The sequence below is a fragment of the Argopecten irradians genome, chromosome 15, assembly GCF_041381155.1.
Source record: "Argopecten irradians isolate NY chromosome 15, Ai_NY, whole genome shotgun sequence".
Taxonomy (NCBI): Eukaryota; Metazoa; Mollusca; class Bivalvia; order Pectinida; family Pectinidae; genus Argopecten; species Argopecten irradians.
This window is the reverse complement of record NC_091148.1, coordinates 3,503,827-3,648,005: the sequence shown is the minus strand read 5'-3', so window position 1 is coordinate 3,648,005 and position 144,179 is coordinate 3,503,827. Positions and strand designations below refer to the sequence as shown.

At 34.7% G+C, this 144,179-nt stretch overlaps 6 protein-coding genes and 1 pseudogene across 6 annotated transcripts; 4 read left to right on the top strand and 3 right to left on the bottom strand.

Moving 5' to 3' along the window:
- The first annotated feature begins 6,814 nt into the window (after window positions 1–6,814).
- LOC138308881 (uncharacterized) lies at window positions 6,815–18,911 on the top strand. Its single transcript, XM_069249916.1, has 3 exons — window positions 6,815–7,836; window positions 14,533–14,682; window positions 15,015–18,911. The coding sequence occupies exons 1-3, from the start codon at window positions 7,644–7,646 to the stop codon at window positions 15,278–15,280; spliced, it is 609 nt and encodes a 202-aa protein (XP_069106017.1). The 5' UTR covers window positions 6,815–7,643; the 3' UTR covers window positions 15,281–18,911.
- Window positions 18,912–28,147: 9,236 nt separating this feature from the next.
- On the top strand, window positions 28,148–33,554 carry LOC138309347 (perlucin-like). The gene is made up of 6 exons (XM_069250526.1): window positions 28,148–28,234; window positions 29,856–29,947; window positions 30,730–30,826; window positions 31,376–31,487; window positions 32,714–32,842; window positions 33,469–33,554. The coding sequence occupies exons 1-6, from the start codon at window positions 28,189–28,191 to the stop codon at window positions 33,506–33,508; spliced, it is 516 nt and encodes a 171-aa protein (XP_069106627.1). The 5' UTR covers window positions 28,148–28,188; the 3' UTR covers window positions 33,509–33,554.
- A 1,269-nt stretch (window positions 33,555–34,823) lies between these two features.
- Window positions 34,824–46,639, top strand: LOC138309346 (perlucin-like). The gene is made up of 6 exons (XM_069250524.1): window positions 34,824–34,996; window positions 39,229–39,317; window positions 40,626–40,716; window positions 42,563–42,674; window positions 44,424–44,552; window positions 45,894–46,639. The coding sequence occupies exons 1-6, from the start codon at window positions 34,825–34,827 to the stop codon at window positions 45,925–45,927; spliced, it is 627 nt and encodes a 208-aa protein (XP_069106625.1). The 5' UTR covers window position 34,824; the 3' UTR covers window positions 45,928–46,639.
- Window positions 46,640–52,390: 5,751 nt separating this feature from the next.
- Window positions 52,391–53,284, top strand: LOC138309625 (tachykinin-like peptides receptor 99D). The gene has a single exon (XM_069250847.1). It carries the CDS (start codon window positions 52,391–52,393, stop codon window positions 53,282–53,284), a length of 894 nt encoding a protein of 297 aa, XP_069106948.1.
- A 20,585-nt stretch (window positions 53,285–73,869) lies between these two features.
- On the bottom strand, window positions 73,870–111,879 carry LOC138308420 (DNA mismatch repair protein Msh6-like). Its single transcript, XM_069249398.1, has 34 exons — window positions 111,747–111,879; window positions 110,577–110,776; window positions 110,086–110,165; window positions 108,028–108,148; window positions 105,121–105,257; window positions 104,096–104,251; window positions 102,993–103,081; window positions 102,768–102,855; window positions 101,627–101,761; window positions 99,829–99,964; window positions 99,355–99,497; window positions 98,811–98,879; window positions 97,190–97,261; window positions 95,529–95,733; window positions 93,262–93,331; window positions 92,234–92,360; window positions 91,654–91,762; window positions 91,278–91,440; window positions 91,034–91,114; window positions 90,613–90,708; window positions 90,024–90,114; window positions 89,584–89,638; window positions 87,183–87,283; window positions 86,300–86,529; window positions 83,348–83,480; window positions 82,545–82,643; window positions 81,526–81,654; window positions 80,780–80,867; window positions 80,164–80,253; window positions 79,474–79,628; window positions 77,767–77,901; window positions 76,690–76,757; window positions 75,566–75,867; window positions 73,870–74,056 (listed from the first exon to the last, which is right to left on the bottom strand). Exons 2-33 carry the CDS (start codon window positions 110,665–110,667, stop codon window positions 75,801–75,803), a joined length of 3,609 nt encoding a protein of 1,202 aa, XP_069105499.1. The 5' UTR covers window positions 110,668–110,776; window positions 111,747–111,879; the 3' UTR covers window positions 73,870–74,056; window positions 75,566–75,800.
- A 3,052-nt stretch (window positions 111,880–114,931) lies between these two features.
- LOC138309624 (monocarboxylate transporter 14-like) lies at window positions 114,932–123,711 on the bottom strand. The gene is made up of 5 exons (XM_069250846.1): window positions 123,569–123,711; window positions 122,358–122,578; window positions 121,376–121,519; window positions 116,827–117,705; window positions 114,932–116,027 (listed from the first exon to the last, which is right to left on the bottom strand). Exons 1-5 carry the CDS (start codon window positions 123,709–123,711, stop codon window positions 115,807–115,809), a joined length of 1,608 nt encoding a protein of 535 aa, XP_069106947.1. The 3' UTR covers window positions 114,932–115,806.
- A 5,088-nt stretch (window positions 123,712–128,799) lies between these two features.
- On the bottom strand, window positions 128,800–132,266 carry LOC138309623 (uncharacterized; annotated as a pseudogene).
- Window positions 132,267–144,179: the final 11,913 nt, after the last annotated feature.

Below are 144,179 nucleotides of genomic sequence, written 5' to 3'. Positions count from 1 at the left end.
TACTAACTCAACTGTAATTAAGTTTACACTTTTATTAAAGGGGCCATTAAGTCTAAGAGTACATTAAAATTTGCATATATTTCGGAAACAATCCATTATTAACAGAAATTAGATTAGTTGGTTTTACTGTGTTATGCTAGAAAAGCCCACTGTAGTGAAATGCATGGGAAATGTCGCTGGCTGTCCGCCATTACACATTGTGGTCGGACACCTTCATGCCGAACACTGGCCTTTGCCACTTTAAAGTGAAGAATTTTTTTGTCTAGAACTACTGAAATCGCATGAGTATATTTATGTTATGTATTGCATTTGATTAACGTACATGTTTTTGGTTAGGGTAAGGGTACAGCATACATGTTATACCTACTTAATCGTATTGATTAACGATTTAGAATTTTAACGGTATCAATAAAATTAATTAACAATTATTGGAATTTGCCAATACTTCTTGTAATATGTTTCATAAGGAATATAGAATAATATATTAATGTCACATTTTGCTTTGTGGTGTTTTTACAGAATTAGCCTGATTGAATTGTTCCTTTAATTTTCAGGTAGTAGGTGATCAATATGAAATGTAAATACGAGTGAGTGATTGCATTAGAAAGGTATTATCAAGTAACAAAGTTTTTTTTTGCTTTGAAGTACATGATTACATATTTTCATTTTAATTAATGTCTCTGACACCTGTTCCTATTTAAAATTGATCATTTTGTTCATTGTTATATATAGACATAGATAATGATAAAAGAAAGTTGAATTAATGGAAAATCTTAAAACTGCTACAAAAAAGTACTTTCCATCAAAATAAATTTATTCGCACTTATTAAGTATAAGTTCTGTTTGGCGTAATACTTAAAATGAGTGCATTTTATAATTACCAAAAATATCAATTTAAAACTATATCCTGTTCGTTAGGAGAATGAACATGAATTGTTAATTATAAATGCTAATTAGCAATTAAGTTCTCCATTAACAAAGACAAAGCAAATGTCTCGAGTCATGCTGGTTACATGTTTAAGTGACTAATATCCACACGCTTCTATTTGCATTAACGATAATTTATGGCGACACATCTCTGTTAAATATGCATTGGAAACGTTCAAATTGATAAATTTATAACATCTTTGAAAGTACACCAAGTGTAGATTTCATGTAAAATATAGGTCTTTCCGGGCAATGCCAAATAATTATATATAATGCTCCTGTAAAAAGGAGAATACATGTATGGAATTTAAAATCTTTTATCAGATATATGTCTGTTAAATATGCAAAAGAAACGTTCAAATTGATAAACATATAGCAGCTTTAAAAGTTCCCCAAGTGTAGATTTCATGTAAAATGTTGGTCTTTCCGAGCAATACCAAATAATGCTCCTATACAGGTGGAGGCATGTACGGAATGTGACTTTTTAAAAGTATTTTTATTTTTATTGGTAATCGTTCTTGGTCCTTTCAATCCCCCTCTTACGACAGATACACACAAATACACGTGGGGCAATGTAAACAACTGCCTACACAAGTCCAACCCGCCATCACTCCAAATAATCATCTTTACCAAGATCGATGTAATGTATAAGCATCTAGGCAGCTTTAGTTATTAAGGAATACCAAACAGTCAATGTATAAATATAGATCTTAGATAAAAATGCAAAAATTTGTATTAGAAATATTAATCGTTAGCTAGATCGATTTTAGTTTATATATATCATCATGTTAAATTCATTTGATACTTTCTTCTTTCAAACACATGTGCACAATGTACCAATGTATAATCAAAGCTCCCCTCAAACCTGATTAACCTTCTTTTCCTGGTGTATATTTATGTAGACGATTACAATGTTCGAATACACTTGCATCTATGTTTATATACTGAGATGCCTTTTTATATGAGATTTTATGAAACGAGTCTAAGATTTTTATTTTTTATTTTTGCGAGCTTTGGCGAGCAATAATTAAAACTTCGAGACGAGTTTCCTATAATTTCATATGAAATGAACACAAATTTAAGATACTTTTTATCACATAACTCCAAATACCTACATAACAAAGAATTTCACGTCAAAATGTATTCGGAAAATCAAACACGTCATTTTTCCTGACGTCATTTTATTGTTTCTGTCTGACGTCACAATGAATTTCTAGCCAATGAAAATCTCTCTAGGTCATATAACACTAGTGACATATGCAAAAATATTACACGGGCGAAATCACTGGATATTAAGCGGATTGTAGGAAGGGGTAGTAACATAATATATAAGAAAAAGTCGATATCACAGAACTCACTACTTTTATGACCGACAGCAGTAAGCCAGTGAATGTTGCATTGAACAGCTCATGTACCATGACCATTTCAAATTATTTTCAATACTCTATATTTGAGAATTTTGTCAAGGGCATTATTCAACAGTAGTAAATAGCCCCCAGAATCCGTCATTTTTTTAAGCAAGATAATCAATTGCCAAATGAATTCAGGGTCCATATTCATCAATTAAAAGTGACCTTTGGTAAATTATCAACGGAATTTAATTTTCCACGTTACATTGGCTTCTGACAGCGCGCCTAAATATATGCAAAAAAACCGATGATGCATATAATATTAGTATGAATATATACATAGCAATATTCTCACAAATCACTTATTCATACAATCGTCTGACTTTATCCTGATCGATTGAGGTATTCAATTCTCTTTTGCCGTCAGCAAATGATAGTCATACATGTTATTTTACAAATTAATACTTAATTATCAGATATCGGGACGAAACATATTTATTAAGCAAGCGTAAGAAGGGAGAATACTCGCATGAAACGCGTTAACATGAGTTTTATGGTCTGACCTCCCAGAGTTGCTTCCCGTTAGAAGGTGATCGAATACTAACTAACTAATAAACATAAAATGTGTGGAAAAAAAACACAGCAAAAAAAAGATACTGCTTACAAAATGATTGTTCTATTTGTGATAACTTTAGGACAAGAGCGTACCTTTATTCTCCACTGATCGCTCAGGGTTAACGAGTTATTAATTTAATGTAGCATAATTGAAAACTTATTCCATAACATTCAATACACTTAAAACCTTAAATATCAAATTAACTTAGTCCCAATACTTAGGATAACACAAAGTCTCGAACAATATAATTAGGTTAAATAACTACATGCATTAGATTATGTTACAAAAATAGTGACGAACCCGACAAAAATGACCATTTTCAGACTCAGATTTTTTAGTGTCACATATTTACACATAATACATTACAAACATTTGCCTATATTTAAAGCATCTGTTTACATTACAAACATTTGTCTACATTAGATTTGTTTTCATTACACTTTAAATGTGTCAATATCCAGTTAAATCTGGCTTACGAAACTCTAGACTATAATTTGACTTTTTTAAAGCAAATAAAATTGCTTGAACCTCAGTTATATACATTGTTCTGCTACAACAATCCTACAACAGTCCATATTGTTTTAGATGAAATAAAATACATTAAAAAATTAATACACCAATACACATCTCATTAACAATAAAAAAAAACTAGGTTCGCTACTCTGCAAAACGAGTAATTTTCTTCGTTGATACAAATACAACACGAATATCAACCAAGAACAGCTCGGCTTGATCGTGAATGCCTTACCAAGGTAAAGTTAGACAGTTGTGAATGTAGGTAATTAGTAAATTGTACAATTAACGACATGTCAATTACACAGACACAATTATAAACCACGTCATATAAACAGACAATGACCAACTACTACGAATACAGCTGTACAATGTCACCCTAATTATACCCGATAGACGTCATAGAAATAATTTGAATTTCAAAAAAAAATATTAATGATATCATTATCTATACAAACTCTCACAATACACAGTGAACCCCGGGTGGATAAAATTCCTTTATATATCATGAGAGTGAACCCGACATGTTAAAAGAGTAAGTGTTGTATATATTATATCTCACTTCTGACAGGCATTAAAACGCAATATACCTATATACCCGTACCCCGACCCAATACACGGCGATAGGAGACGAATGGCCTTGATACGGGGCGTGACGTCATCACGGAGATATGTACCTGTTGCTTACATACATGTAGGCCATAGTGTTATTGGATGAAAGAAATCTATACAATGTTAACACCGTTCACTTTAAATCCCCACAGACTTATAGTGAGGGCCACATTTCGGGGGGTCCCGAGGGGGCGATATCGAGTTTCTACTCAAGAATTAGGGCGAAGTGTGGCTCAATCGATCTTATATGTATGTACATTTCACTATCGCATATATAATGAGTATTGATTTAGTCTGGGCTGATTTTTTCCTTTAGTTCTATCAACAAAGTAATTTTATTTCATGCCGAATTTCAACAAAAGAAAAGAATGAAAATTGTTTCAAATAATGGAAAATAATTTTAAACATAAAAATGAAACAGTTGTTTAACTATTTTTTTCTATTTCCAAATGTTTTTATTTTTATTCATTTTTTTATTAGTATTATTTTTATTTGAATAGCTTGTTTTCTTTAAATGTTACAAAAATGTCACTGCATAAGATTAATAAAGCATGTTTAAGCTTATTCAGCTTACTTGTTGGTCGTTGTATTAATGTTAGATTTCAGTGCCTTTCTGGACAAATATCGTACAAATGGTAGGGATACTATTCGTTTTATATTTTAAAGTTGTCTTTGCCATTTTTTTTTTTTTTCTTGGTCAGGAAAAATTAATTGTTTTCAAATGATCGATCAACAGTGGCCTTACGCAGCATATTAGATACAGGGATTGGTTGCTTAACGTCACATCCGAATTTATGAATTATCTGCACTTGCGGGCAGATATTGATTGTGACGTCACGTGTTTGGGAGCGTAACGTCATATGTTTCTGAGAAAAAGACGTGAATTGCGCTCACAAAATAATGACATAACAATCGATATCTACCTGCAAGGTAGCAAAATCTGTAATATGCAAAAAAGGAATATTAATAGCAATGGCTATTTAATGACATTTCCTCTTGTATGTAATGTTTCTATGAGTAAATGCATGTAAGCATTTGAAGGCACTGAATGAGACGCTGAATGTCTACACAAATTGGGAAAATCACTACCATGCTTCAGAATTTTTCATAAAGCATTAACGGCTTTATGGAAAAATTTTATTTCCTGGTATTTTAGAGTAAATATTGATATTAGTGTATCTAGTCAGTGTGATAAGATACGTCCTCATCAGTAGATATGTTCAATCATAACCTTTCAGTGAAGCGCCTAAGCATGCTACCAGATTGCTCCTGCGTATCAATTATATGTGTGTAGACGTTTAAAGTTTGGGTCTACATGGTATAGAACGTAAGATATAGGTATTAGAAGGAGGTTTTTTTACGGCAAATTTGAAAACCAATATGGCGGTCGCCGGGGCCGTTATTTTTGGGTCCATTTCCTTTTTTCTTGAAACCTTATAACCATTAAGAAAACATATACAGTGTAGTATTTTTTTCAAACTTTGAGCGGTTCTGACGAAAAATCGACCTTAACTGCTCCTAATATTATTTGAATATTTTGGTTCGGTGATTATTCATAAAGTTATATGTTGTATAAGTTAAGACAATTAATAAACAGCATCCCCCATATAACGTCTGCCTGCAGAGCATTACAGGTATGTCTGCTGCCCAAAAACGTTATAAAAAGGCGACTGGATTTATGGAATCAGATCTTATTCTTTCTTGCATTGAGTTGAGCGTTCGCCCCTCTGAGGAGGGCTCTGAGACACTATACAACTAGTAGTGTATGCTTCTGCATATAAAGTAAAAGGCGGCTGGACGACTGGTTTGCTCGCTGTTTATATAATGTGACCAGATGGGGGTGCTTGTAGGGTGTCTTTGGTGGTATGTTTCAGTCACTTAGCACTATAAAAAGAAGGAGACACAACATGAATATATCGCAGCCTCCCAAAACATATAAACAATCACTGTTACTAGGGTTAAATGATCCTGGCTGTTAATAGGACAACTTACACAACAAACCAAGCCAAACCAAACACACTATAAAATAGTCCCTGATCATTTATCGACGTTTATATGGATACCTATCTTATTATACTGTACATTTGTTACATTTCGGGGGTGTAAAATTTCACGATTCCCTCTTTAGAACTCTTTCGCGACAGGCTATAATATGTAAACCATGATTTATATCAACTTCTCGAGGTATTAAATATCGCGGATTTGAGTTGAACCGCGAATTTAACAATATTAGTACTATTTGCAATTTTACTGTAAATTACTGCTTGTCTTAATCTTGTTTGTTTGACCCAATGTGTTTATTTTATCACACAGTTGACGAAACTGTTTTTTGCCAATACTGCAAAATTAAGTTTAAAGATTTAATGTCACTTGGTAATAATAAAACCAATAAGGCTATATTGCAAGTCTTAATGTAATTAGTGTAGTTTTCAATCCGATGGTAACATTTGATAATGAATAACATTAAAAATATTTGATTTGTCTGAATGAAAATTACGGCTCACGTAAACGTAGTCAATGCCATCTTATATTTGTTTGTGCATTTAAATTCTTGATCATGTGTATGAAAGACGTTATCACGAAGATCTAGAGATAGATTTAAATCCAAACGCATGTGTTTTAATCAAATAGACCCTTGTATAAATCAATCAACTAGGTTATGTATCATTCCGACATATTGATGATATTTACACAGTACTTTGACCCATATATACCCCTAATGGGCCCCACGCTGATTGACAGAAAAGAACTTGGCACGATTTTAACGTTTAAATACTAATACACTGGATCTAGACTTAAGCTGTCATCGCCTCATTTGGACAAAATTTACGTATCAATACCGTCGCGGACTCAAAATTTAAAACTTAAAGATTATGCAGGTTTTAAAATGATATCATTCAAATCTGGGATAATAGATTTGAGTTTCAGGACAAGTGAAACTCAGCCTGGCTACCCGGACATTTAGAAACTGTCCACCTGGGCGGTTTGAATGCTAAAACTAGTCCAGGTATCGGGGTGTGTGCATTTTACTTTCAATTCTAGTGTCGCAGTTCGGTAGGGCGACATAATACAAATATTGGGAGAACACTTCACTATAACTCGGAAGGGAGTCATTAATTTCGACGGGGCTGTATTTCATTCAGGACTTGTGAAGGAATCAGTTATGGAGTTTTTAAAGGAACCAACTTAAGTCTGAATAACAGAATGTTCGGAAAATGCACAAAATTGAGAAAAAAATGGAAAGCATGAATCCTTTTGCTTGATTTATAAAAAAAAAAACACTGGAAGTATAATCGACCAAATCTGATATTGATGTCCGGTTATCCGACATTGATTAATCAATTAGATTTGATGTGATTCGGACTATCGGATTAATCTGAATTATCATATCAAATTGCACTTGGCTCTGTGTCCAACTGGAAACTGTGTATACAACTTTCCTAAAGCATAAATTGTTCGCCTCTCTCGACAAAAAGGTGATTCCTATAGGAGAATTGATTAGGACTCTCTTCTGGAGAGAGTTCAGTCCGGGTTTTCTAAAGGACACGTTTTAGGAACTTTTTTGACAAAGAGTTTCTTTTCGGGTTTCCGATTGGAGAGTCCGGATTATCTTACACGGGATCACTATGCCTTGCCGTGTAGAAATCGACTGGATATCCTGTCTTGTGGAACTAGCAGGGACTGTATTTTTTATAATTGGACTCGCAACTGACCACTGGTCAACCTCCAACGATGGCTCGGCTCACTCCGGACTTTTTACGTCCTGTACGGACGTGGGACTGTGTTACGACACACACGTGTTCTATAATGAATTCGCAGGTAAAGTAGTAGAAATATTGACTCATAAAAACATCATTGAAGTAATAATACACATTTCACTCAGAAAATTAAATTAAACAGTTTCAATGATCCATAATCCGGTTCAACATCCCATTTTTACGACAAGTGCATTATATTAAGGAAAAACAGATGTACCTTTAGCTTTAAATTTGACCAAATAAGAGTATGATAGAAGTAAGAGTTTCATAACTTAAGATAAGTTAAGGAAAGCTCGTTAACTTAAGTTAAATGTCTTTAATTCTGTAATGTTTTCCAGTGGTTATTTTTAAGTTAAAGCGTTTCCTTTAATAAAAGAATGCTAGTGAAATTTGGGCATGGTTTGTAATTGAATGTATGGGTTAGAACGTAAAAATTCCAGACAACATTTTACATGTGTAAAATACACTGTACACTGTATATAAAACAATGCATTTGATGATATTATATACACATGAATATTGACTAGGAAAATATAATTTGATTAGATCAAGACACATTTCCTTAATTGAAATCATATTTTTTCACGCAAAATGAAAAATGATAAATTAATTGGATATATTCCATTTTAACGTCCTTCAATCTCTGACGTTTTATTAACCAATATTATTTATTCAAATACGCTGTGAACGCGAATTTCGAAAAATATGTATTTGACAGGTTATATATTGATGAAAGCATATAAATATGAAAGTGTACATACAAATTATAAATTGAAATTTTGTTATTAACGCTTTTGTTGTATTGCGAAATCGATCACTTGAAATATATTAGTAAAGAATTACTTACATTCTTTTTGTACTTTTCATTTTATATTTTTGTGTATTCATGTTTCGGTTTATATTTTCTCTGTTCAATTAAAAACTGACTAAAATTTGATAAGTAGAATTGAAAATGAAAGAAAGAGGAACCTACTCTCATAGTTAGAATATTTTGTTTATATTTTGTATATACTTGCATATCGTTTCATGCAAAATTATGGATGAAAACATCTTCATTATAAAGAAAATAAGTGTAAATGGTTATCAGAAAAGTTTCCTTTTTGTTTCATTTTGTATAATGAAATTTGCATAAGATAATCGAATATCTATTTTTTTAGAGAAAAAACCCGTTTTATTTTTTGTATTGATAAATAAATTATTACCGCCAAATTTCAAACAAAGCAAAACACAGAAAAAACACATTTAATATAAATGTCAGTACTTTTAAGATAAAAAGACTCAATTTATATAGAAATGAACCTTCAAATAATTTGAACAAATAAAAGTTTAGACATCAGATATAAGAAATCCTGCTTAAAAAAGTGACATCATGAGATAATTCTTTGTCCTGATGTATGTCGTATTTGTTCCGGTACTGCAAATCAACTTACTTTCGCGTGCGATGAATTTGGCGTACATTTTGTATTTCGCGAATGATAAAAAGACCTGCAGAAAAACTCATCGTCACTAAAATGCTCTGAGATAAAGGTAATAGAAGCATATGACTCGAAATCGTGAAATGATGTCGCCGTGAAAAACTTATTAAAGTTGAGATCGCGAAAATAAGACCACCCGAAATGACGTTGTTTTACAGTAAACAGGAATTGTCTTAGCAAGTGCGATAACAAATTACTATACTGACAATAATGACATACCCTAAAAACTTGATTATGATTCGGCTTCGAAAATAAGCCGTACTCGAGAATAAGTCTAGGGGTAATTATATAAACAAAATCATCCCGATAAAACTGCAGCTATTTTTCAATTGACTCATCCTCAATATTCCAGGGGCTACTATCACGGTATTTATATAAGTTTTTCTCGTGAAATGCCTTTAGTCTAGGGGAGGATATTACAACAGTGATAGTAACCCCTACAGTTATCTATATCAAGTTTGAAAACAAGAAATCAAGAGTAGCGATATAATCAAACCATCATCACTGACTTGTGTCATTCTGCTCATTTTACTAATTAATTAAATACTAATAAATTAGTCTCGAAAAAGACCTTTTGTCAAAAAGGACATCGATGATTGGCACATGTGTATGATATCTTACCTAGAATCACATCTTTACATGTGTTTATCGTATGATACGTATAGCGATAATATCTTAATTGCTATTCACACTCTAAGAAATGCTGGCCATAGATCTACTATGTTAACATATATCAACGAAAATGTGCATTATCCATACATAGATATACAAAGATTATTCTATTTGCTTCCTCCGAATTTAAAAATTATAAATAGAACAGCATTCGATATAATTGCAACAGCTTGATATATTCTTTATTAGGTATACTCTGATTTTTCTGTTTTTCTCATCATATGATATATTCACATCAATATGAAAGATATTTAATAATAACTCGTTTCTATTTTATATAAACATGAAAATGTCTGATTTTGATACATTGATATAGTTTTGAGTCATGTCCTATTAGAATTTAGTTACAAATCAATCGTACCAATAAATATGCAATGTTTAAAAAGTCAATACAAACAGTTAACATTAATTTAATATCCAATTAACTCGTGTAATAATTAAATGATAATAAATAACAGCATGCTACCACCAAGAAAGGGAAAGTCGAAACATAAACTACTAAACACATAGTCCGAATAATTGTGTCGCTCTCTCTTCCTTTATATACATGTAAGTGTACATTGTATATGGAGCTCGTCGGCCCAATGCCTAAATTAAAAATGAAAAAAACGTAGAAATAATTCGGACCGTTTATACATAGTGATTGATATAATATCCTATTCTAAATGGAAATTTTGTAAAATGATTACGATCCTACCTGTTGTTCAAAGGTAGCCGAGAAAGCAAATCAATATCACTGTTACTGCAAACCGATTGATATTCGCGAAGACTTAATTTCGCGTTTCCATGCATGGCGACCTTTTTTCTGCGTTTTAATTTTGAGATTTTGAGTAATGTGTTTCTATTGCATAAAGGCCTTTTCTCTGCTTATAAATTTTGCGATTTCGAGTAATGTATTTCTATTGCATAACGACCTCTTCTCTGTGTTTAATTTTGCGATTTTGAGTTATGTCTTTCTATCGCATAACGACTTATTCTAGTCGATTAAATTTTGCGATTTTTGGTAATGTGTTTTTATTGCATAACGGCCTTTTCTCGTCGATTTAATTTTGCAATTTTGAGTAACATGTTTATATTGCATAACGATTTTTTCTCTGTGTTTTAATTTTGCGATTTCAAGTAAGGTGTTTCTATTGTATAACGACTTCTTCTCTGGGTTTCAATTTTGCGATTTCAAGTAATGTGTTTCTGATGAATGTGTCTTTCGCAAAGACTTGTTTTCGCGATTTATCATCATCCAAAAAATACGCAAAATTCTATTGCGTAAGAGAAAGTAAGTTTGTATGCAGTATCCTTTTTATAATATAACAGAAAATAGGATTTTTCTAGAATTTAGAATTGGTGAGAAATTAATTCCATCTATGAATGCTTATTGGTTATATGTTTAGTGACGTGTCAACATGTTATTGATATTAATATTCTATTTTCAGATTAAATCATTTCTATCTGAATAAAGAATCATGAATAGAAATATTTGTATGCAAACCTCTGTACACTTACAGATTAAATAAATGAATAAATAAGCCCTGACAATAAATGCGAGAGAAGTACTATGTGACATTTGAAGAGTTAAAAGCATTTGCCCAATATACCTGGGAATACACAACATACTATGGTATACCTGTATGTGGGACTATATTTACCTACATAAAGTATATAATGCGGCCCAAAGGACAAATACAAGCAACACTAATGGGCCGTAGAATGATATTTATATGGCAAAGTATGCACTCACAATCGTCAATCTTCATATTTAAATCATGTTTACTTGTCCCTAGTGTTAAATCCTAAAGCTATTCACATCAAACGACCCTACACCCAGGTAAATTTAGTGGTAGTCCGTGATTATATTAACTTTTATAGCTGAAAGAACCATAACCTAATTGTAGAATTTAAAATTACTTCATTTCATTAAATAACGACGCAATATTGTTAAGTCTATGTGACAGACACTTTAATATGTTTAGGTAAATAATCCTTAAAGACATGTAATGATAACCGATCATAATTTTTTTTTTTTTTTTTTTTTTTTTTTTTTTTTTTTTGCTTCTCGCCGGTTTTTTAGAAATATTGTTGCCCAGTCAGGATAGAACAGAATGACCTATTCTATATTAGATAAGCTTTGATTTTTCATTATTCTCCTTGAAGATGCTTGGAGATCGATATTTAACATCAATTAGATGCAATTATTTTATACAAACTTGAGCACGATTGACTACGATGCCATCTAAGTGTTCTATATTGAAAATAATTATTATTTAAGTGTTTATTATCTATTTCGATAAAATTCATACAAAATAAAAATAAATAACAAAATAAATTAACGAATACAAAATATAATTTTCTTTTTAAAAACATACAGCAGATTCAATTTCCTATCCATATAAATTAAGCATTGGTTCCAATGTATTGGAATGCATAGGCGTGTAATATACATTGGATGTTCTAACATAATATAATGTGTAAATATAAATGGTTTGAAAATTAAATGAAATAACTTTGATAGCTTCAGTATCTAAATTATTTCGTTCAGAATAAGATCCAATCATTCAAATGAACTTGTACAAATGTCATTGTAATAGGATTCAAGGCATCCGACAAAATCTTTTCATTATGTGATGATCCCAATTTTGAACCCGTTATAAATCAAAACGTGACTTGAATTGACAAACTGATTGTATATTCAGTAGTCAATCAACAGTCATTAAGTCTACTCCTATTTTCTTATTTCCATTTTTATTTTTTACCTAAAGTTAAATAATATTTTGATTTGTTAGTTTTTTATCATTTCGCCATTCCTTAATGCTATTGTTTCTTTTCATCTACTATTCATTATCTGATATATCTAATCAAAGATAAATTAAAAGACGACATAAATGTTTTAAAACATAAGAAAACATTTTATTTTGTGCGAATTAGTTTCTTTAAAGGCTAAATATTTATTTTTCTAAATAAACATACCCATGTTATCAATTACATGATAACTGAAACTACTAATTCTATATTACTATTTTTTCATGTTTAAACAAAACTTTTCACCCATGATAGAGCAATGGTTTTAATCACCAATATGTATTTTATGTTGGCTTTAAAGATTTACTTTCATGTAAATAACTTCTTTCTTATCGCAGATAAACGTGACCCATACTTTAAACTTTATCGTCTGGACTTCTCACGAAAACTAAACACATGTGCTCCTCTACACTGATAAGGCATAAGTACTGTCCTTGGTATGATAGAAGACCTTAAGTACATATCGTTCATTACCTACATGGCAAACAAATCCCTCTGTAGGGGTGCATCGTCTTGTGAGTCACGTTTGGCCTTCCAAGGCCAAATACAAACATTCATGTGAACAAGGTCCAACACAACGAAATTCTTCAAAAGTCTATGTTAATAATAAGCTCTAACTTGAGTTATTTTTATCGTGTATTTTATAAAATTAAATATACTTTAAATGTTCCTTCTCCTGACAATGCATTTGTATGTTGTGTTTTCTATTTCTCATATTATTTCAATTTCCTGACTTAAAATATTGCGTATCGTTTGCGCATTATTAAATTATCGTTTAGAGTATCGCCATTAAAAAGATATGGATGTTGTCATTTGGATATATAAAACGGAAAATAAATAAACTGAATAGCACAGTTTCTTTATATGAGATGAATTAAGACGAGTCCTTGACACATTGGTTATACTCTCCGATTCCTTGTTTGATATAGAAAAGATAATTGGAGAGAAAACGTTTACATTTTAATTATAGTTCATTCTATGTCCCGGTCACTATACAACACTCGATATAAATGACTAGATAAAGTTTTACCGATTGTTCAGTTCAACTTATCCGTGTTTCAATATATCTTCATTTGACTTTTAATAATACTTTTAAGCAAGGTTAAGTATTGGCTATTGATACAGATAGCATAATTATAGAGTATTACAAAATATCAACAACAAACAAACATAGATTCACTTCAAATATATCAAAATTTAAAAGATTGTTGACAGATTCAGTGCGTTCTTAACTTGATAATATCGTATTCCGTCTTTTGACTATTGGCTATTAATACAGATAGCATATTTATAGAGCATTACAAAATATCAACAACAACAAAAAAACATAGATTCACTTCAAATATATCAAAATTTAAAAGATTGTTGACAGATTCAGTGCGTTCTTAACTTGATAATATCGTATTCCGTCTTTACATGTTACAGAGTTAGCTCCCTTGTGGCTAGCTATCAATTGTTATGTCATTATTTTGTGAACGTAATTCACATCATTTTCTCCGAAAAGTATAATGTTACGTTCACGAGCACATGACGTCACAATTAATACCTACCCACAAGGACAGATAACTATGTAATATGCAAATACAGAATGCTGCAAACAGTTTTTTCGTGTGCAATTTATATTTGCGTATTTCGCGAATGTTCAGAAACCGCGAAAATGAATCGTCGCGAAAATGCTTTGAGCACAGATACAATAGAAGCATAGACTGAAATTCGCGAAATAATGTCACCGCGAAAACAAGTCAGTTTACAGTAATTTGTGTCAATCCTCCAATTTGAAATTTAAATCTATAAATAATTGTCTTCGTTTTTTTCAGAGAAGGGCCAGATTATTTGTGCTGCCGTGTTCATGCTCCTCGTTATGGTCGGATTCTGCCTGGTATTACTTCTCATGCTGTTCTACATGTGTGGTCTGTTCGAGGAGAAATCTGTAGGACTGCTCGCCTCTATTGTTTCATATGTGTCTGGTAAGTAACATGTCTATATTAAATGAATATTGATCTTAAAACTATCCGAACGACCATAGTATACAAGTTGTTACCGTGACTAGTATTAGTGTAAATATACTGTTTGAGTTTCGTGATTTGCTATAAAATTATCAAAACCATGATTTCTTATATTATTGTCTGTCGTAAGAATGACACTTTAAGACTTCAGAAATAATTCGAGATGATAAACCTCTGCAAATAAGTTCCAAACACGAAATTGCAAAATTCTACGCTCGCGAAATCTAACAATTTTAAGTACATAATTGTTTATGTTGTGTTGTATGATTATTTACCTATGTTATTTGTTTCAGTATTTTTCGGGTTTGTCGGGATTATCGTGTACGGATCAGCCATCAACAAAGTGTCACAAGCTGTCAGTTGGTCCTGTGGAATGGCCATTATGGGACTATTGATTAACTTGGCTGGTGGAGTACTGATGCATATCGGGAGTCAAAGATTTAAACCTAACATTCCGATATTGCCGCCCTTTCCAAAGAAAAAGGGACAGCCATTTACAATATCACAACATCGAATGAGCAGAAGACTTATCAATAAGCGTGCAATATTACCACGATAGCTTCTCGATGTTTTCGTATGTATAATTATTTAATCGAACTAAACCGGAAGTGCTACTTTGTTGACATGAAATCATTATCAAAATGAACAGAAGGACAGATGAGTGTCGTTCGACCTAGAATTACCGGAAGTGCTAACATAAAAACCAAATAAAGTTGTTTAATTTCTTCCTGTGTCAAAAGTAACTGAAACCAAAAGTGTTCAAAGGGAAAGAATCACAAAAAAGAAGAGACGGGAATATATACGTAAATAGTGTATCACGTGACTTGTTGAAATACCAACACAATTGAGGAAAAGCATATGTGTTTTTCTTAAAACTTATAATCAAAATTTCTTAAAATTAAATTTAGTTATTCAGGTTTTTCTTCACGACAGATTAAGTTTAGTCTTATCAAAAGTCGTTCAAAACTTACAGTTGTCGCCACCATAAAAATTGCATTCTAAATTTGAAAACAAATACATTAATGTTTTGCTTTATGGCTGTGTTGCTTCATCGCAAGGCGCAAAAGATTTTCGTTTCGCACCATTACATTGCTAATTTTCAATCTTTAATATCAAATGATATAATCCCAGTACAGAATTATATTCTAAATTAGAAAAAAAAAATTACGTAATTGATTCCTGTTGAATTTTAGTAATGAAAATGCCGAGTAAACGATCAATAGAGGTCTTAAAAAATATTCCGAATTTGCATATTCAGAGTTATCTGCACTTGCGGGTAGGTATTGATTGTGACGTCATGTGTTTGCGATCATAACGTCATACGTTTTGGAGAAAACGACGTGAATTGCGCTCATAAAATAATGACGTAACAATCGATACCTACTCGCAAGGGAGCTAACTCTGTAATATGCAAAGACGGAATACTTTCAGAAAGAAGGTTTTTTTTTTATATATAATTTTTGTAAAAATTTAAGCAAATTATATCTTTCTCACTGCCATTTATTTTTTTCAATTTCATCCTCTTTCTGATCAACTGAAAATGTTCCTTCTAATTGTACTGTGTCTTCCGACACTAACAACTCATACCAAACCTATATAATTTGTTCAGCCAAAAAGGTTTACCTCTAAGATATCTTTGACCGTTCTAAATAACTGTGTTCTAGTACATTGTAATCTTACGCTTGGTTGTTGAGAGTTCTTTTCAAGTGAGATCAGAACCTAGTGGTCGTATACATTCAAAATAGGCCATGCTGTTGATAAGCAGGTCCATTTGTATTCATTAATGTCATTTCTTCGTGGGCGAAATCTTTCTCAATAAAGTGTTCAATAAATGCCAGTCATAAACCGATTAAATTAACACTGAAGCCCGATCAGACGTAGATTTTATATAAGTACCCTGTATGTATAGCTTTGGTGATCGCATAATCCTATTAGAAAACATAAAATTTATTTTCAAAGGTTTTCCTTTCAAATAAAAGTTTGTCGACACGGACTAGAAACCTCTACATAATGTGCTTAATAACGTATTATACGCATTGAGATGCTGACCAAATACATTTTAACATGAGTATTTCCCTTTATTTTTCATATTCAAAGGAATTAATATTTTGAGTGTATTTCTGTTAAGTAAATAGTTTTTTATTACTTTTATATTACAAAAACTGACCGATTGCAACACGAATTCTAATAACTATACCAATAGCTCAAGGGCAGACATTTCTTTAATAAACATAAAGATAATATTCAATTTTAGATGTTTTCCATTATTAAATTGATAGCTCCTTGTTACATAGATGAATGGCTCTATACATATTTTCACCGTGATATGAAATGGCAATATGCGAACACGAAATATCTAATTTTAGACAAGTGCATGATGACAGTGCTACATCGTTGTTATAGACAAGTATATATTTTACTGTGATATATTATAATGTTGTCTGTGATATTGTTATTAGGATTGCTATTTTATTCTAAGTGTATTTTTTTCATGTATTCCGAATTTGCATATTACAGAGTTATCTGCACTTGCGGGTAGGTATTGATTATGACGTCATGTGTTTGCGATCATAACGTCGTACGTTTTGGAGAAAACGACGTGAATTGCGCTCACAAAATAATGACGTAACAATCGATACCTACCCGCAAGGGAGCTAACTCTGTAATATGCAAAGAAGGAATGTAATAAGATAGTGGCAGGGTGAAATAGGAAATTAGAAACGGATTTGTCTTTAGTCTATAACATCATGTTTTCAGGGGTTATTACGTTCTCTGTGGTTGTAGCAAACGTATGTGATACTGTTAAGTGACTTTTATTGGCGGATGATTTAATTTCGCCGAGGTCAAGTTCATTTCCGCAAACGTAAGTCAACGATCGATATATTTCGGGAGTTTCCGGTACCATTTGATTAGTCGGGAATTTACGGAACTTCCCGTCATTCCGCGATAGATAATCCCCTAAGTTTCGTACATATCTGTGAATATCACGTGCAGTCTTTCGTAGGGGATAGTCTCAACATATTCACACGTAAAAATCACGAAAAAATATGTTTGATAATAGGTAATGTGTAATCCACACGAAGATATATATATATGTTATATGTTAAAAATATCACGTGATTATTTCGTTTTGTCATTTGTATCATGTGACAGCATTACGTCTTCGATGTCACGTGATTATATTGGGGCTGTGTTAATTATTCTTTGTTTAACACATGTTTTGATGTTTCATAGAAAGTAAATATACACAGGTATATATGTACATTTTATAAGTTACAAGTTGCAAATTCCTCTATTGTTAAATGCTATTTGAAATAGCGTACCGAATGCGACACATTCCTTGTTGCGTTAAACACTGTCTGTATATACAGGGAAAATCAGTGTTTGTTTAATTGTGCCAAAATAGAAATAAAATAAAACATTATATTATAATATTGTTATGTAATATCATATTTGTTAATCTGTTTGCTGGTATTAAAAAGTTATTATTCCACCGTTGCATAACACAGAGTGATCTCCCTTGCAGGAAGTATCTATTGTGTTGTCATTAATTTGTAAGCGAAACTTGTCATCCTCATTAAAAATGCGACGTTAGGCTCGCAAATATATGACACAATAATCATTACCTACCTGCAAGAGCAGATAACTCTTGAATATGCAAAGACAAATAAGTCCACTTCATTGTGTGCATTAGCAACAAACTTAGTTACAAAGTAACGACTTTACAAATAAGTAATAAGCAGCAACATTTGTAGAAAATTTTATTGATATCGATATTCTGTATTTGCATATAACAGGGTTATCTCGTTTTTGGGGGTAGGTATTGATTGCGACATCATCTGGTTGCGAGCGTTACATCAAACCTTCAAGAAACACGACGTCAGTTCCACTATTACAAAATTATGACGTCACAATCGGTACCTACCCAAAAGGGAGATAACTCTGTATTATTGAAATCCGCATTATTGTACTGTGTTTTAATATCTTAGATTATGTTAGATTATATTAAGACGTTACAATACCAACAAAGTTACATGGCGACACCTGAATCAATATCTTATTTATGTCACTTGGTAACATCTGTTTATCTATTTATTATTCGATAGACTTATTTGTCTGATGACAAAAATGTAGTCTTGTTTTGTTACTATTAATATTATACAATAAAAATGAAGAATGTTATCTTAAAACTGGCTTTGAATTTGTGTATGGTTTTTGTCGTTTTCGATACATAAAAACAACTATTACTGCATTTTTTTCTTTTTTCCGTGATAATAAGACATAATTTGTTCTTATGAAAATATAAAGCCGTATGAAAACGTTAAAATGACATTATCAAATTCGCTGAATGCATGCATGTTTTAAAAGGTTAATATGACAATCAGGGCTGTAATACTAGAAAACATCTATTATTATTGAACAATAATTCGAAAAAAGGAAAACTAACGAAAAACCTTATAAAATGGCTTTATATGATTTGAGCCTTTTTGATATATAAATCGACCAATTTTCAAAGGGCCGCGGTGGCCGAGTGGTCAAGTGGTCCCGACATATTACCAGTATTGACCGCTGGTCGGTGGTTTTTCTCCGGGTATTTCGGCTTTCCTCCACTAACAAACCTGGCACGTCCTTACATGACCCTGGCTGTTAATAGGACGTTAAACAAATAAACCTACAAAGCAACTTTCAAATCTGTTTGTGATCATTGAAATATTGGGTAAATTATGAAGCAAGCAATATTGCAGTTGTAGATGGTCTTATTACTATCCTGAACATATTTAATTTTGCAAATATGGCTTTTTTGACAATATTGTCAAGTTTTGCCATTCTTTCATCTAGATAGCAAAGAGCACATAATTAGGTTTGTTCAAGATTGTGTTCTGTTCTATAAAACAAAATGGGTCAAAAATGTCATTGTCAAATTCGCTTAATGCATGCAAATTTCCAAAGGTCAATATGGTTACCAGAGCTCCAATACTTTTATTATCATTGAAACAGAAATGTGCTTTATATTTCAAATACAACTTTAAAATTTCTTAGGATATGTATCACGAAGAGAAAAATGATGGATCTGAGGCCAACTAGTTTATACTATACAGAGTCCTTTCATTCAATAATATAAGTGTACCGAAAACCAATTTTTTTTACTGAAAATTGTCTTCACGATGAAGTACTTTCGCGTTCTATACTCTATCATTTCGCACTTCACTTTGTAATAATTTCGCGGGTATTTATTTTAGCGATTTTCTATCGGACGCGAAAAACGCGAAAATTAATTCATTGCGAAAATAGATTAGTGAACAGTAAGTAAAAGGTTAAATTTAATGCGTACATACATGTAAATAAACAAACAGTTGAAAAGGATTTGAATTCCAATACATTAAATGTTAGGTAAGTATGAAATTTATCAAATGACTTCAATATTCTCGTATGCAACGAGCCTTTTATGCGAGATGAAAAAAAAATATATTAAAAATTTAATTCTTTATAGCAAAGGTTAGTGGCATATGAATTTTTTGAACTCGTTTTGATAAATATTATAAAAAATAACCACGAGTGTAAGATTCTATTCATTATCGCATACCTAGTATTACTGGAAATATAGAAAAAAACTTTTCCGTTTCTGTAAAAGAGAGACGAAATCCTAGGTTACAGTATTGTTACAGATCCACTACCTTTCCGAAACCGCTTTTAATTTTGAAGTGATAATGTAGTACTATATTTATCAATTTGTAGAGTAGTAAACTTTATTAGTTTACCGTAAATACAAGACTGATAATTGCACCCTGAAAATCTAACGTAAATAAATAAAATGTAAATTTTCATAACGCTGGTAGTTTTATGTTTCCTGATGTCGTCTTAATTACCGCACGTTAGTTGATTATCACTGCGCCAGATGGCAAAACTCGAGAAGTCTCGCATTTGTTTAGCGATTTTGTTTCAACTATGGCCATTGTTATTATTTCCTTACGCTATTATTGTTTTAAAAAGGCCTTTTTAATTGTTTTTCGGAAAGGTAGTGGTCCTTTAAAACATCGCTATTCACTAGACGCAAAAAAACTAACTGTACACATAGACCATTGGAGACATCGCGACAGTATTACAAATACATTTGAACATTCTATCATGTTAATGTTATCATAATTAGTTTAGAACTTTGTTAGACAGAGAATAGGTGTATTGTTTCTGTATTCTATAGAGCTGTAAATTTGAAAGGTGTTAATCGGTTTTCGTTTATCTGCTTATCTATTGTTCAGGGCCCGGTTGTTCAAAGTATGATTAGCTTAATCAGATGATTTGTGAAATTTTCATTTCTCATTTGCTGCAAAATTTGTGATTATATCTTTACCCAAATCAGAGAGCACGTGAAGAATGAAGTTATGAAGTATTTTTATAAAATTTTGTGAAATTTATATAACCAGAAGTTATTTTATCTTGATTTTAAAATCATCGACAAATTGTGATTAACCTAATCATATTTTGAAGAACTGGATACTGGTGTCCTACACAACAGAACTAAGCAGACTTAAATCCGATCAGAGGTACGGGGGCTATACACCTAGTAAGCTCATGGTGTTAGTTCTTGTTTAAAAGGAGCGGGTTCGATTCCTGGTCGGGGTACTCGACAGGAATGTGTATTTTCCCTGTTCTTCTACATGTATGTATGTGAGTGTGTGTGTGTGTATGTGAGAGAGAGAGAGAGAGAGAGAGAGAGAGATAGAGCATGCATATATGTGCGTTATGGTTTGCTATTAATGGTAAATATATGTTTTTTATGGATGTCTCATAACGTACAATTTGATGTTTTTAAGTACTGTGAATGAGTGCATATGCAAGTGTTTGTGCGTTAGTGTCCATTTATATATACTGTGTAAAATGTTCGAAAATAAAAAATTTAAAAAAAAAATTAAAAAAAAAAAAAAAAAAATAAAAATGTTCCCTGTCCTTCCACACATGCATGCCATCTCTTAGGTGTATTTAAACTGGGTTGATAATAAGTGTGTACCCTGATCTAACATAAGATATTAGACCCTGTTTTTACTAGTGTTATTTTGCATGCCTCTATGTCATCCCTTAAGAGTTTTTGAGTTGATAAAAAGTAGGTATCCTATTGACTTGTAAATTGTTGTGTAGCTTGCAATTTTTGGCCAAATATGCAAAACAAAAGTAATTATCAAAATTTACAATTTATTTTGTTGTGTAACATTTTTTGCTGTTTTTTTTTCGCTCTTTTCAGGTTGATATTCATTTCGCTAAAAGATCGCACATTTTAATTAGTTCGTTTTAGATAACGTAACTATCACCTATAAACGTTTAGGAAATCATTTTAGCCTCTTACAGGACAGAAAATATTATGCACGATTTGGGTCCTTTGGCCCCCAAAAGCTATCCATTTTAACTAGAAGTTTAGGAATCCATCTGTTTTAGATTTCCTTGCGTTAATTACAAGAGATAGATTATGTTATTTCAAGTCTAGTTGCAAAAGTTATCATCTGAAATATGCATAAATTATCATGTATCATTAATCAAATAATACGTTCGTATACACAGACTTGTCGATACAACATAATTATATAAAACTACAATCCAATCAGACAACTATACAGTAAATCGATAAATATGTTGTGTTCTATGTTTGAGTGGTCATATATTTGTTGTTTTGGTCGGTCATGTTTGAGTATGTTAATTGCGTATTAAAATGTAAGGTATACTCCGCTGTTCGGATTCCTAATGAGGTCTGTGACTGGTAATTACTATCTATCTATACAACTGTGTTCCAGATACAATTTATACATTATGCTCGTTAGTGAAATAATGCGTTCATATATCGTCATCTACACAGACTTGTTGATACAACATAATTATATAAAACTACAATCAAATCGGATAAATATGATTCACAGGTGTTCATAACTTTGTATAGTGAATGGAACCCGCCTACTGAATGACGTACATATATAAAATGTATAGCAGTTCAATTAAATCATAATCCGTCCCCTGATACTAGCAAGTCTTCGGATGCTACAGTTAATGCATTCTTATTATCTTTTGAAATAAAAAAGTGTTTATATGTCCTAATAGTATACTGTATTATGGCAAGACAAACGTCTAAAAATTCAAATACAAATATTTTCAATAAATAAAACATATATGTTCAATATTTTTCAATATATATGCGATAACAAAATTTAAAAAACATTTTTTGTATATCCCAAGCGCTTTCGCGGTTCTTGCCGTTCTTCAGGGGATTTTCAATGAAACCATTATCCGATTTAAAGATAAAAATATATATTTGATATTTTTAATATACATGTGATAAAAATGTATATATGCCCAATATTTTTCAATATATATGTTATAAAAAGTATATATTTAAGATCTTTTAATATATGTGATAAGTATTTAACGTCAATTTAACATGCATGAAAACGTCACGTATTTTGACACATCGACCACGACGCATATGCTTTCCAACACCAGTTTTGGATGTGAAGCGGCGATCATAACATAGAGTGACGTCATTTGATTATCAATGACGTTGATAATGATGATGTGACACTGAGAAATAAGTAGTTCGGTCAAAGTTCACCTTGTCAGCCAATCAGAATGCGTACAGAGTTTATACCACGCGTACGTGTGATATAAACAAATTGTTAATCAACAGCTACAGTGTTTATTTAATGTCCTGAGAATTGAATAACACCGTCTATTGTGGTAGAAATAAATATTACCATAACTATAAAATAATATATTTAGTTTTTCTTTTGTGATAATCTGTGTTATTCGGTTTTTATTCTCTATGTGTTTCACTACATGATATTCTAACTTTGTTTATTTTCAGAGATCTATTTGAATAAGAAACCATGTAAACACCCGAAATCATCTCGAATACAACTACAGAACACTATAACCTCTCTATTAATGGTCATGTTCAACCGGATGCCCTTTCAATATTACCAAAGTTGATGATTCTTTTCGCAGGGTGCATCCTCATAGTATTAAATGTGCCTGCCGTGATTGTCGCCAAGGTAAACTCTGCAAATTTTGATTGTATGCACATCCATATAGTCTGAGCCTGACGGACACAGCTATTGGTTTAGTCTTTGTAGTATCAGGCCTATTGAAACCGCTTCATGAGTTTGAAAGGGACTACTGGCTCTGTTGTTCTCGTCTTCTGATACTGTTAGTCTTGTTTATGAGTTCAATGCTGCAAGTGCTTGTGATTTCTCTTGATCGTCTGCTTCTCTTTCAGTTGATGACATGGAAAGCCATTAAGAAACAGTTTTCTCGTGTTATTAAATATTTATTCTCTATTTTCGTTTTAGCACTACTTATAATGGTGATACCGTTTATAACAATGGTAACGTAGGAGATGATAAACGACTGTTATTTCTTGCATACCTACGGGTGTAATACTGACTGTTCCAGGGCAATACACTCATGCCGCCTGAGGCTGTATTGCTTGGCTACCCATGCAATAAAGCCTCGTGACGTCACGGCGTCAACAAAATCTCTATTTCCTCGGTAAAATTTTAACATTTTTATCACAAAATTGACTGGTTTTGCTATAAAAGATGCAAGTAACGGAATTTGTGTTGAAAATATCACGTAATTTTTCATGTATGGAAAATTGACTTCCAGTCGTGGATTTCTTCGAATTTATTTCAAAATGGCGGGATATTATATTTGTAAAATTGCAATTAAACGTCGAGGTATGAAAGAAAAATACTCTTTTATAAGTGGATATGAAGGATAAGGATATTCTACTATCGAGATCACAAAATGTTGCAAAACCCTCGGCAAGCCTCGGGTTTTACAACATTTTTTGACCCTCGGGTAGAATATCTCTATCCTTCATATCCACATATGAAAAAGTCTTATAATATAAACCCTATTTAAAAGACAGTGGAGAAACTTTGCTTTGTTCTATGGCTGTATGACGTCATGTTTACTTATATTCACATGTTCTGATCTTGCAGAATTATAAGAGTCTTTGGAATCACAAAAATAGGAGACAATGTGTAAATACTAGCCATTCCGAAAAATCTGCATTGGAAAGTCGTCATCACAAATCATGAAACTGTCTCCTGTTTCGGTATACATGTATCTGGTTGTTCATAGAATTTCCGGAAACGCTATGTCTCCCGGAACGTACTTATCCTTGGTTCTGCGTGTAATCCTGTTATTTATGCATTTAGGATACCAGAAAAGAGGAAAACTTTTAATGTTCTACGGAGGAAACGGTGTGGATGAAAACAACAATTTCAGGTTTTTCAAAGTATACGTAGAAAATGTTACATTTTAATGGATGTTTGATTTGTATAGTGTGTGTAATTCCATATAATTAATTGCACTTCAATTTTGTTGTAATTCTTTTTAGGGCTAAAATGTGAGTCCATACGATAAAAAAAAATACATTGCGTTTGTGTCGCCTTGAAATAAGATGGCGATCGTCTTATTTTATTGAATTGTTTATAGTGGCTCTATATGAGAAAATGATCCGGAACGCAATCGTTTCACGAAAGTAGTGTCATATTTTTATCCGGAAGTGCTCAGTCAGTTTTATTTAACTCGCCTAACTAATTGTGGCTTGACGTCCACTTGTGTTGGTTAAGATATTCTGAGTACATTATTTGTATGTCTCCAATTCATGTAATCGATTTGGCATTGACCTCTCGGTCATCATTTTTATTTTTCCAATGTATGTACAGAAATGTAATCGTTTTAGCAATGATCTCTCGGTCATCATTTTTATTTTCCAATGTATGTAATCGTTTAAGCATTGAGCTCTCGGTCATCATTTTTATTTTTCCAATATCTGTTAACATTTTGGCATTGCCCTATCGGTCTAAGTAAGAAGGGAAATAACCCGTACATTTCTAAATCGAAATTCTACATAAAAACATAATTGTTATTGATTAATACATGCCAACTAAATGAAAAATAGACCTTTGAAATAGTGCATGTGTATAGAATACGATTGAGTCCGGATATAATTTCTCCACTGGTTGACTTGTTGATAATGAATTTCGAAAGTAAAAATATTTCCTTACGTGTAATTATCCCTTAGGTAACAATGATATGAACTTTGGTTCAAAAAATGAATTCTGATAACGAATTTGTAAAAAAATAGAATGTCTGGATTTTCAATGCAAATGCACCTTATTTCAAAATGGCTACCGTGGTTCAAATTAGAGCTGAAGAATGATAATTATTTTCTATCTAGTATTATATGAGAACCTAGTCTTTATTGATATTACACTATAACTAAAGATTATGCAGTCGTTTTAATGATACAGTACACAGCTCAAACAGCGTGTCAACGTAAAAGCATATTGTCGTCTGGTCTCTATATTTGGAAGATGTTGTTGACATGAGAAAATCTCGAATAGATTAATGAAGTATTGATATTTTTTCTGCCATACAAACAATCTGCCGCACCTGGTTTCATCATAAAACGTGTTCTTTAATGGGGATAACAATTCAACATTAATTGGATCTACTAATTACAAAATATCTCTTCCGTTTAGTTTGATTAGTTCAAGCTCCTCGCAACAACCAGGGTCATATGGGTGCATACCAGGGATAGATAATGGAGGGAGGTCGGAGTGAAGGAAAAAAAAACATCGTGCAGAGGTCAGATTCCGAATATTTTCCCACATGGGGTTCGAACTCGCGACCCAGACTAGTATGCCATGTTAGAGTCATTTAGAAAAGATTGCGTTACAAATTATCATATAATAAACAAGATTTATTTGGGTCAAAACTAGATGTCAGATTCATAAAGATACATTAAAATACATTAATAATCCATAATATACAGTGTACGAAAATATGTTTTTTTTCTATGATATTATTGTTGCTTTATGATTTAAAAAAAGTGATTTCCCACTGATTGCCCAACTTATTGTTTAACAAGTAAACATTAATCCCTTGTGCTACATGTTAATGCAGTTCAGGCCAAATTGTTACAGTTCTGACTGAGTAAATTGTTGCGGTATCGTTATGGCGTCTGACGCGTGTTTCCAAAATGATGTGGCATTAAATCATCATTTATCAAAGATTTGACTCGATTATTCATATAGTTCAATCATATCTCCTCTTATCTTTCTGAAGGCCAACCTAAGTAAATTTAGTGTCTTTAATCTTTATTGTTATGTAAAAATCTTCATTTCCAAGAGATACCTAGTTGTTCTTTTTTGGAAGCCCTCTATATTTTTGATCTGTTGTTTAGATGTTCAAAGTGCCCACGAAGGACTAGCAAAATTGAACTGCGATATTACTATACATCCGTTTAGTTGAATAAATGACTCTTTATCAACCAATTGAAATGTACTTACTGAATGTTTGTGTGTTCATCGAATGTTAAATCTGAATCTATGATTACACTGATTCGTTGCAGTGTTTCAGTTGAAATAGTATCTTTGGTCGACATCGTCGTTGTGATTCTTGTTTTATTAATTCTTCTGCCTATCGTCAATTATATCATAAAAGATCAATGATTAGCTCTTATTATTTAAATACTGTAATCTAACTTTCTTTCGTGGCTACTAAATTTCGCGATTTCCATTTCAAAACATTTTCGCCGAGATGAAATTCCTCGGATTTAAAACTGAATGGAAATACCATTCAGTATAATTGTATAAGAATCGTTGCGCAATATCAATCCGATATATTGATTTCGCGGAGATAAGCTTTCGCTAATTTACCTTGATCGCGAAATTCGCGAATATAAATCGCACGCGAAATAAAATTAGTTTACAATAATTGTATAGGTGTAATTGAATTCTTCCGAGAAATAATAACATGTATTTATAAATGAAGGACCGATATGTCATGTCATACTCTGTGCCAGCTCAGAAATTCCTCTAGCAAATAAATTCTGACCTATTTCGCGATCATTTGAGAGATTCTCCAATTTGTTCTTGTGGCCTTGGTGATGAAACAGCCGAACACTATCTTTTCATATGTCCTTTATTTAATGAACAAAGAGCATCACTCAGAACCAAAATACATAACTCTAATATTCCCCACTCGCATTTTAATACAAAAACTTTACTGCATGGCTGTGACAATTGTGATGAAGAAAAAAATACATATTTATTGCAATACATATCAGAATATATATCCGAAACTAAAAGATTTTTTTAGATTTTTCAACTATGATAGGTTGGGGAGATACACCAATAACAATTTTCGTTCATAATGTAATGTTAAATGTTATAATATTTTGTTGATAATTGTACTACGAGTATACCGGATTTATTTGGAGATGGCTAATATAGGCTTTGCCTGTTGCCAAATCCATTTGCATATTATTTGCTATTGTTGTTAAATTTGTTGAAATTGAAATATGTCATCTCCATGGTTACAACATTGCATTTATATGAGATAATAAACCTTACCAATGACAGCTGATAAGAACCAACGATAAAGGGCAAAACCAAACTCGGCCAGGTCGCCATCATGAAGGTCCTTCTGTTTCTCGTCGCTCTTTGTGTTGGATTGCAAGGTTAGAAGTTTATTTTAAATATTTACAGGAGTTGATAAATTTTTGTTTTTATGTCTATTACAATGCATATTTTTATGTATTTCAAAAAAGCCCTATAGCATATCAGTTGTCAGGCGTACGTCATGATTCTCAATCATTCGATTGTTTCCGAATCTTTTTACAGTACATTGTGATAATATACATTTTAATATAATCATCTGTCTATAAATGACAACCAATGAAAAGAGACAAAATAGTATTTATAGCTAGGTGGTCTTAATACACAGATTAAATTGTGTTAAATTTATCTAATTGGGATCCTTGAAAAGTGATATTATCAAGTAGGTCTTTATACAGAGGTGGCTGCTAAGACACGTTTGAATGTACTGAGAGAAAAAATGAATATAGCAAGGCATACTTGTCTTTAGATTTAAATAGAAATTATTGAATTTCTGGCGTAAGCAAGAAACATGTCTAATAGAACAAAATAAATCAAGATAAAAAGGGTCGTTTTGCACATTTAGGGTACGAAACTCCACTCAAAAGTGATGAATATATATATATTTTTCAAATAGTTGCGTTAAAAACGTGTTGATTATAATAGTTCAATGACACCATTGTTTGAAAATGGAGGTCAATCACTGATAACCTAAATCTGGGAAGTCAAGATAAATGTTGGAGCTAAAAATAACCAACCATGGTAATTTTAGCTGCTCAGTTTGTTTTGCTTAATCTATTGTTAAGTTGCTATATATTCAAGTATTCAGTATAAATGTTGGGAACATCGAACAAAATATTACACAGTAAACACTTACTTTGTACCTGCAGTTACGACAATAAAGATCAGGAACATTTTATGTTCTACGTGAATCACCTTTGTTCCTTACCAACCAGAGACCTGGCTTTGTTCCTTTGTTATCTTATCAATTGTGTGATTGATAAAAAGTTATATAATGTTAATTTTGGCCATCATTACGTCACTCTCGATGATTCTATCACTGTTGTTATATCCACCCCTGGATTACCTCCATCAAAATGTACATCGTCAGAATTATATAACATTTCACTCTGGTTGACAGTGTTGCTTTGAAGTTGGGCAATGCTTTAAAGGAAGTCTTTCCATGGATCTGATTTGTCTGATTTCATCTTCGGAACTGCATTCAGTTTTACTACGAGATTGTCCATGCGTGGATATAACTAGAGTGATAGTAACCCCTGGAGTATCGCGAATGCCATTACGTATATTTAGCTGTTTTTCTCTGAAAGAGATTAACACATACTTTTTTTATACCTTTATCACTTAAACGAGAGAATTACCAGATAGATCCAGGGGGAACAATGATGGTTTCCTTCGTGACCTGGCGAGTCCTATCGAGTGTTTTCGTTATAAAATATACTTTACAAGAAACGACATTTTTCTAACGAATAACTTTACATTTTTATGAAGCTTTCTTACAGAAAGTAAAAGCTTCTTTCCGATGGTGGTATATTTCAAATGAACTCATTAGGGTCGATAGACATGATTTATAGTCAAATAATTGTTACTCATCATTAAATGATCGTATCATTCTCTAAAACACTAATCCTCTATAAACATGAGAGAGAAAAGAAACATACCAACTGGTTGTCATTCGTTACGAAGGTTCGCGCGGAGGCTGTCCGGTAGCGTTTCAGCAGTACGACGAAAGTTGTTACAAGGTGTTCGTGGAAACAGCCACCTGGATTGACGCCAAGGTACGTATATACCCTAACCACTAGCCCCCTATATATTAATAGAATCTTAAATGTGCTGAAAATATGAAATGGATGAAAAGTATAATAATGTAATTGCTTAGTTGTTGTCGCTTTTTGGCCTTCCGCATTTGTCCAATATTGCATTTACATGTATTAATATTTGATTATAATATTAGCACTCTATTTATTGGAAATAACAAAGAGAAGTGACAAATAAACGGAGAAATAAAATGCAGAGACTATTTATAATTATTTATTCGATGTTAAACTAAATTCCCCGGTCACACATATGTCTGTCTGGTGGGCAGGTATATCTCAACCCGAGTGACAGATTTTAGCAGATCAACCCGAGAGCTGACGGTTAAAATCTTTCCCCAATGGTTGGGATATTCCTATCCACCTAACACACGCAGATTTTATTTGTTCTACCATACAAATATAAAGAAAAATGGTGAAATTCAGTGATTTAGAAAAAAAATCATAATACTGCCATTCAAGGGACGTCGCAATTTGGGAAAATTAAAATGAATGAGTCATAGCGCATGTGAGCTGACCTTACATACCCAGTAAAAGACAGAGTGATTTTTCCGTACAAACACAGGATAACTCTGTCAAGTATTAGAGAAAGGTAATTCCCTTTCGATACTCATGATGTGAATTTGAAATTGTTTTCATGCCTCAGATTGACGCACCACCCGATGATTTCTATTTGGGCATTTATCAATACATAGTCAATCTTAATAATTTGGTTTGAAGAGATCATATAGCGACTTTATTTTCAGAAATACTGTCAGATATTTGGTGGAGATCTGGTGAAAATTGAAACACAAGAAGAGGAGACAACTCTAGAACAAGTCCTCAATGACGTGCACGCTAACAGTAAGTTTACTTTGTTTCTGTACAACCTAGCTAGTATCTTTTTAGCAGAACACAAGGTTCAATAACAGTTTTCATAACTCTCCGTAAAATTATTTTTTTCAATTTTTCAATAAAAACTAATGATTATTTTATTTGCAATTATATATGTCCTTTCGGGTAGGCTTCCATTGTGACGGCATTAGTTTACAATTAATAACATTATTTTATTATAGTATCGTTCAACCAGACGTTTGATTCCACAATTCTATGTCTGGTATAACATGGGTTGACTACAAGAGTCTGATTGAACAAGAGTACGTCTAATAAATACATAACGAAATAATAAATACCTACTCGGAAGGGTAGAAAACTTTGTAACTATTTGAATATCTTGCGATTTACTTTTAGTCCAATTCTATTCATATTACTCGAGTGATAAAATGAACAAAATATCTAACTGAGCATCATCATATGTGTTAATATTTCATGTGTTATATATAACAATATCATAACTTGATATAAAAACATCATAATAAGATTTTCTATGAGTTTTATACCGTACCGTTAAAGGAACTGCTAAAATTGAGAACTACTGGGTTGACGGATCGGACGTGCTAACTGAGGGTGAATGGAGATGGGTGGGCACACCAGGATACTCACAACTTATCGCAGGCGGATACTCGTATGTATTACCATATCCATGATTGATATTTAACGAAGATAAATTTTATTAAACTCGTGAAAAAAACTGTAACCGAGCTTTCATTTCACACTATTTCATATCGTTATTAATATATATTTAGACAAAGCCTGTCTAAGGGCGCAGTAGCAAATTAATTGTTCCGTTCGTCTGGTTGATCTATATTTATAATCTGTTAGTGGCGAAAGCGTTATTTCCTTTGATTCATCAGACGATTTATCTCTTATGGATGCCATGCCTTTCGTTCATATTGCTTATTGTGTGCACTGCTAGAAAACCATTTCTTTATCAGTGTATCAGTATCACAGTCTTGACAAATTGCTTACATTGAGTTTAAAACAAGAAAAACAATGTATAGAGCAAAACACTTCCACTTTCAATTTATACAGAAATACGTGACGGCGGCTACAAAATACATCTCAACATCACTCTCCATTGCCAGGCGAAAAATGCCGTAACGATAGTATCACATAAAAGTTTGTTGTTTTTTTAATTAAGATTTAGAACAAAATTTAAATGTAAGAATCGGTTAACAATTACACTGGCAATTAAAACTTTCACTGTTGTTTTCATTATGGGTTTTACAAAGTGTTTAGTTTGTAATCACGCGAGAGTGTGACTTAATCTTTTGCAACGCTGGATCTTGTAGTGATTTTCGTTTCCTGATTATATGGATGATTTACATAGATTAACGGTACCGAGAAATTTCTACCACAAGAGTTCGCAGCGGCCTCTACACCTTGTTTAACCTGAAACAACTCTTTGTTTTAACATTAACTTGTTCATATTCACAATTCATATTTATAATCAATAAATTACAATCAATAGTTATCTTCCTTGCATCGACCGTGACAAAATTATTTTGTAATTTTTTCACGTCGTTTTCTATGACAAAAATGGCGTTATGTTCATAACCACATGAAGTTATTATCAGTACATATCCGCAAGTGTAAATAACACAAGTGTAAAAAATAGACGAATATGGAATAGCCCAATTAAATGAAAGGGGCATAAAAACGATAAATTTGGATGCACGAGTTACTTGGTATGACTACTAGGCCTATCAGCATTGGATTGACTTAATTCTAAAACAATACAATAATTCCAAAATTGAATCATGTTCGCGAAGAATAGAATTGATCGCCGGAAATACGTACTAGGAAATCATCGCTTAGAATATCACCAATTTGTTCTTCTTTACAATTCAGAAACTGGGAAGATGGTCAGCCTGATAACTATGGGGGATCAGAGAACTGTATTCAGATCCGATATGATTTTAATATGCACTGGAATGACGAAGACTGTGACGAGAAAGATAGCTTCATTTGTGAAGCTGAGTAAGTATTATCATAAGGCAGATTACCACAAATTGGAGATGTAATATTGCTCATAAATGTAATGGTAGTAACTCAATTGTAATAGCGAGGGTTACGATGAGGGAGACTGAGGCTGAGTAAGAATTATCAAGAAGAAGGAGGAAACAGAAAGCGTTATATTGATCAATGGTCGTTACTTCAGATGTACTATGTACTATAATAACAAGGATTGCAATGAGGGAGATACGCGGCATTAGTATTTTCAGAAAGTAGGAGGATTAAGAATATGAGACTCTTCCATATGTAGATATTAAGGATAGGGATATTCTAGAACCGTACGGTCACAAAATGTTGTATAAACCGAGGCATGCTGAGGGTTTTGTGATCCCGAAGGTAGAATATCCATATCCTTCATATCAACTTATGAAATATTTCTCTCTCTAACCTCGACTTTTGATTGCAGTTTTACTACTCTAATTTTCCACTATTTTGAAATAAGTTCGAACAAAAAAATTTCCATTTGCTTGGTGATCATCGATATACATTGTCATATGGTTTTCATTTTTTTTCAAGAAACATTTATTATTTGTATCGGAAATGAAATGGGTTTTTCAGATATTTCATACACCTTTTACATCAAATTACAGATACTCTGACGGGATGCTTACAGGACAGATTATTGGCTGAAATGATGCTGTCGACTTCCTAATTCAATAAATACAGAAAAAAAACATCCCTTGTTCTATTGTTATCACTGTAATCATATCTGATTATCTAGTGACATTATTCAATATCATCATGTAGCATTGCAGTCTTCCAGTGTGCTATTTATAGCGCTGTTATTGCCTCGGTAGCATAGATAAATCCATGAATAAATAGCATAGATCGAGATTCGTTTGTTTAATCGGCGAAGTCATATCGGACAATATCATTGTTACAGAAGCACTAGTCAGGTCATTGACCTGGGCCAGAAAGTACATGTAAGATCGATTGCAACAGTTCCTACGATCCAAGCAGCCACCGGTAGGTAGGCGCATATGCACACAAGAATGATCAGATTGTGCAGGTTAGACCGAGTGCAACTGTTCCAAAGGTTTTGCCTGCTACCGAGGGTCAACAAATGATTCATTTCTTGGCTCTCTTTCTGCCATCCGGTCGAGACGCATCATAGTTACAGTATATCAAAGTGGCAGTTTCTGTTCCTGCTTAGCGCATCCATAAAAGAAGTAGAACGATTGGTTTACACATTGTCAGTATAATTGTAGCTCCGGTCACACATTCACGGATCACCTCACCGGATTAGCTACGGATACAATCTGCCATCATTCGTAGTATTCTGTAATGGTCCGCAGACTTCCGTATAGTAGCCGTTGTCTTACGTAGTTACACTTGGAAGTATTTGTAGTTCCGTGGCAAATTTTGAACATGTTCAAAATTTGTCTACGGTTCAAACAATCGTAGTATGTCCCTACTTAACCGTTTTGGAACGTACTGAACCGTGTTATTACCTATCACAACCGTATTAAATCGTATGAATCAAGTATCCAACAGGTTGGTACGGTTAATTAAGGAACAGATGTTTATTTTGTTGAGGTTATGAAGGTATAATGATAATGGAGCACGTGTAAATTATGTAACCCCGGCGAACAGGGTTACATAAAATTTACACGGGCTCCATTATCATTTTACCCTCATAACCTCAACAAAATAAACATCTATTCCTTATATTTACAGTTGTTCAAGTAAATGAATATTATTTTTTCCCGCGGCAGTTGCATATTTTTTATTAAAATTCCCATAATTCTTTCACTCCCGTCATCGTTAACGAATTCGATTGAACAGCTGATTGGAATCGAGTCATTTATATGTTCCCGCCAAAAGTGGGATCATGACCTCACGTTGCTACGCCGTTGACTATTCACGTAACAATAGAATCGCCGCGCGTGTTGTGCTAACATTATTCACTGATAATGATAATACCAGAAAGCATTGTTATTGAGTCCATGTCAGTGCAAACTGTAAAGATTTACATATACGGGTTAGTGCGGTTCAGCTACATAATTGATAAGGAACAATACGGTTTGGTGCGGATTGTCACGAAGCAACATGATACTATACAGTTACTTTGCTTTATGGATAGGTCAAAATCAACCAGGATTGTCAAGGATGATACCGGTAAACTACGTAAAATCACGATAATTACGGAATATTAGGATCTGCCACGTTACTAATACTGCATCCTCGATATTCCAGGGGTTCCGATCACTTACGATCCCTACACCCCTGGACTATCTCATAGTGAAACTGGAGGCAACAGAATAGAACAGGTAACTTAGTCATTTGATGTACATCAAAAGAGCCGTATAACGGTACACTGTGGTTGACTCTGTGCCTTTGATGTTAGGCGTCGCCTTCTCAATAGTCTTCAAATGAAATATTTGCAGGTCTGTGATTGGTCAAATGTTGTCCGCTGAGCTGCCTTCAATTTCACTATGAGATAGTCCAGGGGTGTAGAGATCGTAAGTGATCGGAAGCCCTGGAGTATCGAGGATGCTAATACTGTCACAAGATTGGCAAGTACAAAACTAACACGATACCTAAAAAGGCCTCGCATTTATAGGGCCCATCGTAGTGTTGTGTCATGGCGTAGAGATGACCAATAAGTGGTGCCATTATAACAGACACATATATGTATTAATGCGGTCAAAAATATTCGACTCGAAATAAGTGACTGGAGGCAGAGAAGAGAAATGGCTTTTCTGAAGAATCTTCTGTGGTATTTGTGCTTAGATTACAGTTAAATATACATTTTTATGTTAGCATGACCCTGATCAGAACCTGCAGCTCGTTTGCTGCTTTTAATTTACTGCAATCAAAGACAACATAATCAAATTGATGTTGTTGAAATGGTCATTTATTAATGACGTAATTATCGTATCAAAACAATCAAAAGCATTGGTTGTTGTACACTTATACTTGCTTTACATTTCTAATCAGCATTATAAATGGTGTCCCGTTTGTACACATTATCATTTAGGATGCTTGTGGTAATAAAATACTTTACTGAACCCGAACAGTTGCAATATGTACATTGAAGCTAAATAATCTGCAATGGAATTACAGTGCACGTATTATTTTGGTGTTCTTGATGGCAAACAAGATGATACCTATAGAACAACTATAAAGAGTATCGTGCGCTGATTTTAACAGCCCTTGTCAATTTCCAATTCAAGTTGTTTAATGTTGGTTATCAATGTGGTACTCTGATGATCAGATCGGTAACCAGAATGAATTGAAGAAGGACTTTGAAAATTAATTATTTGGCACGGTTATTTAGTATTAACTTGAAAAGATTTTTTATGTTATTGAGATATAACATTAAAATCTGAGTTTACCCTAACTAGTACACTGAGATTTTTGTGTGATATCGCCATAACATAAAAAAATCTATTCAAATTAATCCTTATATTTCAATTTAATAAAGGTAGTCTATTCAATCAATATTCATAATTCTTTTAGGAACTCCTTTGTCTTTGAAATAATTATGCCGTTATCTCAGCCAATCAGAAGCGGCGTTACAAATGGCGACGCCATTTTTTCCTTTATGGACTGCTAAGTAAATTTTAGGCCAATGAAAATGCTAATTGCATGCACAATTTAATTATAACATCCAAAATGGCCAACCACCAGGGCATCTTACCATTATTGGCGACGATGTATTTGGTAGAAACCTGGCTTCTGAAGTCTTTCTACAGACGGATGTTGCTAACGACTTTTCTAGGGTCAAATAGTTATAGATAATGTTTAAATTATGAATGTAATATCTTTCTTTCATTTATTAATGATGCTCCACCGCCGACAAATGGTATTTTTCCACTTTAAAAACAGCAGCAGACAAAAGTTACCCTTTTTACACCATTACCAACATTGAAAAGTTTGAGCTTCTAATTTTATTTCAAGTTTAAAATACGAAAAATAATAAATTGCATCCCGAAAAAATTCCGTGGCACTATATTCTATATGGAGTGAAGTACTGATTGCGCATACCCCAAAGGCAAAATATATTATTTTATTTTATTTTTTGTGTTGATTAGACATATATATATACAAGATAAAACACCAATTATTTTTCAAATAATGAATATCATTTATTCTCTGTCGGCGATGGAGCATCTTTAACTAAAGTAATTAAGTAACGGCTCCTTCACAGAGCATAGAAAGATGTTTTGGAAAGATCGTGAGTCATAATTAGAAAAAGTAAAATGGGTTTATGTGAATGAGATATCTCAATTTTATTGAAACAATCGGTATAAGAAGAAATAGGTAAGTAATAAGTGATAAGTACAACCTTACAAATACGCTACATCGAAATTTCATTTCAGTTCTATGCACGCGTGGAATTATTTTATTCTTTGCTTTCTTAACTGGTCATTTGGTGTTCTTTCCCTCGTTTAGATTTCAGTATTGTGTTACTTAATGGAAACGATTTTTAAGGTGAATTGTCCGTGCACCTTAACAATATGCATGGCTCACTTATGTTGTCAAATGCCCCACGACGTTGACTACCCTCAGTATATTCGTGAAGACCCGTAGATACACCGCTGCAAAGCCGTATCGGAACCGTATTGGACATTGAAAGCTAGCCTTTTTCCGGGGCCATCCGTGAAATTAAATCCGTAGTGGTACCGTCGAGATAATCCGTGAATGTGTGACCGGGGAACCTAACTGAGTGTGTTGTGTTACTTGGTGTCTTCGGCGGCATGCTTAACTGACATAACACTATAAAAAGGCATGAGTTCCAGACATGCACATATATAACACATTGTACATACTGGATACCGTCTTTAAATGACACTTGCTGTTAATTGAATCAAACAAACCATGCATGGCTCTGTATCTAGATACTATAAGCATGGAAACAAGCATAAACCAGGGAAACATCTTAAATTTCCATAGTTTATCTGTTAATGTACTGACCATCTCGTTACAGTATTTCTGCTTAGTATATTATTATCCATGAATGACTCTTTTTGAATTTAAAGACGCTCCACTGCCGACAGCGTATAAATATTATTATTTATTTGGATAATAATTAAAGTTTAATCGTACATATATGCAAAATATATAAAATATATATATATATATAAAATTAGCATGTTGACATTGGATTTTTATCATATCCTGCACGAGCGATTTAGGCTAATAAGAAAACGACTCAGTCATATACCGAAAAACCCTCACCTTTTTGTAACATATATCATTAAATTTCTTATAGAATGCAAAACGCTTCATTACAAAACATGCATCATTATTTTCATTTCCAGATCGTGTTTTAGATGTCGTGTATTTAGAGGATGAAGAGTAGCGAATTTTACAGATTTTGTTTTTATCTAGACTCCTATTTCCAAATATACTTATACTGTACCTATGTCTAAGAGCCAAGTTTTATTGGATTAGATCTTAAAAACAAAGATATTCAATTCGCTGGTCATTAGAATTTGCCTGGGCCGGCACCATAAAATTATTCTCAGACAGATTTTTTACTCAAGTATATGATTTTGCATAGGCTTGAGTAAAAGGTCCACAGCCGGGCCCTGGATGGTTTCAGTTATAACAGAGGCTAAGATATAACAAGTATAACTGCAGAAAATGTTTGATTTTTTTTTCTTCCATTTTGACGTCATATTGATTCTCGGTAATGTTAGAGTGACGCCATGAAACATCGAAACAATTTTAAGTTCACATTTCGCGCCACTTTTTATCAACTAACCATTTATAAGTACTGAGCTGTCCAGAAATACACAGGTAAAGATGTCACACAGGTTTAACTGATCCTGGTATTGCTAAGTTGTCCAGAAAAAAACACACGTAAAGATGTCTCATAGATTTCACTGATTATGTTTCTGCTTAGTTGTCCAGAAAGATACACGTAAAGTTGTTACACATATTTCACTCATCTTGTTTATGTTATTCCAAATTTGTATATTACAGAGTTGTCTGCACTTGCGGGTAGGTATTGATTGTGACGTCATGTGTTTGCGAGCGTAACGTCATACTTTTCGGAGAAAACGACGTGAATTGCGCTCACAAAACAATGACGTAACAATCGATAAATACCCGCAAGGGAGCTAACTCTGTAAAATACTAATTTAGTTTTACGAAATACATGTAAAGATGTCACACAGAATTCACTGATTATGTGCCTGTTTTTAGTTGTCCAGAAAATTACACTTAAAGATGTCCCAGATTTCACTGATCATGTTTATTTTATAGATATATTAAAGATGTGAAGAATTAGAAAGGTTTAAATGTCACACAGGTTTCACTGATTATGTGCCTGTTTTTAGTTGTCCAGAAAATTACACTTAAAGATGTCCCAGATTTCACTGATCATGTTTATTTTATAGATGTACTGAGTTGTCCAGAAGGATTTGAGAGACATGGCTACAGATGTTATAAGGTTTTCACTGATCATGTCAAATGGGTCGATGCCAAGGTCAGTACTTCACAGTTTTAACATTTTAGTGATAATTTTATATAAGCGCTTGTCGTGCTATTTACATTATATTTAAAGTGAACAGTCGGGCAAGGATGGCTAAAGTCGGTAAAAATGGTGTGAATGTATCCAGTATAATTTCTTATGAAATAGAAAAATAAAATCTCTCGCCAAAATCTGTCTGCGTACGAAGAAATTAATTTAAAGTATAGGAATCCTAAAACGTCCTCCCGGCTGACTATGTCCGTGGTTACATTTACACGCAGCCTCGCTTTCAATGCTTTCAACTTTCCTTTACTTTAATGGTCAGAACTGGGAAACGTAAGCAGAACTTGGCCGTCGTATTATATGTGAGAACTTTTGGAAGGCCACTGAACACATTTAGACTGGTTTTCTTTGCCCGACTATTCACTTTAATAAACATTTGCCCCTATTATCCTCATAAATGTCTGCAATATGTCCTATACCAATATAGCATTAGTTCAATATTTTAACTTTCTTATTTCATTGGTCAGTACAGGCACATTGCTCATCGTTCAATGACGAATATATTAAAGGATGACACAGTTCGACACAATTATAACAAATGAATTATTGTAATATGTATATATTTTAACACAGAAGGTATGTCAAGATCATATACTAGTATGTTGGATAAATAAAAGATATATATAGAAAGGGACACTACGATCTCCATAGATGTTGATCCCACCTTTAATCTAATATCAAATTCCATATTCTGTTTTTGCATATTACCCCTGCCATCTGCCCTGCGGGGTGGGTATTGATTATGACGTCATATGTTTGCGAGCGTAACGTCATACTTTTCGGAGAAAACGACGTGAATTGCGCCCACAAAAATGACGTAACAATCGACATCTACCCGCAAGGGATGTAACTCTAATATGCAAAGACGGAATAGTATGTACATGTAGAGCTTAATAACTTACATATAACTTTTCTTCATTTTAACTGACAATTTCAACCTTAAACGTTGTTTCTTCTGTTTTCTTCTCTTAGTGTCAGAAATAGTACGTATCGCGTATAATTTTTACTCCTATTTTACTGTCTCATAAGCCGAATACGGCTTGACATCATAAAAGTTTTAAAACTGTATGCTATGGAATTGTTATTGTAGTATAGAGGTTTCGGTACCATCAGTGTTTCTAAAAAGTAGTTCGAGCCTCTTTCTCAGAGATATTGTTCAAATGAGGGGAAGACGGTTTTTTCTGTCTCAATCCCTGTGTATTTATATACAGCGAGATATCATTATAGTGGAGATATGATTTACTTTTTCTTGACATCCAGCAATACTGTCAAATATACGGGGCGGATCTGTTAGAGATAGACTCGGCGCAAGAGGAATTCATTGTCGAGGGCATGATCAAGAGACTTCACGGTACGTAAAACAATATATTACTTGACAATAGAATATGTTAAGAAGACTGATACTAAAATTATCTTGTCTATAAGAAATTTAAAACAAAGTCATGTCGATTTGAAACCAGTGCTACCGCTATAAAACATATTCGAGCATCGGAGTTAGGGGAAGTTTTAATATATTGTGCAGAGATTATCGGGGCTATTCAGATACGACACCTCGCTAGGACTCCTTATTTTGAAAACAATTACATGTGTATACATTAACGGAGTTTAACATTGTTTTTTTTAAATTCTGAGATAAATGTCATTTGATGGTCCTATCCACAATTTCCCATTATCATGGTATGAGTATCTTGCTTGGATAAGTGAAAATGAAGATGATCTACGAGGTATTAGAACGTATCACAGAACATAATTATGCGTGGAATTGAAAGTCGAATTTCGATTAGATTTGGAGAATAAAAAGGATCATATCTTAAATTATTTAATGGCCTTTTACGATTCTACAGTAACACCTGGTGACGTAACGGTGTAGTATAGGTAATACCTACTTCAAAGGGATCATACCTAAATAATTGAGCCTACATTCCATTACTTATTTATGTTATTTTAGATAGACTGTTATTTTTTCCTGTTTCTCCAGAAGGGCTATGCGAAAAATAGACGGAACAATTACTATTGGGAACACAATTTCAGCCGTCCCCTAAACACAGTCGTATCAGTGTGTTTAGTTTCCATAATATACCCGTTTTACTAATTTTCATATTTTTCTTGCGCCATCTAAATTTTCTCCAATTAGAGACTTCTAATTCGTTACCCTGGCAACGGATCATAACAAAAATCAAACTGTTATTATTGTGTTCGGTACATATTCTCATGCACCAAAGGTTTACGAAAAACATCTAAATTTTGACCAATCAGTGGCTCTCATTTTGCTACCATGGTAAACAATCTCTCCAAAACATTGGCATGTTGTTCGACACCACTTTAAACCTATATACATCAATTTTCACCGAAATCGGAGAGCGAAATATCGAAAGAGAAAGTAGGCCCTGGTGGGAACGTTTTACACAACCTCCAGGAGTTACTATTACTGACGTTATAATAATAGTGATATTAACCCCTAAAGAATCCCAATATGTCGGTCAAGTTCCGTGATGATCCGCCCAGAGTTTCGGAGAAAACCTTCACAAACTTTCGCGGCTGACGAAAGTGAGAAAATTATAATCGCAAGTAAATACAATGTGCCCCCTTACTCGTTTTAGGGATATAATGGGGACTTTTTTCGGGCTAGACTACATAATTATATATGCAATGTAGAGTTTAAAATAGTGTTGATTGAATATTTTCTCTGCATAATATTATTGAACAAGTTCATGCTAAAGTAAATGACATACTGAAAATAAAACGGAGAAATAAAATGCAGAGACTATTTATAATTATTTATTCGATGTTAAACTAAATTCCCCGGTCACACATATGTCTGTCTGGTGGGCAGGTATATCTCAACCCGAGTGACAGATTTTAGCAGATCAACCCGAGAGCTGACAGTTAAAATCTTTCCCCAAAGGTTGGGATATTCCTATCCACCTAACACACGCAGATTTTATTTGTTCTACCATACAAATATAAAGAAAAATGGTGAAATTTGGTGGTTTAGACAAAAATCATAATACTGCCATTCAAGGGACGTCGCAATTGGGAAATTTAAAATGAATGAGTCATAGCGCGTGTGAGCTGTCCTTACATACCCAGTAAAAGACAGAGTGATCTTTCCGTACAAACTCAGGATAACTCTGTCAAGTATTAGAGAAAGGTAATTCCCTCTCGATACTCATGAAAATAAAATTACATATATTTAGGTACAGTACATGGAGAGGAGGTGTTTTGGACGGATGGAACTGATCTTTTAATGGAAGGCGAATGGCGCTGGGCGGGACAGGGCGGGGAGTCGCGCCTGATCCAGGGATACACGTAAGTACATAGAATCGCGCTTTACTCAGGACTTTCTGACTTCCATGATACCCACGCTTGAGTCCACACATAACATAGTCATGGAAGGGGCTGGACATATGTGCAGTCAACCATGACAGCAAGTGCTATAAGAAATTTGAGATAATCATTAACTTACTTTGGTACTTTTTTGTAACGATAAGGTAAATCATATTTTACCTGTCTGTATTGTTATAATAGTTAAAGCTGACAATGCAAGTTAAAAACATGCAGTTGAAATTAAAAAAAAAATATTAATGAAATATTTTTTTTCAAAAATTGTTTCTGAGACAACCCCTAGTTATGACAGTGTGGTATCTAAGGAAGTGGTAGCCATTTTTCTTTTGCTACGACACGTGTGTGTCCTTGATAGTTGTCGCTCGTTCGGGTCAGGTACATAGTCACGTGTATATGGTCAGTTGAGTGCGTCGGGTACGATGATATACGTGAAGATATGTGGACGGATTATTTTTGGATTTCTATTCACTTGCGTTGGAATTTTTATTTTGAGAAACATCTAAATGACAACTTAGAGGAGTTGACGTGTTTTCTTGCTAAAAGAAGTCCCATATAGTTTTACAGGTGAGGGTTTTGTTTACCTATTTGTAGGTGATATAACCTGTGGACTGCTAGGTGTATAGGTACATGAATGAGCGCACGTGTGTCGATTCACGCGCTTTATATAGGGGTCGGTGAGTCGTCGGAATGTAAAACAAAAATGGCTGTCCTCAACCGGGGAATGTCTCATAAACGATTCTTGGAAAAACGAGTATACTTATTTGAAAAAAAAATCATGTTAATAATTTTAACTTGCATTGTCAGCTTTAACTATGTATTAATATTGACTTTTTTACGATTTTGATACAATGCAATAAGAAAACTTTGGACATTTATCTAAATTAACACCCCTAAAATCTTCATAAAGACATGCTTGATATAACTATCATCTGACACGTATTGTTAGGAAAGTTTCAAATATTCACCAACTTTTGTATCAACAAATTCTACGTTGAAATGAATATGTGTTCTATTAATCAAATATAATTATGAAAATAGTTTTAAATACTTACACAATTAATAATTATAAGTTTTGATTATTCTGCTCCTTATGATGGTTAGTGACAAACTAATGTATTCAAATTGAGCCAAGAACCCTAATACCAAAAAATATTCACAGTCATAATAGTTATCAGTTGATCAGGAAACAATGTAAGGATGGGGTACTGGGATGGAAATACAATAATTTCTAATCAACCTGTCTGTTTGTTCGAGGTAAAGGTCAAAGCATACACCAAATAAGTTATTGCATAAACAATGTAAGGGTGGGGTACTGGGATGGAAATACAATAATTTCTAATCAACCTGTCTGTTTGTTCTAGGTAAAGATCAAAGCATACACCAAATAGGTTATTGCATCATTTATTTTCATCCCGGACTTATTAACCTTCATTTGTTACCCGAGTTGAGTTCACAACTAATTCCATGGGCAATCAGGCTTATACTCTCTACTTGCATATTACAGACTTTACTGCCCTTGTGTTTGAAAGCGTCATAGTTGTTAGCAAAAACGACGTGAGATTCGCTCACAAAACAATGTCGGTGTCACAATGGATACTTACCCGCACGCAAGAGAGGTAACTCTGCAATATGCAAAAACAAACCGGAAGCGTCATGAATAGATGTGTATTAAAGGGGAGATAATCATTATTTACTATTGTTTTCCATGTGCAGACACTGGGCAGATGGTCAGCCGTCTAATGACAATGGTAACGAGAATTGCCTAGCGATCAGGGCACAATTTAAATATGAATGGAATGACGACAAATGCTCCCGATTAAAGGCCTTCATTTGTGAAGCTCCGTAAGTCTGTTTTTCATACTAACAATACGACTGTCTTATTTCACATTGGTTTGTAATCAGGGTCAATTTAATTAAAATACAGATCACCATTAATAATATTTGTATAACGTAGTGTAGAGTTGTGATCTGAATTTCATTCAATCAGATTGAAACGCGTGAATAACTTGAACACGAAAAGTAAAGGCACGAGCCCTTGGCTGGTATATGCATGTGCCCAGGTTGGTACATGCACGTGACTAGGCTTGTTCGTAGATTTTGCTTAGTGTCCTATTAACAGACAATGTCGTTCAAGACTGCTCCCCTCCTCCCTTGAATGCGTTGTGCTGCGTTAAGAATGTCCAAATAATTTGTGACGCTGAGATATATTCTTGTTGTGTCTCGATGTGATAGCGTGACTCTGTTACATTGCTATATAACAGTTGGTATTCAGTTGCATATCAATCTGTGCACGTGATAGTATCGAATCAAAACACGTTAACATTATGTACAATAGAGCATTGTTCTTGCTCGGTCTGATTGCTTCAAGCCAGTTCGTTTACATCCAATCAGTTTGCAATTGATGTGGTTGGTGTTACCTCAAATATATACTTAAAGATGCTCCACCGATAACAAATGGTATTTTCATTCTATCAAAAAACGAGCAGCCGATTTATTATTTTTCTTCAGTTACTTCCTTCTTCTTCACCAAAAAGTTACCAACATTATGAACATTACAGTACTTTCCTTTCAATGCATAGGTTTAAATTTTCCACGTACAAATATGAGCTGAGAATGATTTTTAGCAGTACTAGAGCAATAGTGAAGTGGAATGAGTACCTAAATGCACGATCAGACCATGAAGCCAAATTGTGGTCACACATTTTACAGTGTTATAAGTAATTGTAAAGTGATTTCTACACATATGTTTCCATCTAAACATACTCAGACATAAAAACAACAATTTAACAGTGATTAATTTCTGTGTAGTAACTATTGTTTATAAGACATCTGAAGCCATTTGAATGATTTCTACAGCTTTATTCACCAAACTTTATGGTTTTCAATAGATTAATAAAGAATAGCATGTCAAATTTTCGCCCAGTTACGACACATATAACTTTAAATATACTCCAACGCCTACAGGTCATAAAAATATTTTCTGTCCGTATTGTCTTATTAACAAATATATTTAAAATCATTTGTTTTGCTTTTTTTGTGGAATTTGTAACTTATTCCATATTGGGCAGTTTTACTACTTTGGAAGATACTTATTCATCAGTCCCTGTTTTCAATACGTAAAATACTTTAAATATCCATATTAAATGTTGATGTTATCAATAATCACCTTATAATGTGTTGCAGATACGAAACCGGACAGATATCGGTCATTGGATAAGATGAAACCACCAGCAATGAAACATCTACAATCTGGACCCTATTTAGAAAATTGTTATAAATCTTCGCGAGAAAAACATGTATATTCTCTCATACCTACACGTGTAATACTGGCTGGTCCAGAGCAATACACTCATGTCGCCTGTTTTACCAGGGTACCCAAGCAATAAAGCCTCGTGACGTCACAGCGTCAACAATATAATTATTTTCTCGGTGCAATTTTAACAATTTTTTTCAGAAAGTAGGCTTGATTTATTTTAAAAGATACAAACAACGGAATTTGCGTTGAAAATATTAAGCATATTTTCATGTGTGGAGAATCGACTTGCAGTCGCGTTTTTTCGAATTTATTTCTAAAAGGCGGAAACATTATAGTAGTAAAATTTCAATAAAACGTCGAGGTATGAGAGAAAAATACTCTTTTATACGTCGATATGAAGGATAGGGAAATTCTTCCCTCTGGATCTCAAAATGTTATAAAACCCTCGGCAAGCCTCGGGTTTTACAACATTTTTTTTACCCTCGGGTAGAATATTCCTATCCTTCATATCGACATATGAAAGAGTCTTATATTATTAGATATTGTTTCTTGTATTTCCCATTTATGTGTAAGTATATGTTATGTCTTTATCACAAAGGTAACTCAAGCCATATTTTCCCTTGAGATCGAAAACGCTAAACTTTGGTTAATGTATAATAAATATTCAAAATCGGCAGTTTTTACCTCTTAATTATCATACCATCTTCGATACTCCAGGGGTTCCGAACATTTACTATCTCTACACCCCTGGACTATATCATAGTAAAACTGAAGGTAACAGAACTGAACATGTGCCCGTATAACGGTACACGTTTGTTGGCTGTGTTGCTCTGAAGTTGGGCGTCGCTCTCTCTGTAGTCTTCAAAGGAAACTTCGCCGGTCTGTGATTGCTTCAGATTTTTTCCCCTTAGCTGCCTCCAGTTTTACTATGAGATAGTCCAGGAGTGTAGAGATCGCAAGTGATAGGATAATCGAGATGTTATCATATATTCGTTAAATGTACTGTCTTATGAAAATATCAGCATGCATACATGCAGATTGAAACAATGATCTCGTCAAATTTTCACCTACATTTGTCGGGTCATATATTCTTCTCTTATGAGAACAAAGATATTCCAATCACAATCCCTAAACTTCAGCTGCTGAAAGGATGAAGATGTAGGGACCCAGTTCAAAAGTCAAATCAATTGATTGTTTGTTTCTTTTTAGCCTCATTTATAGAAGTATGAACAAAAGATTTGGCTATCAGAAAGTCAGATTCAGTTTGAAAATAAAACAATATATAAATTGTTGAGAAATAATTTGATAATAAATTAGTGCACATAATCAGAGTAATACTAAGTCAACAGGAGCCCAATCTTTATCACTCCATGGATCTTTAATTCCTGGACTATCTTATAGTGAAATTGAAGGCAGCTCAGCGGTAAACATTTGACCAATCAGAGGCCACCAAAGATTTCCTTTAAAGAATACAGGAGAGCGACGCCTAACATTAAAGTCACACATTCGACCACAGTGTACCGTTATACGGTTCTTTTAATGTACATCAAAGGACTGAATTACCTGTTCTGTTATGTTGGCTCTAGTTTTACTATGATATGTCCAGGGGTATAGAGATCGTTAGTGATCGGAACCCCTGGAGTATCGAGGATGCAGGAGCCCATTTGTTAAAAAGGATGTTTTCGTGATGAAACGATTATTAAAATTACCATACGCATTTGCTGCAAAGTTTGGAGTGAAGCGAGATAACCACTTCTGTATAATTCCATATCTCTATTGATAACCTAATTATCCCATTATCAGGATTACTGGTGTCTTTTTATACTTTACAAGGGAAACAACAAAGAGGGATAGCTAGATAAAGAGCGCGCGCAAATTCATGTTGGGAGTTAAAGCTTTATTCTGTCCCTTTGTCCACTATCAATTGAAGAAATAGTCTAGACGTTCTTTAATAAATAGCATAAGAAGGTTCAACATAAGCCTCGGCATTTATGTTACACCTTTGTCTATGATGTATTTTCAAGGAAATATACACAACCTAAATTCTCTGTTGGTGATCAAGTATATTACTATATAAATGCATGCTTAACTGATCGTCGTTCTAATCATTCCCTGTATCGAGGTATTACTTAATGACGTTATATCGTCCAATTTTATTTGAAGAGAAAGACAATGCCAGAAATTACCATTTTGGTTACATGGTACACATTTTAATTACTGAACGTAATTGGATTATTCCATTCCAGTAATGTTAGAATCAATATAATAGATATAATAGATGTCAGAAAAAGGTGAATGAAAATCTCTATGGTCCAATAATAGCACGGAAAGCAATCGAAGCATTTGAGCAACAACTTCTTTCATGCTTTGTTCGTTTTATCATGCAGATGTGGTACTTTTATTTATCTAAAACTGCTTTCAGTAACACGCCTGAATGGATCTGCACAAATAGTGAGAGAATCGTTGCGTTACAAACATCCAGTTGACTTGGCAGGTATCAATAATCAGGTCTGATGGATGGCTTATGAGATATGGTCTTTGCACTCATCAACCGTTATCGAAGTTGAAAAAAAAACTATCCCGTTCTAGAATCAGCCATTATAAGTTGCGTCAACGGACATTTTCGTCACAACGTGCACGTTAAAGGTCAAGACCTGTTTTTGATGTACTTTATCATAGTCGATATTGTCAATGTTAAACAGGATAGTGGTAGTTGTATCTCAGATACACAGATGTACCATATAGATAGAGCTTAATTTTCTTTTTACTGAAGTTGAGCCATCTGGAACTCCTCGGAGAATAGATATTACCTAAAATACCCTATGAGTTCAGTATGTGTATTACCCGATGAGTTCAGTATGCAAGTTGGGAATGCCTATCTTAAAGTTAAAGGAAACAAAACGATGAGTTAAATGTAATGTAAATAATTAACTCTTGCTTGTAACGAATATTTTCATTGGCTCAAATATTTACTTTATCAGTCAATAAAAGCACCAAATTTTATTCTCTGATACGACGCGATTTCACAAAGAGAAAACGTCTCTCATTGAATTGGCAGCTTTTGAAATGGTGATATTTCGTGAAATGAATTAAAAGGATTAATTTGTTTTTATGTGTTGAGGATAGGACTGTAATACAAAACTCTAAGTGTACTCGCATCATAAGCCGCATACATACATCGTGGCCGTCTTTGAAGAGATGTGGATGATAAAATATATCAACGAATGGTCTTAAACTTTTAGTAAATCACCTGTTGTTTTTTCTCTTTGATTTGCTGGTGCTAGATAAATTCGGCCAGGTTAGAAGAAATAAAATGATGTGTAATGTTAGAGTTAATACCCTCGAACTTCGTCGAGTAATTTTGCATGCATTAATCTAAGAAGGACAACACGATTTAGAAAATACCTGGAAGATTTTAATCATCAGATTAATCACAGTTTAACGACAATTTTTAAATCAAGATAAAATCATTTCTGGTTATGCAAATTTTACAAAATTTTACAGCAATCTTAAGAATTCTAATTTTTACTTACTTGCAGAGTTATGTGAAGAAATAATCACAAATTTTGCATTAAATTAGAAATGAAACTTTCACTAATCATGTGATTAAGCTAATCATACTTTGGACCGCCGGGCGCTGAAAGAGGGAGTGATAGATCTCGTAATTCTAAATTCAGCTCATCGAGAAAATTATATAACATGCATTCCAATTAACTATTGCTAATAACCTATTTAAATATACAACACCATTAAAAACCATTAATCACTTGATTAGCAATATTTCTCATTTGCTTCAAAACCGATGATTGTATCTTCTGGACAATGTACAAGTAGGAAGAGAATGAAATGCTTCATAATTTTATAAAATTTAGTCATAGTTGTTTGACAAGACAATATGTTATTTTGATTCAAATTGTTGTAGGATTTAATTACCTAACCAACATTTCAGCGACTGGGCCCAGAATTTGATTATTCCAATAATCAATTCTGAAAAGAAATGAAAAATTATAGTATGATTTTTTAGCTGGAAAAAAATAGTGTTGTTGCTTGGACTGAAATGTGAATTTATAAAAGTATATAATAGATACACTGTAGTGCATGTTAAGTCTAAAATATTCGAGTATAAGTAAAAGCATTTTATTGAATACTGAATAAAAGTTTAACGAACGTTTTATGGATTTAATAATAAAATAGAATGGAGCATCCGGCGGTATGATGTTTATCATTGCTTCTAAAGATGCTTTTAGTTAAGTAAAACTAGGGGCGATTAAATCCTGGATTAAAGATTGTAGCCCGATGTAATATTTGTCAGGTAAATGCCATGAAGCAGAGATCGCCTACATCTGCGGAGCTGCTAATTTTGTTCTCAATCATTCTTTCCTTCTTCCTCGATATTCCAGGAGTTCTGATCACATACGATCTCTACAAGCCTGGATTATCTCATAGTAAAACTAAAGGTAACAAAACAGAACAGGTAATTACGGAAGTTGTGCGTTTGTCTCTCTGAAGTCTTTAAAGAAATATTTTTGCATGCCTGTGATTGTTTCAGATTTGTTCCGCTGAACTGTCTTCAGTTTTATGAGATAGTCCAGGGGTGTAGAGATCGTAAGTGATCGTAACCCCTAGAGTAACGAGGATGTCTATACTTCAACCTCTGTACAATCTTCGCGTATTGTTTGCCTGTATAGAAATCTCCAACAGATAGTATAGCCGTGTCGTCTTTATACATACAATTTATTCATTCAACAACGTGGATTAATGAACAATTACACATGATCAAATCTATATTTAGAACAGATAAACTCTGCTACCATTGAGCCGCATTAGAAAGTCCTGAGTTCATTTGCTAATATTCTATCATTAAAGAATGAAATTCAACAAATCTTCGTGTGTGAGTTATTTTTGCGTATTGTAAACGTGAAAAATTTACGCGAGAGGGAAATTTTCACTATTTACCCGAATATCACTTGATCGCGAAAATTTCCCTCACGCATAATAATTTGTATGAACTCAGTTGTAATTAGTCTAAAAGCGTATATATCGCTAAAATAAAAACATCGCGAAGTTAATTGCATGCAAACTGCGAAGATAAGAATATACATCGTAGCGAAATGTTTTCAAACTAAACGAACTACACAGCATTTACCAAAATAGCTCACTCTAGCGTAGGTTTTGCGATTTGAATTACTTCTTTAAATGAAGATTTTTCGTGTGTGCTGGCATAGTCTCTCATTTCTACTTGGGGTAAGGTATTATTTATTTTATATAAAGTGCTATAGTTTGATATTGATCTTATTGAAAACGTTCAGTGCAGAGCTACAATACAGAGACAAGGATTAAGTGATTTTTAAAAGTTATGAAAACAGATCAAGGAAATTAAAGATCCCTACGTTTAAGCACAGAAGAATACGAAGAGACATGATACAGGTGTATCAATTAACCCATGGGTACAACGACCCGTCGGTTAGAGAACTTTTTTTTAAATCAACACTAACAGGAAAACAAGATGTCACAGTCTTCATCTTGAAAAGGGAACATAAAAATCAAATCACCGGAACTCTCTGTAAAATTATGTCCTCACGTCACCAACAATGAAAACTTTTGAAGCCTGATTGAATAAACATTGAGGGCAACCATAGACTTAATAGTTTTTAATCTTTTGGTGTCGGAGAACATGGGATCGGGATATATAGGCATCTGAATGCGTCCAGAATCATTATGATATAATATTATATTTTATTTATTATTATCTATATAAAGATATTTGATAATATAAATGTTGACATAAATACGATGGAATATTATTTGGAATCATTTCATTTATAAAATGTGAACTATCACTGAAAGCGATATGTCTGCCGGCTTACCAATGGTCTAACACTGTATCGTTCATCATTGAATTCATTAATGATTTGTCTCCACACAGAGATAGAAAGATCGCTATCGATCTTTCTCACCTTTCTACGGGTGTCAAACCATGCTATAGTCACATACTTTCTGCCGCTGTGACCAATGATATTACAGAATTCTCTGTAAGAGGACGGACGGTAATCCTGATGTAAAATTGAAGCGTTCACATAAGAATTGTCAGTTCAGAGAATTTGCCAGGGAAGCTGTTAATGAAATGTTACCAAATTTGATGGATATCGAGTTGGACATTGACATTGAACATCAAACACAAAATCAAATATAATCTTAAGTGCAAAACATACGGACGCTGTAATTTCGGGCGTTTTTTAAGCACCATTGCAAACGTTTTGGAGACTGGTGATCAAATATGGCCATGATTACCACATGGGAGTGGGTTTACATATGTGTTATGTGTATGGTTGGACTTCTAATTGTTGCTGGAAATGGCCTTCTGATTTATATTATGTGCAGTAAACGTAGTTTGAGAAATGTCAGCAACTTTTTTATGACTTCCATGTCCATCGCCGATACAGGTGTTGGTCTGTTTGTCACAACGACAATTGTAATCACCATTTTGAAGATCCCGATTCCTACCGGTTGGTGTTACTTTTCTCCATATTTCGAGCTGACGACCTTGTCTGCTGGGATATTTTCTTCATTGCTGATATCATATGATCGACATTTGGCTGTGTCGAAGGCGTTGTCGTACCGCCCGACAAAACGAGGGGCCGTTACATCACTTATGATCGTTTGGCTATCGGCATTTGTTTATAGTTTACGTATATTTCTACAAAACGAAGTTGCTAACATATTAAAAAGTAAAGCTGTTATTTCCAGTGACGATGACGCTAATTCGACGATAACTGACACAGAAGACGACGATGACGGCGAAAATGAATTTTGTAATGTTTTAGTAGAAGAGGATTTCAATGACCTAATCTTCAGATGCATTGATTTCGTCGTTCTTTTCATCATACCCATCGCTTGTATGGTTTACTGGTACAAGGGCATTATTCAAAAACTCTGGGCAGTGAACGTGGCAGCAACGTCCAACCTGCAAAAGAAAAGACGAGTCATCAAACTTCTCATCGCCAACATCGTCGTATTTTTCGTCTGTTGGATTCCTTTTTATTTGTCCGATATCATCAATGATAGTATCGCTGTTGTTATCAGCACAGCGGACGAGAATTTTGAAGAAGCTGGAAGCTTGCAGGTCATAAGGATGTGTCTTATATTTATCGCAGTTTCGCACAGTTATCTACACCCCATAATATTTCTCTCCTTCCACTCCGATATTAAAGCGGAAGTGATGTCAACGGTCTTGTGTGCGTTTTGTTTCACTAGACGCGTCGGTGACGAAAAAAATGTTAGTGCAATCACAGAGCAGAGGACACAAACAATCAGCTGATGGACATAACATCACCACATATACCGTATAACCGATTATTTTCGTGGGTCAATATAATTCAAAATTTTCACGATTTTGACTACAAGCGGAAAAATTAAGGTTAAGTCGTTTTAGAATTTTCGCGGCTTGGCTGTAAGGTTATAAGAAATTGCATTAATTTCTCAAAATTTCGCACATCAATTTTTCATTGATTTCATTAAAGATGCTCCATCGCCGACAGAGCGTATATGATATTCATCATTTGAACAATAATTGGTGTTTAATCGTGTATATGTATGTCTAATTCACACAAAAAATAATATAAAATAATTTGTTTTGTCTTTGGTGCATGCGCAATCAGTACTTCATTCCATATAGGATATAATGCCACCGAATTTTTTCGGGATGCAATTAATTATTTTTCTTATTTTTAACTTGAAGTAAAATTAGAAGCTCAAACTTTTCAATGGTGGTAATGGTGTAAAGTGAGTAACTTTTGTAACTGAAGAAAAATACTAAATCGTCTGCTCCTGTTTTTGATAGTGAAAAAATACCATTTGTCAGCGGTGGAGCATCTTTAAGAAAAAGTCTTTTGCCACAAATATAACCGGCTATACGGTAATTTCTGAGTAAAGAGCTTAAAGCATCATGTCTAAATCCCCGATATTTTTTTCTGTTGGTAACTCGATACGATACAATATAAAAGTATCTTCGTGTTTTTTTTTCTTTCCATATGTTATTAATATTCTTGATTAGCAAGGCGATGGCGATCTCATGTATCTGCATGTTTTCTTTGTCAAATATCATTGTGTTGGTAAGGCGGTCTTATTTGTGATTTTGCATGGCTTTGTATGTGCATATTTATATTGCTTAACCTTTGAGTACTCAGATTGCATGTATCAAGCCTGTAAACGTATTATTTTGTCTGAGGACATAAGTTATTATCTAATATCATATGTTACGCTCATTTCTATTGGTTAGATCTTTGGGGTTATTTTTCAATAGACTGAAAGAAATGTACGTCAAGTATTATGACGTCATTTATACAAAATATGAATAATTAAACTTTCTTTTTTCTTTAACCTTTTTTTAAATTTTTTATTTATTTTTTTTTATTTTTTTAATAATACTGCTTTTTAGTTATTTTTGTCAATGAAAGGGTGCAAAATTAATATAATTATTATTAATTCAATGGCAATATTTTGAAATGTAATAAAAATGCCAAAAATTCTTCGCTCTGAAAATGGATATTTTATCATAAATAAAAAAAATTCGCTAGCTCGCTCCCATATTTACCCTCAGTTCCCGAAGAAAAACTGATTTATTCGGTTTGGTCTTATTAAAACCTGAGTAAGATATCTTATTTAAATAATAATTCGCGTCTATTAAGAAAGTCCTTCCGTTTTTTGTCTATGACTGCATAACCCCAAAAGATATTTAAAATAATGCTTATTTTTTATATATATAATTCAACAAGTAATTTTTGTCTGTATCATGAGGCGATTTTGTTATTTCATCGGAATTTAGAAGATCACTTTTTGTTGTAAATCAGACGGGGTTATTATTGGATGTCTCTACTGTGAGGAGACACGTACAAAGTGTACTTATTTTGGTAATATTCGATAGGAATTATAAACTTTTTATCCCTATCATAGATTTAGAAGGAATTTCTACATCGGTTTTATCTCATTAGGGGACAACATTATTTTAGTATCATTCAGAAGGAATTACTACATTGTTTCTCTCTCATGAGGGAACAGCATTATATTATTATGGTATAATTCAGAAGGGATTATTGTTTCTATTTCATGAAGGGATGATATTATTTTGTTATTATTCAGAGAGAATTACTACATTGTTTCTTTCTCATGAGGGGATGATATTGTTTTGTTATTATTAGGAAGGAATTACTACCTTGTTTCTGTCTCGTGAGGGGACGACATTATTTTGGTATAAATCAGAAGAAATTATTTTGTTATCATTCAGAAGAAGTACTACATTGTTTCTCTCTCATGGGTGGATAGTAGTAATTTGGTATAATTTTATATATATAAGGAGATAACTTTATTTCGTTATACAAGTAAGAATTATGTATTTTTATCTGCATCATGAGAAAGCGTTATTTTATTTTCATTCATATATGTTATATTTTTTCTGTATGTTGAGGAGATACGTAATTTTGTTATGATTAAGTATGAATTATTAATTTTTGCCTATGCTATGAGGAAATATGTAATTTTATTATTATTCAATGGAAATTGTATAAATTATTACTCTTTTGTCTCTATCATCGTTTTTTGTTGTAATTCAGTAACAATTACTATTTTTTTCTCTGCAACAGGAGATATGTAATTTATTTTTGTCTTGCTATATGATATATTGTCTGCTATATGAGGAGTTCATGATTTTTGTTGTAATTCAGTAGGAATTATTAAATTTGTGTCTGTATCTCTTTGATAGAAATATCATTTTTGTTGAATCATGGGGAAATGCCCATAATTCAGTAAGAGTTATTAGAATTTTGTCGGTATTTCGAGAAGATACCTTTACCTGTTATCATTAAGCACATCAATTTTTTTGCTGTCGTTATGTTGTTATAATTCAGAATTTTTTTTTAGTTTTTGTCAGAATCTTGAGGAGATGCGGTATTTTGTTATATTTACAGTTTGCACTGACATGGACTCAATAACCATGCTTTCTAGTATTATCATTATCAGTGCATAATGTTAGCACAACACGTGCGGCGATTCTATTGTTACGTGAATAGTCGATGGCGTAGCAACGTGAGCTCATGACCCCACTTTTGGCGGGAACATATGAATGACTCGATTCCAATCAGCTGTTCTGTCGAATTCTTTGACGATGACGAGAGAGAAAAAAATATGGGTATGTTAAAAAAATGCAACTGCCGCGGGAAAAAATAATATTAATCTACTTGAAAACTGTAAATATAAGGAATAGATGTTTATTTTGTTGAGGTTATGAGGGTATAATGATAATGAAGCCCGTGTAAATTTCATGTCAACATGTTTCGCCGGGGTTACATAATATACACGTGCTCCATTATAATTGTACCCTCATAACCTCAACAAAATAAACATCTATTCCTTAAATAATTACATCTCACTCTTGACAAGCATTTAGTTTAAAAATCTAAAAAAAAAAAAATGTGTCACCATTTGGAATGTCGTTTTTCTTTGGCTGATTCCACATATATCTGCTAAAGTTTGATGCTGAAATATCAATACCAACTCAAAACTCCGTAAACCAAACGAAAAACAAATATCCCTCAACTTTGAATTTCCTAAGATTGTGTATGGAATGTTAAATTATAAGAATAAATTAGATTGGATTTGTCTATTCAAGAAAGTCCTTATAGAAGTTTTTAGTAAATATTGATATTTCAGCATATAACTGTACGCAGATACAGTAATAACATCATTTTTTAATGTAAATTATTGTTTTATTTGTGATATCATATTATAATTGGGCTGTTTTCTAATAGAAAGTTATATTTATTTATTTATTTTAGTGGATTTAATTTTTTTACATCATTTTAGGATATATTAATCATGTTTTCTCATTTGAATCAAACATCAAATATAAAAAGAAAATATTGTTTATTTGATAAAAGCAAACACGTCTTAATCTTTCAATATATTAAAGGGACAAATCAGTCTAAGAAAACATTTAAATTTGTACATATACCGGAAAAAAACAGTTCTTATGGAAATTAGATCAGTCGGTTTTACTGTGATATGCCTGAAAACCCCATGGTTGTGACATGTGTGTAGATGTTCAAACTCGCTCGCTGTCCGCCATTACACATTGTAGTCGAACTTCTTGTATGCCGAACCCTGTCCCTTGCTCGTAGAGTAATGCAACTTTTGTCTAGAACTGCTCAAATCGCTTTGACAGTAGTTTGTTTACCTGATAAGGAGAATTGTCCTGCCTAAAAATCATTTTATCACCTTGTCAGTGGTTATGTAGTTTATTTGTTTAACGTGCGTGACTTTGGCTCGGGTATGTGTACAGCATCCGTATACGTATTATACCTGCTTAATCGTATTGATCAATGATTTGATATTTCAACGATATTAATTAAAATACTTAACAATGTCGTGGAATTTGTCAATGTTTTACGTTATATGTAGAATGTAGAACAATACATTTATGCTATGCATGTAGTTTGCTTCTTAGTTATGTAAAAGAATTAGCCTGAGTGAATTGTCCCTTTAATTTATGATTTGGAATTTAATGACTATAAAACCGAAAATTAAACTGAGAGCACCTGAAGATTCGATAATCACTCTAAATCGAAAATTTCGTCTATGCATGTTACAGAATTGCTTGTGTGTAGGTATAGATTATTACGTCATTATTTTGTGAGCGCATTTCAAGTCGTTTTCTCCGAAAACTATGACGTTACACTCGCAAACGCATGACGTCACAATCTATACCTACCCACAAAGGCAGATAACTCTGTAATATGCAAATACAGAACTCCATTAAAACAATGGACAGTTTGATTAAGACGCGGGACGCGTTTTTCCCGGAGCGGAAGGAAGTTATCACAAAGAATTTTGTGATAAATTTTTAAGTGCTTTGAACTTCTGTTAATAGTTGCTAAATTTTAACATCAATTATCAGTTTACTATTTTGTATAATTTGTCATTCCTAAGACTTGATTATATTCCTGATCGTATTTACTCTACATATATATCGTTTGTGACATTTGAGATAAAACCCCGTAGTGAAAACTGTGTTTATCCTCTGGCAATTTACTTCGCCACCTTTTCTGAAAGATTTCATTCTATTACGTAACCGGATTAATGTCACGGCCATCCCTATTGCCTAAAGGACACTGACCACGACTAATTAATCTTCCAATGTCTGTACATTATTAAGCGTGATATATTTTATTTGTAAATCAGTTAGGTCTCCCACTTTGTACGGAACACAACGGCTACATTCTGGACACTCCAGAATAGCCATCCGTCAAGTCAAAGTTATCATCATTAAATTCCAAAGTTCAACTTCAACATTTTCTTACGTCATCTTTACTTCTTGACAAAACGTGCGGAAGTTTCCGTAAGTTATATCTAAACCAAATAAATAAGATATATCAGAAATTGTTACCGGTCATGCACTGTCACTATTGATACACAGGCTTTTGACTCTATATATAGACATCTCTATATGTGTAATACTGGGTACACCTAAAGAAGTTGTCCGTATATCAATATTCAAAAGCCTGTGTATCAAATGAAAAATATACGATATCGGTCTGGATATGCGCTCAAGCATGACACAGGTAGGTCATTTTTCGCATGCATAGTCTAGAGACATGACAGTGCTGTAGCAGACGATTATTTTGATGTGCGAAAACCATATCGTATCAAAAGTGTGTAATTGATAAACTTAAGCAAAGAACACAATTAACAAATCTGAACCAATCACAGGCCAGCAAAACATTTCCTTTGAAGACTTTGTAGAGAGAGAGAGCGACGCCCAACTTCAAAGCCACACAGTCAACCACGGTGCCAATCGTTATACGGCTCTTTTGATGTACATCAAAGGACTAAATTACCTGTTCTGTTCTGTTGCTTCCAGTTTTTAGAGATCGTAAGTGATTGGAACCCCTGGAGTATCGAGGCGTGCAATGGAATGAGGTTTAGAAAAGTGCATGACGTAATCAGAGTCATTATATCGATCATTCAGCTTTCCATTTTATATGTTGTCACTAGGTCGTTAATTGTATAAATTAATTCTCTCGACATACGTATCAAATGGAACCTTGCTTTTAAATCAATATTGTTACACTAATTATTTGTTGTCACGATACTAAAATGCTTCTCTTTAGTAATATATGAAAGTAGCCCTATTATCGCTTTTCATTTCATTATTCGATGAATGTTGCGTACTCATTAGCTAGCAGCCTAAAAGGTCACATGATTTGTCATTGTACACTAATGATTCCCTATCAAAGGATTTGTGCAGTCAAAAGTGATAATTTCAGTTTATGCTGGAAATGGCTTTATTAGCACGTGTAGAAACCTCTGCGTACCGCGCGCGACCGGAGTAACCTGTAAGCCGCCGATATCGAGGTCAAATTTTCTGACCACCCGATCATGCATATTTTCTAGCTCTAAACAGTGTGACGTCATAATAATCCGTGGCTTACTATTACTGATGTGCTATCACTTACATCGACGGTTTCAGGAAAAGCCAATCAACGATTTTTTATGATTACTTTTGAGTGAAGTTAATCGTACAATAATAAATGTAAATAACTGAAAGAGTGAAATTCGATGTTTCAAATACTCTAATTTATGCTCTAATAGCAGGTATCTTCGTGTAATTATGAAAGAATCCATACAAAAATAAAAGTTTCAGATTTTATGTCGAGGAGTTCAGCAACGAATAAGCTTTAATTAGATAATATTTCCCTGTAGTCTGTATCTTTGATACATTGTGAATTGCAAAGTTTGTGACTGTAAAATGAAATTTTATGTAACAATTTAAGAAATCCTTGATTAAAGTATTGACGTACGTACACACCGATGATTTATCATTACAAACATTGTGTTGTGTGTTGCTAACCGAATAAATCGAGATACATTTATTACAATACCGTAAAACGTTTCAACATGTGTTAGAAAGAATTTATTTTTGATATTATAAAATATCAAAATATTGAGATATTAAGCAAAATAAACTATATTTTTCAGACCGTGCGGTCGCTTTATATTTTTAACTCTGGTTTTTATCCTAAAAGCTGGTCCTTAGGTAATATTATTCCTATTTTTAAGAAAGGAGATACAAATAATTACAGAGGAATTACTCTAGTAAGTTGCTTAGGCAAATATTTTACATCAATTCTTAATGAGCGTCTAATGAAATTTGATAGTGATTATTCTAAATTAAGTGACGCCCAGTTTGGTTTCAAAAAAAACTTATCAACTATTGACGCAATTTTTGTTTTACAGGCACTGATAAGTAAAATGTTAAAAAAAAGGAATAAAATATATTGTTTTTTCATTGATTACAAAATGCTTTCGACTTTGTAGATAGACAAAATTTGTGGTACAAACTTATTAAAGAAGGTATCGAAGGAAAAGTGTTAAACGTTATTAGAGCTTTATATAAAGATGTAAAATGTTGTGTGAAATTTGATAAAAATATGTCTGAATTCTTCCAGTGTCAGAACGGTTTATTCCAAGGGGAAATAATGTCACCCCTCCTTTTTTCTTTATATGTTAATGATTGTGAAATTAATTTTTAACTGAAGGATGTCCTTCTATAGAGTTACAAAATATTAACCTGTTTTTAATGATGTATGCTGATGACATGGTGTTATTGTCTGAAACTCCCGAGGGATTACAAAAAATGCTAGATTCTCTCCTACTATATACAAATAAATGGAATCTAACGGTTAATACTTCTAAAACGAAGGTGATGGTTTTCCGAAACGGAGGTAAATTAAATCAAAGTACTGAAAGTACTAAATGGCTCGGTCTCGATGATAGGAGAATATATTTCTAAGGTCAATACTACTGTAGTTGTGTACAATAAGAAATAAATTTGGCTGGTGTTCCTTCCAGTTTGGACTTTTGAGGATTCCTTGGACACCAAGGTGTAAAACAAGAGACACATACTAAAATCTTGGAAGCCCATTCTAATATTTCCTATGATGTTATATGTCAAATGATTTTATAACACCTTTAAGCATTTTCCTTGTTAATTTGATGTTATTGAAAATATTCATTCTTAATGACTATATATAGCTATTGTCATCAAGTTCCTGGGACCACAGTATCAGTTAACAAGTATTGTTTTGCAGCAGAGAAAGGCAAGAGGCATACTTTTCTATGCCAAAATGTCTTAAATATAGAATATGTCTGTCCTCTAGAAGACTTATCAATATCATCATGTGATTTTTGAATAAATTGGTCAATTGGTCTACTTTTAACAAGTTTTGTAATTATTCTTTTGTAAAACAGCAAGTTGATTGATATACATTGTATCCGAACTTCAATTCAAACCGGATAACTTGTTAGCTCACCATAGACCATGAAATTGTTTGTACACTTTCTTAACTTCAGGATTGTTTTACAAAATTACAAATGAATTTTTCTACATTTTTTTATTTTCAAATCCCCATACCTCTGATGAGTATAATAAAACTGTTATTACAAGTGAATCAAATATTTTCAGTTCAAGATGAACAGGAAGAGATACATTCCTTTATTTCTTATAAATAGCAAACACCGATTTAATTGTTTGTTCAGCAGGTTTTTTCCCTTTCTTTAAAAATGCTACCATTAACATTATTTTCTGTACCTAGATATGTAAACAATTCTTATAAATCTAATTCTGTATTCCATAACATCAACTGGTGTTGTTGTACCGATTTACGTCTTGAGAATATCACAATTTTTATCTTTCTGATATTAAAGGCCCACTACCTTTCCGAAACGACTTTTAATTTTTAAAATGGGAATGTAAAACGAGATCGATAATTTTGTAGAGTCGCAAAAGTTATTAACTTACCGTTAATACTACGTTTATCATCACCTTCTGAACAATTTAATCAAAATAGATACAATGTAAATTTTTATAACGCGGGTCGTCTTATGTTTCCCGCCGTCGTCCTAAATACCGCGCGGTAGTTGACTATTACAGCGCCAGACGGCAAGACAGCGAAACGACTCTCCACGGTTTTCAGATATTTCGCAGGAAATCTTGCATATGTTTGGTATTGTAACCTCATCTTAAGGCATCGGCATGGTTTTTTCTGATGTTATTAATGTTTTTAAGAAACCTTTTAATTTTGCCCCGGAAAGGTAGTGGGCCTTTAAGTTCTAATTTCCATGTTATGCAATATTGTTAAAATTCATGTAACATTTGTCGTAGACCATCAGATATTTCTGATATCATAACAGTGTTATTGGCAAATAATATGATAAAAAGTTTGGGATACATTCCAATATTATATACCGTAAAAACTGGTATAATTTGCGCAGGTCTTTTTAGGGCTGAAAATGCTTAAAAAATCTACTATCAGTATATTTTGCGCATCAAAAAAATGGGGGAAAACAATGTCCGGGGAGTCCCAAAAACCGATGTATGAAGGCGACAATTTCAATGCAAAATATTCCCCATAAATGCTTGACAACTTGCACAAAAAGTGTTGTATTTAGAAGAAATAGCATCTGAAAACCGCATTGTGTTTGTTTTCTTTTATTGGCCACAGTAACCTGAAACTGAAATATCTAGCATATGTCCAAAACATCGGCGGTCTGGTCCGCCGTACTTCGTGCACATGTCAATGTTTTGAGATATTACACATGAATAGTAATCAGAAATATTTGAAAAAAGTACTATAAATTTTATTAAAATTGGCACAATAAGTAATTAGTGTGTTTGAGATCATTAACAATCAACAGCAATCAGCTAGCGGATACGTAGTTTTGCTTGAAACAATCACAGTGTGCATAATTTGTCAAGATTTGTAAGACAAAGTATTCTTTTCCACCAGGTAAGATTCTAAGTCATAAAAGTAGATTGAAAATAGGAAGGGAGATAAAATAACCAGATAAATATTTGTAGCGGGATCAGACTGGGTTTATTATCGGTGATTAGGTAGCTTAGTCGGAAGAACTACATTTTCTTCTCTCCTGTTACAGAATTGGCACCCAACTAAATAACCAACGGTTGTGGTGTTTGAAAGGGTCTTGTATGTCTTCAAAAAAGAAGGGAGGAGTGTAGCGGGACTGGACTGGGTCGATTATCGATGACCAGATAGTTCAGTCGGTAGAGCACTCGGATAGTGTTCGGAGAGTCCAGGGATCGAATCCCGATCTGGCCGCTACATTTTCTCCTCTCCTTTTACATATGGTACTATACTGTGCATGTAGATATTCAAGGTAAATCAACAATGTTCGCTGATCTTGCCAAATTGCCTTACAGTGTTATAATGAATGCAGTAAATGTATGTCTCATTGGTGTGATTGATTTAAAGGCAGTTCATGTGGTGACCGAAAAAAAGGTAAAATCAATACTTTCAGAGTGATCAGAGAACATTGATAGTCAAGGCGGGGAAAACGTAAGACGACCTGTGTAATACAAATTAATGTTTAATTGATTTTCATTAAATTGTCTCGAAGGTGATGATTAGAGTGTTATTAACGATAAGCTTAATATGTTTTTGACAAAAAATATAAACAGCTAATGTCATATTGTGTTTTAAATTAAAATAATCTTTTATTTATTCATTTCATTTCAAGCATGTACATGTCATAGAATATAAACAAATATCAGGTATATGCTTAAATAATATTACAGTTAAATTCACAATAAGGAATTTGAAGATGATTATAGTAATTATTTTCGGATTGAAAATGATTACAATATTAAGCTTCCACAGCTGAAAATTATTTCTTTTTGTTCACACAATTCTTCTCCTAGACTGTTTCCAGTTGAAATGATACATGCATGCTGACAATCTGTAAAACATAAGGAAACAATAAATGTATTAACAGAGTAATTACTGAAAAGGCTAATATCATATAATTAAACATTTTAATCATAAATAGCAATACCAGCATAGAGGAAATATTATTGAAGTTTAATTCCCGCTGTTCTTCAGTCCTCCTGTTCTTACATGTAAGAGTTTTGTCCTTCATAAATTGATTGTAATATAGCAGTTGTTACATAATGTGCCCAAAGAAGTATAAATACACACGTATGCATGGGTACAGTGGTAAATTAATAAGTTATACGGAAAATGATGGTGCTGATCATGAAAAGCGTAAAGTCTATTTTGTTGAGTAAAAAGTTAAAAAAAACTAACATAAGATGTAATCGCAGTAAAAACAGTGATCATGTGGGCTTTTGTGCGATTGCATTTGTAAGACTGTGCCAGGTGGTAGAGATTAGTTCCGCTCGAGTGATCACACAATGCAAGCGAGAGTCGGGAATGTGTTTATGTAAGTTTTAATTGCTAATCCCTGATGCTTTTTGGTAAACTATAACTCAGGACAATTAACAGTTTTCTCTTCATTTGTTACAGATTGAATCAGCTTTTTAAGTGCCGTTTTACGGAAGAATTATGAAAAAGGAATCGGCATTTTCGTCGATCTAGTAGTCCAAAAATATCAATTCGAGTTATATGAACATTCCATATATGATTTATGTCATTCGGCCAAATATTTACTTCGTATTACCTAGTTTAATGAATATGCTGTATGTATATGATCAGAACGGCAAGCTCCTGTGCTGAAAATAACCAGAGATTTAAATAATTACATTTAAATCTCTGAAATAACTAAAATGTTTTAAAAGTATGGTTTAGTGGTAATCTCTGAACGTGCTTTAGTATATAGATATAATATGATATTTATACATGTGCTTATGAAATTATCGATAATGATGGATGTGATAAATATTCATACCTTATTAACTGCCGTTAGTTTTAAGATAACGCCACCTTGGACATTTACAAAATTATCAGTAGTCCAAGTTTGTCCAAAATTTTGTTAGAGTTGTCTTTCTTCCATTGTAGTTTTACGTCCATGTCATCCTGAACACAGCCGTGATAAATGCATCTCCATTTCGCCATGAAATGTATTTGCTCCGAGACAAATTTGATTCAAATTACAAAATTCATTATGGTATCAATTTTGATGTTCGAGGTGAAATATCGATTTTATTTTTTTCCGTTGCGGGTTAACTGTCACTAATAGGGAGTAAACGTCTGGGGGGAACCAGCTTCGGAGCGAAGCATTTTTGGGACGAAACGTCGTCATTCATTGTAAAAACCATTTTGGGGACGAAAAGTCTAGATACTTTGTAAACAATTCAGGTGAAAATTTTCAAACAGAAGATCTTTTGGATAGTGTGTATAGTAAGGATATGAAAGCCGTAATATACTATTCCTATTTCAACGTTACAGATATGCTTATTTCAGTAACTTTCATAATCAAAATTTGCTATTTAAAATTCCCGGTAAAATCAAAGTTGTTGAATACACTGCCGCTAGGAGCGCTAGTATCTGCGAGCAATTTCTAAGCCAATCATATTGAGGAAATTGACTGTAAGAGAATTTTGCAACCACGATCACAATGGCGAGGTTATACATGCTCAAGTTCTGTTCTTTCTTTCATTTTTGAATAAATCAAATATTACGGTGATTGATGTTGTTAATCATCATTTAAGGATACAAACTTTTAATAATTAAAAGATGATTTTTTTATAAAAGAAAATCTATAAAATGATAATGCATCAGAGACTGGGTGCCAATTTGCTTTTGTGCTTTGTCTGTTGTCATCATAGAGTGCCATTACAGGTTCATACAAAACATTTTCACTTTGTATTTTTTCTGATCTCGGAATGGAATTCAATTCAAACTTACATACATGTTTGGGAAATATTTCATAAACAATATTTGTTATTTACTTGCTTCTATTAGATTTCTATGTGGAATTCTTATGGTTTTCAAGTTTGATTTTGTTTAACTTCCATTAAGCAGCCAGGGGCATTTAGGTATGTGCCAGGTTTAGGAAATGGAGGGAAGACATAGTACATTGATAAAAATCTCTGACCTTCAAACAGGTATCTTGGAAGTCATGTGACCAAAGACCTCAGCCCTGTTATCAGTGTTTGGTTTACATATGACATTCATATATCCCCTTGATGCTAATAATTTAATACAGGAATTGAGATCTTTGATGAAAAATAACTTAGCAACCACAAATTTTGATCATTTCTATGTGTGAAAATGCAATTTTATTGTTATGAAGTATTCAATTATGCAAAGGAGGAATATTTGAAAGTGGTTGCTAGGGCGCACAACCTTTCATAGAGTATTTTTTCATCACAAAATTGTTTTAGTCATGATAATTTATGAATGTCTCAAAGAAAAACTTGTGAAAATGCTATATATATCAAAAAACTTTGAATGAATGCAAAATTGAATCCAGGTAAGACTTTTGCAATAGAATACTGCTTGGTTGCTATGCAACGGTTGGTTACTAATAAAAGTTAACCAAAATATAGTTTTTCATTGAAAAACAAATATTTTATCATCTTCACATGTATAACATGTCTTTATCAGAAAAAATGTACATTAGATTACATTAAAATGTACACAACAACCCTATTTATACATTTTAGAAAAATGTTGCTAAGGGAAATGGTTGCTATGGATTTAACATCCAATAACTTTTTTCTTAGAACAATGGCATACCATTTTCTCCTCATTTTTATAAAGATATGGATGTCCTCTGCAAAATGAGCATCTTTGGAAAAAAGTTAATTATTCCTTCATATACTTTTATCATGTTGAAATGGACAACTCATTTTGCTATATATCAGTACTGAAAAATGAGGGAAAGGTTGCCATGGAGACATTTTTTAAAATCGACGCTAGGAAACAATAGATACATTGATTTATGATTTATATTTATTAATAGTCACAAGACATCCATACAAATACTTTTAAGTAAGAAAAAATGAAAAATTCTTATATTTTCATATAATTTTATTGCATTACATTTACCAAGAGGATGTCCTGTTGTGCTATATTTCAGCGCAAAAGTTTGGTTAAGTCGTTGTCAAGGTAACACTTTTCAAAAGAGGCTAGCAAAAAAACTAGCACAATGACATACACTTTTTTGTTCATTTTTTGACACAACATGACCATACAAATAAAAAAATCAATAAATGAAAAAAAGGTAATTACTTTCAAACGGTCGAGCCAGCCACCTTAACAAAACAAATTGGTGTCATGAATTTAAGAGAAATAACAAAAATACGACTGTCATCTCACAAATTAAATATTGAAACTGGAAGGTAAAACAATTTAGAAATAAATGAAAGAACATGCAGGTATTGTAATAGTGAGGACATTGAAGATGAATTTCATTTTATTTTAAAATGTGAATGCTATTTAACTTTAAGAAAGCGTTTTATTAAGAAATATTATTTCATTAGACCGAGTATGTATAAATTTATTCAACTTTTAGAAACAGAGAACAAAAAAAGAGTTAGCAAATTTAGCAAAATACATTAAATTATGTAATAAAATAAGAAATAACATGTTATAAGCTACAATTAGCATAATCCCTCTACACTAGTCTCATGTATACTTAAGAGGGTTGTTGTGTGTCAGTGTACATGTATGTATGGTGAGAGTGGGTGTGTGTTGCATGGATGCAAGTGTGTTTTCTGTGTATTGTGTTTGTATAATATGTTTTGTTTCAAACCGATGAGCCGAAAGGCTCAAGGTAATAAAAGAATTGAATTGAATTGAATTGAATCGATAAACGAGTTGATACACCGATATAGATATATAATTAGCCATTCCTTTGGTTTGATGGTTATGTAATACCTTGACCAGGATGTTGTGTACCTGTACACAACGCCATTCATCGAACTCACCTGTAATTACCTGGCAGCGGGCAATTTGCTATTCGGAGTATTTGCTATTGTCCTAGCTTGCTGACAACCAGGTCAGGACATCCGTTAATTGGATTGTGATTTGAATTATGGAAACCTCGTACATCTATGTTCTAGGTTTTGTATTCACAAAACACGACTTTTTATGCCCAGTACGGCTATAGGCCCTCGGCTATCGCCGAGAGCCAAAAAATTGCATCTTAAATCGATCATATGAATTTCTAAGAAATGGTAACACAAGAAATTGTTTTAATTGGGTCACTGCTGTTAAAAATGTGTTTGGGAAAACCAGCAACTATATGGAAATTGTAGTAATAACATTTTGCCAATGATTAAGCTTAGAATTTTTGATCAAGCCAAACAACATTTACATTCTTTATTGGAGGCATCTCCAAAATGCCATATATATAAATATGTTGTTGATAATATTACCTTGCCTTTTTATCTCACGAAATATATTGATAAATGGTATAGAGTTTGTCTTACCAAGTTGCGTTTATCTTCACACTGTTTAGCTATTGAAGCTGGTAGATATAATAATACTCCAAGATTAAGACGTTTTTGTAGTATGTGTGATTCAAGAGAAATTGAAGACGAATATCATTTTATCCTGCAATGTAACAAATACAATAATGTAAGAAAAAAATATATTAAGAGTTACAACTGGAAAAATCCATCTGTATTTAAATTAATTGAGTTATTAAGAGTGAAAAATATAAAGGAGTTACGTTCATTAGGAAAATATATATACGAGGCAACAAAACTAAGAAATAATCAAGGTATAGACTGATATGTAGTCATTATGATTCATTTATTAGATAAAAGTACATGTTGTAACTATACATTTATATTACATTCTCTATATGATATAGTATTGTATATGTCATGCTGAAATTTATGTTTAATATTTGTATGACTGATAGGCCGAATGGCCGAAAGTAATTAAAGAATTGTATTGTCAACTCCATTTTTAAAATGAAGATGTAAAAGCAAATGGGAATAAAATATCCCTGATCATACCAAGGAATATATATTACAGATATATATATGTCGTACACTGGTAAAACAATAATGGAAGTTGACTTATTCAGATATAAAAATGGTTCTAAGAAACATTTCAACTAAAGGTTTAACCTTGAAAATTATTCCAGTTTAGTACTGTAATTACGGAATCGTGGCATATAGCAATCTTCCGTAATTTCTAAGGTATTAGTAAAAATTCTGATCATATATTTTCACCGTTTCGAATCTACATGTACACGTATAGTCATACAAGTAGAGTTACAACATTATCACACTAAATATACTTATTTAAATATCACAAAGTATATTTTTAAAAAGGTACAACATATTACATCTATTTATAAAGCCTGTATATATATATATATTTCATTTTTCATTTGAACACTATATATGTGGTTACTTTTTGGATTATACGATAAATGTTCATATATCATTCTATTAAATCTCGGTATGATATACAAAAGGATCGACAATGAATATACTATTTTAAGGATTTAAAATAATTTTGAAAAAATGAATTTAAATCTACACTTATACTGTAATTTAGAAACATATATCAGAAATATCATTGATGTATTTCTGCTTTTTAGTAAATTTATGTTATGGATAAAGTTTCAAAGGCAACAATATAGATATACTTATTATTTTCGGTATAAGATCTGTACTGTTACTCCAATATCACATAACTGATAACCGTCCACATTTTATCTTTACTCCAAAATTGTGCCGTGTTTGCATCGTTATAGCAGAAGTTTGAAATAAAATCACGGATTCTAAATATATATTCATGCTAATTTTTGGGATTTTACTCGTAAAAAGACAGTGTTAGATTATACTGGGTTTTTTTTTTTATTACACGGAAATTTACATAATATGCTATCTAAATCTCAGTCCAGACTGATCCGAACATCATTTTGATTTCGCTATCAAATTGGACTGATTATCTAATCTAAAGTTATATATATGCTTGTTTGAATGTTTGAAATGTTGTAAATGGAATGTTTTGAAACTGAAAATATCTACATCATAAAGTAAGAATAACCATTTACTCGAAAAACTCAATTTGTAGATCTTACGTATACGTACATATTGTATATGTGCTGTATAGACGTATAGTACTATGCTTACCTTGTGTAGCCGCGGACTACTGTGACATCACAAGACCACGTGACCGCCTAGCTCATTATCTCTGAACCGTAGTCGACACTACCCGTAAATCACGACCAAAACCAACCGATAGCGCTAAAAGCTAGGCGATTCGTTGGGTGGGACCTATTTTTTTTCATTCATCCAAAGCAATATCCTGACGTATTATCAAAAAAAATTTTGGCTGCACATTACAGAATTATACCTGTAGCCGGCAGGTATCGGCTGTGACGTCATTAGTTTGTGGAACAACCTACAGCCTTTTTTGTCTTACAAAATGACGTTACACTCCTACAAACCTGATGTAAATCAAAACCTCCTTCATTGCTCCTCGATATCACAGTGGATGCTATCACTGTCGTCATATCCATCCCTGGACTATCTCTTAGTAAAACCAGAGGTAACAGAGCATTTTGTTCATCAAAAATAATCAAACAACGGTACACTATCATATGTGGTTGACTATATGGCTTTGAATTTGGTCCTTTCTCTGTCAGTTGTTTTCAAAGAAAGTCATTGCAGGCATTTTATTGGTCAGAGTTTTTCTCCTGAAATGCCTCCAGTTTTACTATGTTTGTACAGGAGTGGATATATCACAAAGAATTTTGTGATAAATTTTAAAGTGCTTTGAACTTTGCGTTAATAGTTGCTAAATTTTAACATCAATTATCAGTTAATACTATTGTGTGTAATTTGACATTCCTAAGGTTATATTCTTGATCATATTTACGTTTGTGACATTTGAGATAAAATCCTTATGTGTGATAACTGTGTATATCCTCTGGCAATTAAGTTCTATTCTATTACGTAACCGGATTAATGTCACGGCCATCCTAATTGCCTAAAGGACACTGACCACGGCTGATTAATCTGCCAATGAGCGATATCTGTCAATCATAATTCTGTAATTTTATTGTATGTACATTATTTAAGCATGAAATATTTTATTTGTAAGGCAGTCAGGTCTCCGACTTTGTACGGAACACAACGGCTATATTCTGGACACTCCAGAATAGCCATCCGTCAAGTCAAAGTTATCATCATTAAATTCCAAAGTTCAACTTCAACATTTTCTTTCGTCATCTTTACATCGTGACAAAACGTGCGGAAGTTTCCGTATGTTAATGATATATAACGTCAGTCATAGTAACCCCTGGAGTATCGAGGATGTCTGTATATTGCTGTTATTGGTGAAGGTCACCAATCTCTCCCAAAATTCATTGCGGCCCCTGGAAGAGATTGGAAGGTCACATACAACAGACATCCTGTATAACAATATATTTTCGCGTACGATTAAAATTCACATATTTCACCAATCGGATCTCCTTGTAGTCGAGATTTACCGATTGTTATTTCACCTGTTCTTATAATTGGCGAAAACGTGGTTAAAGTGAACAGTCGGGCAAGGATGGCTAAAGTCGGTAAAAATGGTGTGAATGTATCCAGTATAATTTCTTATGAAATGGAAAAATAAAATCTCTCGTCAAAATCTGTCTGCGTACGAAGAAATTAATTTAAAGTATGGAAATTCTAAAACGTCCTCCCGGCTCACTATGTCCGTGGTTACATTTCCACGCAGCCTCGCTTTCAATGCTTTCAACTTTTCTTTACTTTGATGGTCAGAACTGGGAAACTAAACAGAACTTGACCGTCGTATTAATATGTGAGAACTTTTGGAAGGCCAATGAACGCATTTAGACTGGTTTTCTTTGCCCGACTATTCACTTTAACTATTTGTGCAATACAGCTTTTTAGCTGTACATCGTCGCGAAAGATTTGTTAGGCGCAAAAATGCAAAATTATATTGGCACGAAAATTAGCCGGTTTACAGTAAGAGAATTAGTGTAAGTTTCTGAGAGGTTCTTTGACAGAAAAAACCCACATTATAGAGTCAAGCGTAATTCTCGAAATCATTTTTCTTTATAGAACCTTTGACTCATGTGTACAGGGATACCTTATGGAAGTTTGTAGATTTAATTTATCGTAACTCGTCTCCCCGTCATGCTTTTAAACATTCATTCAATACATGTATATATGTTATAGAAAAGTACATTACAAGGTACATTATGTATATCTGAAACGATGTTATGATATGATTTTTTCCATCTAATGCAAAGCTGGTATCGTCAGCATATTGAAACGATTTATAACTACTGCTTATAAATTAATTTGCCAGTTACATAACTGTTATTTAAATTTCTTATTAGAATTTTTCATTTTCATGTTTTTGAGCAAGCTTTTTGATGTTGTCAGGGACTACGTCAGTTCCAGAATCATACTTTCATTGGTCAAGGTTTAGAACCAATATACGTACCCGGCCTACTGTACCTTCTAAAGACAACACTATTATGTGTCTAAGTCTTTTGAGCTACAATATTGCAGCTGGATTTCTCCACCTCTGTACTACCTCATAGTATACTAAGAGGCAACAGAACAGGTAATTTAGTCCTTTGATGTACATCAAAAGAGTTGTATAACAGTACACTGTGGTTGGGTGTGGCTTTGAAGTTCGATGTTGCTCTAGATCTCTCTGTAATCTTCAAAGAAAACCTGTGCAGGCCTGTGATTGGTTCAGATGTTTTCCGCTAAGCGGCCTCCAATTTTACTAAGAGATCGTCCAGAGCTGTAGAAATTGTAAGTGATTGGAACCCTTGGAATATTGAGGATGCACCGAAGCATTAAAAATGGGTACAAACATCGATACAGGGTATAAAACGATAATGACAGTAATCCCTATTATATATAGAGAATCGAGGATGGGGTACTAGTTAAGGTGCAGGTCTTGTCTGGCACGCTATCCAGACCTTAAAGTTCTTTAATAGTTCTTTTGGTCTTAATTTTGTGCTTGGTAGTCTTTGGTTTTGGTGGTTCTATGAAGATGAATTAAAATTGGTCGAAAGTAATTCTGCCTTTTTTAATGTCCTGAACTATGAAGTTCCTTACCTGAGTGAGGGGTAATTTGTCATTTTGTTTGTGTCTTTGTAATCCTACCATATATATATCCAAAAGGGTTTAGTGTTGTTTAAACTTTGAATGAAGTACATGTAGATGTATCACCATTTAGCTTGTCGCAATTGCTTTTTGCATGTTTTCTAGTAAGACTTTTAGTCTGCTTTTTTATTAGCTTGACTACCTGAGTGATAAGCTGTCGCAAAAATATATTAGCTTAATGGAAATTGGTGGAAGAAAACTGGAGTACCCAGAGAAAATCCACCTGCCAGTAGTCAGTACCTGACAACTTCCCCACATGGTGTTTAAACTTCAAACTCAGTACCCAGAGATAGAGTGGTTGTGTGAAAATGTCAGATACAGCATCACCTTAGATTGGGGCCGAGGTTTGATTGTAACATCTATAAAGACAAAGCAAAGATCAGTGACATTACTCTTCATTTTTAATAAAAAAAAGTTAATTCAATATACATGTAACAAAAATACATCTTAATTCATACAATAACAACCATATCTCCCTTATTCATGCAATCTAAGCCGATTTATCTGATATTCTGTCTTAGCTTATCATAGAGTTATCTGCCCTTGCGGGTAGGTATTGAATGTGACATCATCTGCTTACGAGCAAACGTCATACCTTTCAGAGAAAATGATGTGAAGATCCCTCTTAAAATGATGACGTCACATTGGATACCTATCCACAAGGGACGTAACTCTGTGACATATAAAGACGGCATAAGGAAGAAGCTGTACAGTCAGGTAATTCATTGTACCACTCCTCCTTAATCCATTTTCATTATTAATACTTCATACATTGTACCACTCCTCCTTAATCCATTTTCATTATTAATACTTCATACACATCCTGATGGTAAGAATACTGTAAACGCTAATCAATAGCACCAGGACTACAAGGAATCCCCTCTTATCTGTCTCAAGCATCTATCAATTGATATAGCTCCTTGAAATGATATCTATATTTCTTAGTCACTAATTAATAGACCAATTTTAGACATATCAAAACAATAAACTGTTTTCTAGCACTTCGGCCATTCTTTACAACAGTTGGACTTTCCTAGCACTTTCATCATTCATTACAAATGTTGCTTAGTCTTTTTTTACAACTGTTTTCTAGCACATAAGCCATTCTTTTTCACATGATACAGGAAATGGCATAATTGTCTTGTTTTTGTCTCCAATGACCACAACATATGACTTACCGTATTTTCCGGACAATAAGTCGCACCTGTGTACAAGCCGCAGAGGCCTTTTTTACGATTTTTTCAGGTTTTGTACACACATAAGACGCACCGTTACATAAGCCGCAACCAAAAGTTAGGCCCATGCACCCACGCAACCCTCTGTGTATACGATCGATCTCTAATGAAGCACGGTAATGCTTATCGATCGATTAGAATCACGAAAACTGTCTGTAAACTTGTTCTGTAAATGTATAACAAATAAAACTCACAATGATGTAAATATCTTTAGCAAAATTGATTTGGTCATGTTTCTGTTCGTTGTTTACTCTGCCATTACGTAAGACTTCTTGTGTGTAAACAAACATGGCGGCCGTACGAATTCACGCTTACTCTCTCTCATATTTCAACATGCCGGTTAAAATACTTTCCTCAATATGCATACGATTTTCTTTTATATCTATTTTAATATACTTCGCGTATTAATTATATTGATGTGTATAGGATTACTTTATTATCAAGACTATCATTAACCTAAAATTGACTTCGTTTAGAGTGTTCTCTCTCAACTTGCCATCCCATGATGCAATTCACCGAAGCCTTATTTTTGTAAACTTCCGGATATGATTTCGTGGTGTTTGCCGCTGCAGAGATCGATTAAATGATGTTTTATACGACTGTTTGGTGCTTTTTAACATCACTATAATGTTCTATATTACATGTAATTCACACTATAAACTTGACTGCCGATTATTTCATTGAAGTCACAGCGACAGGATTCTGAGAAATACACATGTTGACCGTGTGTAACACGTGTGCAAGTTATATTTAGCAGTCATTCAGAAGATTGTTTTTTCCCTGTCTGCGGACATTTCTTTCACTCAAATAATATTTAAATAATATATTTAACTTATTGTTTGATATTTGATGGTTTTTGACGTTTTAGTTATTATTTTCTTGGTAACGATCCTGCAGCAAATCGATAGCGAAATCAGTCCGCCATTGTGTTGTGACTGTAAACAACCACGCTTCAGTCGGCCGATTTTCCATGAATTAAACAATTTTACGATTGAACATGTATCTGGTACGTTATTATTTTTATCTTTATTATATTTTCATCACATATTATATCGTTTAAAAACACTTTTACAGTGATATTTTCGATGTATAACTTTACTAAACCGCTATTGTGTTGCGCTAGTAAACAAACACGTTTCAGTCGGCGGATTTTCCTTGAATTAAACAATTTTACGAATGAACATGCATCTGATACGTAATCATTTTCATCTTTAATATATTTTTCATTGCATATTTTATCTTTTAAACACTTTTACAGTGATTTGTTCGATGTATAACTTTACAAAACTGGCGAGTAAAACTTAAGATTTTCACATGTGAATCACGACGTAATAATGCCAAAACATCGTCAGATTTTGGTTTTCGTCCACAGATAAGTCGCACTGGTGTATATGCCGCACTCCCGATTTTCAGGGAAAAAAGTAGCGGCTTATACTCCGGAAAATACGGTACATATCTGACCACAGATGACCGTCACTAACGTGCCTCAATATCCAGATATCAGGTTTCACAGATGACTGATTTTCATATCTGACCACAGATGACCATCACTAACACGTTTAGATATCCAGATATCAGGTTTCACAAATGACCGTCACTAACCTGTCTCAATATCGAGATTAACGGTTTCACAGATGACTGATTTTCATATCTGACCATAGATGAACATTTCTGACCAGGTTTCACAGATCTCTGATCTGTTGCTGTAGACTGACCATCTTTTCCACTGAGCAGTCCTGATATAATGCTCTGTAAAACAAATAGTTTTAAAATTGTAATGTTTGAATAAACATTAGCACAAAGACCATTTTAAACATATTTACACTGTAAAACACATCTCATTCTATTGATAATTTCATAATGTTGGACATGCAAAAAAGTGAACATCTTGTAGCGTAATACATTTATTGTGGCACAAATTCTCAGCTTCCGGGATCATGAAATAATAGACCCAGAAGCGTTAATGGTCACTGAGTCCTGAAAATCAGAATTTCATAAAACTTTTGTCAACAATTATTTCATTGACTTCTTTAATCAGTGGTTTTGGAGAAGTGGACAAAAATATAAGTTGTTTATGAACGCAAACAGACACTGATAAACAAATTGTGATAAGGATAGACTTCTCAGGTCAGATTACACAGCAATAACAGTACTCTACAGTAAAGGTCCAAGATAGCTGTGGTGGTCGAATGGTTAAAATGTTATTACCACAGGCCCGCCATCTCTAGGTGGTAATTCATAGGATGTTAAACTACATAATTAAACCCAAAAACCCAAGATAGACACATATTAAATGAGACCTTAGAAAGATCCATTAGGAATTTTCTGAGAAAAAGAAGTAACAAAATTCTATCAAAATCCAAAACAACTGCCATTTTGTTGACTGATCAGTACTTAAAATGGGGTTTGGGTCTTATTAGATTAACGTCCTGGGTCATGTAAGGACGTTCTAGGCTTGTTGATGGAGGAAAGCCGGAGTACCCCGAGAAAATCACCAGTCCGCGGGTAAAATAGTACAAAAAAATATAACCTTGTGGAGTTCAATATTGTTTATTTTTATGAATATCTCACCTAATAAGCCGTAGTCTTGTTGTGTTTTCTTCAAATTCCCTGGATTTCTTCACTGCCACGCGAATTATCTGTAAAGAGATAGTTCAGGATGAATTAGTTCTAAAAATAAACCCTAAGTCTTAAAATGCTATTATTTAACACATACATTATAACCATATTGCAATACCAGATAGAAACAAGCAAATTTAAGGAATTCATATCACTGCTTTGGATTATGGGACCAAATATTCCATAGCACAATCACTGATAATGTATTGCTGAAATTGATCAATAGTTAAATTTGTTTCTGTAACTTTTGTAATAAATTCAGATTACTTATAAAAAATAGTGCTGAAATGAATTGCCCAATCAGAGTCGAAGTTTCCTTGTAATAAATATGCGTCAATTTGTTACATTAGTAATCAAATTAAGTCTGAATTAATGATAAATATCAAATAATGTTTATGCTCTGTCGGCGGTGGAACATCTTTTACAATCCAACAGTTCACCACAATGTCATAAAAACTGGTCAACATTCACAGGATCTAAGAGTGTGGAAACAAACTGGCAAATATGGTTTGAAGGTTTCTAATTAATATGCATAATTATGCAAATAAGACACTGGTAAGTGAACTTGGCCTCAGGTATCCCATAATACATCTACCGACTGAATTTTGTTAAAGTAGAAACGAAAGTGTGACAAACAGATGAACAAATGCAGATCAATATCGACTGCTTCAGTGAAAGCAAGGAATTGACCGAGAGTAGTTTTCAAAAAGAACCTTACACTGATTCCCCCCACTGCACAAATTTAGTAACAACTCCATTAATAGGGGACATTGCAGAACCTTATATAGGCAACTCATGTATATATCTTATATATATTTTACTCAACTCTCCTTTATGTCAGGGTTCTGAGTATCAAATTTTATCAAAATTTGTCTAGTAGTTAAGAAGTTCACCGGACAAAGTTGTTTCTACAGAACAATTACAGTATACTTCCCCCTAACTTTGTTGTAGGGGTTAACAATAACTACCACTTTTATAGACTATGGAGTGTCTCAGCCAGGGGACATAACCCAAGTCTTGAATCCTTACCTCATCAGGGATGTTGGCTAATTTTGCTGCATTGAAACCATAACTTTTCGGACATGCTCCATGAGAGAGTTTGTACAGGAAGGTAATAGTTTCTTGAGTGGGGTCCTCCTCATCTTCATTCTCTACCATGCACGCCTGATTTGTTAAGTGATTAGAATTAAAAACATTTTCAATCCTACAAGTCTGAAAATTAAATAGTTTGAATAAAAAACAAGAGGCCCATGGGCCTTAACAGTCACCTGATATTTGATACAAATTAGTTACGTCATTTACTAGCCAACTAATGACTTTTGTTCATGAAATAGGAACACACATTTTATAGGTCTACATAAAAAATTCTCTTTAAGCTTCGTGCAAATTTACTCACATTACCATGTTCACAAGGTTCAATAATTATAATTGCAAAGGGCAATAACTCCCATAAAGATTGTTGAATCAAGCTGATTTTCAAACTCATTCAAGATCTTTCCAGTGCTAGTGTACATACAAAGTTTCATTAAGCTCAGTGCATATTTCCTCAAGTTATCATGTTCACAAGTTTCAAAAATTATAATTGCAAAGAGCAATAACTCAGTAAGTTACGATCTGATCAGGTCATTTTTCTATCTTGTCAGAGATCTTTCCAATTTTAGTCTAAATACAAAGTTTCATGAAACTGAGTGCATATCTATTCAAGTTATCGTATTCACAAAGTCCAATAGTAATTATTAGTGCAAAGGGCAATCACTCTGAAGTGATCTTCAAATCCAGCTGATTTTCAAACTCATCCGAGATCTTTCCAATGTTAGTCTACACACAAATATTCATTAAGCTCCGTTCATATTTTCTAAAGTTATCGTGTTCACAAGGTCCAATAGTAATTATTAGTGCAAAGGGTAACCCCGTAAATTACTGTCGAATCAGTCTGATTTTCAAAGTTGTCAGAGATTTTTCCAATGTTAGTCTACACACAAAGTTTCATCAAGATTGCTTCATATTTACTCACGTTATCTCGTTCACAAGGTCCAATAATAATTTTTAGTGCAAAGGGCAATAACTCCGTAAAGTAAAGAAGAATCATGCTGATTTTCAAACTCATTCGAGATCTTTCCAATGTTAGTCTACATACAAAGTCTCATTAAGATCGGTTTATATTTACTCAAGTTATCACGTTCACAATGACCAATAATAACAGATGATGGACAACGCATGACGACGGACAAAAGACTATGGCAATAGGTCACCATGACCTATGGTCAGGTGACCTAAAAATCCTTTAAAGTCTCTAGAAATGGAGCTCCTACCACAATACAGTAAACTTTTTGATGCAATAACGTCACAAGATTGTATTGCAAGGTGGCTATGTAATACCTTGAACACAACCTCAGCAGACATGAATGTACTGCATACGTTGGTATGTTACACCTTCCATATGACCTAAAGCTTCTCTACCATGTGACCTTAAGTTTCATGACCATTGGTCACTGACTGTACCTACCATGTGACCTTAAGCTTCATGATCAATGGTCATAGACTGTACCTACCATGTGACCTTAAGCTTCATGAACAATGGTCACTGACTGTACCTACCATGTGACCTTAAGCTTCATGAACAATGGTCACTGACTGTACCTACCATGTGACCTTAAGCTTCATGATCAATGGTCATAGACTGTACCTACCATGTGACCTTAAGCTTCATGATCAATGGTCAGTGACTGTACTTACCATGTGACCTAGTTTGATGTTGGGGTCGTGTGAAAACTCTTCAACCAGGGAATGGTAGTGAGTGGAGAAAAGTGTGCGACAGCAAACACGTCTGGACAACTCGTCAACAACAGAACAGGCGATGGCTGTCCCATCATATGTAGCAGTACCTCTTCCTGTGAAAAAAAAACGTCATCCAAATTAGACGGGTACAATACATCGGGATTTCGTTCACAACTGTATTTAACTTAATTAATTTAATTTTGCTAAAATAAATTATGATTATAACATACTGTTATTACCAACAGCGATATGGAACAGCAGAAAAGTGATCGATTATCAAAACGAACCTAGGTCGAGGATTTGCCAACTTTTGGCACCTAGCATTATGTGGATTTAAAACAACACAAAAGTATCCATGGGACTCTGTTGGGATATGGCATATGGGAAATTTTCAAGTATTACCCAGGTTTTCGTAATTACTAATTCATATTAAATGAAAAATAAATACAAGGAAATTGAATGCTATTTGCAGGAGATTTCAATTCCATTCATATCAATGAGATTTTGCACTATCCGAGTTTGTATTAACCGGGTTGAACTGTATGAGGAATATCATTCTGTAGTGGGAAATTAAGTGAAAACACCAACTGTTGTCAACAAAATCAACTGTAGAAAGTTTCAAGGTCATCCCAATGTGAAAAGACTTACCTAGCTCATCCATCAAGACTAAGGAATGCCGTGTGGCGTGTTGTAAAATAGCTGAAGTCTCGCTTAACTCCACGAAAAATGTACTTTCCCCTGTAGAGAATAGAAAGATGACACTTCCTTAATCAATTCACCTCTGAAGACACATTTAGGCTCTTCTTAATCAAAGAGCAGACCAGTCCATTACATAATTTAAGGGGTGAGTAAAGTAATCTAGAGATCTTTGCACTAACAATAACAACGGAATAAATTTCAACAGAGAAGTAGGAATAATTCCCTTTGAAAAGTAAAATGCCCCATCATCTAAATTAATATAAATTTTCTGTGATAAAACATCAATTTGCCATTTCTTGTGGTCAAAATTACAAAATTATTATCACATTCAACCCATAATTGCCTCTCCCCCCTATTTTGGTCTTAATTTGACTTAAATACAGACAGACAATGTGAAAACAGTGTATTAGGTTTCTTTACAGATTTCTTTTACAAATGATTTAAGGCTTACTTTAATAATTGGCTAGTCCAAATTCTGTTCTATTAAACGCCTCCATATTTGTTCAACTTGATAAGATTAGGCACTTATAGAGAAGAATTTTGATACTGGTGGTTGATAACCTACCTGCCATTATTCTATCAGTGGCTCCAAGTCTGGTAAATACACGATCCACGGGGGTCAGACGACATTTCTCTGCTGGTACGTAACAACCCTACAACAATTCACAAATATTTAATTCCTCATCAGTCAACAGTCAAAACTATTATCCCACTAAAGAACTATTCACGAGAGACCAAGGGAGACATTTCATAAGGTTGGTCCCAAACACTCATTAAGGAGGGGTGTGTTATGTATGATATTATATACATAAGGGAGATAATTTGTATGGGTTTTTCCTTAAAAAGTTAAAAAGTGAGTTTTAATGTCCAACAGATCAAGTTAACAACACATTTAATTATTTAAAAATTACAAAAAACTTTCACATTGTCTTGTCATAAAATAACATCTTGACCTTTAAAAAATATAAAATTCTAATGCATCAAATTCAAGATTTCAAAATGACATGAGTAAAGAATAATTTACCATTGTTTACTCCCAAATTCTGGTGATTGTAACAATCAAATTTTGATGTAAATTGGTGACATCACGATCACCAGAAGGTTCAAGGACTAATCCACAGTAAATCATGCTTTATTACCGTTACCCCCGTATTGACAGATCTGGAGTGTACAGTATTGATTATCATTCTTCAAATAAAAACTCCCCCCCCCCACTCCCAAAACTTTTCAGTTTTATCAACTGATCAACAACAATCTCCATTAGAACAATTTTTTATTGTCCTAAATTCTTTTCAAAGATCTAAAGCTCACCATTTGGGCTATTACAGTGATTAGTCCCACTTGTCTCATCAGCGTGGATTTGCCGCCCATATTTGGTCCGGTCACCAAAATAATTTTACTGTTGGCGTTATCCACTTCATCTGTATCCATCTCATTCTCCTGTAGAGGTAGAAAATATCAGTAATAGGGTGTTCAGTCTTTGGATAATTGGAGTTATCTGCCCTTGTGGGTATGTATTGATCGCGAAATTCTAAGTGTTTGCAAGCATAACGTCATAGTTTTCAGAGTAAAACAACGTGAATTTCACTCACAAAATGATGACATCACAATCGATACCTTCATGCAAGGGAGATAACTTCGAAATATGCAGAGACGGAATAAAATTAAGAGAGATAAAAAAACACCAAGAGGCCCATGGGCCTTAACGGTCACCTGAGTTCAGATACAAAATCAAACAAAGACATATAACCACTTATATTGGCCGTTGAATTCAGTGATTTTATAAATTTGAGTTTTTAATCTATGAAGAGTATCTGGTTCCATCAAATTTGTGGATTTAGAAGAAGAATTTTGAAATTTTAACCATTTTGACCCCTTTTGGCCCAGCCGGTAAGGTCCCTGGGGGTCAGTTATGGAAAATTTGTTAATAGGATTCAATGGCAATCTCATAGGGATAATTCTGACAATATTTGACTCATTTCCTATTACAAATGATCAAATAATACTCAAAAATGTGTTTTCCCTATATAAACTACAGTAAACCTGAGACCCCAGGGTCATATAATTCACAATTTTTGTAAAGGACCTTAGGACCTTTCTATCTCATCTGCGAGTTGATCAGATTTTTGAAATTTTAGCCAATTCTACCCCTTATGGCTCCTCCCACAGCCCCCTGGGGGATGGGGGTCTTATAATTTACGATTTTAATTGGATTTATGCCTTAGAATGTTTGTGCAAAATTTCATTGAAATTGCTTCAGTGGTTTTGGAGAAGAAGTCAAAAATGTCAGACAAATACCTTATATTGATAAATTGTTTTAAGATACTCACATCTTTTAGGCCGATGAGAGTATCATTTGGGATGAAATCTCCGCCAGTAAAGGTCTTGGCTATACATGGATGGCGTCCATCTCTGATCTCTATAAATGGCTGGAATGAAGTACATATTGCGACACATTGTATTAACACAACACATTTAGTACTACGTTTAGATATAGTTAACATGGTAATCACCATATTGACCCCTTTGGCCCCACTTCCTCAGACCCCGATGGGGTCAAACTGACCATTTGTACAATTTTCAGTCAGTACCCCTTAAGGATGTTACAAGTCAAATTTTGACCAGCAGTTATGGAGAAGTTGATTGTTGACAGACACACTCCACTGTATCACATAAGCTCACCTTGGTCCTTCAGACCAGGTGAGCTAAAACCATATTGACAAATTTTGCGATTTTGTTCACAATTTCGACTGATATCATTCAAATTCCTAATTGTAAAACAATATGATTAAGCATACTATACTCAAAACCTGAGTTAGCTAAAGTCACGAAGTAAGACAAATGCAATAAATAGCCATTAAGTCTTTCTTTCGTATATTTTAATAGAAAAAAAAAGTAGTTAATACAAAGACTTAACAATGAACAATTTCTGAAATGATTTGTATTAAATTCCAGGAATAATGTTAGATTTTAAAGAAAAAGTTTCTGAAACAATTTACAATTGACTCATTCACCCCTTTAGACACATTTAAACTCTTCTAAATCAAAGACTAGACCAGTCCATTATGAAATTTTAGGGGTAAATGAGCTAAAAGAAATCGAAAGAACACATAGCCCTTGTTTGACAGTTTACCTCTTGCTTTTCATCAGGGGAGATAACTTCTGGTCGACACATGACTCCGTCCCCGCACCGACTGTAGGATGCCAGAGACATCAGAACATCTAGTACAGAAATACATTGTATTGCCACTTCCCACGATTTGTACCTACAATAGTGAATGTCAGAAATACACTACCTACAAAGGTCAAGGTTAGAGATACATGATATGGACAACTCCAAAGATTTGTAAAGGTCAGAAATACAGTGTACCTACAAGGTTCAAGGTTAAAGATATATTGTACCTACAAAGGTCAAGGTTAAAGATATATTGTACCTACAAAGGTCAAGGTTAAAGATATATTGTACCTACAAAGGTCAAGGTTAAAGATATATTGTACCTTCACAGGTCAAGGTTAGAGATAAATTGTGCCTACAAAGGTCAAAGTTAGAAATACACGGTACCAACAAAGGTCAAGACTTCAAGAGATACATTGTATGGCCAAATAGTAATAAATATTCCTTGATAAAAACTAGTTATATTTCATCTTGTGATGTGGAAACCTTGATATTTTTAACCTGTGCTTCGAAAAATATTAAAGTTTCCATCTCACTTGATAAAGGAATATCCTCTATGTATATGTAATAACACATCCGCACTCAGTGTTACTTTCTGCTCAATGTAGGTTGTTCTTACTAACAGTGAACACCTTCTACTCAGTCAGTTACCCTTAATTACAAACACACTCCAACTCCCATAACTATAATAAATATTTTTTAGCAGTAGACGAACACATGAACGTAACATAGAATATTTCAGTTACACTAGAAGAAATAATGTAATAGTATTAAAGGTAGGTTTCGCCCAATGAAATATAAAGTTTACGAAATTGAAATTTATCCTGTATATAAATATAATCTTCAGATCATTTTCGATGCATACAGCGAACAATATTGGTGGTCAGTTGCCTAGCTTGACCAGGAAAATACTCCTCTAAAAATAGAGCGAAGTCAAGCTTTACATAGAACATGACGTATTTTTTTCCAAAACGAGGCCGCATCAACAAACGAAATCGTGCAACAAAATGTCAGATAGAAGTGACTGTCTTGCCAAGGCATGTATAGTAAAAAAACAACAACATATCGAAGTTCGATGGATTGTTTATACATGTCATATAATCTATAACACTATAACAAGTTACTTACATACGTTCGCTAGCTTAGTAAATCAAACATACATGTAGTTAGTCTGCCGCTGTATGTGCGCTGGCACATGTGTTGAAATTTAACTCGCCACCTGCAACACAGTCCAAACAGAATCCGGGCAAATCTGGGCGAGTTCCGCTTGAGATGTGGCGTCTGTTCTTCTATTGCTACATGCCGTCTCTGAATTTCATTCCCTAGATATAACCTAGGGTGCTACCGATTTCATTCTAATTTCCTACTCTTTGATGCCGATTCTGATAATTTTTTTTCCTCACACGCTTTCGTTCAGCCATTTTGTTTAATTATAGTGCGTAACAATGCTGTAAACCCTATAGAGGTATGCAGGCTGGTAGCCTTGCTTAAGCCCCAATCATATTATTGGTGATAGATGATTGTAACCCTATAGAGATAGACAGGCTAGTAGCCCTGCTTAAGTCCCCATGAATATCATTAATAGATATGATATTTGAATATTCCCGCTAGGTAAACAGGAAGTGGGGTACCTGTTGGACCTTGACAGAAGTTGTTATGTTAGCCGTGTATAATTGTGGATCGCGGGGCTGAGTTAATTATAGTGTATTTTATAAGAGTACAAGTATTAGTTATTTAATAACAACCATGTATATATTTATTAGGCTGTGTTTAATTTCATAGTGCATTATTGTGGTGTATATAGTGTTGCTGAGACCTAGTATTGATGTGTAGTATATTTAAAGGTCAGTAACGCGGGATTGTTTACTCATGTTTGCAGCCAGAGTTAGGTTGTTGTTTTAAGGCATGGCCAAACTAGGTGACCGAAATATCAGTAAATTGTTACGGCACCTACTTAGTAGCGACTACGTGGGATGTTCTGGAAGGCATGGCAGGACATCGCACGGTCTATGCACGTGTTATACTAGATGACCAACTTATTAGTTAATTGTTACCGAATAGGTATGGGTATGGTAGGGACTACGTGGAATGTTCTGGGAGAAATGACAGGACATCGCGTAGTCCACACACCTGTTTAACTGCGCAGTATAGTTTGTGCAAAATGTGCATATTACAGGCGGTTCTGTCCAGCCTCAACCAAGTCCAGTCAGAAAATCAAAACATTTCTATTTTGTTAAGCCTGCATCAGGCGCCGGTAAGGCTGTACTCTGAATTAAAATTAGTAAATTTTGACAGTTTATGATGAGCTGGGTAACCTTTGGGGCAAGCATTGTCCCAACGGCACGTGTACCAGTCACGTACCCAATCATTATAAATAGAGGGCCGCAATAGGCCCCAGTCAGACGGAAACGAGACGGAGACTGAAACTAGACTGAAATTAGACGGACATCAGACGGGAATAAGACTGAGACTGGGTACTTCCGCCTCACATACACCTACGTCACCGCCTCCTCTAGGGCCACCTTTGAGAGAGAGAGAGAAAGTGAGAACTCTTGTCTACACTTTGAATAAAAGCCGTCAACAAGCTTCTACCCTACTCCTTGTCGTCATTTCGACCAACACAGCCAGCCATAGGACGACAATGCGCATGCGCGAAACTTTGACAACACAATCCATCGCAGCTTCATTTGCATACAATCCTGTCAGCCTGACGATCGTAATAAATCAAGGATTTCCTTCAATTTTGTATTCAAGACATATTTATTCCATCTCATACGCATTAAGAAATTGAGGTATTTTTAATATGTTTTCTCAAATTTTCTTCCGTTTATCGGATTTTACAAAAAGAATATTTGTTTGGTTGGGCGAAAAATACCTTTAAACTTATCACCTATCACTTAAGCCTACTACCTTTCATCAAAACTGTGGAAGATTCTTCTCATTGTGTCTTTCAATGCGACATCTTTTCTTTCCTCAGCGTCTGCAAGCTCCGACAAATATTCATCAATCTCTGCTGTCCGGTATCTCTTCCACCCCTTCTTTGAGGAGAACAGCTCGTAATCGTCAGGAACTCTCTTTAGAGCACTTTCTGGAACCTCCATCTGATACCGATTCTTGCCTGTCCCCCAAAACGTCATTGTCTGTCAAAACAAATCAATCTGAGTCATATACCAGATCTAGATTCATTTATCTTATTACTTTTGATTAGGTTTTGAGTAAATATCTAGAAAATAATATGCAAAGACGGACGGGCAGACAGATAGACATGATAATTACTAACATGTATTTGCGCATTACCAAGTTTTGCGAGTTTCGATCATAAAATAATGACATCATAATGGATACCTGCCAGGGTTACACCTGCATCGATCACTGATATGAAGCTCTTGAAAAAGCTATATGATTGACAAACCTAGGTATTATCAAAAATAATATACAAACAATAAGCTATATCCTGGTTTCTTTCAGTTTAACTTTTTATTTTTAACCAAGGCCAAGTCAGGTTTAATTTGATGGTGGTGGAAAACCGTAGTACCCTGAGAAAAGCCACCAACCAATGGTCAGTATCTGGCAACTGCTCCACATGGGATTCAAACTTGCGATCCAGAGGTGGAGGGCTTGTGGTTATATGTTGGGACATCCGAACTTAACTCAGCCAAAGTAGATATATCAGGGATCTACTTAACTCAGCCAAAGTAGATATATCCAGGATCTTCATTATCACACTATGGTATGACCTTCACTGGTGGACTACAACTAGAACCAGACAGATACACTTGTACAACACACTAACCTTACATCCAATTCGAGTTCGCTGACGGTCAAGATACAGATTGAGTGACCGCTCCGTGGCCTGAATGTCTGAAATGGCTTTATCGTAGTCTTCATCAACACCTGCAACAGAAAAAGAATGGTAAATTGAATTGAACGACTGTAACTTAGTCACCAACACATTCCAAGAATAAATCACACACACAGATAAAGTATATATATAGTCTTAAAACATAGTTGTGATGTCATCTATTGTTGTTTCTGTACTTTAACTCCAGGATTATGGGACCATTACCTGTAACTGTCCTATATGTTACCTTTTACTGTCTTATATGTGACTCTAATATAAGACAGTCACTTATAAGACAGTAAAAGGTAATTTATGGGAGAGTTACACAATGAGGGTGAGTATATGTCTCCGGGCATAATCCCATAATTATGATAACACACAACACACAACCTGCCGGAATATTCCATTATTTTTTAATCCATATTATGAAAAAATCCAACACAATGAATATGAAGATAATTTAATCCTCTATTGATGTAGAATTAAACACATCAACAGAATTTCTGTGTATATCCCAGATAAAGTTTCCCTCCTAAATATTATGAATTCACCATTTAACACTTATCTGCATTAACTCCAATTTCCACATTCTGAAACCTTGTTGTTTTTGTACACCACTTTTGATTTTAAATTTCCAAATCATCTACACTGTAGTTTTACACTTATTTTGGTGTTGGTTCAACAATATTTCAGAATTTCACCTAAATCCCATTGGCTTCTTGAATGAAATTGCAGATGGTATAAATAAATCCAAAACTGTCCCTAGAGAGGTCGAAATTTTAAATCCTTTGAATTCAATGAAAGTTCTGGGGGCACAGACTGTTTTGAACTGGCCTGAAAATCATTTTAGCAAGACGCTTTCAAACACACGCCTAAATTGCAAGTCTAGTTTCATATGTCATTTCTTTACCACATCTGACTTTGGAAAGAAATGTCCTTTTAGCAATAAAAGTCACTAAAGCCACCTCAATATATCGCTTAAATTGAGAAAGTAATATCCCTTCATCACTGTTAGCGGACATAGTGAAAATGATAGTTGTCCAACCCAAAAGCATGCTTCATGCATTCTATTCATGAATGCTATTCATCACATATAACACAGGCAAAGGTAATTCTATGTTGCCATTGTCTATATCGGATTTGTGATGGTTGAATGCACATTGGTAGAGTTACCTGAGCTCATAGACAAAGGCAAAAACTGGCTTATATTAGAAATAAAAGGGAACCTTATTAGCACAAAGACTTGCTATGTTTTAAGTCAGAGATAAGCCTCAAACTGTACAATATGTGGGAGAGAGAACAGATCTCGGCCCTAATGGGCCTCGATACAGTTCTCTCTCCCACATATTGTACAGTTTTCGGCTTATCTCCATAATAGGGCTGTGGATTGTCTAACATGAGGCGATCCGATCCGATCCACGATTCAGGGTTGACGATTCACAGATCGGACCACAAATCACCAGTGAGATACAAGAAAAAGATTCAAATAAAGTAAAACTGTTTTTGTTGATTTTATAAATCAATAATGGTCTTATATATTGATAAATGTTTGATTGATAATAAAACCATTTTTAGCAATTTTACATTCCTTATCATTAAGCAATAGAGTTACAGGTGAAGTACAGCAGGATTCAGTCACTGTAACTGTAAAAAAAATTAAATCATTTGACGTCATCTCAAAAATACTACTGCACATCAATTACGGCATGAATCAAAATCAAACCATCTGTGGAATGGTACACTGTATATAAATTATCATGTTAAGGCATAAATCACCATATCAATGTTATTGTTACTTTTATTTTGGTCAAATACAGAAAAACGGTTTTATTTTTAATCGGGTGATTTATGATTTTGACTCATAATTAGCCTACCTTTCGTTTTTAATGGGGTTCACATCTACAGTACTCGTGCGGTAGCCTAATATAATATATTCGTATTTTTACATATTTCCGACCCGTAATGAAAACGAAATTGATAATAATCTTTTACATCTCTAAAATTCAAAAATTATGTTTTATCATTATTATTTTATGAAGAATTCACAACATTGCATCGAAGCGTGGATACGAAAATAACATGTTGCTAGCTTTACTTCACGCAGCTCTTATGTACTTCCGGTCTACTTCAAAATGAAAATATCGATGATATTCAGATTTTAGTGTACATTCCTTTACATTTTTGAGCTATGACAGCATTAAAGAAGGTATTATTTTTTGCTTTTGAAAGATCGCGATCCACAAATATCAGGAGTAACGAATATTCGTATCCCATCTTTCTCAATAATTCGTGAATACTCGAGTACTCAGATACTCGTTACAGCCCTACTCCATAACACATTAGTTCTGATTACCTTTGTTCGGAACGATCACTCCGTCTTTCTTCGCCTTATTGTGGTCAAAAGAATGCTACAAAATAAATAAGTACATAATTAATTGCTTAACACAATCTGCCAGTTTTTATTTAATTTTATCTACAAGTTACCAATAATTGATATTTTTGTAGAGTATATAGTGAATAGTTTATATATATAGCGAATATTTAAAGCATTAAACAAGTACAGAAAAAACCTTTTAATACAATCTTCCGTTTTTGATTCAATTTCAAAGTAATTTGATAATTTTACACTAAATAGTGCATAATTAGTGTGAAATTAAAAAGTGTCGACCGGAAGCAAGATAATATATTGTACAGTTGTGTGGTTATCCTGTGGTCTAATATTTGGCCTCAAAGGTGTCGAAAACCAGAATCAGGGAAAAACTGATGAATTTTTTCACTGAAACTTTTCCTCACCTCAAAAAATTCTATGTCATCATGTAGATCTGGGAAGTATCCCTCGCCTTCTTCACTCTGTAGTGTCATGGTCTTCGTTAATAGTTTTGACCTGAAAAAATCACATGTTTTAAGATATCTGTACTGGGATATATGATCTTTAAAGATGGTCCAACGCCGACAAATGGTATATTTTCTCTATAAACAACATGAGAATATTATTCTTCAGTTACAAAAGTTACTTACTTTAGACCATTTCCACAATTGAAAAGTTTTAGCTTCATATTAAATTTTTTTATAATTAATTGTATCCCGAAAAAATACTGTATCACTTATTACAATTGAAACCTGATACACATAATTAATCTGTAAATGAAATTAGAGAGATACTGGTTATTCAGTACTTCCTATGAAAGAGGTAACGGTTCTTGTAAAAATCTGTAATTCCCTGGGGGAAAACCCACAGGTGCCATATTTATTTGCATCCAACTGATCGGGGAATCACACGATATCTATCTTTGTAAAGATGTGTGTTGCCTTTCTTGCACTCAACTCGCATACCCAGTATCAGTTTTTATTTGTAAAGATGATAATTCATTCAGTTTCTTACTTGAAATCCTTGACGTTACTCTGAAACTTCTTGGCCACTTTCAATATGGTTCTGAATCCTTCTATTGTCAAGAGAAAGTCTTCAATCTTTTTCTTACTGTGAGAAAAAAAATCAACATATTAAATGAATTAAATTTTATAAATATCAGATTCTTATAGGATATCCATCCTGTCAAGAGAAAGTTTTGAATATTTTTCTTACTGTGAGGAAAAAGTAAATATATTATTAAACAAATTAGCTTTTATAAAATTAATGAAAAACTTTTGTAATTGTAAAAGCTTCATATAAGATAACTAATTTTCTGATTAGATGCGTTGAGTATTTACAATTTTTAAAAACTATTTTTCGAGTAAAAGTATATTAATTAAACAACACACATGACTATCTACCTGTATTTAGTCTCGTACTTTAATGTATTTACCTGTATTTGGCCTCATCAAACATAATCGCACGAGAATCGGGATGGTTTTTACTCCTTGAGGCTGAACCTAAACTGTGGATTCTGAAAGAGGAAAAATTTACAATAAAACATGGTTATAATAAACCTCTTGAGACCAACAAAATCAATTTGTTATAAGGGTAGCTTGTAAAACACCTATTACAAACATATTAATAAAGTTCCATAAGACAATAATGATAATATAAATATAGGTGTAGAAATTTACCTATTTAAAAGTCGTTCAAGGTCAGGCAACTTTTTTATAATTTCTGTTGTCGTGGCAACAAGATCTGGACAGCCAATCAAATCATCTACAGCATCAAGACGATCGTTGATTGAGGCAGGATTACAAAGTGGAGCACACAGCCACTGTCTGAATAAACGACGTCCTGAAGGGAAAAATAAACAACACTGTTTACAAATCAACAACTTCTCATCCATTTTAATTAGATGGAAGACGTTTATTAGGTTGAATGCAACATATAACATTCCATGTTGCTGTAAACCGTCTGACTTATTTTCATTGCAGACGGATTGCAAAGTTGGAAAAGCAACAGGGGTAAGAAAACTAGAACCTTTATTATAAAACCATGGTTACGTACCAAATGGGGTATTGCAGTGATCTAATTGTTCCAGTAAAGTACCCTCCAGTGTCCCTGTAGCTGAGTTCTCTGTGATGTCGAGGTTTGCTAAGCTCACTCCATCTAACACCTTAATAAACAAGGAGATAATATAATTACTGATTTCTTACACCATTTACTGTAAATAAGAGTTTTGGGTGTAGATATTAGGTCTTTACATATTAAAGAGTTATCTGCCCTTGTGGAAAGGCATTGATTGTGACTCTGATGATTAACGATAACTCTCAAAATCCATTGAAATTTTGTTTTAACCCGAAAAATACCAGAACCATATACATGTAATAAATAGTTTTCTTAATCTTAGTCAATGTGTTCTGGCTGATGCAAAATTGACTTGACCAAGTTTCAGTTCGGTCATATGTGATTCACTTTACAAGTTGATTTTAACGCAAAATTCTGAAAATTCAAGGTTTTTGGCCTCAAGATATCAGAACCTGTTTCAGTATTTTCCTAAATCTTTGTCCATGTATTCTGGCTGATGGAAAGATTAACTAGTTTTTTGTCAAACATCACTTTCGTCGAAGGCGTGACAATAATTTACCATATGCTGACGACCACCAAATGTTTCCTTCTTACACTCCTTGATTTCTGCTTCGTCCAGCGGACAGTATTCTTCAAAATTGTTCATGGACAGAAGTTCCTGGTCCAACAGGCTATACTGTAGATACCTACGAGTATAAAGCACAAATTATGGGACCTATTGCGGAATAAATTGTTTAAGATTTTCTCATTTCATCCTTTTGTAATTTAACAACAGGATATAAACATAAGAAAAGTTGCCTTAACTTTTTCATGTCTGCAGTCTGCGACTTTAAGCACTAGTCCTTTATCCACGAGTAGTAATTTCATGGCCGGACTTAAGTGCTAATTATAATGAACTAGTCCGATTGGACTAGTGGCTTCCCGCCCAATTTAAATCGTCATAATACACTATATCTGCAATGGTCAATTGCATTTTCAATACATTTTGAGTGCATTCTGTATGCAAATTTTTTCAGTCCGAATGCTTCATTTTGTTAGAATTTGCATTCACGAATGCATTCCAGACTGTACATAGGGTAAAAAATTGTACAGTGATGATGACAAAAGTGCTGAAGCAAAACGACTGTTTATTTTGGACTAGTGTTTAAATAGCCGTACTAGTATAACTTTGGGATTTTATAGTCCAAAGGACTAGAAGTGACTTTGGGATTTTATAGTCCAAAGGACTAGAAGTGAAAAAAGTTAACGTCAAGACTGTGTCTGAACCCCTTTCATTAGATAAACTAGACAATGTTGCCCCAAAAGGGCCAAAAGGGCAACTGTGGTGGTGTAGTTAAGACACCTTACCAAAGTACCAAAAGCCCCCCACCTTGGTTTGACGAATTTGTATCCCTTGTGGGGCAGTTGGCAGGCACTAAACAATACATATAATCTATCTGTATGTGATGCTCTACTGCTATATCTTATGTAGTTTAGTTTAATTTAATGTTCAGGATCAGTTATAGATGTGCTAGAATTAGGTGGAGGAGTACTCGGAGAAAAACCTGCGGTTAATACCCTGCAACACCTCCATGTAACAACACCTACCATGTAACAGCTCCCAGTGCCCTCACAGCCAGTGTGTAGTCATCTGCAGCAGTCAGACCTAGGGTATCCGCTGTAACATAAGTAGATACCAAGGTATTACAATAATCTAGATACTTAGGTATTACAGCAGTCAGACCTAGGGTATCCGCTGTAACAAAAGTAGATACCAAGGTATTACAGCAGTCAGACCTAGGGTATCCGCTGTAACAAAAGTAGATACCAAGGTATTACAGTAATCTAGATACTTAGGTATTACAGCAGTCAGACCTAGGGTATCCGCTGTAACAAAAGTAGATGCCAAGGTATTACAGTAATCTAGATACTTAGGTAATATTACAGCAGTCATACCTAGGGTATCCGCTGTAACAAAAGTAGATACCAAGGTATTACAGTAATCTAGATACTTAGGTATTACAGCAGTCAGACCTAGGGTATCCGCTGTAACAAAAGTAGATACCAAGGTATTACAGTAATCTAGATACTTAGGTATTACAGCAGTCAGACCTAGGGTATCCGCTGTAACAAAAGTAGATACCAGGGTATTACAGTAATCTAGATACTTAGGTATTACAGCAGTCAGACCTAGGGTATCCGCTGTAACAAAAGTAGATACCAGAGTATTACAGTAATCTAGATACTTAGGTATTACAGCAGTCAGACCTAGGGTATCTGCTGTAACATATAAGTAGATACCAGGTAATATTACAGTAATCTAGATACTTAGGTATTACAGCAGTCAGACCTAGGGTATCCGCTGTAACAAAAGTAGATACCAAGGTATTACAGTAATCTAGATACTTAGGTATTACAGCAGTCAGACCTAGGGTATCCGCTGTAACAAAAGTAGATACCAAGGTATTACAGTAATCTAGATACTTAGGTATTGCAGCAGTCAGACCTAGGGTATCCGCTGTAACAAAAGTAGATACCAAGGTATTACAGCAGTCAGGGTTCCTAATCTTAGATACTTAGGTATTACAGCAGTCAGACCTAGGGTATCCGCTGTAACAAAAGTAGATACCAAGGTATTACAATAATCTAGATACTTAGGTATTACAGCAGTCAGACCTAGGGTATCCGCTGTAACAAAAGTAGATGCCAAGGTATTACAATAATCTAGATACTTAGGTATTGCAGCAGTCAGACCTAGGGTATCCGCTGTAACAAAAGTAGATGCCAAGGTATTACAATATCTAGATACTTAGGTATTGCAGCAGTCAGACCTAGGGTATCCGCTGTAACAAAAGTAGATACCAAGGTATTCAGTATATTACAGCAGTCAGACCTAGGGTATCCGCTGTAACAAAAGTAGATACCAGGTATTACAGTAATCTAGATACTTAGGTATTACAGCAGTCAGACCTAGGGTATCCGCTGTAACAAAAGTAGATACCAAGGTATTACAGTAATCTAGATACTTAGGTATTACAGCAGTCAGACCTAGGGTATCCGCTGTAACAAAAGTAGATACCAAGGTATTACAGCAGTCAGACCTAGGGCATTAACTGTCAGTAGATACTTAGGTATTACAGCAGTCAGACCTAGGGCATCCGCTGTAACAAAAGTAGATACCAAGGTATTACAGCAGTCAGACCTAGGGCATCCGCTGTCAGTAGATACTTAGGTATTACTGGATCTTTAATATCAATCTAAACTGGGACATAGTCTCTTGAGTTGAATACACATAAACAAATGATATATATTTTGTAATTAATAGTATTAAAGTTTGAGCTCCCTGGTAACAAAACGCTGCTAACCCTCCTTAAAACATATTTCTGACTAGGTTCACCTAGTTTCCTTCAAAGGTGTTTTTGGCCAATGTAATTCAGAACTTTATGACTCAAAGCGTAGCAAAAGAGACATTAGTGGATGACAAGGCAGACAACTAGACTTGCGCCACGACATAAGCTAACAGGCCCTTTGGGCCAGATGAGCTACCAAATGACATACCAAATCACATGGTGACAATGTGAAAGCTTTTTTTTTAGGATACCGTGTAGTCAGTTAATTTTTGTGAGGATGTTATATTCAAGATTTCACCATAAAGCATTGATTTGATCGTGAAAATATGATTTGTGAAATCTTGGATGTTGTTTGAGTCATGATCATATAAACCTTGGTAGCTAGAATGCAAATTTTTAAAGCGCTAAAATGAAATTGTCTCATTTAAAATTAAAACCAGGAAAATTTTGACACGAGAAAATAACCAGCTGTACGGTATATGAGAAGACATTCTTGACATAAATCCAAATATACAAATAACGTACTCTCTGAAATCATTTTCTTGATAGTGGCTGGCCATGCAAACTCATCATTCACTTTGAAATAATCTTCTTCAGCTAGACGTTTAAGTGTTTTGGAGCTCTCCCAGAACTCGGACCCATATGACAAGCCTTCTTTTGACACAGATGTCAAGTTGTTCTTAAGCACAAGTTGTGTCTTCGGTGTCATTTTGTTCTTTTCAAACAAAACCTGTTAATTGGAAATAAAAATATTGAATACAGACAATAGCAATAAAGTGACACCACGCGATTATTTTTCCTCAAGAAAATACAGTATCATCACTTTCAATTTCACAGAAACCTCATCACAAGAGGCCCATGGACCTGATCATGCTGTCGTTATGACGTTTTATTAAACTTTTCATAAGTTAACAAGGTACATTCTCTAGTTTTAGATCTTATGGATGTTAAATAGACAGCATGAAGATTCTCATTAGACTTACACTGACCATCTACTTAAGTTGTTGTTTTCACAATATCAAACAAAACTTTATTATTACAAAGGGCAATAACTCTGTTGGACACATTCCATGTTAAAACTCTTTCAGTATGTAAGCAAAGATTGCATACTGAATTTCATAAGGACAGTGAATATTTAATCAAGTTATCGTATGTGCAGATGTAATGTGTTATGACATAGTCCAGGGTTGGATATTACAACAGTGATAGTAACCCTTGAAATATCAGGAATGTAGGGTCCTACTAACTAATCACCAAATGTTGTCGTGATTACCATGTACCTATCTGTGATTGTCATGTACCTACCTGTGATTACCATGTACCTATCTGTGATTGTCATGTACCTACCTGTGATTGTCATGTACCTACCTGTGATTGTCATGTACCTACCTGTGATTGTCATGTACCTACCTGTGATTGTCATGTACCTACCTGTGATTGTCATGTACCTACCTGTGATTGTCATGTACCTACCTGTGATTGACATGTACCTACCTGTGATTGTCATGTACCTACCTGTGATTGTCATGTACCTACCTGTGATTGTCATGTACCTACCTGTGATTGTCATGTACCTACCTGTGATTGTCATGTACCTACCTGTGATTGTCATGTACCTACCTGTGATTGTCATGTACCTACCTGTGATTGTCATGTACCTACCTGTGATTGACATGTACCTACCTGTGATTGTCATGTACCTACCTGTGATTGTCATGTACCTACCTGTGATTGTCATGTACCTACCTGTGATTGTCATGTACCTATACTGTGATTGTCATGTACCTACCTGTGATTGTCATGTACCTACCTGTGATTGTCATGTACCTACCTGTGATTGTCATGTACCTACCTGTGATTGACATGTACCTACCTGTGATTGACATGTACCTACCTGTGATTGTCATGTACCTACCTGTGATTGTCATGTACCTACCTGTGATTGTCATGTACCTACCTGTGATTGTCATGTACCTACCTGTGATTGACATGTACCTACCTGTGATTGTCATGTACCTACCTGTGATTGTCATGTACCTACCTGTGATTGTCATGTACCTACCTGTGATTGTCATGTACCTACCTGTGATTGACATTACCTACCTGTGATTGTCATGTACCTACCTGTGATTGACATTACCTATCTGTGATTGACATATACCTACCTGTGAATGCCATGTACCTACCTGTGAAGGTGTGTAGTGGGCGATCAGTGTCCGTAGCCTGGAACAATACCGGTCATCAGGAAATTGACCAATCTGTTGGTGGACATAAATGACAATGATTATCAAGTTGTGAATCTAAGAACCTGTGTTTGCACGGGCTGTACTATCATATTTCTCTTTGAAGAGAAAACATGTAACCAACCTGTACATTACATGTACCTACCTACTCGAACAGACCTGTGAAGGGTACCTACCTGGTAATGTGTAAGGACCTGTGAATGACATGTACCAACTCATATAAGACACCATTGACCTTGTAAGGCCCTTGTCATTTAGATAGATGTAATGTCATGTACCTACCTGTGATATATGTACCTACCTGATGATTAACAATACAGTATAACTTGTCATTGTCATGTACCTACCTGTGAATGTCATGTACTAATCGGGATCCTGTGTACCTACCATGTGTCATAACTGTGTGAATGTTCCTTCTTAAAGGCATTTTCCTTACCTGTGATACCTTGTCCGGAGCAAATTTGTAAAGGTTTCTTAAAAACATACCTGTGATTGTCAAGAAATATATATATCGTGATTGCATTAAGGTTGATGATGAGGTTACAACACCATTGTGAATATGATTGACAAGATTTATCTGTCTGAATATAACCCTGTAAGCGATACCAGTGAAGATTCATTTCGCTGTCCGTAGCCTGTCGTACTGGTCATCAGTGATATTCAACAACCTGTTGGTGCATAAATGGATTATTCTAAGGACGACGGCGGGATACATCCTAAAGAGACCCGCAAATTATGAAAATTAACATTTGAAGGGTTTGGCGTATGTTGAAACATCTAAACAGTTCATAAGACAGGCATACCTGGTAAGCCCACTTCATTTTAAGATAGATGGTAATGTAAAACGGATATAGTTAAATGACAATACTGTATAACTTGTCAAAACCGGCCTTATTGATCTAATCGGACATTCCCTGTTTTACTAATTACAAAAGCTGTGTCGACAATTTCCTGGCTTAATTAATAATTATTAAAACCTGTATAATCCAGAAACCTAGCTATAGTTCTCAAATATGGTGGTCCCTGTGCCATCAGACCAGATCAGACAAGTTGTAGTGTATCTAAAATTAAAGCGTTTTTTTTTTTTAAATATTTCGTGAATTGCTTTAATTGATGTTAAAGAATGAAAATAAAGTAATTTAATGTGGATGCGGCATAACGGTGTAAACTGCAGGTATGGTTGACGATAGGATGCAGTTGATCTTAGGTTTGAGGCACATATAGAGCACAAGTCAACATTGTCACTGTTTCTGAATTATTATCTTATTACAAAAATAAAATGCATATACAGTATGTGTTGTTGATTGGGGGGTTAGATTTGAATTTTCTTTAAAATTTGTACTCCCATGACAAATGTAATATATGATTACCATAATTAATCAAATGCTTACAGCATTATGTTCAGTCAATGAAGAATTACTAAAAAAACCGATAATTTAAGTTTCAAATTCTCGATCTTGACAAAAATTTAAGTTTCAAATTCTCAATCTTGACAAAAACTAAGTCAAGTTATCTCCTTTTCATTGAAGTTAAATTTATTTTTAGAGTTTCATTTTATACTCACATGAAATTTTCCTATGGAAGTATCCACAAAACACACTCCATAGTTACTGGACCCTTCAGTATTCCCCTCCTGTCAAAAATACAATCATTATCACTCGTTAACCCTGTAGTAATAAACTGGTCAACACTGAATTCTTTTCTTTTATTAGCTACGAAACATATTTGAACAGTTTTGGACTTCTTGATTTCTATTTCGACTTAGCCTTTGACTATGAGAAATATCGATCTGTTATGTAGGGTAAACCAATTTTCGATTGTAGCTATTAAATTTTGTATGTTGTTTTTTCCCAGAAAAAGTTCGCAAATATAAAAAATCACAAATTAAAATATCAAATGCAATTTCCTTTCAATAATAAAAGATGGTATTAAATTGGAAGAGATCAACTTTCGCTATTTACTTTGATTGTAATATTCGCGAAAGTAAATCAGAAGCGAAAGAAAGTTGATTTACAGCCTATCAGTGATGTATTTTTACTGGAATCTATCAGGAATATTGACTGTGACTGTATATCAGGGCTCTTCTGTAATGTTTGATGATAACAGACCTTTTCTGCGATAGCCAAGAGAAAGCTGTTCTGTGCCTCGCTACAGTCACCATCCATAAAACTAAAAGTCTGTGTCCCTTTGGTGGTTACGCGACAAACCTCTCGCTTCACCACCTTGTCAAACTTGGTAGGTTGTTTGGAAGCTGAAATAACAAGCAGATTCTGTTATTGTTTTCTATCATATTCAAGTACATAATCCATTATCACAACGCAAGCATTTTTTGTTTGAATTTAAGCATCGCTTTATAAATCTTTAATCTTCTCTGTAGGCCTGTGATTGGTCAGTTTTTTCCCACTGAACTGGTGCAAGTTTTGCTATGACATAGTCCAGGGGTCTATATTACGACAGTGATAGTAACCCCTGGGGTATCGAGGATAAATATGGATGTATTGAAGCATCCTTTAAAATATTAGTGGGATGAAACCTATATTAATCTTCGAAGCTTTTCCTGCGTATGACGTCTCATGACTTACAAGCCTTGAGGCGTTCACTCATCATGTCGGGTGTCTCCGTTTGTTCTATGCGGACTACTTTGTATCCTCTCTGTATCAAGGTCTCAGCGTATCTGTTATAGGCAATTTCTGGGAATCCGGAGTGGGCTTGTTCTCCCTATCAACAAATAATGAGATACAATGGAGGCAAGATCATGCATACCATATTCGACCCAATAAGCGCCCCTCCCCCTTTTTGAGGCCTCAATTTCAAGTGCCCAGGCATAAATAAGGACCAAAACTACATAAAACGTAATAATTTTGACTTATTAGCACCTTTTTATTTTTATCAATTTTTTAAGTGCCCTGGGCGCTTATTGGGTCGAATACGGTAGGTATTTTAAGTATTTCACTTCAAGCACTGATTCAATACAGCCTAATTCAGATTATGTGTGTTTTTATGTACATGTATAAATTAAAATCATGCTTTTTAGAGATAATGATCAGAATATCTCTCACAAAATAATGACAACACAATAGCATACATGCCATATTTTTCTAGGGGTGGAAAGGGAGATTGATAACCATTTTGAGGGATTTTGGTCTCAAAAGAGGGAGGTATACGCGCGACATATATGAATAAATTAAATATCTGCTTTTTTATGATGAAATTCTGCATTCATATTGAATTTTACTGAAATAAAGGAATGTGTGGTTTTGCAAAAGTAGTCACATCCCTATATACACGCAGTTCTGGAGCAGTTTTATTGTTCGAAATATTAGACTGGGCTTTTTAATAATCTCTAACAATAACGGATAATTAACTTTATAGATAAAGTTCTTAAATTTACAAGCATTAAATTGAAAAAAAAACAACAGAATCGTTACAGTAGTATTCAAAATGTAATTTAATCTGAGAGAGAAAAAAAAGTAAATTTCTTTTTAATTTTATTTATTTAAATTCAGTTACTACTGATAAATTTTTATTATTAATATATTTTTTTCTAATAATAAATTCACACAGAAATTCTAAAAAAATAATACTTTTTCCATTTTTAAAAACATGGTTATTAGGAAATCCGGAAATTCTATAAAATCCTGATCATCTATTACAATTACCCAAAATGGCAGCCTTTACGATTGCAAAGTTTGTGACATCCATCAAATACAGATAGGCCTATTTAACATTAAAAACGTGAGTAAATCATTCACAGTTGTAAGCAGTATTTGTTTTGTTGTAATGTTCACTAGCTGTAGTCATCAAATTTATTGAAAGGCCAGCTGATTGACTTCAGTTTACGTAATACACAGACGTGAGTGAAAGTGACACAACAAGCCAAGGTGGAAATAGCTCAAGGCTGCTAATTAGGGTCACTTGGGTGTTGGTCAGGGGGTCAGGGAGTGGTTACTCTCGTGCTAAAATTAACATGTACACAAATGTGGCAACGAAAATAAAACGGAGGGGTTTATAGAAATCGGGAATTTAGACTCTTCTGCCGGGAGACAATAAAAGGCTTTAAAATACGGGAGGTTTTGTCTCACGCCGGGAGGTATGGCATGTATGCAATAGATACCTACATGCAAGGGAGGTAACTCTGCCATATGCAAAGACAGATTACTGTAGACAATGATGTTTCTGTGTGTGCAATATTTTGGTTAATCACCCAAAAAAAGTAGCAATATGATAATTTCCATATTCTTTGTCTATAGTGAATTTACTCACATGCAAAACATGCACTTGCTAAAATTTTTGCATATAGATATAATCAAATTTTAAGAGTGAAAGATGCGGACATTTCTACTTCCTCTATTTCTTTCCTACTGCTAACAGAAAACTCACTTTCATGAAAATGATGCCTAGTTCATTAACACCAATCACCGCATCCATGTGGAAAAGCTCGTAAAATTTGCCCATCTTGAAGAAAAGTATTGAGTCGTAATACTTTGACTTGAGTTCCCACCACTGTCTCATTGCCTACAAATGTAGAAAAAACATTCAACATGTGAACTCATTCGCCCCTAAAATTTTATAATGGACTTGTCTTGTCCTTTTTTAAGAAGAGCCTACATGTGTCTTAAGGGGTGAATGAGTTCACTTTTGAAAGAAATATGTAAACCAACTAATTTAAAGATGCTCCACCGCTGACAAATGGTATTTTTCCACTATCTAAAACAGGAGCAGAGGATTTAGTATTTTTCTTCAGTTACAAAAGTTACTTACTTTATACCATTACCACCAGTGAAAAGTTTGAGCTTCTAATTTCAATTCAAATTAAAAGTATTAAAAATGATTAATTGCATCCCGAAAAAAATCCGTGGCACTATATCCTATATGGAATAAAGTACGATTGCACATGAACCAAAGGCTAAACAAATTATTTTATATTATTTTTTGTGTTAATTAGACATATATATACACGATTTAACACCAAATATTGTTCAAATGATGAATATCATTTATGCTCTGTCAGTGGTGGAGCATCTTTAAAATTTTGTGGAGACTTTATCATAACTCATTTTTCATGCCAATTGAATTTTCACAATTTAGATTCATAAAGTTGTACTCTACTCCAGCCTAGCACTTTTTGGCTGTGTATCATTTTCGAGATTTTACGTGCTTGTATGTCCTTTATATACGCAAATTTAAACGCACACAGAAATTTTTTGGTTTACAGTAAAGATATCACAAGTGATGATTTTTTCCCCCAAAAGCAATAAAATCCAGACTTTTTCAGCACTAATTGGTTTCAGAAAAAGAATCAAATCAAGAGAAATCACGTGACACCCAGTAACGTTTGTGCGGGACTAGTATCTCCAGTGGTAATGGAACGTTGTTCTTTGTTCTTCCCGCTGAAATGATGTTAGCGTGGGATACCATCTTTTGACGTCATTCTATCACCAATAGAAACAACACTCCCGCACTATCGTTATCGGGTATAATGTGTTACGTTATGAGTCCCATTGGAAAGTTTATTTCTTACAGGTGTTGTAGTTTTTTTGAAGCTCTCCGGAATGTAAAGTGTTTTGGGGTCATAATCTGGGTCAGTCCTATCACGCATCTTAGCATCTCTGGAAAAAGAAAAGAATCAAACTTCAATAACTTGATGATATTAGATTTGAACGTGGTATACATGTGTAAATGTAAATTAGCAAAGTAGCTAACTTTGGGGAGAGGTGTGAAAATGTTAATTGGAAAAATGACTTACTTGATCTTGTGAGGCTGTAGAAAATCAAGTTTAAGATGAGGGAAATTTGCCTCCTGTTCTGTCATGGCAGGTTTTGATGAACTTGGACTCTAAAAAGTAACAATAAAACAAGAATAATGTGTAATTATTTGCCTCGCCTTTCCTGCTATCCATATTTAATACAGCCCAATCTGTATTAACGACCATCTGTATTAAGCGACCCTCTGCTCTAAACGACCACTTCAATTCCTCCCAAGCGTTTTCAATATATATTTTAACTCTATTAAACGACCATCTCTCTAACGCGACCAGCGACCACAAAATTTCCTTCCGGTGGCCGCAAAAATTCTCTTTTCAGTGACCAGAAAAATGAATGTCATTTCGATCTTTCCAAAAGGCCCATCATCCGGTCGCCGGTTTTGACACGGCTTGGGCAGAGCATTTAAGCCTATAGATTATTAATGTAAACAAAAGAGGTGTGAAATAATTAGACTGTTACTGAAGCCCTGTATAAGTAATGCCACATTGGAGAAATTGTATCTGATTGGTTTTTTCACACCTTTGTTACCGTCAGACCCGGGGCCCATAGACGGAATGGGTCAAGCTCAATGGCCGTCTCCATCAATTTGAAAGGATATTATGGTAAAATAATAAAGTATTCGATACAACATGATGTACATTATTTAAAACAAACACTAGTAGTGACTGACAATACTTTACTTACATGAAAATGAAATACAAAAGCAGTTGAACAGAAAACACATGCAGCGTTTGTTTAGGCTGCCATCTTGGATGGATTATAGTAATAGACAGAACCGGATATAGGTATGAAAATTCCAGATTTTACAACCAAAAACAAGAGGTCCAAGAGGCCTCGACGGTCACCTGAGTGTAAATGTACCAAAATCAAAATAAATTATTTTTATATTATTTTTTGTGTTAATTAGACATATATATACACGATAAAACACCAATTATTGTTCAAATAATGAATATTATTTATGCTCTGTCGGCGGTGGAGCAACTTTAATATTGCAGGACCCATCATCTTTCATAAGACTCTAATCACATTCACATGGTTCTAACACTAGCCCTTTGTCTCTGTTATACAGAGATTAACTTACATCAGCTGCTGTGAAGGCAGCCAGTCTTGATTTCGTCTTGTCCCCGACAGTTGAAGTGAACGATGACTTAGGGCTGGAGAGGACAGATGGGGTGGTTGTATCTGGACTAGTCGGCTTTGGTTTGGATTTTGGTGGAGGGCGCTTTCTCTTCTGAGGCTATTAACATCAATATCAGATCAATTATACACACAAACTAAATTCTCACGATACATAGAAGTTCACATCTCAAATAGATTTATTTGCAAACACTAGCTTTGGAATAACTAGGAAAAAGTATTATGAACATTTTTGTAAAATTTTGCGATATATCGCGATACTGTATACTGCTAATATCTAGCAAAGGGATTTTATTTCGGTAGATTCTTAGATTCACCCAAATTCGCAAAATTCAATACATGTACCTCACAGATTTATTCAAAAAGTGTTGTTTTATATAAATAACTAAACTTTATTTATTTTATATAGATAGAGAAATAAGTTATGCAACTTATGTAAATCACTCTCGATGACCCGGATGTAACCGCACGAGAGGTCTTGTGTGGGAGGAAACCAGAGTGCCCGGAGAAACCCATGTGATCGGGCAGGTGACCCCTAACCTTTTCATGTCTGTGCCGGGGATCAAACCCCTATGGCTAGGTGAAAGGCGAGCGGCTTAACCACTACACCACATGACCCCAATTGTTTTATATGTCAAATTCTATTCCATATATGACGCTTTTAAAGGCTACAAAGAAGTGTTTGCATATGACAGAGTTATCTGCCCTTGTGGGTAAGTACTTATTTTGACATTATGCATTGGCGAGCGTGATGTAATACTTTTCCAAGAAAACAACATAAATTGTCCCCACAAAATAATGATGCCACATTGGCTACCTAACTGCAAGGGAGTTAACTCTGCGATATACAAAGACGGAATACCAATAATACTGTACACTTCTGGTATTCAATGATCAGGAAAATACCTACATAAAATATAAGTCACCCTGACATTTCTGGTCAAACATGCAACCTTTTAGCAAATTTACCGCTTTGATTGGAGATTCTGGTTCTGACCCCGTTTCTATATCCGAGACATCGTCTTCATCTACTCCACTGCTCTCGTCGTCCGTGCTGCTACAGCTAGCCTCGCCCTCAGAATCCTCTTTTAGTTTGAATTCATCACCTTAACAAAGAAAGCCATGTCACTTGGTATGTTTCGAAAGGAATTCCATCAAGACCAGGTATTATCAGTTATGATTTGATATTTACTATAATAACCATGACAAAACCAGGAATCAGTTTTTAATGTCATCGGTTTCACTCTGAAACAGACACATATGATTTCGCATTGTTCATTCCGCCTTCATCAGAAAAACCAATCTTAGACACTATTGAAACGTCCTTCTCAAGATTTGAAGATTGGTGGTGGTTGTCGGTGGTTCTGTATATCAGCTATGTAAGTCAAATTATAGACAAAATGTACTGACACTGTTTTTACTACATCACAATCAAATTTTAGCATATATGTCAATTTTTAGCAAACTACCACAAAAATGATTAGGGCACTAAGGAAAATATAAAGAAACTAGAAATATGTCTGTTAGACATTAAGTGCTCGCTATACTACTTCCTAAAACTTTAATATCCAAAAACGAAATGCATCTACATGTATAAGGCTTCTGCGGTGAGATAGTTTGCACGTACAAAACTGTAAGACCTAATTTATGAATAACCCGCAGATAAACATGTATACTCACAAGCCTATATGATACGTTTTTCTTTGTTTTCATACCAAATCTGGCTTTCTGATTGGTCAATATTTTTTTTGCATACCACTATGAAAAAAAAATCCGAGAATGGCGCGAAACCCCGACGTTTTCGTGACGTCACAATAGAGACATTGACGTTGCGTATTGATTCGGAAAAAAGAATCCCTTGAAAAACCACTATAATGTTACATTTAAAAATACATCATTTTATCAAATAGAGTATAAAATTAATTATAAGTATTGATGTCACTATTTTTTAATTTTATCGGGGTATGAAAAAAAAATTGTTTGCAAACTTTTGTGAGAATCCGCTACGCGGATTCACACAGTTTGCAAACAAATTTTTTTTTCATACCCCGATAAAATTAAAAAATAGTGACATCAATGCTTAAATGAAATCTTGTTCGGCAACAGGTGTACGTACGTAGCACTATCGCTCATTATCCTTGGGAGATGGTTTATGTCCTTGATGTATTGTAATAAATAATTTCCTTTAAATTACGTCATCAGAACTATAAATGTGAAATTACTTTGAACTTTGTTAATTGTGTTCTTTGTTACATAGAAGTTTATTTGTTATCTTATTGATATTGATACGATAGACTTGTTTCGCTGTTCAAAATAGTCGTCCGCTACAGCACTGTCCAGTCTCTGTGCACGTGGTGACTTACCTGTGTCATGCTTTAATGTCTTTCTGGGTACATTAGATCTAGAGCTCAGGCACACGGAGAGATATTGTATAACGTTTTTTTATTCTGTTTCTCTTACGCAAGGCTGGGTGATTTTATAAATATTTATTAGAACCGTAGCAAATACGGTCTATGGTCACTGGGGTTAGTAAGCGATAGTACAATGTATATGTATACCTAGGACCTAGGATGATGTGAAATAAATTAAATATAATCTGCTGAGTAACACTGTAAACGTCTTTGGCCGATACTAAAAGTTCTCCATTTCGTCACTTTCTTTTATTGACTACATAAATCTGATTCGCATTATATTGTTCCGGAGGTTTTCTAAAGTCGATTAGATGCTTAGAACATCATGATAGATGCAAGAGTTTGTATGATATGCTGCTTGAAGTTTACACAAAATGACGGTGTTTAGCACTGTTTATTGTCACTGTTGTTAATTTACAGAAGAACATCCCTGAGAGATATCTCTTATTTTTGAAAGGTTGGTGTCACCAAATCACAGCGAAATGTATTAAACGGTATAAGACAGTGACAGTGTACACAGACTCCACACCCAACAAGCAAAACAATACGGCGAGAGTATGTTCGCCCTAAAAAAAATTCAGGGGTGAATTAATAACTTATCCACCCCTGAACACATATTTAGACTCTTCTAAATAAAAGACTGGACCAGTCCAATATGAAATTTCAGGGGTAAATTGTTTCTCATTCACCTCTGTAAACACACTTAAGCTATTAAATCACTTATGTGGACATGTAGAAGTGATTTTTCAGGGTATTTTGGGAAAAAAGCTTTTGACACGAATTGGGAATTTTCAATTGCGAAAAGAGCGGTTTAAGGGAAAAGTTTCCCATTACTTAACATGGCTGTTATAGGTAATTAAATATTGCATAACAGTTTTATTTTATGTTACATGCTGTTTTTACAAGGACCTGTATTGCAACAAAAAACAATCTTTTATCAAGACAGCGCTTTTTTTCTCAGCAGTTCGATTTGGGAATTTTTCATGGTAATTGGGAAAAATATAGGGGTTTGGCATTGGGAATGGGGTTGTTTAGCGAACCCAGTTATATAAGGAGAAAAATCACTGTGCACTCTCGAGTAAGTTACTCATCACATAATGAAAACATAATCTGTCACCCGGAAAGACAATACCTGTGCAAATGTTTCTTTCTTTGTGAAAGCACTTAGAAAGGTATATGATCATTAATTATTTAAGACTAATGTTTTACAGGCTTGTTTATTTGTTGATATGGCTTCAAATCATATCACATCAGCATTTTGTTGTTAAGATCTCTATGCACAAAAAGGATGCAACAAGTAAATCTTCAGATTTTTTTTATCTTTCGTTTAGATAAGCACTTTGAGCCAATCACAGAACACAGGAAAATGCCAAATTTCACTACATCAAAATATTACCAACCTTATTTGATACAAAACACCAAAATTTCCCGATGCCAAAATATCCAAATTTACAATAGTCTGTACCTGACTCTTCGTCACTATCGTGACTTTCGATAATCCGTCGACGTTTCGGTTTTGGAGTTCGAGTGGAACGTCGGTGGGAATCCTTCTTTGGGGTCTTTCTTGGAGATTTTGATGGCTTCTCCTAATTAAACATATTTTTAAAAGAACTTATCAGCACATATATAATCTTTTTTTTTATTTTCACGTATTTTGGGGCCGAAATAGGATTCCAAATAAAAAGCTCCTACATTTTTTCCTAAACTGGTAGCTAAGTGTCCTCTATGAATTCAAATACATTATAAATAAACATGACAGAGGAATTACATACATAACATTATTTTCTTGGAGAAAAAAATGAAAATACAGTGTGCTAATATAGCTCCTAATGCCACTAATTAAGACTTAGACCCCAGTCGTCACTAATTACGACTTAGACCCCAGTCGTCACTAATTACGACTTAGACCCCAGTCGTCACTAATTACGACTTAGACCCCAGTCGTCACTAATTACGACTTAGACCCCAGTCGTCACTAATTACGACTTAGACCCCAGTCGTCACTAATTACGACTTAGACCCCAGTCGTCACTAATTACGACTTAGACCCCAGTCGTCACTAATTACGACTTAGACCCCAGTCGTCACTAATTACGACTTAGACCCCAGTCGTCACTAATTACGACTTAGACCCCAGTCGTCACTAATTACGACTTAGACCCCAGTCGTCACTAATTACGACTTAGACCCCAGTCGTCACTAATTACGACTTAGACCCCAGTCGTCACTAATTACGACTTAGACCCCAGTCGTCACTAATTACGACTTAGACCCCAGTCGTCACTAATTACGACTTAGACCCCAGTCGTCACTAATTACGACTTAGACCCCAGTCGTCACTAATTACGACTTAGACCCCAGTCGTCACTAATTACGACTTAGACCCCAGTCGTCACTAATTATGACTTAAATCCCAGTCGTCACTAATTACGACTTAAATCCCAGTCGTCACTAATTACGACTTAAATCCCAGTCATCACTAATTACGACTTAAATCCCAGTCATCACTAATTACGACTTAAATCCCAGTCGTCACTAATTACAACTTAGACCCCAGTCTTCACTAATTACGACTTAGACCCCAGTCGTCACTAATTACGACTTAGACCCCAGTCGTCACTAATTACGACTTAGACCCCAGTCGTCACTAATTACGACTTAGACCCCAGTCGTCACTAATTACGACTTAGACCCCAGTCGTCACTAATTACGACTTAGACCCCAGTCGTCACTAATTACGACTTAGACCCCAGTCGTCACTAATTACGACTTAGACCCCAGTCGTCACTAATTACGACTTAGACCCCAGTCGTCACTAATTACGACTTAGACCCCAGTCGTCACTAATTACGACTTAGACCCCAGTCGTCACTAATTACGACTTAGACCCCAGTCGTCACTAATTACGACTTAGACCCCAGTCGTCACTAATTACGACTTAGACCCCAGTCGTCTCTAATTACGACTTAAACCCCAGTCGTATTTTCAACCATGAGAATATGCCCTGGATTTGTAAAGCGAAAACAAAATCAAAGTTCTATTCCACAGATGAATTTAACAACAGAGTTAATTAATACTCATGAAGTTGTATAATTTTAAGAACCACGAATGTATCTTAACTTTATGAAATTCCTAATAACTTAAAATTCTCCATCTTAGGAGAGAATCTTAAGTTAAGTAATTCCTAAAAAGTTAAGGAATGTTTGCAAAACTTCGCCAATATGAAGCTTTATAATTCAATTTTGCTTCTTACGAACATTTTCATTGGCTTAAAAATTTACTTTATCAGCCCATAAAGGAAAAAATGGCGTCGCCGTTTGTGACATTGCTTCTGATTGGCTGAAATGACGACGTAATGATATCATAGACAAAAGAGTCCCAAAATGAATTTTGAGTATTGAAGAGATTATCTTTTAGTAAATTGAATTATAAGAATTAATTTGAATAGATTTTTAATCTATTCAAATTAATCCTTAAATAACAGGAGATTATGTTTATTTAAAATCCTATACAACAGATTTACCTTTTTCTCTCCATCATCTACTTTGACATTTTCCTTACTGTTGTCGGTTTCTTCGTCAATTTCATCATCAAAAATTTCAGCTGTAGAAAAAAAAAAAAAAAAAAAATCAAATATTTTACAATTGAAACAAAGATTATTCATGTTTTTATGGATAACATTTCTAATGACCCATAAACAAAGGACTATGTATGTATTGTACTATTGGATTAAATGTATACTAACTATATATATATTATTGCCTTCTTTTGAGGACACTGTGGTCTTACAGTGTTGACGAGGGATGGCTTAGTACCCGGGCCGGAGGCGAAAGTACTATGCCATCCTGAAGCCACCTTTGTAAGCCTTTTTTTATGTTCAAACCATACATAGTCCTTTCAATTGTAATCATATCAAATTTTTTCATGATGTTATTTTCATAAGATAGCAAAGTCAATAGCAAATTAAAGGAAGCATATATGAACCAAATCAGAAATTGAAGGCAGGTTAATTACGATCAAAATCCATGCTCTCTTCTTCATCCTCATTGTCTGATGGTTGAAGCTCAACAACTAATTTTAGACGTTCATCTGTCGTCAGTTTCATCGCCTTGTCCGCTTCACAAGCTCCGGATTTTACCTTTGGATTGTGAGAGAAGAACTGACCTCCTCTCTGGTACTCTTTGTCTTCAGATCCCTTGAAAGGCTGAGCATATCTAAAGAAAATGGGTGGGAAAAGTAGAGTAGTCAGTTGTTTTCGCGCGGATGACATTTTCGTTTTTTTTTTAAAGACATTGCTATGATCGTAAAAATTTGATCCACAAAATATTGTGAAATGTTTTTATCATATAAACACAAATAGCCAGATGTCAAAATGTTTAACCTGCTGAAATTTCATTACTGCTATACTGTATACGCCATAATTAGCGCCCCTCCCCCTGTAAGTGCCCCTCCCCTTTTCTGGAGAAGAGTTTAAGTTGAATAAACGCCCAAATTCCATGGATTTAACACTGTTTTACAACAGGTGATGCTTCTAACATCAGAATTGTATCCCATATTACATGAACTTGTGAATCTTTTACATGTGAATCACGAAATAAAAATGTGTCTTAAAACAATAAAAGGCATACATAATGCATGTTTAACGTAACAGATTACCAGGGTAATTTATGTGACCACAAGTACAGAGTGTCCAGATTTAAAAGTATGGCTGACTTTTTCACCCACAACTTATGTTTTGGTTACATTTTAAATAATTTTGTGTCCATCTTTGAAACAATTATTTAAGCGCCCTGAGCTCTAATAACGTCATATAATTTGAACCTGCATAAATAAACCAGTTATACTATATTTAGCAACCATACAAATAATATTTTCAGCTTGATCATTACCAAATGCAAAGCATGTACAGTATACATGTGATATAGGTTAAATAAACCGACATATGACTAACAAAAAGTTGAAATAATTTTGACTGTTGAAACCACTACCATCAAAACCAAATGGCACCTGGCTAATCCTACATATTCGAGGAAAAAACCTTTCAAGAATTTACTTTCATCATGAAATTTAGAAATCATTAACACATTGACCCCTCAAAAATCATGATAAACTTTTTCATCCTATGAATTATACAATTAGAGTCGAAATATATCTTCACGGGTGAATGACTTTACTTTAGCTTACTTGGTCTTAATCCATGCACGGGAGACCGGGTCATCGAAGAACTGAACGTGAACCTGGGGGTTCTTTCCGCCTTTTAAGTGAGTGTTGTCTGTTGGGTGGGTACAAACTAAAGATGGCCACCATGGATAACCTTCTAACTTGACCCATAGTAGATCGCCGAGAGCAAAGTCTGCAAAGGAATAAGATTGGTTATATCTCTGCCTGAGCCAGATTGGGCACAAGCATACATATGGGTAAAACATAGAATCTTAAATCAGTTGTATCAAGGCAATCAAAATACTATATGACAACTTTTTTAAAACAACATCCTGTTTTCATTTCACAATATCCTGCATTTGGGTAACAAAATGGTTATTCAAAATTAAAGGTACCTGTTATTCAAATGCAGTGACAGACTGTTACACATATGCAACCGGTAATACATATAGCAATACATTTCCAATTTTAATACATTGTGTAATTTCCCAATACGTCGTTTCCGGAATACAACATTCAGTAAGTTTAGTCATGTGACTTTTATTACCACATGACTTAATTTAGGGCACATTTGAAACAAAATGGCGGCATATGTAATGATTATTGTACACAGGTGGAAAATTACATATCATGACAGTTTTAATATATAAGAAAGGTACAATAGCTATTTCCTAAAATCTAATTCACACACATACATTTACATGTGTCTAAGATGTATTGTTACATAGTATTTGTTAATACTGATGGGATGTAAAGACTAAGTTAATGATTTGATATGAACTTTCATTCGGTAACTCCCCCTCCCAAAAAAGAACAAAATACACCTCCTCACCAAAACAACTCAAATAACAACAAACAAAATGTATTGAATTTTTACTTAAAACATGCCAACTATTTGTTCTTGTGGACAATTATACAGCTCTCATTATGTTTTTGGAATTTGACATTGCATTGCAATATGCAACAGCTTTACATAATTCAAGTCATCCTCGATACTCCAGGGGTTCCGATTACTTACGATCTCTACACCCCTGGGCTATTTCATAGTAAAAATTGGAGGCAGCTCAAAGGAATAAATCTGAACCAATCACAGGCCTTCAAGAATTTTCTTTGAAGATTACAGAGAGAGCATCGCCCAACTTAAAAGCCACACACAGTCAACCACAGTGTCCGTTATACGGTTCTTTGATGCACATCAAAGGACTAAAAATACTGTTCTGTTCTGTTGCCTCCTTTTTACTATGAGGTAGTCCTGGAGTATCGAGGATGCATATAACAAAATACTATTAGATATTAAAACTATTCTTCTACTTCTATTTTTCTACCGGCTATCGACCTACTTCAACATGGTGAAGATTATGTCGAGTTGTTGTGGAGCATGAAATGTGGGAACTGGAAATTGGAAATTAATATTTGTGTTTTGAGATTGCGGATTTGAATGATGGTACAGTTTCAGAAGATATAATTTGTGTAGGGAGGTGGTTCCATTTTCTTTTCTTGAAGTTGTTCTGCATGATGTTAATTGGAATGATAAGTGGTGGTTGTGTCTTGTGGATCTTTTTATTGGAATGAGGTGCTTTGTTGTAATAGCAACCTTCTGGTGGATGATCTTAAACATCATGTCATTCTCGCGTCTTTACGGCGATCTTCGGGACTGCGGCGGTTTAGTGCTTCCAACATACTTCCGACACTAGATATGTTTTTGGAAGCGGTTGGAGACAAAACGGGTAGCTCGGCGCTTTACCATTTTCAGGTAAGTTTCAGCCAAATCGTACTGGTATAACTTGAGAATGAGTTCAAAATATATTTTCAAGAGGGCGGGTGTGGCCACCATCTTGGATTTCGGATGGACATAAAATATAACAACACTTGGTCGGGACCATGTCAGGATCATTTCATGCAAGTGTCAGCTAAATTACACTGGTAGAACTTAAGAAGAAGTTTAAAATTCAAGATTTTAGAATATTTGACCACCATGACCCTGATAGTAAGTCAAGGTCATTCCTTTTCATAATTTTGGTAGCCCTTTATCTCTGCATGATACTTTGGACTTTTCGGTTAGTTAGAAGTTGTTCAAAGATTTTAGCCTAATTGACCCCTGTGACCTTGAAAGTAGGCCAAGGTCATTAATGTTCACAACTTTGGTCGCCGTTTATTGTAGCATACCACAAGCCAAATATGAGTACCCTGGACCTTTCGGTTTGTTAGAAGAAGTCGCTCAAAGATTTTAGCCTATTTGACCCTTGTGACCTTGAACGTAGGTCAAGGTCATTAATTTTCACAACTTTGGTAGCCCTTCATTCGAGCATGCTACAGGCCAAATATGAGTTCATTATTTCTTATGGTAATGAGAAGAAGTTGTTTGAATGAAATGTTTATGCACGGTGGACGACTACAGACGCTGCATGATGACTATAGTTCATCCTGACCCTTCGGGTCAGATGACTTAAAACTGAAAGCAATTGGCTCAGTGGTTAACGAATTATGGATGTCTAGGTTAAACCGGAAGTGTCGTCATTGCGGCCATATTTGAATTTGAATCAACACCATATTACCAAGAATTGGTCACGGTGATAAGTGGAAGATCTTGTGTTATTCATTACGTCATAAAAAATTGATTAGTGGACCAATTTTAGGTTTTGAAGAAAATTGAATAATGAAAAAAATATCTTAAAATAGTAACATTAGGTAAACATTAACCTCGAGCGAGCTTTTTAACGAGACATATTTTGTATTAACATGTAACTGAAAAAAGTTAGATATGTTCATTCCCTACCATAAATTATCTTCGGAGTTGAAATAACTTTCATACTTTTTGAGTTATAGTAGTTTTTTGTTTTTAGGTTTTCCGTCATGGCGTCCATATTGGATTTTTTGACCTTCTTAATTTCATTGGTGGAACACTTTCAGTTAAATGGCTTAAGCATACTGAAATACATTTTATCTGATGTCTTACCGTTTGTCCGATAGAGCATTCACAAAAAGAGGAAGAAGAATAATAATAAGAATAAGAAACATAACGAAAACAATAGGTCTTTTCACAAATGGTGAAAGCCTTAATAACGTTATTATAGTTACAAGTAACATACATGCAACACACCGCGTACATGGGAGGCCGTCCTTACATGACCATAGCTGTTAGAAGGACGTTAATTAATCAAACAAACAAAGCTGTAATTCGGAATTTTTAAAAAATATTTTTTCTTCATTAATCTATTGAAAACCATCAGGTTTGATGAATACAGTTGTGAAAATCATTCAAATAGACAGACATACATGTTTGATGTCTCTTAAACATTAGATACAATACAGAATTTATACAAAAAGTACTACTCTTGTTTTCTATGCCTGGTGTATGTTTAGATGGACAAAAATACATGTGAAATCACTTTACAATTATTACTAAAACAGTAAAAATCTGAAATGAAACGAGAGAAAGTGTCCGATCCCGTCCCTGATGACCCATCTCATCATGCACCATAATATATAGTGGAGAAGTGGAGACTAATGTCCGCGTAGCAGCCTGCTGCAGAATAGCAACTCCATTCTTAATGATGTCTCTATACAGAATATCATTTTTAAGTTTCAGCTTGTCAAAGTTCATTTACACGTAGGAGTGTTCATGTAGGCTCGGTATATCGTGACGCTGATGCTTCTGACCTGACGCAAAAAATGGAATCCAAGGCACCCTTTACGTCAAGTGGCTCAATAGATGGCGTCCAGCGTTGTTGAAGACATAGAGACTTTCTGCACAGGGAATAATATATATCAATCCTCTTACTTATGGCCTGAATGACGTCATTTGTAATCACTTCGAAGTCAGGATGACGCGACACGGAGCGTCAGCTTTGTTTACCCCTGCTCGGTATTTTATATCAAAATTGTATTCTCCAAACGCAGCAACCCATCTCTGAGACGTCGCATCTAAGTTTTGTTGTTGTCAAGATATTGATAAGAGGGTTGTTTGTAATAACCATAAAAATATATCCACGCAGATAGTTTGAGCATTTATCTCTTAATTACAATTAATATATACTTCTTCATTTATTCGAGTTAATGATTATCCATCTAGCACAACATTTTATTAAAACATAAACTCCACTTTTCCTTTCCATGGCAGTACACTGGACCGTCTCCTGGTGCCCCTCCGTCCACTATCTAAATATTTTTGTATGTTTTCAGAATCGTCTCTTTGACATTTTCTTGTTACAGCAGCAGCGACGTAAAAACATATGGCGACGACAAGAGATCCGGACACAGTATAGAATGACATGGTATAAGATCCTGTGGTGTCCCGGATGTAACCTGAAATGACAAAAAATGTATTGATAACGAAGTGGTGTTTTGGGAGGCTGTGGTATATTCGTGTTGTGTCTTTTTGTTTAGTGGAACTGTTGCCCTTTTTATAGTGCTATATCACTGAAGCAAGCTGCCGAAGACACCAAGGAACAGACCCCACCCGGTCACATATTAATTGTAAATAAATTTGGTTTATTATGTTTAACATTAAAAATGGCTTTAAAGGGCGGCCGCCCGTGTGTGCAATGTGCTGCGGTGTATATAAAATGACCGTATAGTTTAGGAGGCCGTTGTCTTAAAATAGTGGAACTCTTTGTCCATTTTAGTACTATCTCAATGAAGGAGAAATTACCAATTGCAAAATAAAATTTGGTAAACAACATTGAGTTTTATTTAAGTTCTACGGCCCATCGACAGCCAATGTCATTTAGGGCCAAACTACAAGTCATACATTTGTACGAAGAGTGATCAATGGCAAAACTACCTTTAAGCAAACGAGGTTATTAATTTTAGTTTATCTTAGCAGAATTAAACAGTGACATATGCAAAGTGAAATAATCAAATTTTGAAAATAATGTCATCACGTGCACATGAAAGCAAGCGTCTTATTGAGTGCGCATGTTTTCTGGCAAATCTATCATTTTTTTCAACAACACGTTCCGATCTATCAGCAATACTTCCCTTCCATTCATTTCACTAGTATTTTATTCATTTCCTCATTCCTGACGGCAAATGACGAAGGGAAGTAACTCTGATAGATCAAAATGTTACAACAAAGGTAAAACATCAAACGTTAGAATCTTACCTGATACGGGTCCTGCGCACGTGTTGCTAATTCCTATGGCCGTTATTAAGACACCAAGTCCAGTGGAGTAGTTTTTCATTCCCACGAGTTTCATGGTTGTTACTGACAACAGTGTGACAGTTCCACCAAGCATTGCTCCTAACATTCCTAACAACACTAGATGTTCCTCATACGTTCTCGCTCCCGGAAGTAAAGCACACGCAACGGCACCAATACTTACAAAGAAAACTGGTATTGCAAGGACGCTTACATGTGGGATCTTTTTACATAGTCCAGGAACAATTCTGAACACCGTACTGATAAGGTTCATGAAGAAATAGAGAAACACCGCTGATGAGGAATCAAAGCCTTTCGTTTGTAATGCATTGACTAGGAAAACAAGAATTCCATTGACGGACGGCAGAGCTATTACCATTGAACACGTGAATAAAATGTAAATTTTGTTATTTCGTAACGTTTTCAACTTTGTGAGGAGTGTCTCGTCTTTCCTTGTGATAGGCAGAGAGCTTGCTGTTGAAACTGTTGACACAACAGATAGTCGGTTTTTATTTTCATATTTAGGTTGAAAACACGGGAAGCATCTTTTAAATAACGACCGCATCGTACCATTATTACCATCATTCATCGATACCCCGACATTACGGGGTTTACAAACTGCAAATCCAGGGATCATATTGGCGACTATGCCTGATACTACAAGCAAGCATCCTCTCCAGCCGTACTCTCTAATCAGTACATCAAGGAGGTAGGTGAAAGAAATTGACCCGAATCCAGATCCAAAGGACGCGAAGGATAAGGCTAACAGTTTCTCTGTCTTCCCGTCGAAGTATTCGCCAACACTTGTTGAGGCCGAGATGTAGCAAGCTGAGAAACCTATACCTGGTGTACAAAAAGTAGCGAAAGGCTTTAAAACATTTTTTTATATTCCTAACATGAGTGACTTTTTTTCAAATTCTATAGAACATAAAAGTAACAAATTTAGAATAAAATAAGGATTGTTTATCTGATTATTTTAATGTTATATTAACAGCCAAGGTCATGTCAGGGCTGTCTCTCATGTATGCAGTGTGTAGCGTGTGTAAAGTGCGAGGTGTAAGAATTAAAACAAATCATTAATATTGTCCATAATAACGATGGCGCAAAATAATATATAATCGAACAAGAGGCCCATGGGCCTAAGCGGTCACCTGAGTTCGGATACAGAATGAAACAAAGACATGTTAACACTATATATTGGCTCATGAGGCCCTTGAAGTCAGTCAGCAATTTATAAATTTAACATTTTAATCTATCAAGAGTATTTGGTTCCCGTCAAATCTGAATTCAAATAAAATTTTAGCTCACCTGCCTGAATGGCAAGTGAGCTTTTGCTGTTGTGCAGCGTCCATCGTCCGTCGGTCTGGCAACAACTTTTCCATTGAAACAACTTTTTTCTCTAAAACTTGTAGACCTAGAGTCCTCAAATTTGACTTATAGCTGGGGTACTGGGCTACAAAGGTTGTTCAAATGAATGACCTTCACCTTCATTCAAGGTCACAGGGGTGAAGTAAGTGAAAATCTTTAACAGACTTCTTAATAACCAAGAGGCATAGAGACCTGAAATTGGGACGGCGACATGCTGGGATGAAGCGCTACAAAGTTTGTTAAAAAGAATGACCTTGACTTTCATTCAAGGTCACAGGGGTCAAATAGGCTGAAATACCTTTTTAAGACTTCTGCTTCATAACCAAGAGGCCGAGAGACCTGATATTTGGCATGTGACATGCTATGATAATGGACTACCAAGTTTATTCAAATGAATAAACTTGACCTTCATTCAAGGTCACAGGAGTCAAATAGGCTGAAATATTTAAAAGACTTCATTTTAATTGTTTGTTTGATTCAATTATCGTCCTGTCAAGAGCCAGGGTCATGTAAGGACGGCCTCCCGTATGTATGCTGTGTATTGTGTGTATGAAGTGCGAGGTGCGTGTTTTGGGAGACTGCAGTATATTCCTTTTGTGTCTTGTCTTCTTGTATAGTGGAACTATTGCCCTTTTTGTATGTGTTATATCACTGAAGCATGCCGCCGAAAACACCAAGCAACACACCCAACCCAGTCACATTATACTGACAACGGGAGAACCAGTCGTCCCTCTGATTGCTGAGCGCTAAGCAGGAGCAGAAACTACCACTATTATAGACTTTGGTGTGTCTCGACCAGGGGACATAACCCAGAGATTTCCTCCTAGGGGCGCACGCTAAACTCAAGGCCAAAAGTGAGACAGTGCCAAGGGAGGCATTAGGAAAGATAAAGTCAATTAGAAAGAGAAAATATAAGATCCTAAATTTAGTCGCCTTTTACGATCATGCAATAGGGGCAGCAGATGCAATTCTAACCGAGAGGACAAGGGACCTGACATTTAAGGCATGTTACATGCTAGGGTGAAGGGCTATTAAGTTTGTTCAAATGAATTACCTTGACCTTCATTCAAGTTCACAGAGGTCAAAGAGGCCTAAATCTTTAACTTCTTCTAAGGCATAGGGACTTGATATTGGGTCTGGGTCATGCTTGGATCAAGGGCTACCAAGTTTCTTCAAATGAATGACCTTCACCTTCATTCAAGACACAAGGGCCAAATAGGCAAAGATATTTACATAACTACTTTTTAACAATAAAGATGCCTAGAGACCTGATATTAGGCCTGTTACATGCTTGAATGAAGGGCTACACAGTTTGTTCAAATTAGTGACCTTGACTTAAGGTCACAGAGTCATAAAGGCTCAAGTCTTTGAACGACTTCTTAATAACCAAATGGACCTCTAATGTGCTTGAGGATGATATAAATTCTTATTCACTTTCCTATTGCCATGCATGATTACCAGATAGAAGGTGAGCGATTTTAGCCCATTGGGCCCTTGTTTGAAATTCTAGTCTTTTTGGCCGCAATTAGCCCTGCCCTTCTGCTCCCTGGGGATCGATATGGATATGTGAAAATGCTATATCTCAGGGTAATAATTCTAACCAAGTTTGACTCATTTCCTATGAAAATTGAGCAAATAATGCTCATAAATGTGATTTTCCTATATTTGACCTTTCAATCTATGAAGAGGATTTGGTTCCATCAAAGCTGTGAATTCAAAGGAAGACTATTGAAATTATAGCCATTTTGACCCATTTTGGCCCCGCCCTCTGGGGATTGGCCAGAACTAACATGAATATGATGTTAAAATACTATCTCAGGCTCATAATTCTAGAAAAAATTGACTCATTTCATATGAAAATTGATCAAATAATGGTCATACATATGTTTTTCCAATATAAACTATAGTAAACCCGGGGGAAATTGTGAGACGCCAGGGTATTATAATTCACAATTTGTGTTAAGAACCTGAAGACCTTTCCATCTATGAAGATTATTTGATTTTACCATTTCTGGAATTTCAGAAGAAGATTTTCGAAGTTTTAGCTGGACCCCTTTTTGACCCCATTCTCAGGTCCCCGAGGGTCAGTCGTGGAAAAATTGTTAAGATTCAATGGCCATTTCATACTGAAAATTACTACAACATTTGACTCATTTCCTATACAAATGGATACAAATGACCAAATAATGCTCAAAAATGTGTTTTTCCTATGTAAACTAATATAAAGTAAAATTGACCCCCTCCCCAGGGGGAAACGTGACACCCAAGGGTCATATAATTCACAATTTTTGGAAAGAACCTTAAGACCTTTCCATCCATGATTTTATAAAAGAGTTGCATGGGATAAATAGTTTTAGCTAAAACACAATTCATGTACAATGTTGATGTAACGATGAAATGTTGTGTTTGCAAGATGAGAAAACGTTCATATTTTGTTTAAAATGCCATTCTCATAGATATAATTGAAAATACGATTATGTTTCACTACACGGAACAACGTGTATATGTCGGAGACATCGTAATACTTATCTCCTATGTGTTTAAAATCAATACAGTGCACTAAAATATGTTCCACTGTGAGAAGAGAATCCGATGCATGGCATTTAGGAAGATCCTCCCCTCTTTTCTGTTGCAACTGTTTGTACTAGTGAGATGTTTGATGGCAGGCTTTGTTTTGGTAATACAATTCCAAAAAAAACCCATAAAACTACATTACCGCAGAATAAGCACATACCTATTTAGTTTCCAAATACGGCATACTTCAATGATATCCACTATTGCAAAAAATAGCATGAACATACTTCAATCTCCCAAATCACGCACATGGTCACCGATGATCGACCTAGTCTAATCCCATTACACATTTATTATCTACATCGAGGTAATGTTGGGTAGTTAGTTCGGATATTTGTCACTTTGGGCTGAGAACTGCCAATCGGCAACGCATGCCTTATTAATTCTGATTGAAGCGAATATATATAAATGTGTATGAAATCATTTTTTGCAACGAGTAACACAAGCTCGTCCGAAGATAGTCGGGGGAAAACCGTCTTCACGGCAAAGAGAACTCTACGATTTAGTGTCATTGTTTTGTGGACGAAAACTATAACTACTAGTGTTACAATATGCTGTGGAAAGAGTTTACCTGTTGTAAATCCTAAAGTCACGATGAGATAATGCAAATTAGGCATGAAGAAGGACAACAGGGTTCCCACAAATGCTAGAAATCCACCACAGATCCCGACCTTTCGTGTCCCGTAAATACTGACAGCAGTTCCCATAGGAAAACCTGTGGTAAAAATCGGAATCAAGCAGACACAAAATACAGTCCAAACAACTCGCAACAAGTAGCAAACAATCAATTGGTGAGACACATTAGGAATATACCGTAGTCTCCAAAAATATGCAGCACACACTTTATTCACGCATGCTTGGGAGGCATACATGACTGGCTGTTAATAGGACATTAATCAAACAAACAAACCATTGGTCATTACAAATAACGACCAATAGCGTACAGGTGGTGATTATAGCGGGAAAATCAAATAAGTTTTTGACCAAAAACGGGACAAATCAATTCTAATTAATTATGCTACAATGATGTATACGGCACTCCACACATGCAAGATACCACAGCCAAGGAGGCCGTCCTTACATGACACAACAGCCACGGAGGCCGTCCTTACATGACACAACAGCCACGGAGGCCGTCCTTACATGACACAACAGCCACGGAGGCCGTCCTTACATGACACCACAGCCACGGAGGCCGTCCTTATATGACACATGACACACACACAGCCACGGAGGCCGTCCTTACATGACACACAGCCACGGGGGTCCTTACAGCCACGGAGGCCGTCCTTATGACATGACACCACAGCCACGGAGGCCGTCCTTGACACACACGACACGCCACATGGCACCACACAGCCACAGAGGCCGTCCTTACATCACACCACAGCCACGGAGACCGTCCTTACATGACCCTGATTGTTAAAAGGACTTAAATATAACCAACCAAACCAACCACGGGTGTAGTAGTTATACCACTTCCCTTTAACCTAGCAAGGCGAGTGGACAACATATATGGCGTTATTGATAACTGTTAAACGCTACGTACGTACCAGCGATAAAGAACATCCCTGTTGACACAGATTGCACAAGCGCAGTTTCCGCCTTACTTTTCCCAAACTCCTCCAAGAATGCTATATTTAGCACAGCCATATTAAATGGAAGTCCCGCACAAATAAAAAGAATCATGAAAGAAGATATTAGGACAATCCACTTCCGGTGTTTGACGTCTGATGATTTGCCATTCGTTGTATTATTTAATTGCTGACTGACACTGTAACAGAATGTGTGATTATAACAATTATGTTATAGTCTGTCTGGAATATACGATTGGTTTTTCTAAGGTGTGGCTTAACTTTATCGCAAAAACGTAGAAATAATTAATTCAATAAACCACGTTTCTTAAAGTTATATGTGCCATAGCTAGACGAAAATTCTGACATGTTGCTATTTCTTCAGTAATTTATTTAACATCATTAGCCTTAATGATTTAAGCTTTGTGGTTGATGCCTTATCAACATTAGCTACAACACAAAATATATGCAGTGAAATCTGTTTTATACCTAATGTATGTTTAGACTAAACTTAACTTGCAGTAATCACTGTACAATAACTAATAACAAAATATAAAATGGACTTGAAGACCATGGGTTTGATCCTAGCCTGACCGTTTGTACTGATTTCACTGTAGACGGAATGAGTTTTGACAGCGCTGCAAATATTCAGTTAAGCTCTTATTTATACATATCAAAATTAAAACTATGCATTGTAGGTAAAGCTGTTCTCATTCAAAATAATGGTAGCTTTTAATCTTGAATAACATATTAGAAGCTCTTCTTCTTGATTCGACAGTATTAAAATTACGACACCTATAATTTCAATCCTAAGGGAAATTTGAAATACAAATATTTGACTACATATCAATAACACAAGATATATTTTTTCAATCAAATTTTGCAATGTCCTCGCCCGAAGAAATCGAAGACGAACAACTGATGTAACTAATCACAGAACATGTACACAGTGAAATGCATCTATTACGAACTGATTTGGTAAAACATGACGTCACTTACAACGTTTTAAATGTTCCTGAAAACTATAATTATAGGTTTTCACTTCAATATTGTACATTTTATCTTAAATATTTTATCAAACTTGACCGCATTATAGTTCGGCCCTAAATGATATTATCTGTCGATAGGCCGTAAAACTATAACAAGCACGTCTAAACCAATTTAAAAAAGGTTATAACGAATTTATATACCTGTCTGATATTGAAGTTGTTTCACTGATTTTGCGGTATGTTCCAGTAGGAAATATATTTGTATCCTTCGGTTTGTTAGATAATCCTCCTAATTCATTTCGATTGGAACCTTGTATATCCCGTTTTCCAGCAGAATCATCCATTTCTACCTGCAAATTGAGGTCTGCAATAATGTCGACTGTCCTGAAAGTAGTATTTTCATATTGCACAATATACCTGTTTTTGGTTTAATCAATGTCATTCAGTATTAAAAATCGTATTACATTGTATTTACATTGTATGCTACCCCGCCGACGAATGGTCATGTTTATCAACTAAAACAGGAGCGGATGAATTAGCATGTTTCAACAGTGACAAACGTTATTTACTGTACACTATTACGGTCATTTAAAAGTTTGAGCTTCTTATTTTACTTCAATATATATAGTAAAAAGTATTTTAATTAATTGTGTCCCGAAAATGTCCATGACACTATACACTATATAGTATTTTATTTGTATGTTGGCAAGAGTTCCACTATACAAGAAGACACAACATGAATATACCGCAGTCTCCCAAAACACGCACCTCGCACAACATACAAGCAACACGCCGCATACATGGGAGACCGCCCTTACATGACCATAGCTGTTAGTAGGACGTTAATTAATCAAACAAACAAACAAACAAATCAATAACACACATTTATATACACACAATTAAATATTGATTGTTTGCTAATTGATAAACATAATATGTTCCGTCGGTGGTGAGGCATATTCTAACATAACAACAAGAATACTGCTAATGATGAACAATAAACTTATCCTCATTTCTGACCTTCTCAACCCAGAACATTAGTCCCACAATTACCATTTCATATTAATGCGCATGGTCTTTCATATGTAAATCATGTTTATATTTAGATGTTCATTATTCCTTTAAATATCTTACTTGTAAAATGCGTGCCTTTGGTCCGTTCCAGCGTAAAAATTTACATATTTTACAGAGGAGACGGGATAATTCGTACAGATGCTCCACTGCCGACAGTCATTAACATTAGGACAAATTTTGATGTTTAATCGTTTGAAAATATATATCATGAAGAGATAATAGAATTTTTTGTTTATATACATATATGTTGTCTGCGCAATCAGTACCTCATTTCCATAAAGGTTTAAAATACGAATTCGTCTATCTCTGTTTTTTTAACCAATTGAAATAAGAATCATGTGCAGTGTAACATTTTTTACTGGGAACCCAGAACAAAATTGTTAGTTTGATAGATTAATTAACGTCCTATAAACAGCCAGGGTCTTGTAAAGACAGCCTAACATATCTGAGTGAGTGGTGCGTGTTTTGGGAATTAACGGTATATTCGTGTCATGTCTGCTTCTATGGTGAAACCGTTATCCTGTTTAAAGTACTGTATCATAGAAGCATGCCGCCGAAGACACCAAGCAAATACTCACCCGGTCATACTATTTTGACAACGGGCGAATCGAAACAAATAAGGTAATGATTCATATTTAAGATAATAATTCTCGTATAAATTTACTTGTAAAACCTGAACACGATTTATCAATAGAAGAGTTTGAGAAAACCTATATCATGTGCCGTCCTTACATGCCACTGACTGTTAATAGTGAATAAATTTAATCATTCTATCATATTAGTTTGGACTGAAGAAGGCGCTATAGTGGCTGAATATGTATTCCATAGTAATTATTTCTTTTATTTTGGCCTTTTATTTTGGATTATCAATTTACTAGCTTTATATTGTATATTATTTAAATTTGATCAAACAAACAAACAAATCTTGCGGAGAAGTGTATATACAGTACACAATAAAATCAAGCCTAAGCCACCTGGCTGTGCCACAATGACTTAACCACAGTAGTAGCAATCTGCTTCTTCAGAATTCATCAAAATGTTAAATCTATATCACAAAACTACTATAGATACATATGTATCATCAATATTTATCGAGTCTGTTTATGGGTATATAAGTATATGTGCTAATTTTAAACAACATCCATGTGTCATTTAATAGCATACATATATGTACATACGAATTAATTAAGGTTGATGCTTAGACTTATTTTGCCATTCTACTGGCTGTTCAAAAAAGTAATTAGCTTTATCACATTGTAAGTGAACTTTTCATTTACCATCCATCTTATATCGTCTCTCTATAGTTGGCAGGTATGAAACAACGGAGTACCTCAGTTATGTTAGAAATTTGATATTGATTTACAAATTGTCGATAGGCTGTTATTAGACTAATCACTTTTTAAACACCTTGTTCAAGATGATTGGTTATTTTCATTGTCCTATCAATGATTGTTTTAGTCCTAAGTTAAATGTTGACGATTCTAACCCTGTCTTACCTGCTACTGACGTGAAGGCCGCGATAATTGATCTCAACTGTGCTTAATATAAACCATGGGTCCCTATCATGTGAACACCCGCTTACATTGCAGAATATGTCGATATTAGTACAGTGTTAGCTCCCTTCCGTTCAAGTATTCATGACGTCAGTATTTTGTGAGCGAAATACACATAGTTTTCTGAGATAAGAAATAACGTTACGAACACACAAACATGACTTCAGAATCAATACCTACTCAAACGAACAGTTATTTTCTTAATATGAAATAGTTTATATTAGTCATAATTTTTGAATATTAATGTTAATATGAAGTAATACGTATATCTCTCCGTTTTCAATTTACCAGTTAACTTACATCTGGTATCCTACAGAATAAAGATATGACGATGTCACGCTTGCATATAAAAAAAAATAAATTAACTAATAACAGATCGAATATAGCAATGTTTTTCATATGTATATGTATTTCCCATTCTAAATCATTCATTTTATTTTAATCTGTTGTGGTATCTATATCTGGACTTAATTTGAAAACGACAATGAGAAAGCACCTGTATTAGCCTAGTCCAAATGTATTATAATGTGGATATTACTGTGCATATGACTTACGCTTCAAATTGTATTGTTATTGTTACAAGACACGATCTTCAGCGGTTAACCCGTCTATTCTATGACAGACAATACGATTTCTCCGATTTTTTGTACCATGTTGGATACGGTTACCCTTGTGACATCTAATATATGTTTCGGATCATGTTTGTGGGAAATTTGAAAATTATGTAAGCTCATATCAACATTGTCTTCAATATACATGTATATGTAGTTCATCAGTCGAGGGTATGTTCTGTATTGTCTTAATTACGAATTCAAAATCGTATTAAAATTAAATGTATCTACATCTACACGTATAGTAGAGACACTGTTCATGTATATTTTTTTCCAACTTCTAATGCGTTGTAAAGCCCGTTAAGTCTAATAGATATTACTTTATGACTTTAATTCCACATAGCGAATGATTCAATTTGATGTAATTTGGATGCTGAATATTGTTGGCCATTTGTTCTTATATATGCTCCGACGCTGACAAACGGTATTAAAAATAGGAGCGGACGATTTAGTATTTTTCTTCAGTTACAAAAGTTAGACACTTTACACCATTACCACCATTGAAAAGTTTGAGCTTCTAATTTTTTTCAAGAAATTGCGTCCCGAAAAAAATCCGTGACACTATGACCTATATTGAATACACTACTGATTGCACATTTACCAAAACCAATTATTTTATATTACATTTTGTTTTAATTAGACATATGTATTCACAGTTAAACACAAATTATGGTTAAAATGATGAACATCGTTTTCACTCTGTCGGCAGTGGAGCGTCTTTAACTAATGCAATAATTGTGTTCTTATTAAATCAAGAGATATTTAAATTAATATCGTATGATTGAACATCTTTAATAATAAAATTGATATATAATAGTGAACGTGTATACCTTACATACGTTAAATGTAAGATAAATATTACCGAAATACGGTTGTGTATATTTTGTATCATATTATTTGGAATTAATGTGCTAGTGAAGTGGGGTACCGTAGGCCACGTGGCCGACTTGCCAAACTTATATTATATATCTTTTAAGCATGCAAATGCCCATGGCAGGAATTGGCACAAAATCGAATATTGGCCGGCATGACTTAGGGTTATATTCATAGCCCTCTTTTATTTATATACGATAACAAAACTAATAATGTGAATTTATTATTTGCAGATTGCACCTCCTGGAGATATTTCGTCTTTGCATATTATAGGGTTAGCTCCCTTGTGGATAGGTATCGATTGTTACGTCATTATTTTGTGGGCGCAATTCACGTTGTTTTCTTCGAAACGTATAGCGTTACGATCGCAAACGCGTGACGTCACAATCAATGCCTACTCGCAAGTTCAGATAACTCTGTGAAATTAAAATTCGGAGTACGGCGAGCTCGAACTATACTGACCGTAGACTAAAGTGTGATCGGACTTCAAGTTGACAATGCAAGTTAAAAAGTATACATTTGAGATAAAAAAGTCATTGTTTTTTCAAAACTCGTTTCTGAGACAACCCTTTGCGTTTCTAAAGACGGGAAGTCGCCATTTTGTTTTAACTCTGCTTGGATACTACTTGTTTCGGGACTGGTGGTGACGTGCACGTAGCCAGTCGATGACATCGGGTACGATAGTATACTCGGAGATATGTGGACGGAATATTATTAGGATTTCTATTCATTTGTGTGGAAAGTTCAATTTGTAAAACATCTAAACGACAGCTTAGAGGAGTTGACATGTTTGCTGGCTAAAACAAGCCCTACACATATTTACAGTTTTTGTGTTAGTAGGTGATACACATTGGACAGCTGTGTTTATTACATGACTGAGCGCACGTGTGTCGATTCACGCGCTTTACATAGGGGTCGGTAGGCGTCTTGTATCCAAGCAGAGTTCAAACAAAATGGCATCTGCCCATCCTTAGAAACACAAGGGGCTGTCTCAGTAACGAATTTTGAAAAAAAACTTCATCATTTTGTTTTAATCTCAAATGTATATTTTTTTTAACTTGCATTGTCAGCTTTAAATTACTTAAGTTACATGTGCACAAAAAAAGAAACTGTAGTTCGCATGTCTCGATCTCAACCACCGATTTCCTTGGGCGAGTTGCCCTGCAGGTAGGGCGTTGCATTGAGTGCTCAGTTGAGTGTTTGCCCCAGGTACAATTCTAACGCCCTACCCTCGGGGCAGAAAAAAAGTAAATACATTTAATCTGAATATTGACATTCTAATATTTCAAGAAAACTAAACATCAATTTCATATTTTTTTACCTATTTGTTTCCTATCTCCAGGGATGAGTTGGCATACCTCCGACTCCCTGCAAAGTCACAGACTGCCTTTTTGATTGGTCGGAAGAGACCCACATCAAGTGGCTGCAAGATGTGGGTCGTGTGCGGTGGCAGGCACAAGAGCTCCAAATGGTTTGCCCTATTAAATTTTATGCGGTCAACAGATAAATGCGACTCATGGTTGTCCATGGTCAGAAGTAATGGCCGAGCCCTTGAAGCATGAACAAGGAAGATCTGTTCAAACCATTTCATAAACAGTTCAGAGTCAATGTAGCCATTAGGGGAGGTGGCAAAAAGCCAGTTTCCAGGTATTCCTGTAAGCATATGAAAGAAATATATTCTTAATAATGAAATCTTTTTTTTTTATAATTTGACGTTGACCATACTTTTATAGTTAATTTACCCTATAGATGTTTTATATTCTTGTGCATTTGATTTGAATTTGTATATTGAAAATGTATATGTAAGGTCAGTTTGATGAAAATATTTCTATACAATGCTATCCTTTTCATTATGTAATGCAGTTATCTGCTCTTAAAACAATTCTTTCAAAAGAGGTGTCATACATTTTATGTTTGACCCCATTGTATTTTATATTTTGTTACAGAACCTATTATCCCTGTATGCTCCACTCGGAAATGACTTTTCGTAGATAAGAAATGTGGGCAGGACTTGGCTACTGGCAGACACACAGACTGCTGCTGTTGTATGTGTTGACATTAGGGTTGTCTTTGTTAGAGTGTTGCCATTTGCAGTGCAGACTTTGTCTTGGGCTGTAATGTCCCTGCCAAATCTGGTTTCATCGAAGTTAAACACTTGATCAGGCCCATTGAGAAGTCCTGAATGAAATGAATTTATTACGCTGTATACACATGTACATATGTTAAATTTTAACAATCTGTTGCTACTGAATACTCTGTCTCTTTCTTCATTCTACATTCATTCAGACTTTCTTGATTCACATTGTTTTGGTTGATATATTATTGTATGTTTAAACATTATTCATTTATGTTTGTTTGAATAAATTAGCATTTACCTTCTTGTGTTTAGATGATAGCTCACCATGTTTTTCCATAGTACTTTGCAGGAGTTCAAAATGTTGTCTCATCACATTGACGTTCCCTATTCGAACCCGACCCCCGTCTATGGACTGTGGCTTCCTCATCTCTAAATCAGGATGACGTGATATAAAACTCCTAAACCACTTGTTACTGGGTCCATTTTCTCCGATGGTTGATGGCTTTCCACTTTTTTTAACTATGCCCCTGACAAATGTTTTTTTATCATTTTGGAAGTCGGAGGCATTGAGTGTTTCTGTGAATATTAGTTTACCAATGTTATAGTAGCTGTCTTTCAAGAAAACTGTGATTTCTTTTTGAATAGTTAATGAAACAAGAGGCCCAGAGGGCCTGTATCGCTCACCAGGTTTATAATGCCAAGTAATGTTCTGAATACAGGTTCATTGCATGTTTCTTTTCTGAAGGAATTTTAATATTAACCTCTAAATCCCCTATTGGGCCCCACCCCTCCTGCCCCCAGGGGGTCAGAGCCAAAATTTATACAAGTTCTGTTCCCCTTCCCCAAAGGATGTTTATGGCCAAATTTGGTCACAATCCAAGCAAAACTCTAGGGCAAGTAGTGATTTATAGGATTTACCTCTATTTCCCCTATTGGGCCCCACCCGTCCTGCCCCCGGGGTGCCAGAGCCAAAATTTATACAAGTTCTGTTCCCCTTCCAAAAAGGATGTTTGTGGACAAATTTGGTAACATTCCATGCAGAACTAATGACTAGTAACGATTTAAAGGATTTACCTCTATTGCCTCTATTGTCCCCACCTCTCCTGCCCCTGGGGTGTCAGAGCCAAAATTTATACAAGTTCTGTTCCCCTTCCCCAAAGGATGTTTGTGGCCAAATTAGGTTACAATCCATGTAGAACTCTATGACTAGTAGCGATTTAAAGGATTTACCTCTATTTCCCCTATTGGGCCCCGCCCCTCCTGCCCCCAGGGGGTCAGAACCAAAATTTATACAAGTTCTGTTCCCCTTCTAAAAAGGATGTTTGTGGCCAAATTTGGTAACATTCCATGCAGAACTAATGACTAGTAGCGATTTAAAGGATTTACCTCTATTTCCTCTATTGGGCCCCACCTCTCCTGCCCCCGGGGTGTCAGAGCCAAAATTTATACAAGTTCTGTTCCCCTTCCAAAAAGGATGTTTGTGGCCAAATTTGGTTACAATCCATGCAGAACTATATGACTAGTAGCGATTTAAAGGATTTACCTCTATTTCCCCTATTGGGCCCCGCCCCTCCTGCCCCCGGGGGATCAGAGCCAAAATTTATACAAGTTCTGTTCCCCTTCCCCCAAGGATGTTTGTGGCCAAATTTGGTTACATTCCATTTAGAACTCTATGACTAGTAGCGATTTAAATGATTTACCTCTATTTCCCCTATTTGGCCCCGCCCCTCCTGCCCCCAGGGGGTCAGAGCCAAAATGTATACAAGTTCTGTTCGCCGTCCCCCAAGGATGTTTGTGGCCAAATTTGGTTACAATCCATGCAGAACTCTATGACTAGTAGCGATTTAAAGAATTTACCTCTATTTCCCCTATTGGGCCCCGCCCCTCCTGCCCCCAGGGGGTCAGAGCCAAAATTTATACAAGTTCTGTTCCCCTTCCAAAATGGATCTTTGTGGCCAAATTTGGTTACAATTCATGTAGAACTCTATGACTGGTAGCGGTTTAAAGGATTTACCTCTATTTCCCCTATTGGGCCCCGCCCCTCCTGCCCCAGGGGTGTCAGAGCCAAAATTTATACAAGTTCTGTTTCCCCTCACCCAAGTATGTTTGTGGCCAAATTTGGTTACAATCCATGCAGAACTCTAGGACAAGTAGCGATTTAAAGGATTTACCTCTATTTCCCCTATTGGGCCCCGCCCCTCCTGCCCCAGGAGAGTCAGAGCCAAAATTTATACAAATTCTGTTCGCCCTCCCCCACGGATGTTTGTTGCCAAATTTGGTTACACTCCATGCAGAACTCTATGACTAGTAGCGATTTAAAGGAAATGTTGACGGACGGACGACGGACGCCGCGCCATGACACAAGCTCACCAGCCCTTCGGGCCAGGTGAGCTAAAAACCAGCATGAAAAAGCAAGACATTTGACCTTAGTGATACATTATGAAAAAGGCTTCACTCTAGAGATTAGTCACTGGACAAATAAGTTCAGCTTTCAAGCTAAATTACATAATTTGAAAAGGGAAGAACAATATTGTGATTCAGAAGAAAACAGAAAAAGAATGGTTTTGCGTAAGATATAATATTAATTATAATTTTTTCATATCTGTGTTTCAATATTGAATAATAAACATACCGGTATCATTTGTTCACAGTCATACCTGAAAATATTTGATATATGAAACAAGTGCCATTTCTTCATTTTTTGTTATCATGCGGACAGGATGTCCCTTCAATTCTTGTGTTGCATGATGTTGTTGGTGCAATACCGTAAATGGCGGCTGCCTTTCTTACACCTCGAGACCTTGGTATGCATTTCAGTGCCTTTTCTAATTCTTCTTTTTTCATATCTTGTATAATTACCTGCAATTCATGATACTCAGCTTGAATAAAACACATAAAAACGGCTATTTTCGCAACAAAAGATTTAATACTTTTAATCAGGTATTTGCATGTGTAAAAGTAAAGATGTATCAATCTTGATATGTTTACACCTTCATAAATAAATATAAACTGCAACTGATTGTAAAATATGCATTTTTCTCAGCACTCAAAACACTCAAATTCAGACTGATATTGTTCACATTTTCATTTCAGTTATGCATTTCTTCAGTGTATCATGTTATAAAGATATCTTTGATAGTTTTAGTGTGAAGTTTCAGTTATGAGCGATTCAATGGTAAAAGGGAGTTAACTCCCGAAAAAATGTTGTAAATCCGGAAATTTTGACCGGGCATTTGCATTATTGTAATGTCTTTGGTCATGCGCAAATTGTTGATGTTAAATGACGGCGGTCGACATGAAATACTGCCGCATGACAAATTAAACGTACTACACATGACAAATTATACCTGTAACCAAACATTTCTGCCTCGAGTATTTATTTTGTATATATTAAAGATGCTCCACCGCTGACAAATGGTATTTTTTCACTATTGAAAACAGGAGCAGACGATTTAGTATTTTTCTTCAGTTACAAAAGTTACTTACTTTACACCATTACCACCAATGAAAAGTTTGAGCTTCTAATTTTACTTCAAGTTAAAACTATGAAAAATAATTAACTGCATCCCGAAAAAAATCCTTACCACTATATCCTATATGAAATTAACTACTGAATGCGCATGTTCCAAAGGCAAAATAAATTGTTTTATATTATTTTTTGTGTTAATTAGACTATTATTTACACAATTAAACACCAATTATTGTTCAAATGATGAATATCATTTTTGGTCTGTCGGCGGTGGAGCATCTTTAAGTTTGTTTAAATCGTATTTTATGTAATGGACAACAATTATTATTTTAAATATTGGATCGTCGCACAATATGTGGTTAGACTACATTTACAATTTTGTTAAAAAAAATCAGGTAAATACAATATTGTTTGATTAATTAACGTCCTATTAACAGCTATGGTCATGTTAGGACGGCCTCCAATGTATGCGGTGTGTTGCGTATATGTTGTGCGAGGTGCGTGTCTTGGGAAACTGCAGTATGTTCGTGTTGTGTCTTCTTGTATAGTGGAACTGTTGCCCTTTTTATAGTGCTATATCACTGAAGTATGCAGCCGAAGACACCAAGCAACACACCCAACCCGGTCACATTATACTGACAACGGGCGAACCAGTCGTCCCACTACCTGTATGCTGAGCGCTAAGCAGGAGCAGAAACTACCACTTTTATAGACTTTGGTGTGTCTCGGCCAGGGGACAGAACCCAGAGCCTTCCTCACAGGGGCGAACGCTCAACCCCCTGCGGTTAAAGAAAATAGGTATACCTTATTTACCTGTGACGCCTGACTGATCATTATCTCAGGGAAAGTGTCACCTTAGGTGGTGAGCTGTGGAAAGATGGAAAGAAGAGCCTTAAGCTAAATAGTGAGTGTAATGACAGCCCTGCGTGCCTATAGTTTACAGTACACAATTACGTGTATGCAGGTTCAGTGTATACCTGTATGTGACAGACTTTTGTACAATTACTTTGGGTATAGTTCACATGTACATACATCTACGTACAATGTACATGTAATATGACAAAACAATCTGATTAGCCACTCCGTTCAATATAGGCAACGTAGTGATAATAAGGATCTGTATTTTAATAAGATTGGTGATAAAATAGTGTATTTTATATGTATGTGTTAACACTAAAACAGATCTACATGTATGATTAAAATGTCTCTTGACCACATGAATTATATATGCCGCTCCAAAATATTTTTATGTACTTATCAGTTTTTGTTAATAATTATCTTATGAATGTACATAACTTTTGCTTTATTTCAATATATATTTCATCTTTATATTTAGTATATCTATAGAGATCTGACAATTCAATCAATCAATCAAAATATATTTCAATAATTATGATGAAATATTACATGTGTAAAAACATATGTTAAAACAGAAATTAAGTATGAGATTTAGATCACTAAAATGACAGTACAAGCAAATTAGACTCCTCAACACGGTCCATTTTTCGTACATTTTATTGTCCGATCGTCCCAATCACACAGCTGTACGGTGTGCGATCCGAACCGTACAGATGTATGCACGCAGGTTTTGGTACGTTGTCCGGTCACACAACTGCACATGCACAATTATAATGTAAATCACTTGAATACAGTTCGGTATTTTCGGTCTTTCCTCCAGCTGAAACTTGCTCACAAATTCGTAGCTTATATATATCCAAGATATACATGAACAAAATGTTCTTACGTCCAGAATATAAATGCAGTATAAATATATTTATCAATTTATCACCAGATATATACAGTATGTATCTATGGAATATGAAATATACAATATACACGGTTCGAGGTTAACTCTTCAAAGATTAGAGATTGCTATCAATGATAAATACTAACGCCAATTTACCAAAGTGCCAAGTCCCTGTGTATACAAAAGTGTACATGATAGCTAAGCTGATGGGGTATACATCCATATAATATTATAAAATGCAATGAAATCATAATATCCAGCTGTACTTATCTATTCCTCGACCTTTCGTACCACCTGATGTGTACTTGCATTCTTTTTTGTATACTTTTATTTGCTTAAAAGTTTTGTGGAAGGCCTCTTCAGGAAACGCTAAACAAACATGTCTTCGATCTCTATGAACATTTTCAATAAAGCGTACTCTCGAATAGAAGTGCTTACAAAAGATCGAGCTTTTGTTTAAATTGATCGCTAAATTGTCGTATTTGTCAGAGTTACTCTTGTTCCAAAAAGCCCATTTGTGTTATTTTACTCATATTCAGTGAGTTTTAGGCTAATTACGGAATCTGGCATTTACACGTGTACGTCATTACAAATAAACATTTGTTCTGCCTGTGCATGCGAAATCGATATGTTTACATTTTGTAGCTCTGTTATGCTGTGGCATTAACAGAGCATATTAATCAGATTGTTGTTTAAGCAAATAAATACTTTCTACTTAATACACTTCAAGAAAAAAGGAACTATTTTTCACAGCATTTTGTTGTTGTTCAGAAAAACTAAACCTTAATACATTTTCAAAGACAATAAACACAACTGTTTATCTATTCATTAGTATTTTCAACAGAAATTACATTAGATGTTGCTGCTTTAATGTTGTATTTGTCCACTTTCATTTTAGCGACATGTACATGATATTAAATCAAAATCGGCACCGTGTACCTCATCCTTTAAAAGAAATAGCGAGGGTCAATAATCCATTGATGGTTTCTAATGCACTGAATTAGAAAATATATTCCACTTTTGCCTTCCAAGGTATGATACTTGGCCGCCTTCTCTTCCCTCTACTTTCTATATATTTAGAAAGAGAGTTACTCCCCTTATTTCTCCTCCGCATGATTGCAGACAATGTGAATAAGCATGTCGACACAGCAAACGCAATGGAAACGGCGTAATAGGAGAGTGTAAATGACCCTGTTTTGTCTATAAGATAACCTAAAACATGACGAGACATTTTGGTTAGTTTCGTATGTCTGTGGATGTAAGTTTTATAATATACACAATAAATGACGCGCCTTTCAGGTAAGCATGGATATCTTAAACACTATGCACGTTTTTGACAGATCAACATTCGGCAAGTCTCACTCGAATCATCTTGCAACTAGTGTAGATATACATGTAAACTTGTTTGATATTTTTGCACTTAATTCATCATATAAAATATTGCATACTTTTTTCTGACACAAAGTTCATGGCCCTGCATTTTCGTATTCTTCTGTAGTCCATCTTATTTGCGCGGCTTATTTTTTACGATTTTCATTTTACAAAAGAATCTGCCTAAATTTGACTCTATAGCACGGCGATTAATTTCCAGAAAATCTGATTGAAAGCAGAACAATTTCAATTTACAGTATAGCCGGTTATTTTCGCAGGTCAAAATTGTCGCATTTAAAAATTCTGCGATCTGGCTGTAATGGTTTATAATATTTCCTGATCAAATGTTCGTGATCATAGCAATGTCCCGCGAAATCATGAAAATGTAATTCCCGCCAAAATAACCGGCTATAAGATATATACAATGTAAGAACAACGAGATACCTGATATAGGACCTCCACACACATCCCCGATTCCAACAAGAGTCAGTAGAACTCCCACGCCAACAGAGTAATTTTCAGTACCTACAAGCTTCGCTGTCGCAAAGGCCAAAAACGTAAACGTTCCGCCAATCGCCATACCGAGAAACGCCATCAGTAAAATGTGATGCTCATAGGTAGATGCATTTGGCAGGAAGAAACAGGTCACGGCACCAATACTGATAAAGAAGGCCGGAACCATCAGGACGCTAAAATGTGTAATCCGCTTCAGAACTCTTGCCACTAACCTACTCACCGTGCTAAAAATGCACAGGACGACGTACAGAAATACAGATGTTTCATTATCGAAGCCTTTAAATTGAAGAAAGTTCACTAGGAAAACAGATACAGAAGTTATAGCAGGACTCGAAAATACAACACCCAATACAAACACTATATACACTTTGTTCTTTACAAGTGATATAACTTTTTCTTTAATTCCGTCTTCTTGTTTGTGAACCTGTTTTCCTTCTGATGGTATTTTAGAAATATCGCAGTTATTGTTGTCTTTATTGAGTTTTTGAACACCAATAATTCGTGGTTTACAAACTGCGAAACATATTATCAAATTCATCATTAATCCTCCATTGATCAACATACATCCCCTCCATCCGTATTCCTTGGTCATTACGTCCAGGAGATTCGGATATACAACAGCTCCACAACCGGTTCCAAAAGACAGTAACACCATGGCTTCGAGTTTTGAGTTACCGCTGAAGTATTCACCAACTGCAGTGGAAGCCGCCACAAAGCAAGCCGATACGCCTATTCCTAATATTAAATGGATAATGAAACATTCCATCCTTTATGTACATATATTAATAAATGTTAAGTAATGTTCGTAACTTGGAAACATAAATATCTCAATTACACAGGTTGATAATTTGATATTATTACGGTTTGTTTATTTGCTTGTTTGTTTGAGTTTTACGGCCCATCGACAACTAAGGTCATTTAGGGCCAAACTACAAGGCAGGCATTAGTATAAGGATATAAACAAGGACTTTATCTAAAAGATCAGCATAAGAAAAAGGCAAGTAAAAACTATAACAAAATTGTAATAAAAAGAGTTGCATAGGATAAATAGTTTTGGCTAAAACACATGAGAAAATCCATGCTCATTGTTGATGAAACGATGAATGTTGTGTTGATATGATGATAAGTTAAGATCAAACTGATTAAAATATATATCCTAATAACCACTATGTTCAATAGAGGCCTCTTATCAACGTGGTTATGATAAGGATCTATATTTTAATTAGATTGATGTATTTTAATCAGATTGAGATATGATGAGGAGGGAACGTTCAAATTTGTATTAAAAATGCCGATCTCTTTCAGATAGTTGAAAACACGACGGATTTATATTTATCAACCGTACTTTATAACAAGTGATTAAACTTTACAAAAACAACTTTGAATTGGTTCCATTCGTCAAAACGTTGCTTAAGGACGACCTCTGCCACAAATGTATATTCGCATCACTCTTCAGCTTGCGGGAGTATTTGTACCGTCAAAAAATTAATTGTGCAATACACATTTATGAATATTTTGGTAAACGTTTAAAAGATCGTGGAATCGGCTGTATTACCGTACTACATGTGTACTAACTCGGAAAGCCTTTTCTTAATATGTCAGACGGCTTTAGTGATTCGACAAGTTTGAAGGTAAATTGTAATAATAACTTAACCGGTAAGGCAGCCCACTGTTACTACTAGGTAGGAGATACTGGTGGCCAAGAAGGAGAGAACAAGACCTAATCCAGCCAACAGCCCTCCACAAATCCCGACTTTCTGGACGCCGTATTTACTAATCACAGCGCCGACCGGCAGTCCTGTAATTAAACTTACTATTAACTATGTTCCACGGCCGACGAATGGTATTTTCTCCTCTCTTATCAAAACAGGAGCAGGCGCATAAGTATTGTTCAGTTATTTGCTTTTCACCATAACCAACATTGTAAAGTTTGAGTTTATATTTTTACTTAAAACAAGAGGCCCAGAGGGCCTGTATCTCTTACCTGGTTTGTAATGTCAAGTAATGTTATGAATACAGGTTCATCGTTCTTTCCTAAAGGAAAATTGAATATTTACCTCTACTTCCCCTATATGGCACCACCTCCCCTGCCCCGGGGGGTCAGAGCCAAATTTTATACAAACTCTGTTCTTCTTCGCCTAAGGATGATTTTGGCCAAATTCGGTTTCAATTCATTCAGAACTCTATGACTAGTAGCGATTTAAAGGATTAACCTCTATTTCTTCTATTGGGTCCCGCCCCTCCTGCCCCCCTGTGGGGTCAGAGCCAAAATTTATACATGTTCTGTTCCCCTTCCCAAAAGGCTGTTTCTGGCCATATTTGGTTTCAATCCATGCAGAACTCTAGGACTAGTAGCGATTTATAGGATTTACCTCTATTTTCCCTATTGGGACCGGCCCCTCCTGCCCCTGGGGGTCAGTGCCAAAATTTATACAAACTCTGTTCCCCTTCCCCCAGGATGTGTCTGGCCAAATTTGGTTTCAATTCATGCAGAACTCTAGGACTAGTAGTGTTTTATAGGATTAACCTCTATTTTTCCCTATTGGGCCCCGCCCCTCCTGCCCTGGGGGGGTTATAGCCGAAATTTATAAAACTCAGTTTCCCTTCCCCCAAACATGTTTCTGGTCAAATTTGGTTAGAATCCATGCAGAACTCTAGGACTAGAGCCGATTTATAGGATTTACCTCTATTTACCCTATTGGGACTGGCCCCTCCTGCCCCTGGGGGTCAGTGCCAAAATTTATACAAACTCTGTTCCCCTTCCCCCAGGATGTGTCTGGCCAAATTTGGTTTCAATCCATGCAGAACTCTAGGACTAGTAGTGTTTTATAGGATTAACCTCTATTTTCCCTATTGGGCCCCGCCCCTCCTGCCCTCGGGGGGTTATAGCCAAAATTTATACAAACTCAGTTTCCCTTCCCCCAAACATGTTTCTGGCCAAATTTGGTTAGAATCCATGCAGAACTCTAGGACTAGAGCCGATTTAAAGGAAATGTTGACGGGCGGACGGACGACAGACGGTCGCCGCGCCATGACATAAGCACCGGCCCTTTGGGCCAGGTGAGCTAAAAATATATAATTGCATCCCAAAACATCCGTTGCACTAGTTCCATATTAAATGAAGTACTGCTAGCACATGCACCAAATGCAAACTAAATTATTTTACGTGTTAATTAGACATATAATAATATAAACGATTAAACACCAATTATAGTTCAAATGATAAGTATCGATCATGCTCTGTCGGCGGTAGTGTTTCTTTACTATACATTGTCGACAGTATTAACATTGAGTAGTGAGAAAAATGATATATATATACTAATTTTGGTTAGGTTAAAATATATTATTGAAAACACGCATTATTTGAAGACGGCCTCGCACGGTAATGCTTTGCTTGCATTAATGTCTTATATTGGTTTGTGTGTTTAACGGCCCATCGATAGCCAGGGTCATTTAAGGCCAAACTAACCCCAGCAATGTTACAGGTTCGAAAACATATCTTATCGTTATAAAGGTTTTGAATGATAAAACGTTTTCCCATTTAACCATAACAATCATATGAAAAGTGGATAAATAGGTAAAAGGAAATATATAAAAAAAGATGATAAAAAGTGATGTGACATGATACTTCACATGATACTAAGATTCATACCATATGGTATTAACTTATTTTTAGATAAAAAAAATAGCATTGATTCTAACGACATGTAAAAAAGTTAACATGTCTTTAGATCTGGGGGGTTGCTATATATTCTTGTTGCGTTTCTTCTTAACTAATAGTGGACTAACTCAAGTCCATTTGATAGAACTATCTCACTGGAGTATACCTCATAAAGCACCGAACATCAATTCTCATCGATATTATACTGACAACGGTCAAAACAGTCGTTCCATTTCTTTTACGTTACGCAGTACGCAGGACCAGAAACTACTTTTGTCACTTGAATAGACTATAGTGTTTTTCGGCAAAAGGATAGAGTTCAGACCATTCCTTACCGGAGTAGCTGCTCAGTTAGGCTAAGTTCAAGGTTGAAATGATGGCAAAAGTGTAAAGTAAATAACTTCTTCTACTGGTTTTTTTATAGATACACATTGCAAGTAGTCAGTGTTGTAGCACGTTTAAGAGTGACATGAGTTTTTCTCACATTAGTATTCAAATGTTAGGGGAAAGACAGGTTTAATGAAGTACTTGCCTGCAATGTAAAAGATGCCAGTGACGGCAGATTGCACGAGGGAAGTCTCCGCATTACTTTTTGCAAATTCCTCCAGAAAATACAGGTTAAGAACTGTCATGTTGAATGGAAACCCGGTTGTCAAAATCGTCGTCAAGAATGCTGCAATTAACACCACCCACTTCCTTTTTCCGACATCGTCAGCATTTCTCAACGGAATATTATGTCCTTGATTACGACTGAAATAGATAAAATAGGTCCCTGTATCGGCCAACAAGATACAGGGACTAATCGTTGTTTAGCACTCTTACCCCTTTTGACCCGAGTGGTCGTTGGAAAACGACGTGGTCTCGATATACTATATCACCCCATTGGTGTCCAAAGAATGATTTAAAATGTAATCGAAACGTTTTGTGACATCAATATCAATTTACTCTAGATCAAATGTAATCGGATGTACCAATTTTTTTTTATTATACATTTCATGTATTTTGACTCACAATCTTAACGAATTTCCCTTAAACGTCTTATGGACGTCATTTCATACATATTATTTATAAAACTTTTTGTAGTTTAAATAAACATTTTTAAAACCAATAATCTTACGCAATCATATTGTATTATATTTACACTTGCTAGGCTTGGTCACTATACGCTAATACTAGCCGATTTTGTTTACCATAACTGCATGGTAACATTGAACTTTGAACTTGCGTAAGGAAATGTTCTGTGCAACGTAAAAGGACTACTTTTTTTAAAAAGAAACACATGGCTTTGTTTACATTTTGACGCAACATTACGTGTATATTGTTGTTTTTCATAGAATTTTGGAAAAATGTAAACAATATATACATGTTTTATATTTATATATGATTCAAACAATTTTTAAATTAACAATTGTATAAAGAAACGGAAAAATATCCCGACCGGGGCGACGTGCTTTCATTTTTGTTAATAATGATGGGTGTCAAATGTAAACATTACCTCTGTGCCTATGTTCGTCCTACGATCGAGCCTTTGGGGTGGGCGGGTGTGAGACCCTCTGATAGAGGTCAGTTATAAACAAATCATCTTGTCTTTGTTCTTTGAGTATTTAATCATGTGTATTATAAAACACGCACCGCTAATAATCCACGTGTTGACAGTTCCGCGTCACCACAAATACATTGTATCCATCGAACACAAGTGAATTTGTTTCATCTATCGATGGCGATATGGATCTAAGCGTAGATTATATAATCACATGGCTCCCAAGGATGTAATACCGTCAAGTCAGACGACATCTCAAACACATTGAGCTACTTGAAAATCGGTGTTTTGCCAACTTCGGCAAACTAAAGTGTGTAAGCGTGCGTCAGCTTCGCCTCGCTGCACAATATAACGGTCACCGAGTTCACACATTTGGCCGTGTACAAATTCTTTATGTTATTACGCTATATATTAACTTTTAGCAAAATTAAATATATTTTTAAAGTTCTGATCTGATTAAATAAAATTATCTCTGAAATTTACTTTTTTGTCATGTTTATTTTACACTAAAATATTGAACTTTTTTGTCGTCGCGGATGAATAATTCTACCTTACGTGAAGCGTCACCATTCGCTGTTCAAATGAGTAAGCTCCTCCCACTTTTGACCGACTTTTATTGAATAATTACGTCACTTTCAAATGACGATTTTATTGCATAAAATATAAATAAAAAGTCGTGTGAGTGTAAATATAGGGATTGGATTTCGTTTTTATGTTAACCATGCTTGTATGGAGCAATTCCTCTAAGAATATATTCAATATGGGGCGCTAACGCGCCCCATAGAATATATTCTTAGAGGAATTGCTCCATACAAGCATGGTTAACATAAAAACGAAATCCAATCCCTATATGAACAGTGAACTCAAACTGAAGTCTGTTTGAGTTTTACGGCCCAACGACCACTAAGGTCATTTACAATATAGATAGTAGATAAACAATGATTGCATCTTAATGACCAAACCTGATTAAAATACAGTTCCTTACTGTCACCACGTTGATACACGTAAAAGGACGTAGCGGTAAGAAGGATCGGTATTTTAATCAGATTGCTAAATGGATAGGATAAACCCAAGTAAAAACTAAAACACATTTTTTTTTTCATTTTATAAAAGATTGTTTGGGATAAAATATTTTACGCTAACCAAACGAAGAACTTGATGATAAGATGGGAAAACGTCAGTTTTGTTACACTGTAATCCGTTTAAAATACAGATCGATAAATAATGATCCGTATATTAATCAGATTTAATACAACTGCATGCAATTCTCCATATTATGTATATCAAATTTCAAATATAATTCAAACATCTCGAAAGACCTAGCAACCAGTTTTTGCACATATGTTAATAATATTTGCGATAATAAATTAAAATTTGACACAAAAATTCGTGTTCAAATATGTTCAAATAAGGGAATTTGTTTACCTAAGTGAAGTCAACGTGACATCATTAATCTTTCGGTATATTCCTGCAGGAAATATATCAACTTGATTCAGATTCCTTGATCCTCCTGGCGAATTGACATGTTCTGCATTATCGTTATTGGAATAAAACAAATATCGTCCTCGATCGTTTTCGAACGAAGGTGTGGTAACCACATCGTTCTGCACAATAACCTTCATGATAATTCCATTTTGTCCGTTAGACACTAGGGATTCAGGAGTGATTTTTATAATGTCCTTCATATCTTAATATGTGATGTTGTTTCACCGGTTGAAACCAATGCGTTCAATTTGTAGGTAGATGTAATTAGCATTTTAGTTTTAAGCAGGTTATGTATACATAATGGGCTATACACATCTGTTTCACTCGTCTAGGGATTGACACTGATGTAAATGAAGTCGGAGTGTTGTTATAAATGAGATGTATTGTAATATATTAACATCTTTCTCTTCTGAAGCGTAATACTTATAAGGCCACACAAAATTAATTTGTAGTTCTTCGGGAAATTAAAAAAAATGGAGTGAGCGAGCAAAATTTTGCAATCGATCATTTTTAGGAGCGTAGGGTTTCAAAGTCGAGCCAAACCATGGAAGTAAATATTCATAAATAAATCACTGATAAACCTGCTTACTATGTTTTTCAATCATCCTGGAAATATATGTTATCATACATCAACAAAACTGTAATTTAAACAACAATGTAAATTTCAATGTAAATTTTAATCAAAAATTAAAAACAAAACATAACATCAAAGTTGCTTATCTAATCAATAATGTCACTTTTCAGCTTCTGGGGTCCAGTTAGTTTATTGTTGTTTGGATCAGATGTACTGGCAGTAAACGACAGTAAATTACGAGACAACCAGAATTGTCATGAT

What these genes read in the sequence shown, in the direction of transcription:
- LOC138309347 (XM_069250526.1), top strand. Translation starts at nt 28,189, where the DNA reads ATGAAGGTCCTTCTGTTTCTCGTCGCTCTTTGTGTTGGATTGCAAG. An exon ending in CTTATCGCAGGCGGATACTC is followed by an intron (nt 31,488 to 32,713) that starts GTATGTATTACC and finishes TTTACAATTCAG; the next exon opens with AAACTGGGAAGATGGTCAGC. An exon ending in AGCTTCATTTGTGAAGCTGA is followed by an intron (nt 32,843 to 33,468) that starts GTAAGTATTATC and finishes ATCAAATTACAG; the next exon opens with ATACTCTGACGGGATGCTTA.
- LOC138309346 (XM_069250524.1), top strand. Translation starts at nt 34,825, where the DNA reads ATGTCAGTGCAAACTGTAAAGATTTACATATACGGGTTAGTGCGGTTC. An exon ending in GATTGTCAAGGATGATACCG is followed by an intron (nt 34,997 to 39,228) that starts GTAAACTACGTA and finishes TTTATTTTATAG; the next exon opens with ATGTACTGAGTTGTCCAGAA. An exon ending in GCCTTCATTTGTGAAGCTCC is followed by an intron (nt 44,553 to 45,893) that starts GTAAGTCTGTTT and finishes AATGTGTTGCAG; the next exon opens with ATACGAAACCGGACAGATAT.
- LOC138308420 (XM_069249398.1), bottom strand. Translation starts at nt 110,667, where the DNA reads ATGAAACTGACGACAGATGAACGTCTAAAATTAGTTGTTGAGCTTCAA. An exon ending in CTTGAACGACTTTTAAATAG is followed by an intron (nt 91,115 to 91,277) that starts GTAAATTTCTAC and finishes TTCCTCTTTCAG; the next exon opens with AATCCACAGTTTAGGTTCAG. An exon ending in TAGCCAACATCCCTGATGAG is followed by an intron (nt 76,758 to 77,766) that starts GTAAGGATTCAA and finishes ATCTCTTTACAG; the next exon opens with ATAATTCGCGTGGCAGTGAA.
- LOC138308881 (XM_069249916.1), top strand. Translation starts at nt 7,644, where the DNA reads ATGCCTTGCCGTGTAGAAATCGACTGGATATCCTGTCTTGTGGAACTA. An exon ending in GTTCTATAATGAATTCGCAG is followed by an intron (nt 7,837 to 14,532) that starts GTAAAGTAGTAG and finishes CGTTTTTTTCAG; the next exon opens with AGAAGGGCCAGATTATTTGT. An exon ending in TATTGTTTCATATGTGTCTG is followed by an intron (nt 14,683 to 15,014) that starts GTAAGTAACATG and finishes TATTTGTTTCAG; the next exon opens with TATTTTTCGGGTTTGTCGGG.
- LOC138309624 (XM_069250846.1), bottom strand. Translation starts at nt 123,711, where the DNA reads ATGGATGATTCTGCTGGAAAACGGGATATACAAGGTTCCAATCGAAAT. An exon ending in ACAACTTCAATATCAGACAG is followed by an intron (nt 122,579 to 123,568) that starts GTATATAAATTC and finishes ATTCTGTTACAG; the next exon opens with TGTCAGTCAGCAATTAAATA. An exon ending in GTGCGCAGGACCCGTATCAG is followed by an intron (nt 116,028 to 116,826) that starts GTAAGATTCTAA and finishes TTGTCATTTCAG; the next exon opens with GTTACATCCGGGACACCACA.
- LOC138309625 (XM_069250847.1), top strand. Translation starts at nt 52,391, where the DNA reads ATGTCCATCGCCGATACAGGTGTTGGTCTGTTTGTCACAACGACAATT.